This window comes from Gracilinanus agilis, chromosome 2 (assembly GCF_016433145.1).
Source record: "Gracilinanus agilis isolate LMUSP501 chromosome 2, AgileGrace, whole genome shotgun sequence".
In the NCBI taxonomy this organism is placed as follows: domain Eukaryota; kingdom Metazoa; phylum Chordata; class Mammalia; order Didelphimorphia; family Didelphidae; genus Gracilinanus; species Gracilinanus agilis.
The window spans coordinates 232,150,051-232,259,064 of NC_058131.1; the positions used below are offsets into that span (position 1 = coordinate 232,150,051).

Genomic DNA, 109,014 nt, shown 5'->3' on the forward strand with positions numbered 1-109,014 from the left:
GCCTGTGGCTTGTCCGTGTTTTGGTGCTGTGTTGTGTCTGTCTGTCTGTGTCTGCCAATGTGTGGCAGTGCTGTGGTCTCTGTGAGCCTACACTGTCTGTCTGTTCTTTGTTCTATCTGTTCCTCTATTGGTGCTGTGCTCTCATTCTGCCCCTCATTAGAGGGGCGACACCACAGCAGCTTTGGGCCAATAAAGGAATATCAAACAAGCACCAGGCACTGTCTTCTGTGTGGGTAGATGGGAAGGAGGAAGAGGGGAGGGAGAGAATCAGTGGGATCAGAAACTGGAGTTCAATGCCTCTTCCAGTCATTCAATCAGCATTTATCAAATACGTACTATGCACCAGGCACTGCGCTAGAAGCTAGTGATTCAAGTCAAGAATGAAGCAGCTCTTGTCCTCCAGATGACTTGCCCATGATCATCCCACAGGTCCAGGATTTAAACCCATATCTTCTGATGCCAGGTCTATATCCTACAGTGTTTCATGCTAAAAGATCCAGACCTGGATAGGCTCCTGACTATGGAAAGCTTTTATTCTGCTTGTCTCAGGATTCTCAGTGCCACTGGATTGAGTTGTTCCAGGATTGAGGCATCATCCCAAGTCACCAGAGTGCCATGCTCCAGAGATGAGGGCAGCAGCGGGTGATAACTGGAAGGGTGAAAGCTAGGACCCTGAGAGAGGGAGAGTAGCTGCAATATGGCGATGAAATATAAAAACAAGAGGCGAAGGCTTTATGCTCTGGAAATCAAACGAAAGGACTTCTAGAATAAACAAAGTGGGGAGGGGGGAGTGGGAATGAGATGAAGAGACTGACAGTCTATCAAAGACATGAGGGGAAGTCAGAATAGTAGGCCCAGCTGGTTTCCACGCTTAGCTAACCCCCCATACCTTCTCATTTTCTGACTCATTGACCACAGACCGAAGGGATGGGATGAGATGGGACTGGGGGTGGTGGGATGGTGGAGAGATGGGAGGAATATACAAAAGAAGATGAGAAAAGTGAGAGGGAAGGGTGAAGAGGGAGACAGAGACTGAGAGACAGAGATGGCACAGAAGAAGAAGGGAAGGAAGCTCTAGTGTCCCATTTTTCCTTAAGAATATTCTTCAGTAGCAGCTTTTCCAGATGCAGCTGAGTATCCTCCTTGCATTTGCAGCACTGGTCCCCTCTGGAGTGAATCCTAGACTCCATACTGGGGTGTGGAGTCTCAGCTTGTGGGCTAAGAGCTTCTCAGACCTCAAACCAGTTCGCCATGGTCAGGAGAGCAGCTTGACCTGCCCCTGAACCCCAGTGTTTATTCTTTCTACCTACTGCTACAAATCTCTGAATCACAGAATTTCAGAACTTAAAGGGATCTTGGCCACAAAATAGTTCAATGCCCTCATTTTATAGAGCAGGAAACCAATCCAAGCCTCAAGAAACTAGACCAAGGCCACAGAGTTAATACACAGCTGGATTTTATGACTCACAGGCCAGTATTCTATTCATTACACATTCCCTCTGGTCCCCTCCAGCTTCCTTTGCCCTTTTCCACAGAGATCCAAGCAGCCTAGCCCCTCTTGCCCTCTACTTTCCTTCCCCCCACACCCAACCTTATGAAGCATAGCGGTTACCCTGGACCACAGTGACTCCAGTGTAGGCGAGTTGCCAGGCCAGCTCTGTCATCAAGGAACAGTCCACACAGTTGATGGGCTCATAGGTTGTCATAGATCTTTCTTGCACCTGAAGCCTTCTAAGTATGTGTTCGCATCAGCCCAGAGAGGCTAAAACACTGACCAATTTCAGAGGGAGCCTTCACTTAATGGGATGCCACATCCAGACTCTAACCAGGGATGTTAGAGGATATCTGGAATAAGTTTAAGGACGTCTGTTTTAGAAGAGGCCTGTGGCAGGTTTTGGCCCAGAGGGTTAAGAGGGGATTTCCAAGAAAAAAGGAAAACCTCTTCTGGAAAGTCTGGTGGGGTAGGACAGAGGTTGAGGGAGAAAATCTGGAAGATGGATGGAATCTCAGCTAAACTCTGGCAGATTCCCTACCTTGTCTCCCAGATAACCAGCTTCAGAGTATTTGTCAGAGAAGGACAGTGAAATACAGGGAGTGGGAGAGCTGGTTCTCCTTGGAGTTTTTCCGAATTAGCCATGGCTTCTCCTGAGGGACTTGACTTGTGCCTTATCTCTCCTCCCAGCTGCCTCAACTGAGATTAGGTGTCTCCTCTCCTCTACCTTTCTCCTTTATCTTAGCCAGGGAGAGGGGAAGAGGGGTGAGAGGGGAGAGAGGGGAGGGTAATCAGCATATCTGTATGGGGTTCCACAAGAAGAAGAGGGCTAGAGCTCAAGGGGAGAAAACAAAGAGGAAGTGTGGAAGGGGTGTCCAGTACCGCCCCCTTTCCCCATCCATCAGCAGCAGCTCTGGCAGCACTTTACACAGCTGATTAACTATGAGAGTGAGAGGAAAGAGCGCATGTGAGTGTGAGCACTGGATTAGATACACACACACACACACACACACACACACACACACACACACACACACACAGAATATGTAGCCAGCTGCAGAGAACAATAGAATACGTGTACAGTGAGAGAGAGAGAGAGAGAGAGAGAGAATCAATGTGAGTGTATTGTTCAATGATAAGGTATAAAAAATCTTAGAGCTATCTGAGCTCTTTGTCAAGATCTAGAGTTCGCTCCCTGCTGAGTGGTACCTCCCCCAGGACCCTGGAGTCCCTGTTTTTCCTCTGTGGTAGCACCTTCCCATCTGAACAGGTCAGAGTCAGGAGACCCAAACCCGGCAGAAGAAGAACCTACTGCATAAATCCAGAGCAAAAGCCAGATCTTTCGTTCCCATTGTAACCATCCCAGCCTTCATTGACTTCTCAGAAAATAGCATTTCTTGGTTACCCTTCCATGACTTCCTCCTCTCTTGGTGCACCTCATTGTAGATGGGCATCCAGATGCCTTTGTTCTCTCAAACTACCCTTTCACTTCTCTTTTGTTGTTGTTGTCATTCCACTACTTTAATGAAACAAGAGCTCTTAGGCCTGATATTAGTCAAATAATACACCCCAGGGAAAGTGCACTTTTCCCTAATTTATTCTTTTAAATGAATAATTGTTTTAAACAACATATTGATTTTCCAATATATTTTTCTTCGCTATCCTCTACTTAGTAAGCCTTCCTTTGCAACAAAGAATAAGAAAACAATTAAACAAAACCAACCAACACAGATTGTTTCTGACAATTCAGAATGTTACAATATATAGCCACAGTCTGCCATCACTACCCCCTACTCCCAAAGAAGTGAGGCACATGCATCATTTTCTTTCTTTTTGTAAACCCATAATTTCATTTTAGTAGCCATTCTTTTTTTTTTTTTTTTTAAATAACCCTTACCTTACCTTCTGTCTTAGAATCAATACTAATACTACTTGGGTTCCACTTTTATCTCTAAATTCTGGGAGCTTCTTAGGTTTTTCACTTTCCTTTATGGGAGAATTTCTGAAAGGGAGATGTTCCCAGATTCTACCCAAGATTAAAAAAAAAAAAAAAAAAAAGCATGTATCAATAGTGAAACCACGGTTCTGGGACAGAGGAGTCATAGGAGCTAGACAATTGGTTTAAGTGTCTTGCCCAAGGTCACACAGTTAGTAAGTATCTGAAACCAGATTTGAACCCAAGACTTCCCATCTCCTGTCCTGGTGCTCTATCCATTATGCCACCTAGGTGCCCCCAAGAGGCATGCATTTTCTCAGTTCTTTTTTTTTCTAACCCTTACCTTCTATCTTAGAATTAATACTGTGTATTAGTTCTAAGGCAGAAGTGTAGTAAGGGCTAGGCAATGGGGGTTAAGTGACTTGCCCAGGGTCACACAGCTAGGAAGTACATGGGGCCAGATTTGAACCCAGGATCTCTGATCTGTCTCCAGAGCTGGCTCTCAATCCACTGAGCCACCTAGCTAGCCCCTCTCAGTTCTTCTTAGAGGCCAACCTTGACTGACATTCAGTCTTATTGTATTGTTCTTTTTAAACATTGTGGTAGTCATTGCGTATATTATCTTTTATGATTATTTAGTTCATTCCACCCCTCAGTTTATATTTCTCTGAATTCTTCCTATTATTCATTACATTTATGAAACATGATTTGTTTAGTCATTCCCAAAGCAATGGGAATCTCTTGTTTCAAGATAACACCACAAATACTGCAGTGATGACTATTTTGGTGCATTTTGGACCTCTGTTTCTGGCTTGGCTCTCCTCGGGGTATATCAACCAATCTATAAGCATTTGTCAAGTATCTACTGTATCTACTGTATGTCAGACACTATGCCAAGTGCTCTAGCTATAAAGACAGAAGAAAAAAAGCCCTTTCCTTGAAGGAGTTTACACTTTAACATGGGGAGAAACATGTACATATAAAGGAATATACAGAATAGATACAAGGTAATCTGTAGGGGAGACAATCTGCAAAGGCTGCCCGTAGAAAGTGGAACTTGAACTGAGCCTTGAAAGAACTTTTCTTTCAAGCCTAGCAATGGAATTTCTATATATCAAAGGGTAGGGAAATTTTTGTCAATTTCTTAGTATAATCCTAAATTGCCTTCTAGAATGTTTGAACCAACCCACATCTTCACCATCAGTGTATTAGTGTGCTTATTTTGGGGTTCCACTTTTATCTCCAAATTCTGGGAGCTTCTAAGGATCCTCACTTTCCTTTAAAGGAGAATTTCCAAAAGGGAGATGCTAGACAGTTCCCAGATTCTACCCCAGTAAGAAAAAGCATGTATCAACCATGGTATGACACACCATGATCTGTTTTAAAAAGTATATGAAATAGTTATATAGTATAGATATAGTTCTTTAAGCATATACATTTAAACAAGGTATAAAAACAAAATTGCTGTTTGTGTCCTCTGCTGAATTTGTCTTGCTTCTGTGTATTTTTAATACTTTGTTTTTTATTTATTTCCTTCCTTTTTTTTTTTTAAATCCTTACCTTCTGTCTTGGAGTCAATACTGTGTATTGGTTCCAAGGTAGAAGAGTGGTAAGGGCTAGGCAATGGGGGTTAAGTGACTTGCCCAGGGTCACACAGCTAGGAAGTATCTGAGGCCGGATATGAACCTAGGACCTCCTGTCTCTAGGCCTGGCTCTCAATCCACTGAGCTACCCAGCTGCCCCCTCTTTCTTTCCTTTTTGCATCTCTATCACTGTCCAGTAATGCACACCTGCCCCAAATAGAAGGCCCCCCCTAATAAAAATATGTAGTCTGTCAAAAGAAATCAAGACATTGGCCATGCCTGAAAATTGATGTCTCTTCTTACATCTCTATTATCTCTCTGCCAAAGAATTCCACTCCTCGATCTCTTGGAATCTGGCTCTTGTCTTCACCACATAGCCAAAGCTTCTCTTTCCCAGGTCAGGAATGAATTTTTTATTGCTAAAAAAAATGGCCTCTTCTCAACCTTCACCCTTCTTGACCTTTGTGAAGCCCATGACGCTCACACTGTTAACTGTTTCTCTATCTTGATAGTCTCTCCTCCTTTGGTTTTCATTATACGCTGTCATGGCTTACCTACCTGGTGGACTTTCTCAGTCTCCTTTGCAGGATCATCATCTCTGTCTCATCCATAATATGTAGCTGTATGGCAGGCCTCTCCTTAGGCTCTAGCTTCTCTTCTTCCCGTCTCTTTCCATTATCTAGGTTATCTTATCAGCTCCCATGGGTTCCTTTCATGTCTCTGTAGGTGTCTCTCAAATCTCACATATCCAGCCCTGATTTCTCCCAGGGTACAGCCCTACATTGCCCATCTACCTACTGCACATCCACCCATATATCCCATAGACATCTTCAACTCAACATGTCCAAAATAAAATTCATTATCTTTCCCTCCTAAATCCTCCTCGATTCCTAACTTCCCAGTTCCTATTGAAGACACCATTTTCTTCCAATCCCCCAGTTTCTCAACCTAGGAGTTATTCCCTGAGTCTTCACTCTTCATTTATCCTCTGCCAACTGCTGTGGTCAATCAGTTACCAATTTCTGTCTGTTCTATTTCTGAATCTGTCCCAGAAGCTCAGTTCTTTCCCCTCATATCACAATCACCCTAGTTCAGGACTTCAATCACTTCTCAGCTACTCCGTTACAATAAGCTCCTTAATTGCTTTCCCTGCATCAAGCATCTCTCCCATTCAATCTCCACCCAGCTGCCAAATTGAAAGTCCTAAAGCCCAAGACTGATGGTGAGCAAAAAGCTTAAGTGGCTCCCTATTGTCCTGAGAAGCAAACAAAAACTCCTCTGCTGGGCATTTGAAGCCCTTTTATACTCTGGTCTTAGCCCATCTTTCCTCCCTCCCTCACTACGTTCTAGCCAAACTGACTGACTTGTTTTCTCAATAGATGTTTATCTTCTCCCTTTGTGCCTCTGCAGAGGCTATTCCCTTGAGTCTGGAAAGCTCTTTCCTCGATTTTTAGGATTCCTTGCTCTCCTTCAAGGCTCAGCTCAAGAGCCGACCTTTATAAGAGTTCTGGTGGTGGCTCAGTGGATAGAAAGCCAGGTCTTAAGCTGGGAGGTTCTAGGTTTGAATTTGGCCTTGGACTTCCTAGCTGTGTGACCATGGCCAAGTCACTTAGCCCCAGTTGTCTATCCCTTGTTCTTCTCTCTTGGAACTGATACCTGTATCGATTTTAAGACAGAAGGTAAGAGTTTTAAAAATAAATGAATAAGGGGGCAGCTGGGTAGCTCAGTGGATTGAGAGCCAGGCCTAGAGATGGGAGATCCTAGGTTCAAATCCGGCCTCAGACACTTCCCAGCTGTGTGACCCTGGGCAAGTCACTTGACCCCCATTGCCTACCCTTACCACTCTTCCACCTATAGGTCAATACACAGAAGTTAAGGGTTTAAAAATAAATAAATAAATGAATGAATAAGAGGCCTGTTCTTGCTCCCTCAATGGCTAGAGCCCTACACAAAATGATTTAGTAGCCAGGTGTTAGTGGACAGGGCACTGAATCTGGAGTTAGCAACGCCTTGTGTTCAAATTCCAACTCAGAAACTTACTATATCTCTCTGAATCTGTTTCCTTATCTGTGAAAGAGGGAGGGGCACCCATCTCTCAGGGTTGTTGTGAGGATAAGATGTTTGTAAGGCACTTTGCATACCTTAAGCACTCTATGTGTGTGTGTATATATCTCCTATATGCCCATAGGAGATACACAGACATTTATACACACACACACACACACACATATATATACTACTTGCTATGTTTATGTTGAATTACTCTAATAGATATAAGATCCTCAAGAGTGGGGACTGTCTCATGTTTGTCCTCGAATCTCTAGGACCTAACACTTCAAATGCTGGCCAATATTATAACCAAAAAAAAAAAAATACAAATATCTTTTTTTTTAAATCAACACACTGGCTTTGTCTGACAACATATGCCTTATTCTGCACCTATTGCCCACTTTTCTCTACTGAGAGAGAGGCATACTTCAGCGTTCGTCCTTTGAAGCCATGATTGATCGTTGTGTCCATCCACTCCCCATTTTGTGTTACATTATGTGGTCCTTGTATAAATTGTCCTCTTGGTTCTGCTTCCTTATCTCTCTATCTGTACCTATCCATCTTCCCAAAGTTGCCTGGACTTTCTTTTGCAGATACTTTTGGCATGATAGTACTCCGTTATTCTCATATGCTATAATTTGCTGGGCCATTCCCCACTGATGACTACTCATTTTGTTTCTATTTTTCTGTGTTTTGGATTTGTTTGCTTTTTTTGTGACCACAAAAAATACTTCTAGAAATATTTGTAAATGAAGGGCTCCTTTCCTTATCTTTGATGTCCTTGGGGCAGAGGTCTAGGAGTGGCACAGACCAAAGAGGATGCATGGTTTCCTGACTTTTTTAGTACAATGGTTTGTCCGAACAGTTGGACCAATTCACAGCTCCATCAGCAGTATGCACATGAATGTGGTGTCTTCCCACAGGCCTTCAAGCATTTTCCTCTTGTACAATTGCCAATTTGATGGATGTGAGGTGAAATTTCAGAGATGTTTGAATTTGCATTTCTATTATTAGTGTCTTGGAACCATCTTTCCTGTGGTTGTTGATAGTTCATGATGATTTCTAATTACACTGCTTTATCTCCTGTTTGTATCTTGAGCTAATTTCAACTTGGGGAAGTTTTTGCTTTCCTCTCTCTAGCTTGCAGAGGGTAGGGACTATTTTCTGCATTCATATCTGTAGCTTGGAAGGGACAGCATGGTGGAGTACATAGTGCATTGGCTATCCTCTGACAGTATATTTCAGGACTCTAGGACTACTGAGTCAAGAAGAGACAAACCTGATTTGGTGGAGTTCCCAATACTAATGAAATCATTGGCCTAGACCCTAACCTCAGCATAATGTTTAGTTGTGTTTGACTGAAAACTCCGTTTGGGGTTTTCTTGGCAAAGATATTGGAATAGTTTGCCATTTTCTTCTCTAGCTCATTTTACAGGTGAGAAAACTGAGGCAAACAGGGCTAAATGACTTGGCCAGGGTTACCCAACCAGTGTCTGAGGTGAGATTTCAATTCATGAAGATGAGTCTCATCTTCTCTGATGTCTCTGGGTCTAGTGCTCACTCTGCTGCACCACCTAGCTGCCCTTGGCACATAGTAGAGATGGATTTTTGTTTATGGTAATCCCTCTGCTTCAATAAATGGTTTCCAAGTTTCTGTGGTAGAAAAATTCTGAGAACTTTGAGATGAGTCTTAATAGCAGCCAGGCTGCTCTTCCCTCAGTACCAGTCCCAGATCTCAAAACAAGTGGTCAGATTGCTAAACAGTATTTTTTGTCACTTAACTGCTAATAACTTACCCAAAGGTTATTTGTCCAGTCACCTCAAATTGCTCACATCCCTTCAAATGCCCCAATCTTACCCAACAATATCTCATTCTAAGGTAACAGCAGAAAGTATGTTTACTGCCAGACCAGTGGTCTTGTGTATGGGGATCTTGCCTCTTCCACTTGGTTTTGATTTCTTTTATGAGTAGGTAGTAAAATGTTTTAAGTGCTTCATTCCCAGAGCAACTAATTAAGTACTTTTACTTAGAAAATGTTTTAGCGATGCAGGGGTCAATGTACAGCTTCAAGGAAATAGCTGTTAGGAGTAGGGCTGCCCTAATCCAACTAGACTAGAGAAGGAAACGGCAAATCACTCCTGTATCTGCCAAGAAAACCCCATGGATGGTATCATTCACAGGGTCACATTTGGGTAGGACCGAACAACTGTAATCAGGTCCCCTTCTCTCTTGCAGCCACATGTGCTAGCACTCCCATCCCCCTTGGAACTGGATCCAGGACCCCTGCTCAAGAGACTGACCAGAAGTGCTCCTTTCTACCCTAGAACTGCCTTTGACAATAAAGTTGCCAATTAGTGCCAGCTATAGCCAGTGCCAGCAAAGGCTTCCACCTGGATGTCACTTCCTGCCAACTTCCTAAATTGTCCCAGGCTAGAAAGACGTCTCACTAAGACCTTTTGTTGGCTCTGCTGATCCAAATTTTTATTTGAAGTGTTATTTTAAAGTTATTTGGAGAGGAATATTGTCCTGTCATCTTCTGGCCCTTACATCCCACAATGCTCTTACTATTCCAAAGGGCTTTCATATCTACTCTCTCACTTGATTTTCTTTTTCTTTCTTTTTTTTTAAAGCCTTATCTGAGGCCAGATTTGAACCTAGGACCTCCTGTCTCTAGGCCTGATTCTCAATCCACTGAGCTACCCAGCTGCCCCCCTCACTTGATTTTCAATCATAACTCTGAGATGGTCAACATTTTGCAGGTTGTCACACATACTCTTTAAATTCCTGACCACTAAAGGCCACAATGATTTATGCCCTCTTCCTCACTTGAACTCTTTATTGGACATATATATGATACCTATATGTTGCTCATCATCTGGATGTCTGAGGTCATTATCAAATTTGGCCTCAGACAGTCCTAGCTCTGTGCCCCTGGGCAAGATGATTAATCCCCATTGCCCAGTCTTTACCATTCTTCTGCCTTTTCCTTTTTGAAAACCAATATGTACTATTGATTCTAGGATAGAAGGTAAGAGTTTTAAAAAGAAAAAAGACATTCCCACTATTCTACTTAAATAACTAAAAACCCCTAAAGCTGAACTTTGTATCTTTGTCTCCCTCTACAACATTGTGTTTCATGAACACTATAAACATATAAACCCAAATGACTTGGGCAGAAGGATTTTCAGAAGCAAGAGGAGGCCTTTCCCTCTTTGGATTTCATTCTCTGAGATCCAAAACTGTTTTTGGCAGACTTAAGTCCTAAGTGCAGAGTACTGAGTTTTTATTCCACAAAAAGCAACAGGAATCACGAGTGTGGGATGATGATGTGGGTCCTATGCACTTGGCATAGGGAGAAATCCCCTCCCTTTAGAGGCAAGGGCAGACTGGAAAAGGAGGACAGATAGAGGCAGCTCAGCTGTTTATTAAATCTGGGAAATGGCTCTGAGATCGGGTAATAGAAAAGTTACTGTACACATAGGGAACAAGGGGTGTGGACAAGGGAAGGTGGAGACCCTAGCATCTGACACCCCACTACATCCCCAAGCTGAACAAGTCCCAGCCCAGAGCCTTGAGTACAGGTGCAAGTCTGTATGGATCTGTCACTGGGGCTGCCCCACAGTCTCACATTAAATGTGCTGCCCCCGTGGGGGGCACCAGGAATCCTTGCCCAGTGGCAGGAGCAGCAGAGAGAAGCTGTTTAGAGCCAGGCTCTAGTAGCGACCCAATACAGTAGCAAGGAGGGCCATCCGCATGTACATGCCGTTCTCAGCCTGCCGGAAGTAGGCAGCTCGGGGATCAGAGTCCACCTCCACACTGTGGGGGAAAATGAGAGGTCACTGGTGCTCCCACGTTCCTTTATCTCTATTAGGCAGCTGCCTCAACCTATAGTATGCCTGAACCTAGAAGAGCTCCTGAAGGCGATGCCAGTGAGGGCTTAAGAGCCAAGTCCTGGCAGCTGCAATCTCATGATTCCCAGCTCCCCTGCCCTAGCACCTTCTCACCTGATCTCGTTGACCCGAGGCATCGGGTGCATCACCACCATCTTCTTCTTGGCCCGGGTCATGATGTGGGGTGTGAGGATGAACTGGCCAAAGCACTGAGGGAAAGAAGGGCCATGTGGTTCCAGGTCTTTCCAACACCCCCGGGGAAGGGGGCAGAAGCCACAGGGGTGTGGTGTGACACAATGCTTAGCCTTCCTCCCCTCTTTATAGGGACACCCAGGGGAGATCAGGCACAGTCCTTCCCACTCTGAGCACTCACAGCTTCATACTCCTGGGTGGAACCAAACCGTTCCTTCTGAATTCGAGTCATATAAAGGACATCTGTGTCAGGTAGGGCCTCCTCAATGCTCTCAAATTCCTCCTAGGAATTAGAGGAAAGGATGAAGACCCTGCTAGTTCTTTAGGACCCCCTCACCAAGTTTTCCTGCCCAGGATAAGCTGCTACCCTGCCAAGAGGGCAGAGAAGGTCTCACCTGCTTAGTCCCTCTGGAAGCTACAAAAGACAAGACATCCGGTGGCATGCGCAGGCTGGGGGGTGCCACATAGCGAAGGCTGACCCGATACTGTGTGAGCAGGCAGGCAAGGGAGTGTACTGTCCGTCCGTGCTTGAGATCTCCTACCATGGTGATCTAGAGAAAAGAGCCAGAGTCTTTCACTCAAAGGATACTCCAATCACAGAGATCCTCAGCAAGACTTTTCCTCTGCTTCTGGCAGTCAGAAAACACAGGAGCTGCAAGACTGCCTCAAATCCCCATCTTCTCCCTCAGAATTAACCCATTCTATGATTGCCTCCATGGTCACTCTCATCATAGTTAAAGCTAAAAACCCAAGGTTAATTTGGAGGCTGGTGTCTGCTAAAAAAGGGGAGGACCCAGGTCTCAATCCACCATGGCTGTTCTCTCTTACCGTCATGCCATTGACAGTTCCTAGCTCCTCTCGAATGGTAAAGACATCCAGCAAGGCCTGGGTTGGGTGCTCTCCTACTCCATCCCCAGCATTGATCACTGGCCTCCGGCAGTGTTTGGCTGCCAGCTATACAAGAGGAGGTTGGGGAAGAAATAGATGAACAATTCTCAAGAGAATAACTGCAAAAATGATAATAACAATCTTAAACAATGCCTACTTTTACTAATAGTCAAGAACAATGCAAAGGAAAATGTGTGTTGCTTTCACTGCTGGTGGAGCATTCAGAATTTATTCAAGTTGCCAAATTGTTCATAAGCAGTCATCCTACTACATAATTTGACAAGTGTTTAGAAAGTACCTTCTGGATGCTAGGCATGTGCTTAGAACTGGGATACAAAAGCAAATCATTCCCTGCCATCAAGAAGATTCCATTTGATTGGGGAAAAGGAGATGACACATACACTGGATATACATATATACTAAATATAAAATCTTTTGTAGTGGTTGTTGGGAATTGGGAAAGGCACAGGTCCCAGAGCTGACTTTCTGACCTTTTAAAAGGAGCTAGGGATTCCAAGAAGCCCAGGTGAAGGATAACATTCTAGGCACAGGGACAACCTCTGAAAAGGGATGGAGCCTGGAGATCATGGATCAAAGAGCTGGAGCTAGAAGGTCATCAGAAGCCATCTAGCCCAGCATTCTCGAGGTCACACGGGTAGAAGCCATCAGAACCCAGGCGCTGATGTCAGAGCCAAGGCTCTTTCCACTGCTGTGTGTGGAGAAACATGAGAAGGGCAGTTTGGCTAAAACTGATGAATTTGTGGCGAGATCTAACTCTCAAGCCACCCAGCTGTAGGAGATCTAGGCCTTGATGACAGACTGTTAAATTGGGAACTGTCTAAGATCTGCACCTTATAAACAGTATGAACTTGTGAGGTGTATGTAGTCTCACAAACACCCTCCGCTTCAGCCAACTGGCTTTCTTGTTCTTTCCCACATTCAACCTCTCAACCTCTTCCTGGGCCTCAAGTTTATGGCCAAGTGCCATCTCCTACACAAGGCCTTCTCCTGATTCCCCCAGCTATTGAATGTAATGGACTAACTCCATGCCATAAGGAAGAATGAAAACAGAGAAGTTAAAAAATAGAAATACTTTTTCTGAATTGATGAAAATAAAAAGAACCAAAAGAACAATATAGCCAACTACTACTATTGTGGTAGGAGCTGATGGCTCTTTGAAAGTGGTCTAGAAATGCATATAACTTTCAATAACAAGCCAGATAAAAGCTACTGGACAATCTCAGTACTAATGTAAAGCATCTTTTTAAATAAGTGGAAGCCCTCTAGTGTAAAAGACTGTGTGTATTAAGGAAGTTCAGAGTCTCTCAAGTGGGCCTATTCCACTTCTAAATTGTTGGGGGGGGGGGGAGCTAGGTGAATCAGTGAATGGAGCGCCAAGGTTTGGGTCAGGAAGACTAGAAGTCAAATCTGACCTCACTAGTTGTGTGACCCTGGGCAAGTCACTCAACCCTGTTTGACTCAGATTTCTCTTCTGTAAGACGAGTTGGAGAAGGAAATGGCAAACCAAACCTCAAATGAAGTCATAAAGAGTTGGACAGCACTGAAATGCCTGAATGACAATTAGGTTTTTCCTGATGTTGACTCTAAATTGGTCTCTTTGCAGCCTCCCCATACCATTCCTGGTTCTATCCTTCAAGCGAAATAAATACACCTCTACGAAGTAGCCTTCAAATATGACGGCTATCATGTCCTCGGTGGGTCTTCTCTTCCTTAGGTCCTTTGACTGATTCTCACCTGAACTCAAGGCTTCTCATCTTTCTGGCTGCCGTCTGGTTTCTCAATGTTTACCTTAAACCATGGTGCCATGATCTGAACCCAACACTACACAAGAGGGCTGGCTGGTCCTCTGCCACCTCCCTATTTCTGGGAGCCATGGCTCTTACCGCAGGACAAGATCATATTCTCTTTTTTGGCCATCCCATTCTGCTGCTGACTCATATGGCGCTTCAGATCCACTTGAGGTCCAGTGTTCAGAACACCTGCTGACTAAACATCCCTCCCTCATCTTCTATTTGTGAGGGTGATTTTTGGCATCCAAATGTAAGACTTTACGCTTATTCCCTCCTAGGTTTTTACTGTATTTCATTTTATCCAGTACAATACTCTAGCCTGGGGAGATCTTTTGGGCTCCTGGTGACCATCCCCCATGTGCTGGCTATTCCTTATAGAAGTGTTACCTGAGAATTCAATAAGCATGCCAATCTCTGCCTTTATCCAAACTGATGATAAACATACGAAACATTGTGGGGTCCAGCACAGAAAAAGAAATGTCCAGAAGATGGAAGCAAGGCCAAGTAAAAGTTGAAACAATACTATGTATGCTCCAGGCCAGAATGAACTGAGGCTGAATGATGAGGGGAAAAAAATGCAACCAAATGGGATTCTGGCTATGGTAGTAGAAAAAAGGAGAATCATAAAATAAGCAGGACTTTAGCTTGGGGTGTCTAGGATGAAAACAGCTGATAATGATGGACAGCTAGGTGAACAGAGTGCTAGGCCTAGAGTCAGGAAGGCTCAAGTTCTAATCCAGCCTCAGACACTAGCAGTGTGACACTGGACAAATCATTTCACCCTATTTGCCTCAGTTTCCTCACCTATAAAATGAGTTGGAGAAGGAAATGGCAAATCACTCTAGTATCTCTGCCAAGAAAACCCCAAAAGGGGTTATGAAAAGTCAAACACAAATGAAATGACTGAACAGCTGATAACACAGAGAAGGCAGGCCTGCCTGACTCATATGTTATTTCTATTTTCTCTGCAAAAGAGAATGGCCTCTATGCTAGAAATGACAGGCAAAATAATGACTAATGGGGAAGGAAGAGTGAGACAGTGCTAGGCTGCCCTAAGTGAATTCAATCAACCCAGTCCAGATTAACTATATCCTCCAAACCTTGATGTCAAAGAATTAGGAGTTGGGATTTCTAAGCCTAAATGATGCTCTGATTCAAAAGGAGAAGAGAACTAAGCCTGCAAGTTATCAATCAGCCTGTGGGCTCAACATAGATTCCTGGGAAAAAAAGATGTGGACATCTAGAAAGGGAAACAGAGACTGCAAAGAGCCAGCAGGGATTCATCAAGAGCAAGTCATACAGACTAACCTCATTGACCCTTCTTTTCAAAAACAAGATTACATAAATTCTTGTAGAGAAGGTAGAGAGATATGGAGTGGATAATATGGCCAAGATGGATTCAGAACTGATTAGATGGCTGGACTCAAAGGGGAGTTGTTAATGGTTCCTTGTCAATGTGGCAGGTCTCCAGTGGAGTGCCCCGGGGATCAGTGTAGTTTAATTTTTGTCAGTGATGTGGATAAAGGCATAGATGGTTTGAGATGTATGTTCTGTTAACTTTGTACAAGATACAAAGCTGAGAGGAATACCCAATACACAGGATAATAATAATAATAATAATAATAATAGTAATAGTAATAGCAATAATAAAAATAGCTAGCAAGCATTTATACAATGCCTACCTTGTGCTAAGCATTTTACAATTATTATCTTATTTGATCCTCACAACAACCCTAGTAGGTAGGTGCTATTATTATCCTCATTTTATAGATGAGGAAACTGAAACTCAGAGATGTTAAGTGGCTTGTTCAAGATCACACAGCTAGTAAATGTGTGGGACTAGATTTGAACTTGGGTCTCCCTGACTATAGGCCCACTGGACCAACTAGCTATCAGGGTGATTGGGTCAGGATCCAAAAATCCAGACAAGCTAGAATCTAATAAGATAAAATTCAACAGAGATAAATTCAAGATAAAAAAAAAAAATCAACTTAAGTATAATCGAGGGAGGCATGGTCAGACTGCAGTTGTTCAATGAGTTGGCCAAGTGGCCACTTCTCTGGGTTGCGTTAAGGGCACGATGTCCAGGAGCAGGGAGGTGGAAATCCCACCGTTCTCTGCAGCCCTCATTAAAACTCATCTGGGGCACTGTGTTCAGTTCTGGGGATCATGTTTTAGGAAGGACAATGATAAATTGGAGAATGTCCAGAGGATGGTAACCAAAATGAAGGTCTCTTGAGTCCCTTGCCATCTGAAACCAGCTGAAGGACCCTGGGATGTTCAGCCTGGAAAAGAGTATACTCAGGGAGGACATGAGAGCTATTTTCAAGTATCTGAAAGGCTGCTACTACTCGAAGGAGGGACTAGACTCATTCTATCTGGCCCTAGAGGACATAATTGAGAGTAATGTGTATAAAATGCAGAGGCCAATTTAGGTTTAATTTTTAGAAAACTCCCTGACAATCAGAGCTGCCTGAAGGTGGAGTAGGAGGTGATGAGTTCCTTCTTCCCTAGTCTTCAGTCAGAGGCTAGATGCTCACTCATGAGGACTTCTTTCATGTAGTACACTCATGAGGTGTACTAGATGGCTCTGAGGTACCTTCCAAATCTCAAATTCTGTAATTTGATCTGTACATTGTGAGTGACTCAATCAATTCAGAGCACTTTAGGTATGTTTGTATCTGTTCAAATAAAATTTCTCAACACAAATTCTTTCTTTCTTAAAAAAAAAAAAAAAAAAAGCCAGAAAACCAGGGACCATAATATTGCCAGTAAAATCGCCAATTCTCTCTTTTGCATGAGTATCTCATCATCCATAGTTGGGTCTCCACTGTCTTCCCAGTTCAATCCAACAGCCCATGTCTCTTTTTGCTTCCCATATAACCCCTTACCCCTCCTACCTCCACAGCTCCAGGCTGGGGGTGCCGAAGCACAACAACATCGGCATAGCAGCTCATGGTCTGGACAGAGTCTGCTAGAGATTCTCCCTTCTGGACAGACGATGTAGCTTCAGAGAAGTTGAGCACAGAGCCTCCGAGCCGGGCCATGGCTGCTGCAAAGGAACTGCTGGTACGAGTGCTCACTTCATAAAACATGGAGGCCATGACCTTGCCCTGGTATGGGAAGTAGATTACTCTAGAGAACACAATAATAACTTCCCCCCAGGGCTCCACCTTACCCACAGGGTGATACGTAGGGTATATAATTTGAGAGACATGGAAAAAGCCCACTTATCCAGAAGTATCTGCTCCACTGGCTTGCAACAGACTAGAGCATCCCACCATTGATCACTTATTTTGGTCAAAATTTTCTCTCTAGAAATTCATTGTTAAAAAGTACATGCTCTGACAGCACTGGTATATTCTATGTCTGACTATTTACCACCTCAGGGAGCAAGAAAGGGGAGGAAGGGGGAAAGAATTAGAATTGCAAAATGTTAGATATTAACTGTCAAAAACTGTCTCTCTACATAATTGGGAAAAAAAAGTATATGCTCCCTTGGAAGGGGGGAAGATCTCTGGTATTTCTCAGTAATACAATAAAACTAACTTAAATCAGATTAGCTGACATTCTAGAAAGTTAAGCAGAAAAGGGGACAGGTATATTTTGAGTGTTGCGGATGTGAAAGGTTAATGTCTATTCCAAAGGATGCTACCCAAGGAAGATTAACTCCCTGTAATACCATGGGAAGAGATACCCAAAGCTCTGATATTCCCTAAGTCTATGGTGGAAAGGAGACATACATGGAAAACAATAAATCAGCGTTGGTGAAATACGGACATACATGCATAGCCAGCACTCAGGAAGCTGCTTTGTTCGCCCTCTTCCCAGGGCCCAACAATATTTTTTGCATGTCTTGCCCCTCCGTCCAGCTGCCCAAAGTGAGCACTTCCTCCCTCCACTCTATGGGGTAATACAGGGGCCTTCACAGGCAGTCTGAAATTGCAGTCTGGGCACACAAACTCGAAAACCTTCACCAATGCTACAGTAGACTCTCTTCCCTCTTACAGATGGTATAAGGCTCACCTCACCATAGGAGCCCAACTCATACCCTTCTTCCCTACAAACCCACACCCTTCAGTACTGACCTTGAGAATGTCTATGCTCCGTTCCTTCTGGACCATCATCCGCAGGGTGTGTGCCACATTGAACAGGTGGGACATCTGAAGAGGGTCACAAATCAGTCAGGGACAGAACTTTCTCAGACATCCTCTCCCAAATCCCTGCAGAGCCCAGAGCTCTTCTGCCAACATACCCCACCACCCCCCTGCCAGGTACCTGATCTTTGGTAAACTGACGAACAGACAGTATATGCTGGCCAACTAGAGAATGCAGCAAGGGTGAAGTCTGAGTATGCAACAGGCTAGGAGTACCCAAGTTCTGGGGTGAGGCCTGCCTAGGCACTGGAGGAGGGTAGCAGCAGCTATCAGGAGTTCCTGCGAGATCTGCAGCAGAAGAATGAAACCAGTGCCAAAGTATTCAACTCAAGTTTCCCTTCATATCTTCCCTACCAGCACTGTCTGGTTCATGGTGCTTCCCATTAGAGAAAGAATTTCCCACCTGGCTCCACTGTCTTGCGGGAGGGTTTCTCCTTGGGCTCTTCAGCTACAAAGGGAATAGGGAAGAAATAAGTATCAACTGGAGTCACAGGCAGCCATGCATCTCCCAGGATGCTTACTTATCACACTGTGTTAAACCAACTCACACCAAGGCAGCCATAGCAGGTTAGTTGAGAGAGGAAAATAAGTAGCTTTGGCCTACAGGCAGACATGTACACACATCACACACACAGCGCCTGCCCCAGCAAACTTGTACCCAGGTAGCAAATGTCCTCATTGCCCCTACCCCCAATTGCTCAGCCCCATAACAGCATGGCTCTTATGCAAGATGAAAAGTCTGAGCTCACAGCAACTTAAGAGACACTTCATGGGGAATAGCCCCAGATTTACCCCACACTCTGTTGCCTTGTGGGGTCCTGGCTCTTGGGCCGATGAACACAGCTGCCCATAACAAGAGAGGAGGAATAAGGGGAAGCTGGGGAGGAGACAATCACCCCTGGACTTACTTATCAAAAATCATGGGATTAAAAAAAAAGGATCAAACTTGGTGGGAAGATTGGGGAAGAAGTGAGAAGGCAGGAAAAGGGAAAGGGCAGGAGCTAGAGCAAGCAGAGTCATCAATCTAGGGTGCTAAGTAAGTAGACAACTTGGAAGAAATGCCGAGCCCCCTAAGACCTACTCCTCTATCTAGGATCCTTGGAGAAATGAGGAGAGAAGACCATCCCTATGGTTTATATCAACAGAATTCCTCTCACCTGGAAGGCCAGGGTCAGAAGCTCGGTGGATTCGAGGTGGGAGATGGAATCGCCCATCAGGATGGCCTGGGAGGCCACGTCGGGGTCTTTCTGGAGTCTGTGAAGGTAACATGGGTCCATTCTTTTAAGACAACAACTAAAAATCCCTCCTTCCTTCCTCTACCTTGAAGAAAAATGAAACTTACTGTCTCACAAACTTAAGTCTCCTCAGCCTTCATGTATCCCTAATCCCTCCTCCTCTCCACTAATAAAATGATCCTTAATATCCATGAACTGGTTCCTTAGGGTGTTTTTGACCTGACAGTGTCTTTAATTTGGTTTCAGGTATAAGTTAATAATAACCCTCTTATCTATCACAAATTTTCCAAATGGCACCACCATTCTTCCCATTAATCCTGTTTGGCTGTGTTTCCTGCAATGGCAAAGTAGAAACAAGCAGAGTGGTGGTCCAAAGGAGGGCAACTGTAATAGTGAAGGAACCTGAGACCATGACATGCCAGAATCAGCTGTTCTGCCTGGCAAAGGGAATAATACTCAAGGGAATGTGGTAGCTGTCTTCAAGTAAGAGAGGCTGCCATGTATAAGAAGAATCAGGGGCAGCTGGGTAGCTCAGTGGATTGAGAGTCAGGCCTAGAGACGGGAGGTCCTGGGTTCAAATCTGGCCTCAGATACTTCCCAGCTGTGTGACCCTGGGCAAGTCACTTGACCCCTATTGCCCACCCTTACCACTCTTCCACCTATGAGACAATACACCGAAGTACAAGGGTTTAAAAAAAAAAAAAAAAGAAGAAGAATCAGATATATGGTCCCAGAGGGCATTTAAGAGTAAGTAGTAGTAGATTTAGAAGGAGAATCTTCACCAGTTATCCAAAGAGTAAAATGGGACTGCCTAGGGAATGAGGAAAGGTAGTTCCCTATACCTAAAGATCTTCAAGTAGTTGCTGGGGGACCACTTGTTGGGAGTGTTTATAACCTATGTGTAGGAAAGACCTACACAGGTATGGGTTAGATTAGATGACCCTAAGTTGTCTTCCAAAAAACCATAGTGAAAACATTTAAGAAGCAGTACCACATGACCTTGTGCCCCTTGGCTCCATACCTTGATGCTCTCACTGGGTGGGGCTGAAGGCAGGTGCTGAGGCACTGGGCCTTGAGGCCACTTCCTCACGTCTTGCCCGTAGCCAGGAGGCACTAGTACCTGTATACAAGAGACCAGGAAGAATATGAGGTATGGGTCAGGGAGGGAATTCTCTGGAAACCAAGTAAGCTGGAAGACAATGGGAGAGCAAGGGGAAAGTCATGTAGCAACCAGAAGTCAGGGTCAATGTCTTTGTAATGGCCACTTGCACGAAGGAAGGCTAATGGCTGGCATCTGATTATCTGGCAATCACTGGCATATGGAAACTCAACAGATGGTCTCCAGCATAGTTAGGAAATTAAGTTGTTGTGGGAAAGCTCTTGGAAGTCATGCTTGGAATTTAGGATCACAGAAAGCTTCTTTTCATGGAGGGAGGGGGGAAGCTGGGCCACTATGAGCTATGGGGACTGATGGAAAGAGAATCAACTCATATCTTTAAGTAGTTAAAGGGTTGTCGAGTAAAAGAGGTATTACTTATTCTAGCTAACCCCCAAGGCTGATTTGTCATCAGTGAATGGGTGGCAGTTTAAGGAAGCAGATTTTTATCTCAAAACCAGGAAATATTTCCTAACAATTAAAATTGTGCCCAAATGGGAGGGGAGGGCAGGGAGAGTAAACACCAGAAGTTCGCAGAAACTGAATAAAAAATCCTTGGTAAATTGGGTGGCATCTGATGATTTGAAAGGTTCCTTTAAGCTCAAAAATTCTATGGAATGTGACCTGAATGGCTACGAAAGGGGAAATGACTGAATTATCTGATCTAGATGAGATTAGGAAACAAGAGGGTTTGACCCAGGATTGAGAGGGAGGGACGAGGGTTATGGGCTCAGATACCTGGCCATCAATGTAGGCAACCTCCCCTCGAAGGACAACTCGCCGGATTGTGCCCTTTACTCGCTGTCCTTCAAAAGGTGTCCAGTGTGCCTTGGAGAAGGGCATGTGGCTGGGGATGGTCCATTCATGCTCCAGATCCACCTGCCCAAGAAACAGGTTATGTGTGTTGGGGGGTGGGCCAGGAACATAATTGAACATAGCTTCTCTCCAAAAGAAGGGTAATGTTTGGGTTCAAAGCTACCCAACCCCCATCCCCATTCTCAGCACAATGTCTTCTCTTCTTTCCATCCAGAGGCTGCTTTCCTTCATGGACCTTCCTCCCACTCCAAGCCCACACCTCAACATAGGTGTCCTCCTGCTGGGGCAAGTGAAAGATCCGCCGGGGATTGTGGTGCAGCTTCTGCAGCAGGTCATCCAGGCTGAGCCGGCCCTCGCTCACGGCTGTTAGCAGTAACGGGAGCATTGTCTCCAGGCCTGGGAAGCCAGGGGGAGGCTTGGACCCAGATTTTTCTTCCAGGGTGTGAGGAGCTGAAAGAAAGGGAATGTTGCTAGATGGACCAAGACAGTTTCCCTATCTTAGAACTCAGCTTCACCTCAGAAAACAGCTCCTCATAAGAGAGAAATGGGAAAAGTGGATAAGGGAAGATGCTGGTCTTTTCCTCTGTGTGAGAAGAGGGAAAAGCAGAGGGGGAACTCTACTCCAGTCACCACGCTCAATCAAGCTGATAAAGCCCCATGCCTTTGATCATGGAGAATGCTCCACTCCATCGCCTGATTCACAAACTAGCTCTTACAAGTTAACCCTGGGTCTCTCCTCCTCACCATGGTCTGAGGCAAAGCAGTCGATGATGGCCATGTTCTCCCAGAGAGCCTCCACGTCCTCAAGGGTGCCAAGCTCAGGCCGGACTTCTCCTTTCCCAGGTCCCAGGCGCTCCAGGTCTGCTTGGCTCAGGAAGAGATGGTGGGGGGCCACCTCACAGGTCACTGGGACCCCCCGTGCCTTTGCAGCTTTAATTAATAGGATCTGGAGGTTGAGAGAATAGGGAGTTCCAGAGAGAGCTCAACTCGGGGGCTGATCCCCTAGTTTGGTCCCTTTGGACTTCTTTCTGTGGACCAATAGAGAGACAAGAAAAGGCTCCTAACTCTGAGGTCCTGTTGTTCTATCCCATATACTTTTTGTCACCTCATTCCTTCTATCCTCTCCCCACCACTGATACAGTGCCACTACCCCCTCCTCAAAATGCATGCCTGAAAAAGTGCATGCGCACATGCACACACACACACACAGACACTCCCGGATTTCTGACACACACTCTCTCTCTTGCCCTCAGCTTTTTACCTCCTCCTTCCGGGCCACGTGGCAGATGTGGACAGGTCGCTGAGCCAACTGGGCTACCATAAGGATGGCAGCTACGGTCTGTCGTTCTGCATGAGCCACAATGGGGAGATGGTGCGGCCATGTCTCAAAGTGCTAGGGTGAGAATTTATAGGTCAGTCTGGGATCCTCTTCCATCGTTCAGGCAATGCTGCCAAGGACTCCTGGTTCTTTCCCCCCACTCTTTCCCCTTCTACTCTGTTCACCAGAGCCACCCAACACCCATCCCCACTGTTCCCTTTCCCTATTTGTCTTCCATCTCCTGCTATAGTTATTTCAGCACCACCTCCCAGCTACTCCAATCTCAGATTTCTCACCTCCATCCAATGGGAGATGCTGTCCAGTCGAAGTTCAGAGAATGTCTCATTGAGATAGAGTTTCAATCCTGCAGCTGCTCCAGCCACAGCACCCAGGGTTCCTGCATTCTCTGACGAGGCCCCAAGAAATAAGGCATAGTCACAGCGGGCCCCTGTTTCTGCCAACTAGAGGACAATAAAGTACAATCGTGTTGGCCTGGACATCTCAGAAAGATATACTCAGGACAATTATAGGGTCAAAGAACAGATCTACTAAAAAGGGAAGGAACTGACCAAATGGAACAACATGGTCAATAGCATTTCTGTGAATCAAATGAAGGGTCTGGAATCACTCACCTTCTGTGCAAGGGCAAGGGCTGGGGCATCTATGATGGGAGGTCGGGTGTTGGGCATAGCACACACCATGGTGACCCCACCAGCTAGGGCAGCCGCTGTGCCTGAAGCAAAGTCCTCCTTGTGAGTACCACCTGGTTCCCGTAGGTGCACATGTACATCAATCAGCCCTGGGAGAAGATGAAAAGGAAGACAGGTTTAACTCCACGAAACAAAATCCATTAAGGACACAGGAGAGGTTTTTGTGTAGGACAAAAAAGAGCAGGACTCTATCCCACCAACAGCTGATAGGGAATGATGGGCAGAAGAGAGGGAAAAGTAGGAGTTGTGTTTTTCTTAAAACCCTTAACTTCCGTGTATTGGCTCCTAGGTGGAAGAGTGGTAAGGGTGGGCAATAGGGGTCAAGTGACTTGCCCAGGGTCACACAGCTGGGAAGTATCTGAGGCCAGATTTGAACCTAGGACCTCCCGTCTCTAGGCCTGACTCTCAATCCACTGAGCTAGCAGCTGCCCCCTAAAGTAGGAGTTTTTGAGAAAGAAAAGGAACTGACTGGTATGGGGAATAACCTTGGAGAGGAATTAGAGCAAGGTGCATGGGCAGGGTACCACAGAAGAAGGAAAGCAGTGAGAACATGCCTAGGTATAGAGATAGACATGACCCACACATGCTAGATCCAGATGCCCAGCTGGAGCAATGTGGAAGCAGAAAACTGCCACTCACCTGGCAGACGTACAAGTTTCTGTGAGGTCATACAGTCAACATGAACCTTCAGGGGAGGAGCTGGCCCAATCTGGCCCAATGCCTACAAGTAGATGACAGCAACATTTTATTTAGGGAAGGAAGTGCTCATGGGATTGTTCAAAGCCACTACCAGCAGAATAAAGATTGTAAGCCATCTTTATTTTGTTGTTTCGATACAATTTGACATTACTGAAAAGGGATATGGGTAGATTAAGTACCACTACCCTAATTAACAATGGGAAAATGAGTTCCTATGTGAAACCCTTATAGGAAGAACAATGGAAGTGTTGCAATTTGCTTAACTAAAATCCCTATTATCAATTATCCATGAATATGTTTCTTGGAATATTCTAAGACCCACCATTCTTTTTTTTTTTTTTTTTTTTTTAAACCCTTACCTTCTGTCTTGGAGTCAATACTGTGTATTGGCTCCAAGGCAGAAGAGTGGTAAGGGCTAGGCAATGGGGGTCAAGTGACTTACCCAGGGTCACACAGATGACCCACCATTCTTAAGCTTATGTTGCAAATTTCTGTCTGTTCCATTGACTTCCCATCTATATGTTTTTGATTGTTGTGTCTATCTATCTCATACTAGCTTGATTTGACTTTTGTTTTGTCAAAGGTCTATAAAAGAGAGAGTACTTAATCCAAACTTCAACACACTAAAGCCTAGTCCTGCCTTTCCCAACCAGTTTCTCTCCTTACCCAACTCTTCTTGTTAGGCAGCAACAGCATTTATACTGAGGTCTATCTTCTCATGCCTTCCCGGCTCCAACCACCAAATTTATTTACTGGAAATTCCCTTTAATGCCAGTACCATCACAATAAAGACCTATTGATTCCTCTCTAAGACCCAATCACCTCTACGAATAGCTTAGTGCACTTGATGTCAATGATGAGTGGCACAGAAAAGTCAGCAGCCAGGCGACGGGTCCGGTAGCCCTTGGTTACAAAGGAGGAGAGGCGTCGACCCCCTGCCCCTCGCATTGACAGGTTGATGACCAGTTCAAAGTGGTTTTCTGCCAACTGTTCCAGGATGCTTCGTTGTGGAGGACATTCACCTTCAACTGCCTCCTCAAAGTGCCAGTCCACGGCTGTAACCTAGGTGCCCCAAAAGCCCAGCAGACATTGCCAAAACAAGGATGAGTGTGATTGGTCCCTTTCAAATGAAGTGGTACCCAGGAGATTAGGGACCCTTTGGATTGGGGGGAGAAGGAAGGGGGCAGTGTCCAGGAATCAATTATCTCTAAAATGAAAAAGCCCTCAAAAGGGTATGTTTCTATCTTTAGCCATGATGTAAAAGTGACAGAAATGAATATAAAACTCAAGGTGTCTTAGTTCTGAGAGTCTGAGTCCAGATGTGCCAGACACTCGGGAATTTGACATTTCGATTTGAAATTTCTAACTATGTGACAAAGAGCAAACAAATCACTTTTATGTTCTGAGACTCAGTTTCTTCATTTGTAAAATGAGGATGCCCATACTTGCTCTACCTGACTTATAGGGCTGCTCTGCTCTTAGCAGTTGTTATTCCCCTAGGCCAATCCTAGGAAAATGAAGGACCAGAACAGCATCTTGGGGAAGGGAGGGAGGATATAAAACTAACTGTAAGAGCCAAAGAAATAACATAGGAGGAGAGGGTAGCTTACCTTGACACCATGCTCAGTGTAGAAGTCTGCTGTGCCCAAACTGGCATATAAGCTATAGCCTAGACTCTCCAACAGCCTCACTGTAGGAAGCAGCTCACTCTTGTTCTGAGATTGGTGAAAGAGGGAGGGGGGGGGAAGAGCATTACCTGATACTGGTGACATAATGGCACTTCAGAGACCCCACTATTCTTGCAAGGAACACTGACCTTCACTCTTGTTTCCCAACCCAATTACCATACCTTATAACTACCAATAGTCAGCAGGATATTCTTCTTGGGGATCTTGAAGCCGGTGCTCAGCATAGCCTTGAGGTAGGCCTCACAGCGGCTCTCCCCAAAGCCAGCCACCTCTCCGGTGCTGGTCATCTCTACACCCAGCACCACATCTGCTCCTGCCAGACGTGAGAATGAGAACTGGGGCACCTGGGGGTGAGAGAAGGGAAAGGATTTTAAGGATTTCTATGGACACATCATTTAAATCAAGAAGTAGGTTAGGCTACAACAAAAAGACCTTAACTGGGGCAACTAGGTGGGTAGAGAGCACCAGACCAGGAGACAAAAGGTCCTGGGTTCAAATGTGGTTTCCTAGCTATACCTTGACAAGTCACTGAACCCCAATTGCCTAGCTCTTACCATTTGTTCTCCTCCCTTAGAAAAGATACTAAGACAGAGGATAAGGACTTAAATAAAAATCTTGCCTCCTAGGATTTCCCAACCCTCAACTTAAACCCTGGTGATGCCAGTTTTTCTTACCTTAACTCCCACTACTCCAGTTCCAGCCATGAGCCCAACAGGCTCCACCTCCTCACCCATGATGATTCGGGTAGCCAGGGCTACCAGATCTACTCCAAGTGTCTTAGAGACAAAGGGGAAGGACCGAGAGACACGGACATTGCACTCAATAACCTTGAGCTGGTCATCCTGGGAAAACACAGATGATGATGTTTACCTATGTTCCACAAGAAGCAGGCCCTGCTGTTATTGGTCAACCAATCTCTATTCCTCTATCCACCCTACCTTTTTGGATATGAATTGTAAGATTACAATGTAATTGTATTCAATTTACTGATTATGGGTCTAAAGGGATTAAATGAAGGGAGTCAGGCAGGCTTTAGTGCTCCCTTTCCTATTGCTTATAGACACTTGAACTTCTGGCTCAAAATGCTCAGGGGCCTGGGATAAGGCATCTGGCATTTTAAGTATTCATAACTACCAGCAAGTCCATTATTGTCCTCCAAAGGTCTATTTCCAAAGAAGAGTGGGACCTGACTTTTTACTTTCAAGCTTGAAAATACTGGCAGATCACACAAGGAAAAAGATTTAGCCTTCTCTTTCTGTAATCACAAAACTTTAGGTACAGAACAAAATTTTGGGAAGCTCTGCTCTAGCAATAAAGAGGATATTAACCTTTAACTTCTACTTCCAGCCCAAGTCTTGCCCGTTACCTTGGCAATGAGCTGAAGATTGAAAGGCCCTGTGACCTGCAGCTCTTGACCCACAGCGTGAACAATTGCTTTGATCCTTTCCAATGTCTTGGGCGTGATGTCTTGTGGAGGAGTCACCAAAGTGGCATCCCCTGAGTGCACCCCTGCATTCTCCACATGCTCTGAGATAGCTACAGCTACCACCATGCCATCACAGGCCACAGCATCCACATCGATTTCCTGAGAGCCACAATGGAGAATGACCATCAGTGTGAGAATTCTCCTCTCCCAACCAGCCCAGCTCAACTCATATATTTCATGTGAAGCAACCACGACTACAATGTCCCCACAGGGCCAGGAGATGAGGGAGAATGGGGTAGCATCCGGGAGCAAGGGAGAGAGGAACAGAGACATTTTAGTCAGCCACCAACCTTGGCCTCTTGGATGAACTTGGAGATGACCACGGGGTGCTCTTTGGAGACAGCTGCTGCACTGCTCAGAAATCGCTCCAGGTCTCCATCAGTATAGGCCACATTCATAGCAGCACCACTCAGCACGTAGGATGGACGGACGACACAAGGGTACCCCACAGTGTGGCAGAACTCTCGAGCAGACTAAAGACAGTGAGAAGTCAGGTGGCATTCATTAGACCCTGAGCCTCACTTGTGCTCTGCACCCCAAACACCAGGCCTACCTCCAAGTCACTGAGTTCTCGCCACTGAGGCTGACTGATGCCAATCGTGTCAAGAAGCCGGGAAAACTTGAATCTGTTCTCAGCAGAATCGATGGCTTCTGGGGATGTGCCAAGGACCCGGCACTGCTGCCTATGCAGGGCCATGGCCATGTTGTTGGGCAACTGACCTCCCATGGAGAGGATTACACCCTCAGGGTTTTCTAGCTCATAGATATCCATCACTACCTGCAGGGGTCAAATACTAGGAGTCAGCCAAGAGACACTATGGGAAAGTCAGAATTCCAATAAAATGAATTAACCCTGCCCTTTTCTCCCCTCCCCTCTTTGCTTCCCTTACCTCAAAAGAGATCTCATCAAAGTAGAGCCGGTCACACATGTCATAGTCAGTACTGACTGTCTCAGGGTTATAGTTCACCATAATAGTCTTATACCCCATCTGTGGCATGATAGGAAATGTTATTCAGCTATGGGGTTCAAAGGAGAGGTAGAACTAGGCAGAGACTAAGAACAATGTCCCTACTATAACTGACTCCCAGACCCCAAGAATCCACCCATCCCTAAAGAATTAACAAGCCTGTGTGACCCTGGCCAAGTGACTTAACCTCACTCACCTAGCCTTAGAACCAATAAGGACAGAAGGTAAAGGTTAAAAAGAAAAAAAAAAATCAATAAACCCCAATTACTCAAAATGTTTGTGTAAATGCCAGAGTGGGTATTCCTATATGAGGTGGGAGGCTGGACTACATGACCTCCGAATAGGCTTCATTGTCCCTAAATCTGTGATCCTATGACAGGCATGAGACACAGAGAACAGCTGCTGGATGAGTAACCAATTATCCAAAAAGTAGAAGTGGGACGACATCCCAATCAATTATGGACAAGTAATGTGTCAAGGATTACAGAAACAGGAAGAGAGCCTCATCTTGAGGGTTAAAGCCCAGACCTTGCGCAGCTGCCGGATGCAGCCCACGGCACACCAGTCAAATTCCACACTGGAGCCAATTCGGTAGACGCCAGAGCCCAAGACCAGGACGTGGGGAGCGTGGAAAGCCAGGTCATGGGTGGTGCCCCCATAAGTCAGGTACAGATAGTTGGTTTGAGCTGGCCACTCTGCTGCCACCGTATCAATCTGCTTGACCGCTGGACAGATGCCCAGCTCCTGCCGTAGTTTTCGTACGGCCAGCTCTGTGCTGGAGAGGGAGAGCAGGGACAGAAATGGGTACACAGAGAGAGGATGGTAGCATTCTAAGGCAAGAAAATCTGCTGCGATTCAAATCGACTAGCCCCCATCCCAGAGAAAAGGTCTCAGGCTCTCCAAGTTTCTCCCCACAAAACAACCACGCCTCTAGTCCCTGGGCAGCCTTGGCAACCTGCCCCTAGGGCTCCCTGACCCAACCAGCAGCCCCTACCTGAGTACTGCAAGGGCGATCTGCTTGTCGGAAAAGCCAAGGCGCTTGGCCTGGTGCAGCAAATCAGGGGGCAAGGGCTGCCCACGGTGCTCCTCTAGTTTCCGAGTGTGTTCTATAATGCGTTTCATGCACTGCAGGAACCAGCGATCAATGCGAGTAAGCTCATACAGTCGGTCTATGGTATATCCTGCCCACAAGGCAGCTGCTACCACAAAGATCCGCTTGTCAGTTGGTGTTTCCAGCTCCTGATAGGGGGTGGTTGGAAAGAAAGGGGTGAAGGTTTGACCAAGAATAAATATAGAGAAGAGGGGCACAGTTGGGTGGCTCAGGTGGATGGAACACCAAGCCTGGAGACAGAAGGTACTGGGTTCAAATCTGACCTCAGACACTTCCTAGCCATGTGACCCTGCATGAGTCACTTACTCCTATTGCCTAGCCCTTACTACCTTCTATCTTAGATTCTAAGATGGAAGGTAAGGATTTTAAAAACTTTTCCAAAAAAGAATATCAAGGGTAGGATCAGGTTATTCCATAAAGCAAGAGGAATAAACATTTATAGAATGAGCCAGATGCTGGGCTAACCACTTGACAAACAGCATTTCACTTGATCTTGACACAACCCTATTTGATAGGTGTAGCTGTTATCCCTATTTTACAGGTGAGGAAACTGAATGGAGAGATTAAGTGACCTACCTGGGACCACATAGCTAGTAAGTATCTGAGGCCAAATTTGAACTTCCTGACTCCCCACCTCACGCCTCTGTCAGAGGGCAGCCCTTAATGCAACCCAACTAGCCTAGGGAATGTTTGTGGTTGGCACCATTAGTGACAGGTTAACAGTGGGGAGTAGCAAGATCAGCTTCAGGTATCAAGTGGATGGGGCTGCCCTGACCCTCACCATGTCACTGACGGGTTTCATCGTGTGATCAAAGCCAACACAGTTCTCATCCACCATGCGCAAGGCCTTTTGGAATGCCTCCTCGAACCCACGTCCAATAGCCATGACCTCACCTAGGGGAGTGAGGAAGAAAGAGGTGCAAGAATCAGTCTAAAGAGCCTGTGGGGTCCATTCAAGCAGGCCTCACTGGAAGGATGTCTGGTCTACTGTTTTATTTTGACTTTTTTTTGGGGGGACCAAACCTGTGATTTCCTTTATGGTACACTCACAGTAAGGAAACTCTCTCTACCAGGCCAGATGAACAATTTAGAAGTAGGCACCTTGGGGCACTAGGAGGTTAAATTATTTATTAAGGTCAGAGCAGAGAGGGCCCAGAAATGGGCCTCGAACCTGGGAGTCACACTTACTGACTCTTAAGTCTGGCTTGTGGTACACTGTGCTACAAAGCATCCTCATCATGATTTACCACTAAGATTTTTCATCTAATTCACCTACTTGGGGTTAAAGAGGTGTAATAGTTTGATGCAGTTTTTAATGAGAACACTGTCTAAATTATGCATGTATTTGAAGTCTAAAATTACCACCTAAATCACTGAAGAATCTTATTCCATTTACTTTGTCCCTATTACAATGTCATTATGTTTCCATTATCGCTTTACATTTTTTATACTACTTCAAGCACTATATGCCTACTGTTGACATATGATAAATTATCTTATAGAATTGATTAAAAAATAACAGATAGCATTTTTATAGAGCTTTCAGTTTTGTAAAGTGCTTTATAGTATCTCTTTTTATTCCTAAAACAATTCCAAGAGGTAGATGCTATTATTATCCTCATTTTTACACATGAGAAAAGTGAGGCAGATAGAGGTTACGTGACTTACCCAGAGTCACACAACTAGTACTTGAACCGAGGCTGGACTTGAACCCAGGTTTTCCTGACTTCACGTCCTATAATTTAGTAATTTCAGCCTTACCAGATTCAGTAAAATCCACTCCTGGTTCCTGATGCTTGATTTCTTGCTATGTGGACCATAGTTACATTAACAAGGCCCCTTTCAGTTTTAAAGTGGTGCAGCAGACATGAAAATGAGGAATTTATATTGTAGATTCTCAAGGAAACATATGCTATTAAAAAGGTAAGCCAGGGGCAGCTAGATGGCTCAGTTGATTGAGAGCCAGGCTTTGAGATGGAAGATTCTGGGTTCAAATCTGGCCTCAGACACTTCTAACCTGTATGACCTTGGGTAAGTCACTTAACTTCCACTGCCTCGCACTTGCTATTCTACTGCCTTGGAACCAATACACGGTATTGATTCTAAGATAGAAAGTAAAGGTACCAAGTCTCTTGATTAGCTGGTTTGAATCAACTAAATGGAATCATAAATATTATGGACTACCCCTTGTTTCTGATCTTTGCTTTAGACATAATCTAAATTGCTGAAATTCCTCTAGAGGAGAGGAGTTCCTATAGAATTTCTTGAATTGCTGCTGCTCCTTGGAGAAAGCCAAGAAGCACACCCACAAGTGAGGTACATCAAAAGATATTTTTTATGCTAATGCCAATAGATATTAAAAGAGTGCTCTGAATCTAGGGTGCCTGAGGGGATTATTATCATATTATATAGGTACTTGGTGTTAATGGGGTCCTTTGGTCTCTCACCAACACTCTTCATGCAGCTTCCAATCCTTGTGCTAACTCGGAGGAACTTGCTGAGGTCCCATCGAGGGACCTTAACCACGCAGTAATCCAGGCTGGGCTCAAAAGCAGCAGTACCTCCAGTTACCGAGTTTCTGAGAAGCAGTGGCCAAAGGAGAGGCAAAGAGAGAAAAATCTAGTAATGCCCCCAATATGCCCATAACCCTTGTAGGATGCCCTTCTCTGTCCAAGAGGATTTCATCTTTTCAGTCCCATTCTGCAAATGCCTCCCTCTAACACTTCATACCTGAGTTCAGGCAGGGAGATACCCAAAGCCAGCTTGGCTGCTACATAGGCCAGAGGATAACCAGTGGCTTTACTGGCAAGGGCTGAACTGCGAGACAGTCTTGCATTCACTTCAATGATATAGTACTGCCAAAGCATACAAGGTGAAAAGAAGAAATCAGTGAGTCCAACCTAGAAGCCCAGGGACTTGCTGGCCAGGCACCTGGCTAGAATGTAAAAAGGTTAAGAAAAAGGAGGCAATGCTCCTGCTGAGTAAGAGAGAAAAGTTCTCCTGAAACAGAGAGTAGGAGAAACAAGACCTTCCCCATCCCAGCAGAGGGTCTTAAGCCCCCCCCCACCCCCCCTTACAGGCCTCAGTGGCTTTACAGCTTGAGGTCATGGGGTTTTGCTGCATGGGAAAGTGTAGGTAGGGGAGATAGAGAGCACACAACCAAGGAAATACGTATCTCAGGCAAGTTAGGGTTGTGTGGATAGTTGGGAGGGGCAGTATGGAAAATTCTCAGATAGGGGTTCAGGGCTTTTTACCTGTTCAGACTCGGGGTTCAAGGCATATTGTACATTGCACTCCCCAACAATGCCCAGGTGTTGAGTCACCTTGATAGCAGTCTGTCGCAATAGCTGATATTCCCTGTCATTTAGTGTCTGGCTTGGGGCCACAACTATAGATTCACCAGTGTGAATGCCCAGTGGGTCTAGATTCTCCATGTTACATACCTAGGAAAGGAGAGGTTGCATTAAGGGTCAATGCAAAAAAGTACTAATAACTGATGCAAAGGATTCTTCTGAGGATCCCTCCCCTTTCTCTGGTCCTACGGACATAATCTAACAAAGGTTTTAGCCCTGATCCCTCAATACTAAAGCCTTCCCATGATCTTCCTTAACTCCACTACCCCAAAGGCTATCCAGAATTGGTGGAGATCCCTTCCCTGGCACAACTTACCGTGACACAGTTGCCATAGGCATCTCTCACCACTTCATACTCTATTTCTTTCCATCCCTTGAGGGACTTGTCCACCAGCACTTGGCTAGTGTGAGCAAAGGCTGGCGCCACCAGAGAGGAGAGTTCTTCTCTGCTGGAAGCAAAGCCGGAGCCAAGGCCACCTAGGGCAAAGGCAGCACGTACCAGGACCGGGTACCCCAATCGTTCTGCAGCAGCTTGTGCCTAAGACAAGGAAATGAGAAATACGGGTATTGGTATCTGAGTTCTCAACACCTACCCAAGCCCATAGCAAAAAAGGAATGGGTCCAGATAATGTCCAGGGTCCTGTCTCCACTATACCTGTTCCAGGGAGTTTGCAGCCTCACTGGGGGCCACATGCTCTCCAATCTCTGCCATCCTTGATGCAAAAGCACGCCGATCCTCAGTCAGCTCAATTGTCTCTACAGGGGTGCCTAGGACCCGTACTCCATACCGGGCCAGAACCCCAGCCTTAGTCAGTTCCACACCACAATTCAGTGCTGTCTGGCCCCCAAATGTCAGTAACACACCATCTGGACGCTCATTACGAATAACCTGAGTTGGAAGATGGGCAAAGCATACTGATGGGCAAGAGCATATATAAAAGATTAGGAACCCAAAGAAGCAACCATCATGCCACCACCTCTCTTCAAGATCTTCCCCCCCACCCCCACCCCCGCCACCACATTCTGCTGGTAATACCTGAGTCACATAATGAGGAGTAATAGGCAAGAAATAGACTTTGTCCGCCAGTCCCTGGGAGGTTTGCACGGTGGCAATATTAGGATTTATCAGTAGTGTTTGAATATTTTCCTCTTTTAGGGCCTTGATTGCCTGAAATTGTAGGGAGGGTCTGTTACCACCCAGAAGCCAAAATATCTTTGTACCAATATTCAACTGTTCCTAAAAATCCCTAGCAATATTTCCTTCCAACCCTTCTTAATCATTTACCTTTGTCCAGAAATCCGGGTCACTTTTATCAAAAGAACATTCAAGCCTCAGTCCCTCTTTTCTTATACTTTCTGCCCACCATGGTAAAAGGGGAAGGATGGGGAGGGATAAGTAATGAACAGACACCAGAGGGAGGAAAGAATGAAGGTGAGAACCTAACCTGAGAGCCAGAGTAGTCAAACTCTCCAGCCTGGCCAATGGAGAGACCCCCTGAGCCCAGGATCAGCACTTTTCGGGGAGATGGAGGCATGTCTCCTAGGGTGGGGGTACCCGAGGGACAGAGACGCTCCATTAACCTTTCACGAACTATAAAAAGTTAAGAAGATTTAGTCACAAAAACTTAAGAGCTGGAAGCTTTCAGAGATTAGCCAGTTCAACCTCCTAATTTTACTGAGAAGAAACTGAGACCCTGAAAGATGAAAAAGGACTTGCCCAGAACCACAAAATGAGTTAGTAACAGAATAACAGGGACTAGAATTCAAATTTCCTTATTTCCAGGCTAGTCCTTTTTTTCACAAAGGAAAAAAATGAATCAATCATCTTGTGGCTTAGCCCCAGCACTTTCAAACCATATTAGTTTCCCTAGTCACACCCATCATATTTCTTCTTCCCATCCCAGAGCCACCCCCATCCAGTCTTGTCTACCTTTAAAATCCCAACCTTGTCCCACTCAGGCCCCCCACCTGTCTTGCCCCCAGTCCTGTTCTCCTTCACGGTCTCCAGGAAGATGTCAAAAAGCAACTCCATATCAGAGGGGCCGGCTCGGTGCTCAGGGTGGAACTGGACGCTGTAGAAGGGGAGCCAGGAGTAGCACACCACCATTATTATAGTTTCTGGTTTGCCAGTCCTTCATCACCATCCTCAGCCCCCATCCTAGATAAAGGCTCTTCTGTCTAGTGACTGCTCCTTTGTGGGAGCAATTACCAGACAAAGATGCCAGTGAGCCCCTCATCAAGCCCCCACCTGAAGAAGGGCAGGGTCTCATGTACAATGCCTTCATTGGAATGATCATTGGCGTTTGTGAAAAGAGGGGTCCAGCCTGGTGGCAGAGAGTCTGTTTCCACTGCAAAACCATGATTCTGAGATGTTAAGAAACACCGTCCAGAGCCCTTTAGCAAGCATGGCTGGTTGTGGCCACGGTTGCCATACCTGAGGGAAAAATCAGTCTGAGCATTTTCTCCCCTTCTACAAATACCAACTCACAACTTCATCTGCCTTTAGTGTCTCATCATACCTCTTTTCAATCAATACCACCTCTATTCATCCCTCCCCCAAGCCCTTCTACAATGGCACCAACACCAAGCCCCAGGACCCTCATCATAGGATGAGACCCTTTAAGGCACACCCGCTTCCCATCCCAACACATTTCCCACCTCATCTTGTAAGTCTTGGCACCAATGGCTAAGGCCAACAGCTGGTGACCCAGGCAGATACCGAAGACAGGTCGGGGGTCTGGCTCAGAAAGGACACGGCTCAGCATAGATACCACATTGGGGCAAGAGGCAGGGTCTCCAGGACCATTACTTAGGAACAGACCTTCATACTCTGATAGGGAAAGAAGATATGGCCATCAACAAAGATTCTACAGATGCAGAAGAAAAACATGATTGATCACATGGTTTGATAGGATATGATCGAGGATATTGACTTTAAATGATCACTCTATTGCAAATACTGATAATGAGAGAGGTTTTGATAAATGATACATATAAAACCCAGTGGAATTGCTCGTGGGGAGGGAGAAGGGAGGAGGGGAGGGAGAGAACATAAATCATGTAACCATGGAAAAACTAAATTAATTTTTAAAAAAACCACAAAGATACTACAGCTAAAACAACTCTATCATCCTTCCCTAGGGTGGAACCCATCAATCCCCTGCATCTTTATTCCCACCAACTCTGGCTTTTGCATGATTCCTGGTCACTTGCCCCAAGTCCCAGACACACACCATGACTATCTAATTTGTAGTCCCAGGGCACCACAGTGACCTCAGCCCCACGCTGGCACAGACATCGGATCTGACTGTATTTGAGCCCACAATCCAGAGCAAGAATTCGTGGAGACCCCCGTGCATTGTATATCCTTGGTTCCTGAGGGCAGAAAAGGTAAGATAATATCATTTTAAAATCTGTCCTAGGAGTCATCAGCTTTCTCTCCCACTACCTCACAACCTTTCTAACATTCAAATTAAAAAAGATTACTCCCTGTTCTTAAGGTCCATCTCTGAGCAACTATATTTTTAAAAATTATATTTTATTTTTCAATATGAATATAGCATGTAAAAAAATTCTAACAAGGTGATAGAGTCCTTCTAAGGAACTGGCTATGTGACTTCTAAAAATCTATGGGAAATCTGATGATGAGAGAAAAGTATCCTTATTGTTTTCTAGACAATTGTTAAAGGCATAATTGACACAAAGAGTTAGCCTTGATGATACCCAGGTTCCATCTCATTCCCCAAGGTCCATACCTTAATGGAAACCTCAGGTACAAGAGCTCGAGCATTGGGATCCAAAAATGGTAGGGATGAAGGCTCTATCCCATCCTGCACCAGCTTTCCCAGAAGTGATCCTTGTTCCCGCAACTTCTTTGTCAGTTCCCTAGTATCAACTCCTATTAGACCAAGAGACCAATAAAGATTACTCTTATCCAACTTGGGCTCAGCAGAGAGATTAGATTTCAGGGGCAAATTTCCCCCTCAGCATCACACAACTATTTCCAGCAGGCCTGTCCCAAGGAGCACAGCTTCCCTTTCTCTCTACAGCTCATGGTTCCCCCATCCTTCATTCCTGATCCTATTATATTAATCTAGAATCTCCTGTCCCAATTTCATCCTATGTCCTGCTTAATAACAGCTTCTGATTTTCCTCAACTTCAGGATATTGTACTGTCCACCCTCCACCCCAACTTTCCCTCCATTTCCTCCTCTAGTACCTTGGAGACCAGGTATACCATGTTCCTCCAGCCATTGGTGCAAGGTTCGGGTGGCACTCCAGTGGCTAGGTGTAGAACAGCATTCTCCCACCACGAGTCCTGCCACATGAATTCCTGATGATTCAAACCACTGCAAAAGAAGAGTTAGTAAAGATCCCAGAGGCTACAGCTCTCATAATATGTTATCAGTCATTACCACTCAATGAATAAATATAGCATTTAGTATGGTACTTAAGGACTATAGAAAATTAGTATAATTTGAAGATGTTGGAAGTCTCTTGATTTAGAAATGCTTACAATTTATAAGACAATAAATAAATAAATAAATAAAACTAACCAATAAAAGGGCACTAAAACAAAATCCCCAAAAGATAAACATTTAGCTTGCTTCTGGAATGTTTTATAGAAAAGTCAAGTTAAGAAGGGAGGGGGAGCAGCTGGGTAGCTCAGTGCATTGAGAGTCTGGCCTAGAGACGGGAGGTCCTAGGTTCAAATCTGGCCTCAGACATTTCCCATCTGTGTGACCCTGGGCAAGTCACTTGACCCCCATTGCCCACCCTTACCACTCTTCCACCTAGTAGCCAATACATAGAAGTTAAGGGTTTAAAAGAAATTTAAAAAAAAAAAAAAGAAAAAAAAAAGAAGGGAGGGAACTTTACAAAAGAAAATTGGGAAGCTATTCCAGGATGAAGAGCTGAGGCAAAAGCAAGATTTAATCATCTCCTAGTGAAAAGAGACCTCCTGCAAGACAGGACAGCAAGTAGGCTTGTCTGGCTGGATTACATTAGAAAAAAGCAGAAAATTATAGGAATTGAGGAAGGCTAGTATAGAACACCAGAAATCAGTTCTGGCTTGTTTTGTAAGTGTGACAGATTCTCCTTACATCTGAAAGTTAGACTATTTAGAGAAGTACCAGAAGGGTCTTTAGCACTTCTAGCTTTAAACAAATAAAAGAGCACTTAAGCTGGTTATCCTGACTTCTATCTTTCCTACTCACACCCTCATACCTTCCAATTCTATTGTACTCACTGCTAATATCATTAATCTTCCTACAGTTTCTCTCTGACTCTTATAAACTTCAGTTGTTATTCAATCATTTGATCATGTCCAGCTTTTCATGACTCCCTTAGCAAGCCAATGCTGTATGTGGGCTCTTGGCAAAGATTTTGCAGTGGCTTACCATTTCCTTCTCCAATGGATTAAGACACATAGAGGTTTAATGAGTTGCCCATGGTCACACAGCTGTTAAGTGTCTGAGGCTAAATTCAAACTCAGGTCTTCTTGACTCCAGGCCTAGCACACTATCCACTATACCACCTAGCTGCCTCAACAAACTTTAATAGTTTTTCATCACCTACAAAATGAAGCCCAAATCTATAGCCTTGGTACTCAAGGGCTCTCATGGCTCTTTGGATTCAGTCTACCATTCTAAACAAATCACCTACTACTGCGCATGCTCTAGTTAAACTGAAGCCTGAATAATTTCTTGCCCTTAAGACTTTTGCTCAGAATACTTCCTTTAGCTGATTGGCCTATACTACCTGCATTTGTCTCCATCCATTTTAGAGGCTAATTAGTTCAAATGCTATATACTTTATAAAACTCTTTCCTGATCCTTATAAAATATAAATTCTCCTTCTAAACTCCCAAAGAGACTTTATGGCAATCATTCTGCCCTATAATGGTTATTTATAAATCAAACTAGGTATTACATATAGAATGCTTTGCAAGCCTCAAAGCACTGTACAACTTATCAATAATTATTATCATTGCCATTTATTCCACGCCCCAGTCCCAACTACAAAAAGCAACTTAAAGTCAGCATAGTGGGAAGGATACTAGATCTGGAGTCTGCAGATCTGATTAGTTATGAGGTTTTGAACAAGTGACACTATTTTCTAGCACGATTTCCTCATCTGTAAAATAGGTATAACTGTTCTACCAACCTCAAGCAGCATTATGTGAGGATCACATAAAATTGTTTTTTAAACTAAAAAGGACCACATGAATGCTAGGTGGTTATTAATCATCTTCCCATCTTTTCCTTCCCGCAGCAAACATCGGAAGAGTATCACGTTCACAGTCAATCTATAAATATTTTAAGTCAAAATGGGTGTGGCAACATCCCTTAAGATAGGGTCAAGTTAAGAAGGCAGACAGTACTGACACCCAACCTACAATCCTTATCAGCAGCATTCCAGTTGTCCTTAGGGCTCCTGGAATGGGAGGTCCTGTATGCCTCCATCCCTTAGTACATGGAAGGACCTCAATGTTTGCCAGTTTACCAGAAGGAAGTACAAATCGTGTTTACACGTGTAATGGGTAGGGGGAGGAGGGGAGAGTAAAGGGGACAAATTCTCTTTCTATAGATCTTCATTCCCACCAGTCTGGGATGTGGTATGACAAGTAGAAGACCCGAAAATCCTGACCCTCCCGGATAGATTTCAATAAGCTTTCTGCAAAGGGCGGCAGCTGAGGCAGGCAGGAAACCTTTGGGCGGGAGAGGCCGGCCCGGCCCCTGTACCTGGCTGAGGCTGAACTCGTCTTCCTCATCTGGGGGGATGCCATAGTTGCCCACGAGTGGATACGTCAGGACCAAGATCTGGGCTTTGTAGGAGGGATCGGTAAGGGCCTCGGGGTAGCCCACCATGCCAGTCTGGAACACTGGGGGAAGACAGATGGGGACAGCCGTCAGCCACCTGGCAGGGCGAGGGGTGGGGGATGGCTAAGGCACCGACCTGAGGAGGGTGGCAGGTCCAGCCCGGGGCAGAGGAGAGTGAGAGGGCCTGGGAACCCTGGGCTAGGGGGCTTACCCACTTCCCCTGCGGCGCATACGGCCGCGCCGAAGGGCTGGCCCCGCAGGACCGACCCATCCTCTAGCACCAGGGCCGCCATGGAGCCAGAGCCGAGACACCGAGGAGAGCGCAGGGGGGCTGCTAGGACCACGTGCGGAGCGGGTCAGTCGATTGGGACGGCGCGCCGGCCCGTCCACGTGGCTTGCGGCGGCGGAGGCGACCGAGCCGGGACACGTTCCTCGTCTCACTCCCGGGTGGCGGGAGCTGCGACTGAGACGGCGCCACCAGCCCACGACGTCAGGGGCGGGGCCGAGAAGACGCAAAGGGGGCGGGAGGCGTGGCCGAGTGATGCGACGTTGCGTCACTAAACCCGTTCAAGACCCCGGAGATATCGCCGAGACTTAGAGGCCCTCTCCCGCCAGCCCGAGGGCAGTGATTTCCATACTGCACCTCACCCAGTCCAGCCCAGAAACATACACACGTAAAGCACCTTTCATTGAAAAGGGTTATTTTATTTGGGGTAAACATCCCATACAAACACTTCTAACTTCAAGCCGGGTCTAGAACCAGCCAGACTACTTGTAATTTCCAGCTATCTTCCCCACCCCCTGCTTCTTTGCACTCGCGATCAAAGCCGCATCTGAGGAAGGAAACTCTTAGGCTGTGTCCACCGAAGGGCTTATTTGATTTTTAGGTCGATAGGAAGGTCTGAATCAGGAGGCTTTGATTTTTCGAAGCTGGGTCCCCCAGAGCAAGATGGAGATGCAAAAGGTGGTAGTGCCTAGGATTCCAGAGAACATAAGGAGTGGGAAGGAACCCTGTAAATGATATGCAGTGAGAAGCAAGTGTCAGCAGAACCCTTCTGAGACCCAAAGTTTACCATCCCCTTCCACTCAGTCACCCCTCCCTAAAGTTTCCCTCTTCATGTAGCTGACTCCTCCCTCATACTCCTTGTCCCAAACCCACTTCCCACCTCTCGCAGACACTTGTAGCCATGGAAGCCACTAGTACAAAGACACTGGAAGAGGCCTGGGCCATCTGGGACACAGTATGCATTTTCAGGGCACAAAGCTGGGAAGAGACAAACAGTAGCTATGTTAGATTCCTTAGGTGGGGGCAAGGCTACCCATACTTCTGCTCCAAGCCAAAATCTTTTAAACTACTTTCCAGACCAGCAGCAATAATATAAAGGATGAAACTAATTATGTCCTTTACACGGGGTTAGTATCTGAAATAAAAGAAAGCTCTTTAAAACATGGACACTAATCAGCCAGGGAATATTTTTCCTTATTCAAGGTACAGAATTTAAGAGAAGTGGGATAGTTCTTAGAGGAAGGAAAGTGAAGTCATACCTTGCTCCATGGTGCTATTGCATTGACTTCTTTGCCCAAGGCAGGTATAGTTGTCAGGGCCACGGGTGACATTATCCCAGGCATAATCCCCTCCAGGACAGTCTATATTTGGTGGCAGCACCCTGAACATAACACACAGCTGTCAAAACCATACAATTAGATGTTGCTGATCTTATTGTATATTCCCTATTTCCCCTTACTCACAGTATCTGGAGCTCAGTGAAGTTACGGAAGACTGAGGTAGATATATTCAGGAAGGGGTTTGCTTGTAGGTCTCTGCAAATCAAAAACACTCATTATGCCTCTCCTAAGGAAGCTCCTTGGCCAATCTATATCCCTCATCTCAGACCACCCAGAATAGAATAAGGGCTCCCACATTTCTGCTCAAGATAGATCTTCCTCTCTAGTGATGGAGTTCTGTATTCCCTTACAGACATATCCCCTGGGAGGGAGGGACTTGAGAGCACTTACAAAACAATGGCAGAATGGGCCTCAACAAAGTTCAGATCCAGTACTTTCAGGGAACAGTTCTGAAGATCTAGTCTACAGGAAGAGAAAGGTCAATGTAATCTCATCCCTCTTGCTCTGTTCACCACTTTTTTTCCCCCAACAGAACTGTTTTGCCACCTGTCTTTTTAGCCTCCTTTTAAAGCCAGCTATCGTTAATTGCAGACCAGGTGAGCACACAGCACACCCTGGGTGCTGTACTCCTTCTTAATCTGTACAAGTCTAGGCCAACATGTCAGCATATATGACTACTAGGAAATAAGGAGAAGGGTCTGTCTGTGTTTCTAACCTAGAAAACATATCTCAAATTTGTCACCAGATCACTGGTGACTCAATACAGGATAGTACAAAAATGCAAGTTATATAAAAGCATAAGTTTTTGCTTTTCCCCCCAAGTAAAGATGTTAAAAGTCCAACAAACTAAATTGCAAAAATCCTTAGGGTTTTGACTGTGCTTTTAGTCTTGTTTTCCCTCAGTATCTTATATTTATTCAACAAATACGTATTGAGAGCCTACTATGTGTTGTATATTACTCTGTAATAGTACCATGCACTATTAAAAAAAACAAACAAATCTTACCCTCTGTCTCAGAAACAATACTATCTGTTCCAAGGCAGAAGAGTGGTAAGAGCTAGGCAATTAGGGTTAAAAGACTTGCCTAAGGTCACATAGCTAGGAAGTTTCCGAGGCTAGATTTGAACCCAGAATCTCCCAACTCCAGGCCTGGCTCTCTATCCACTGAACCACTTAGTTGTTACTAGTATGATGTACTTTTACACTAGCGAGTATAAACAGAGATCTATGAACTCAAGGTCCTTGCACTCTACTAGGAAAGGACAAGAACAAGATACAAAAAATAATTACAAAAATTACTTGAGAGTTCAAGACCAATATAACAATGTCACAAGGAAGCATTTAATATCATGTGTTACAAAACTATAAAGGATCAGGATATGATCAGTGAAGGCTTCATGGAAGAGGTAAGACTGGTTAAGTTGAGTATAGAAGAATATGATCTATTACGGGAAGAAAGAAAAGAATAAGCATGGAGACAGAATGTACTTGGGAATCATCAAATCTGGCTAAAGCCAAATTTGTATCTTAAATCAGTTGTCATAAAAAAACAAAACAAAACAAAAAAAGCCTGTGTCCAGAATCCCATGCTCAGGAGTTTATAGCTCAAAATTTATCTGTCAACAAAATAAACAATTCCGAGGATAGAAAGATTAAAAGAAGAAAAACCAGTTAGAAAGCAATAAAAACCATGCATTTAATGATGTTATGATGATGCCAGTGTGAATGGAAAGAAATAAACTGAGAATGACATGAGAAACAGAATGAAGGCAGAATGGGCAGATTTGATGACGAGAATAGAGAGGATTCAAAATGACTGGAAGGACAGCTTTAGACTATATATTTGAAACAACTCCATGAAAAGTTCAGTAGGTAATTGGAGATATACATGTGATGTTTTGTCCTTAAAAAATAAATTTATTGTATTCTAATTAAAAAAACACAAGAGTAAGAAATTACTTTTGTTGAAATTTTAAAAATAATTTGTATTAAATTATTTTAGGAACAGAAAAAGATGTAAAAACATGTTTATGGATCAAAATAGTTAGCAGTCACTGAATAAAACAAAAAAAGCTCAAATTTCAAATATCTCTGAATGAAGATAGTCATCCAAATGAACTCAAACCAATTATTGATTTGTGCCAGCTGAGGGGTACAAATCAATAACTTATGACATATTAAAAGGAAAATCCATGTTTCCACTTGTGGAAATGTGGTTCTTTTTGCTTCATATTCAATATTAATTTCAATGACAAACTAAAGCAAACAATGGCAGATGGTTATACTTTTGAATTTAACAGAAAGCCTTCAATTGTCTATAGGGGGCAGCTAGGTGGCGCAGTAGATAGAGTGCCCTCCTGGAATCAGGAAGACTCTTCCTGAGCTCAAATCTGGCCTGACACTTACTAGCTGTGTGACCCTAGTAAATTCATTTAGCCATGTTGGCTTTAGTTTCCTCGTCTGGAAAATGAGCTAGAGAAGGAAATGGCAAATCACCCCAGTATCTTTGCCAAGAAGACCCCAAATAGGGTCACAAAAATTACAACGCACCTGAAAAAAACTGAGTAACATCAATTGTCTAAAGGTATAAAGCTGTATCTCTTTTCCAGTTGAAAAAATATTTTATGATATCTTTAGCATCATAGTTAGAGATATATATATCCTCTATCTTATTAGTATTAGTTGAAGTTGAGTACCTTAAAAGAGTAATTAAGAGAGAATCTAAAGGACCAAATCTTGAGTAATTTAGAGGACAAGAAGATAAAGACATACAATCAAGGGGGCCGCTTGTGTGGCTCGGTGGATTGAAAGCCAGGCCCAGAAACAGGAAGTCCTGGGTTCAAATCTGGCCTCAGACACTTTCTAGTTCTGTAACCCCCATTGCCTAGCTCTTACCACTCTTCTGCCTTGGAACTAATACCTGGTATTAACTCTAAGATGGAAGGCAAGGGTTTAAAAAAAAAAAAAAGACATACAATCAAGAATACATTAGAAGGGGGCAGCTGGGTGGCTCAGTGGATTGAGAGCCAGGACTAGAGATGGGAGGTCCTAGGTACAAATCTGGCCTCAAGACACTTCCTAGCTGTGTGTCCCTGGCCAAGTCACTTGACCCCCATTGCCTAGCCCTTACCACTCTTCTGCCTTGGAACCAATACAGAGTATTGATTCCAAGACAAAAGGTAAGGGTTAAAAAAAAAAAAAAAGAATACATTAGGAAAAATCAAAGGATAACATGAATAGTCTATTATTTTGTAGGTAAGGTAAAACAATTTCAAGGGCAGGTTGGATACCTATATCGAATGTATATAACAGGTACTCAAATACTGCAGAATGAAAAACATCAGAAATTTTAAAAGGAAGTATAGTAATGAGTTATTGCTAGGCAAAAGGTAAATTATACTGTTTTTGTGCAGTAGTTAAGTAGAGTCAAATGGGGCAGATAGTCCATTGGGTCTTCCCTAGCCAAAATGACAAATGGATTAAAAAAAATATAAGGATCATATGTCCCCAGATATACACCTGTATTTGTATTCCTTGGTCATGTGTCTATAGGGTCATATTTGGGGAATCAAAGATGACACTCCAAACCACACAACTATGTGTAACCACAAAATCCACTCCTCTCCCTCACCCCACAATGGTGCCCTGTTCAGTCAGACAGCATCGAGCATACAGCTTTAACTCTTGTCTCTGCTTACAGTAATAGTCAACCTCTGAAGTATCATGAACTGGCCCTGGACAATATTTGCATACCTGCAAAAGAAAGATTTGTATGGTCAAGAACAGAAAAGAAAAAAAAAGGTCAAAATAATGCTAACTGACCATCAGATTTTTATCTCATAAAGGGGCAATGAGTTTGCATCATCTCTTCATCCAACATAGAAAAGTTAAACTTATACTTCAGATTTTCTGAAAAAGGCTCTAACCACTCCTCCCACAATCTGCTCTGGAGAAAAACATATTCCTGTTTTCTCTTTCTTTTGTGTGAGGTATCATCAACTCTTTTATTTGGTGACATCCTTCTAGCTGCTACTCTCCACTCTTTCGAAACCTGAATGTGTTAGGAAAAGGCCCTCACTCACTAGTAGAGCATCACCCAAAATCACTTATTAAATAAGTACATTAACTTATAAATGCAAACTGTCAACATTAATTTGGACAGATATAAAAAGTTTTTACAAGAACACAATAATGGTAACATCCTACATTGATCTGCATTATAGGCAGGCATTTTTTAAATTTGGGCATGAGTTAACCTTTAAAAATAGGGGGAAAGGTAGAAGAAGTGACAATTAAAAAAATTTTGAAACAGTAGCAGCTCTTTTAGCTAGCTCAGATTCATAGACTGTTAGAAAGTGATTTTTGGAGATCATTTCCCCCAATCTTTTCCACCTCTCAACCTCAGATTTACTAGGGACCAGAGAGACATCCTGGAAGTGACTCTGGCTAATTAAATCTTGTTTCTCTCTACCCCTCAGGCAATTCTCTAAGGCTATACAATAGAAAGAGCATTGCCTTTGCAGTCCAAGGACCAGAATTTACATTCTGTCTCTAAAGTATAAAACACTAAACCCCTGGGCCTCAGCTTCCCACCTATAAAATGAAGGAGATGGACTACACAGGCCCTGAGGTCCCTTTTAGCTTTACATTCTATGGGCTAAACAAAGGGGAAATGACTTGCCCAAGGTCACACAGCTGCTTAAGTGTGAGTGACTTGGAAACAGATAATGTGATAGAAAGAGAAAACCCCATATCTGTCAGACCTGTTTAAGTATCAGCCTTAGACACTTACCAACTGTGTGACTGTGGGCATGTCACTTGACCTCTGTCTGTCTCATTTTCATCATCTGTAAAATGGAGATAACAATAGCATCTACCAGCCAAGTTGTTGTAAGAATGAGATAATATTTATAAAGAATTTCACAATAATAAATTATCTCGTCTTCTGACTTCCAGCTCCAAGCTCCCTTTATGACTAAATTATGCTAGTAACTGACATTTATAATAATACAAAGAGTAACCCTCATTTAAGCTGACTTTTAAGAATATGGCTTAATAGAAGGATAAAGTCAGAAAAACCTGGGCTCAAGTCCTGCTTCTGATGTACAGAATTTACTATCCTGGGACAAGTCCCTTCAATCTCTGCTCCCAGGTAGCTCTCAAACGTCAGGGCTGTCCATCTGCATCTGTTGAGGGGGTTTCCATACCGGGAATCCTCACAGAAATGAACTCAAAGTCAGGGTTAGACTTAAAATTTTACAAAGTGTTCCCCTATCCGTTAATTATCCTGTCGCCCTACAAACAGTGTGGCCATACAAACCCCTCGATTCCTTCGGGGGAATACTTTTATTTAAAACACTGATTCTCCTAGTTCATCTCATAACAGCTGATTTCTGGCTAATATTTTAGGCTACGAAGGAGGTGCACATAGTGGGGTCCCAGGGAGGGTGCATGAAGGGACAGGCAGGGACAGGCGAAGCCCCCGACTGGTGCGGGGGCTTCGGGAGTCCGCCTTGACCCAGCGGAGGCAGGTGGCAATGGTGGTAGCTTAGCAGGGGCCGAGGCCTATTACCGGCTTCCTCCACACACACCCCGACCTCACCGACTCCCTCTTCAGTACCTCGGGCACCGCCAGGGACCTTCCCGCGCTCAGAACGAGGAGCAGGGCCATAGCCCTGGACACCCAGGCCAGAAACCCCGCGAGTCCATCCAGCACCATTTTCCTTCCTCGTTTCCCTCAACGCGTGACGTTGATCATCACATGTCAGAGACTACGTGGGGACGTCGCTATGACGCTCGTGCCCTCCCCCATCCCGGCTGTTGAATAGTCTCCCCGAGATAAGCTTCGCGGGAATCCCGAGGGCTTTAGGAGATGCTCTTTCATGGCTGGCGAAGGAGCCTTTCCCGTCCCCAGTTCTCGAGGTGTCAACGGTTTTTGGGTTTTTTCTTCCGGATTCCCCAGAGGGCAGATCTCCTTCCCTCCTCCATCTTTGTACGGGGCTCCAACTGGTTCCTTTGGCAGGCTTGGGGACGGCGGTGGGGTACTGGATCCCAGACCCACAGTACCTTCATCCCATTCTCGGCGCCAGCTCCCGGGACCCTCTAGAGACCCAAAGTCCAGCCAGAACGAGTTAGGTTAACATGGTGGGCGTGGCCCCGCCTCGTTTGCTCCAATCAGGAGGCGCGGCTGCGGAGGCGCGGCAGTGGCGTCATCGGTCCGCGCGCTCCCGGCTGCGGGTAACCTCGACCTGAGGACCCACGTGTGTTGGAGGTGGCGGTGCCTACGCAGTGGGTGTCCGCTAGTGGGGCAACCTGAGGTTGGGTGGAGGCGGGTCCGGAGAGGTACTGATATCTACTCAAAGTAGAAGAGGAACATTATGACTCGGAAACAAGGAAGTAAAGAGAGTGCAGGACAGAGGTAAGCAGTGGAGGGGGAGGTAGGAAGGAAAGACCGACCCAGTATCCCTACCTTAGTATGGGGTAGGGAAGGATTCTTTTTGCAGAATCCGGGGTCTTTGTACCTAGCCGGGAGAGTGTGCTGCCCGGGGGAAGGACTTCCCCTTACGTAAAGATTTCGAGGGGAGGAAAAATGAAGGGGTGGGTGGATAGTGAGTAATAGATAATAAGTAGGGAGAGGAGATAACGGGGGTGGAATGGGGGGAGAGATACAAAGGAAGACAGCTGTGCTGAAAAGAAAAGGAGAAGCCAGGCAGAGGACAAGAGAAGATCATTTGATGTCCACATCTGTCCTTTCTTTAATCACAGAAAAGTTAATGATGAGGAGCTGGAAAGAGATGGAGGGGACTTCTTAGCGTTGGCCTAAGCGGAGGAGGTAAGGAGACTGGAGACGCTGCACGCATTTCAAGTTGTTTCTTGGATTGTATTCCCAGCTTTGCTGTTTTTGTGACCTTGGGCAAACCACTTCTCTCTGGATCTCTGTTTCTTTTGCAAAATGACGGGGTTGGATTAGTTGTTCTCTAATGTATGGCCAGCTTTCAAACCTGTAAAAGAATAGGGAGGGGGCTATGCTAGGGAGATGGGGTTGTAGGAAAGGGAAGATGAAGGTATTGCACTTTCACAGGGTTTTTGGCAGTTTATTTTTCAGAAAGGAGTAGTAGGGTATTTTGCAAAATTAATACGTTTTATTTGACTTTCAGTCAAGGAGCGTTTACTTATTAAGCACTTACTTGTGCTAAGCACTGAGCTACAAAGAAAAGCAAAAAATATTCCTTAGTCTCATGGAACTCACAGTAGAATGAAACAACTGTTTCCAAACAAGTTCTGGATAAATATGACATAATCACAAGGGGGGGGGGCACTTGCTTTAAGGAAGCAAGTGGTAGTTAGAAAAGGCTTTTTGCAGAAAATGGGATTTAGCTGACACTTGAAAGAAAGCCAGGAGATGGAGATGAGGAGAGAGAGAATTTCAGTTATAGGAGATAGCCAATGAAAAAAAACAGGAGATGGCAAGCTTATTCAAGGAACAGTAAAGAATCCATTGTTATTGGATCACAGAATTCATAGAGGAGGGGAGTAAGGTACTTCTAAGAAGACTGGAAAGATAGGAAGGGACTACATAGACTGGCTTTAAAAGCCAAACAAGATTTGAGAGCAGGGGACAGCTGGGTAGCTCAGTGGATTGAGAACCAGGCTTAGAGATGGGAGGTCCTAGGTTCAAATCCGGCATTAGACATTTCCTAGCTGTGTGACCCTGGGCAAGTCACTTGACCCCTATTGCCCACCTTTACCACTCTTCCACCTAGGAGCCAATATACAGAAGTTAAGGGTTAAAAAAAAAAAGAAAAGATTGGAGGGTAGGTAGTTTGCACAATGAATAGAGGGCTGGACCTAGAGTTAAGAAGATCTGAGTTTATATCCAGCCTCAGACTTCTGCTAGCCGTCTACCTTGGGCAAATACCTTAACCTCTCTTTGCATTGGTTTCCTCATCTGTAAAGTGGAGATGATAATATAGCAACTGCTTCCTAATGTTGCTATGAGGATCAAATGAAATATTAATTATAAGGTGCTCTTAGCACAAGTCTGATACATAGTAAGTTAACTATCATTTTTTGATCCTGGAAGTATTAAGGAACCAGTGGAGTTTATTGAATAGGAAAGTGACATTGTCAGACCTGCCTTTTAAGATAATTTTTTTGGCTGAGTTGGAGGATAAACTGGGAGATTTGTGGTAGGCACAAATAGGCAGTCAGTAATTACTTAACAATAATAGTAAAGTCAGGAAGAGGGGAAGGTTAAAGGAAAATAAATTTTCAGTGTTAGATATGTTGAGTTTAAGATGTTTATGGGAAGGGGGCAGCTTAGCGGCTTAGTGGATAAAGAGCCAGGCCTAGAAACTGCAGTACTTCAAATTTGAAGTACTTCAAATGTGGCCTCAGACATTTCCTACCTATGTGACCCTGGGCAAGTCATTTAACCCCCACTGCCTACCCCTTACTGATCTTCTTCCTTGAAACCTATCTCAGTATGATTCTAAGACAAAAGGTAAGAGTTTAAAAAAAAAAAAAAAAAGATGTATATGGGCCATTCAGTTTGAGATGTCCAAGAGATAGATAGAAATCTAGAGGTCAGCATTTAAACTACCTGCCTGCCAAAGGCACCCGTTCTGCATCAGATCCAGATCCATGGATCTGATGGCTTCATGTAGCTTAGTACAGTTCGTTTCTAAGATACTGGAGATAAATGAATTTTTTAAAAAGATAATTCTTTTTTTAATGTTCTTTATTTTATTCCAGTGACAAATCTACACATAAGTTTTCCAAGGTTACATGATTTATGTTGTCTCCTTCCCCTCTTCCCTCATCTCTACCATAGTTGACAGGCAATTCCACTGGGTTTACCTATATTATCACTCAAAACCTATTTACATATTGTTCATTTTTGTAATAGAGTAATCTTAAAAGAGAATTTTAGGAAATTGAAAATCTTTTTTTTTTTTTTTTTTTTATACCTCAAGGGAATGTCAGGCATACAGTAACAAGCTTTGAAGAAGTATTTTAGAGTAGGACATTGTGTCCTTTGTGTCTTCATACTACTATTCTCCCTACTGGTGAAACTAACCCTACCTATTAGGGATCTGCATCTCTAGTTTTTAGGACACTATTTTCTAACCTTTTCTGTATAAGGAAACTGAGGTCCTGTGAGGTGAAATAATTTACCTAGCTACTGGAAGTGCTAGAACTAGATTCTAAATCATTTGATTAATAGGACACTCAATTCCCCATCACCCATTTTTCCTCTTATTTTTACCCCAGTTATGGTCACCTCCTCCCCACCATAATGCCAAAGAGGAGGGAGAAAATACAGAATGTTGCAATAATATCAAGGACATCTTTGTGTCAAACTGGAAGGTTCCAATCAGAAACAGTTGGGAAGTGGTATACAAGAATAGAGCTTATGATTATGCAGAGCATATATGATTCCCCAGATCCACCACACCTGTGTTCCCCTCCACCTGGTTTTTATGAAGTCATGCTTTGCCTGGACATGTGAAGTGTGATACAAGTGGGGAAAAAAGCCAGATTGATTTGTTTCCTTAGGGAAAAGGGAAGTCTAAAGGAGAGGATTAGGTTGGGGAAGGAGGAGAACAAAGGGTATGTTAATCAGTCCCCACTTTACTGGAAGCCTAAATTCTTTTTCAAGGATGGCTGACTATCAACTCCCTGGTTCTGGCTGTAGAGATCAAGAGGTCAGAGTATCAGCAAGAACACTTGCAAGTTTTCCTTCAGAGTTCTATATCTGTCCTTGTTTCCTTCTCTGTTACACTGATCAAATCTCACACATTTTCCCCTTAGTACTTTCAGAATATATGGTATTTACTATCTTTTGTTTTCCCTAAGTTTTTTATGTTTCCTCTGTGGAGCAGAGATAAAAATTTCCAGGGTCAGAACTCCTCATGTCAATAGCAGTCTGGCACAGTATGTGGGATTACAGAAATGCCTTTTCCTTCTACCTCATCCCCTACCCCCAGTCTCCTTTAGCACAAGAGTTCCAAGTGGTACCCTACATGAAGCTTAAGCTCCCTAGAATGTTCCTGAAATCTTAGTGTTCCTTCTGCCATTCACCCATTCCTAGTCTCTCTAGTCCTGGTTTAATCTGTGACCAAAGGGTCACTGTTCCCCAGGTAGCAGGGGAATTGAGACTTTAAAGATTTATTCCATGAAAGGGTAGAATGAAACTTTTTCCAGAGAGGAATTTGTTCCACCCCCTCATCCCTGGCCCCACCTCAGCTGACTTAAAAGGTTAGATCCTTAGTCCCTATTGAGAGCTTCAACTTAGAAAGTTCAACAACTCTTGCCACTTACCAGCCAAACTCAGCTTCAGTAGAAAGATCTCATCTCCAGGTATGTGTTTGCACCCAAGAAGGCTTCTGTTTTATTTGCCTTCCCTCAATCCCAACTCTTCTTCTACACCACAGTTCCTAGCAGTGCCTTCATTGTTCTTATCCTGAGCCCCTAACTATTCTTTCTCTGTCTATCCCTGGCTTTTCTTTTCCTCTCTAGCTCTGAGCCCTTCAGCTTCTCCAGCACTCTTCTGTGTTTTTGCTAGGGGAATGGTTCTAGTGAGAGTCTGAAGGAAGGGGTGCCATATTGTTTCCAAGTGGAGGTATAAAGAATAGTGTTTGTAATAATCCTTGGAGAATCCCAGCAGAAAGTTTCTAAGACATTGGGATTATTTCAGGAAGATACTGGGAAGAGACAACAAAGATGCCAGGTAGGACAATGAGAGTTTGGGAGGTTATGACTAGAAGTACTGATTGAAGCAATATAATGGTTAATCTTCCATTCCTATTCCCTGCTGGGTTCTGGCGCCAGACTGTGCTATTCTGACTTCGTGAACTGTGATTGCTGGTTCTATGCCGTGTTGACTTTTGTCTAGTTGTTGGAGTGTCGACCCTCTAAGGGCTTTGAATTTGAGCAGATCCAAAGACCCTAGCCAAGCTTTAATGTCTTCTCTCTTATGCCTGTGTTGGCTTTCTGCCCTACTCCATCCTTCTGTAACCTCTTATATAGACATGTGTCTGCTTTCAAATCCTTTCTGTTAATCCAAGGCTGAAATGTCTGGCTTCAGCTGTGGGAAGCACCATGGGGAGTAGATGTGGGAGTAGACAAGATCTGACCCTGATTTGGTACAAGTTTCCTTGACAGGATTCCCTAATTTCTTTGACAGTTTGGCTTCTACCATGCCATGTGACAGAAGAGGAGAACATCGAGGAGAGTGATTGGGCACTAAGGTGTAGTTGCAATTCATCTTTTGCCTTTGCACGACTAGAAAGCATTGCAGAATCTGTAAGGGATACCCAGGTACAGGGGATGAGCATCAGAGACTTGTATTCGGGGGTAAGTCCATCCACCATAGCCCTTTCAACGGCAAATCGTGCAAAACCCCCACCTGAATTCACCCTTGTGGACTATGGGGTATGTATATTGTTGTTGGTGTTATCACTTGCAATTGGGCTGTATTATGCACGTCGAGGCAGAGGTCAGAACACAGTTCGCCAGTTCCTGTTGGCTAACCGAAGCATGGGCTCCCTACCTGTGGCACTATCTCTTCTTGCCACCTTTCAGTCAGCTGTGGCTGTCCTGGGAGTCCCTGGGGAGATTTACCGTTTTGGCACCGAGTATTGGTTCCTAGGCTGCTCCTACATAATAGGTCTGCTGGTGCCGGCTCATATCTTCATACCCATCTTCTACCGACTGAATATCTCCAGTGCCTATGAGGTGGGTAGAAAGAAGAGACTCTACAGGGTTGGGGAGGAGATGGAATAGGAGCAGTGGTGGGCTTCCAAGCATTTTCCCAGAGTTTTTTCTATCCCATAAGAGCAAAGCTTAAAAATTAGGATGGGATTAGATAAAATTCCCAAACTCTGGTCTGTGGTAGAAATAAGATTCTCCCTCCTACTCCTTGTCCTTTTATAAGCTACATGAAATCAGAGATATCTGGCTTAGGAGAAGGTGGGGAGACCTAGATTTTGATATGACTTTTCATCCTGACATATTCTAGTACCTGGAACTTCGATTCACTAAGACCGTTCGACTGTGTGGAACTCTAACATTCATCTTTCAAATGGTAAGTAGGAAAAAGGATAGAAAGTTAGGCATGCTATGAGGCATACATTTTTCATATATGGCCAACATAATTAATGTTTTACTTAACTGTATTTTGTTACAAGTGAAGTTATTGTGGAATTATTGGGAAGTACAGTGATTTTTTTTTAAACCTTTACCTTTTATCTAAGGCAGATAAATGCTAAGGGCTAAGCAGTTGAGGTTAAGTGACTTGCCCAGGGTCATACAGCTAGGAAGTGTCTAAGGTCGGATTTGAACCCAGGTCTTTCCAACCCCAGGCCTGGCTCTCTATCCACTGAGCCACCTTTCTGCCTTATGATTTTTTAAGAGGATTAATAATTAAAAAAAAAAAAGAAGATAGGGAATGAATAAGTCAAAGAAGGATACACAGTAAATTAATATAATCCTGCCCTCATTTGCCCCCACTAGCACAAAGAATGTATGTCTCACACATACTTAAACATACAAAAATAAATATAATAGATATATCGCTGTTGCCTTAAACTGTGAAACCTTCCGAAGACCAAGACCTGGGTCTATTGGGACAAGCCATGGGCTAGAATAAGACATAGGTAAAAGAGGAGTATACTTGAATATAAGAGAGCAATGTGGGATATTGGAGCTGAAACCTAGGTCTCCCTCCCCATTATTTTTTTTTTTAAACCCTTACCTTCCATCTTAGAATTACTACTAAAGTATTGATTCCAAGGCAGAAAAAGCAGTAAGGGCTAGGCAAGTAGGGTTAAGCGACTTACCCAGGAAGTATCTGAATCCAGATTTGAACCCATGACTTCTCAATTCCAGGCTTGACTCTCTGTCCACTGAGCCACCTAACTGCCCCCCACTATTAATTATTCTCTCTCTGACTTCCTCCCCTTTTCTCTCTTCCTCTTTCCTCCTTCCTTCCTCCAACAGGTGATCTATATGGGTGTTGTTCTGTATGCCCCAGCCTTGGCACTCAATGCAGGTAAAGAGTCATGGCCTCTATAAAGGACTGGCTGGATGCCCAAGAAGGGAGAGGGATGGGCATGTTAGAGCTTTGCAAATAAGAGTTGGTGTAGAAGGGAATTTTTTTCTACTTTCCAGCCCCTGTGGACTACTTTATATGAGGGATTCAAGTCATTAGGAAATTTGTTAATTAATCACTACTCTTTGTCTAAGTTGGTTAATAAAAAAACTTAGTGTTAATCAGGTACTTTGAAAGCTAATAAGTGATTCATTTTGGCATTAAATAGACAGTCTTCCAGTCCATATTTGAAAAGTTTTTTAATTGAATTAAATTATCTGAGGAAAGAACAAAAAACTGAACACAGTAATGACAGCCAACCATGGTTCTAGAAAAAAATTAAGAAAATGAATCTCCCCTTTTTATTGTAGATATGGGGGAACTGTGGGTAGAGCATTTTTTCCTTTAAAGCCCTTACCTTCTTAGGTTATCAGTTCTCAGATAGAAGAGCAGCAAGGGCCAGGCAGTTGGGTGAAGTGAATGGGTGTGGCATATTACTTGTTCAGAGTGGAGGTATTGAGGTATTTTTTTTTCTTACTCTGTTACAAGAGCAGGGCAGAAGGGGGTGGAAGGATATATTTCAGAAATGAAGGTGATGTAAAAAAAATTTTTTTTTAATTTTTAATAAAAGTAGATTGTATTTAGGATCATCTCTTTTCCCCCAGTGAGGATTTTATTTTGTTATTTGCTTATAGTGACAGGCTTTGATCTGTGGGGCTCAGTGCTGGCTCTAGGCATCGTCTGTACTATCTATACTAGTCTGGTAAGTGTCCTGTGCCCTGGAGGATGGCATAGAGTGGGTGGCAGAGGTAGAAGTAATTCTGAAAGGATACAGTGTGACACCAGGGCCTAGATTCCAGACTTTTAGGGGCAGAACTACCTACGGTCTGTCTTCTTTTTTGTACAGGGTGGGCTGAAAGCAGTCATTTGGACAGATGTGTTCCAGACATTGGTCATGTTCCTGGGACAGATAGCCATTGTCGTTGTCGGGGCTGCCAAGGTGGGCGGCTTGGGGCGTGTTTGGGATGTGGCTTCACAGCATGGCCGTATCTCAGGGATTGAGTGAGTATTCCCCTACTCCCAGCAATGCAGCTGTAGCATATAAGAACTCTGACCCAGGCGTGGAACCTGACCTCAGAGCCATGTCCAGAGGCAACCTCTCTAAGCACTGGTAGAATGCAGAGACAAGAAGGAACCTGATCATTGAAGAAAGAAGGGCCTTGGGGCATTTTAAATGTATGTGGAGCCAGGGTTTTATGTGAGGAGTAAAGTATGATGTGGTCACAGGGCTGTCCCTACTGCATACATATAGGAGTTTGGGGGAGAAGCAGAAGGGTTTATTGGATTTATTTGAAACATTCACTTTCCACAGCCTTCTGGGATTTTCCCCTTAGTACATCCATCTCTTGTCTAGTGTTTGGACTTTGGATGTCTTCCTTCAATATCTCCCCCAGGTTGGCCCCAGTCTTGCTCTCCCTTTGTCACATTCTCAAAAGGATGGCAGGGAGTCTGTCCAGGGATTCATCATCAAGTGACTGGTCACTCTCTTGCAGCCTGAATCCAGACCCATTTGTGCGGCACACTTTCTGGACGCTAGCTATCGGGGGGATATTTATGATGCTTTCCTTATATGGAGTAAACCAGGCCCAGGTGCAGCGCTACCTCAGCTCCCACACCGAAAGGGCTGCTATTCTGTGAGTTGGAAGGAAAAGGGAGAAATGAGCAGCAGGGGGATTCTAAGTGAGTCTGTTGGAGTGGTTGTCCTTGGGATGGCAGCCCTATACCAGAAGTGTGGGCTCTCTGTTCCGGACTCTCCTGGGTACTCTGGCCCTCTGTAACATGCGTCCCTACCCACACCCCTGGACTTCTCTTGCAGTTCCTGCTATGCAGTATTCCCCTGCCAGCAGGTGACACTCTGCATTGGCTCCCTCATTGGTCTCGTCATGTTTGTCTATTACCTCGACTACCCCCTGAGTCCAGAACAAGCTCAGATCTCCTCTGACCAGGTGAGCCTCCCATAGGAAGAGTAACATAGCACATTCACATTTACAAAGCACTCTTCAGGAGATAGAATGTTTGCTGCTTGAGGGCAGGGACTTTTTCATTTGTCTTTGTATCCTCAGCACAGATAAGGCAGTTAAGGTTAAGTAACTTGCCCAAGGTCACATAGCCCAGAAGTAATAGAACCTGGGATTCAGACACAGGACTTTTGATTATAAATCCAGGACTCTTTCTCTTATGCTATTGCTGGATGAATAGTGTATGTACTGAGTGTTTGTTATGTATCAGGAATTGTGCCAGCTCCCCTCCTGCCCGCCATGAGAGCAGGCATTTGATCATTTTAATGTCTCCCTCACCACCTAGTAGAGCAGGACCAGGGGCTTAAACACTAGAGCTCCTTCCTCCTGACCTTTTCTGGTGAAACATTCATATAGACCGTATTCTTATATCTTACAGCTAACTAGTAGCTCCTAAGAAATCCCTACCCCCATCCCCAATTTTCAAGCTTTCTCCAGACCTGCTGAATTCCAGGATTGTGGATGTTTAACCCTTCACATTAGCTGTTAGACCACTGAATGCACTGCTTTGTCCACAGATGGTCCTACACTTTGTGATGGACATCCTGGGGGGGATTCCGGGCTTGCCTGGGCTTTTTGTTGCCTGTCTCTTCAGTGGTTCTCTCAGGTATGGTCTTTGGCTGATTTCCCCTACAGAATTAGTGATGTTGCTCCTTAGCTCTCCTTCTGGGGTCCCGAAGGTTAGAAAACATGGCCCTTCTTGCCCTGAGAAGGAATGCCAGTATGTAGAGCACTTAGTAGACTGCCTTTATTTGCATCCTTCTGATTTGACAAAAGCCATGTGGTCCATGCAGATCAAACAGAAAGACTGCCCTCCAGGAGGTGTCCCCTCTTTTTTTTCATGAATAGCTTTTCCCTGTTTTACCAATTCATTCCCTGAAATTAAGACCCATGAATAGAATTAATTCTTGAGCTCTGCCACCCACAAAGAAGACTAAATTGGTATTTTCCTAACCCATTATCAGAAAGCTGTTTAGGCTGATGACTGTGGTGACCTCTCCGGGAACATTTTCACAACCTTGCCCAAGCACCATGTACCACAATCAGTGGGGCCACTTAGTGCAAAAACCTCCCTGCTTAGCCTTGGAGCCAGAGCAAACCTCCATCTTCATCTTGCTTTTCAGCACAATCTCCTCAGCTTTTAATTCACTTGCAACAGTCACCATAGAAGATCTGATCCGGCCCCACTTCCCTGAAATCTCAGAGGAGCGGGCCACCTTGATTTCCAAAGGCCTCGGTAAGCCCTTATTTCCATATCCCTTTGCCCTAGTAGTACATAAACTTCTTGAGAGCAAGAAGACAAGGGCTGAGGTTTTTTTGTCATTGTATCCCCAGCTTCTGACACATAGTAAATGATGAATAAATACTTGTTGAATTAAATTGAATTGACCCTTTTGTACTTTTCACTTCCAATTCATAATTCAGGAAGGTGGCCCAGTGGAATCTGAGTTCAAATCTGGCCTGAGAACTGTGGGACCCTAGGCAAATCACTCCCATTTGCCTCAATTTCTTCATCTGTCCAATGAGTTGGAGAAGGAAATGGCAAACCATTTCAGTATCTTTGCCAATAAAACCCCAAATGGGATCACTAAGACCTCATTGGACATGACTGAAAAGACAGAACAACAAAAACTCATAATTATCATTGTGATTTAGCTTTTGTTAAGTACTTGTTCCCAGCCCAGACTGAGCTGGGTCTTCTGCCTAGAGGATTAAATACATTGTTCATTCAGTGCTTAGAATATAAAGTCTCTCTCATGTCGGTAAGCAGGAGAAGCTCCCAGTTCCCTTGGAAAGGTAAAAAAAGAGGCTATTGGAACTATTGTAGGAGAGATATAAACTTCAAGGGGGGTAGGGAAGACACAGGGAGTTAGGAGGAACTGAGTTCAAATGTGACTTTAGGTGCTTCCCAGTTGTGTGACTCTGGGCAAGTCATTTAACACTGTTTACCTAGCCCTTGTCCTTCTGTCTTAGTGTCATTACTAAGACAGAAGGTAAGAGTTTAATATAACTAAATAAAAATAAAAGGAGGTAGGAAGAGGTATACTAGTCCTGCTTCTTCCTTCCATGTTAGGATTCCTCTCTTTGTCTTCTTCCTTTCTCTTTCCCTAGCTGTAGCCTATGGCCTGATATGTCTGGGAATGGCCTACATCTCCTCCTTAATGGGGCCTGTGCTGCAGGTGAGGATATAATGGGAAAAGAGCATATAGGGTTTGTTTAGGGAAGTGGGGAGAGGGTAGAACACAAGACAGTTGGCTTCTCATAGTTGGGAATGACTTTCATATATATTCATGCTCACTTGTGAGATAGCCAGGTCCATTTAGACTGATGAAGCAAGTTCTTTTAGCAACTCCAATATTTAACCTTCGTTTTTTCTGTAAATTGAGTGAATTGGATGAACTCTTAAGCCCTATAACTATGAGCTAAAAAGCTTATATCCCTGGAAAAGAGTCCAGAGGAGATTCTTCCTCATTCCCTCTGACCCCTCTAGTCCTTTCTTCACCCTATGTGAGGTGACTAGGAGAAACTCTCTAAATCCTGGAAGTTTTGAATGGATAGGAAGTGATTGGGCCCAGATACTTATGAGGCTACTAAGCATTTGTGCTACTCTTATTTGTTCAATGCTTTCCTCCCCAGGCAGCAATAAGCATCTTTGGGATGATTGGGGGACCTCTGCTTGGACTATTCTGTCTTGGCATTTTCTTTCCTTGTGCCAATTCAACTGTAAGTGCCAATCAGCTAGATGAAGAGGTAACCCCAAGGAAGGGTCAAGGAGGGACCAGAAGAATAAGTCAGGGCCTCTGTTTTGGCAGTGGGTAGCGGGGAGGGAACATGTGGTGAGGAGAGATGGGTGGAGCCCCTGAATTCTAAGTGGAAGTATGTGACATAGGGTGCAGTGTTAGGTCTTCTGGCTGGACTCATCATGGCCTTCTGGATTGGCATTGGGAACATGGTGAGCAACATGACCTCGAAGATAATGGTTCCACCACCCAACGGCACTGGCTTCCCCTCTTATAGAAACATGACGATTGTCACTGTGACCACACTGATGCCCTTCACAGTATCCCAGTAAGTAGTGGCTGCTTCCCAGGTGGGGTGGTATTGTGTGGAGAGGTTATTGATCATTGGGGCCATCCTAGAGCAGACCTAGGAATCGTACTTTCAAAGTGAATGTTGTGATGCTTCCAGATTGGCACCCCCTTCTCGTCCTTCTTTCCTCAGGCCCACAGGAATACAACGGTTCTATAACCTATCCTATTTATGGTATAGTGCACATAGTTCCACCACAGTCATCATCATGGGACTGCTTGTCAGTCTTCTCACTGGTAAGGAGGAACCAAGTTGGGGACAGATGGAAATTGATGGGGGAACAGTAGGAAGTAGGGGTGAGAGGAGGTCTTGGAAATAGTGGGTGGTCTAAGTGATTCTGGAAGAAAGTAGTTGACTTGGGAGCAGGGAGAGCTGATCTTATTTCTCTGACTCTTCTTCAATCAGGTTTTTTATTTAAGATCTGTGAGGGTATTGCAATAGGTAGAATATCGGTAAAGAAGTAATTGCTTTGGGACTGGGGAAAGTGAGGGCCTAGGAGAGACTAATTAGGACCTTTGGCCTTTAGGTGGAACAAGGGGCCAGCCCCCAAACCCTCGGACAATTTATCCAGTGTTGCCACGACTATTTGCCCTCCTGCCCATCTCCTGTCGGAACCACCTGCCCTGTCAGGGTTATAACCAAGTAATACATATAGTCTTAAATACCCTCCTATATTTGTTCTTTCTGTATCTTCCCCTATGTCTTCTCCAGCACCTTTCTACCATGTCCATTTGCTTACCTTGCCTAATTTTTTTTCTTTTCCCCACTTTTCCTTCCTTTTCTGACAAGCATGAGATCTTTCTTTTAAAGACCTTATAGAAGATTCCTGACTTGAGCCATGTCCCTTGCTCCCCACAGTTTAGAGACAACATTCATCTCTAGCATTTTTCCACATGTACAAAATGAGAATGGGCCCAGGGCCTTCTTTCTCCCCTTTATAATTCTAGCGCCCCAACTATACCATCTGTTTTTATCTCCAGGACCTCTCCTATGAGACAGATACAGTACCAGAGAAGATGAGTAATGGAATGCTGACTAGCTGTGGGGAAGAGGAAGTGGTAGTAATGCCTGAGCAAGGCCACATTCAAGGGGACCATGGTCATGCCTTCATACTGCAGGAGACATCACTGTGACATGGGAGCAGAACAGAATCCACTGTCTCTGATTCACCTTCTACTCATGAGGCAAACACATCAACCCCTCTCTCCTGCAGACCAAGAGCGCTCCTGTATCCATTCCAATGGGGATGTCTGAGTGCCAAAGGACCATCTTACCGCATGATGCACCCTACAGGATAGCTGGCACCATGATTTCCAGTCATTGACCATCTTGTTATTTTTCATTATTGTTGGCCCTTCTTCATGTCCTTAGCAGAAAATCATCTAAAAATAAGAGGAGCCAATACAGTGTCCCCAGGGAAGGAGGCCCTCTTCAGGGAGATTAAAAGAGAACTTGTTGGAGACTGGTTTAACCTAAGACTCTCTATCCCTCCCCCCACCCCCCAACACAGGACCTTGGTGTCAATGACCTAGCCCCAACTTAAGCATAGTCTGCACAAGACAGAGAGTTCTCCAGAGGTCAAGAGAAGCCGTGGTCTCCAGGAGCTCCCACTAGTGAAAGACTTTCCTGTTTTGCTAAAGGGTTTAGTAGGCCTCGTTGGACTGATAGGGGAAGTTTCTAGCACACACTGCAGGAACGAGTAGAGATAGGACAGGCTCTGACCATCAGAAGCAAAAGCAAAGTGCACTGACCAGGCTGGTGGATACCTCCTGCCCTCTGATTTGAGGCTTACACCTCTTTGTTTCCTGATTGATCAACTGCTCTGCTCTCCTACCTGAATGTTCTGCCTCTTTTGGAGGCTTCACATACCCATTTGCCCTGGGGAATACAGTTCTTTTAAGTGGACTCAACCAAGCTCCTCTTTATTGCACCTGGCCTGTGCCCACCCTGAAGGCATTATCACTTTATGGTGTAGTATCCCCAGCAAATCTTGTTTTGCCTGCTTACCCTGGACCCCAAATCTGAGTCAATGGGAATTTGATCTGGGAAACTTTTTTTTTCTTGAGAAATTTTCCCCATGCTTCTTCATTGCCCAGCCTCTTTTCATACACTCTTCCCCTCTGTTGTCAGCCATGGCCAGGCCTTCCTTGTCCTAGTAAGTAGGAACTTATAGGGAGTAGGCTAAACTTGAAGGGATGCCCTCTGGTACCTGTGATGAGACTTATTGGGTCATTCCTGAGCACCAAGGAGAGTTTTGGGGTCCCCAATGGGGAGTGTGCCAATCAGGTCCTGAAGTACTTTGTGGGGACAAGACCAGTGTTCTCCCTCCATCATCTTAGCTCTGCTCTGGTACACCTCTACCATCTTTCTTCCCTCCAGTGGAAAACAGTGTAACATATGACCTTATCTTAAAGGGGCCCATGCCTCTCAAGTCTTGGAGCAGGAAGAAATATTTACCCAGAAGGTAGAGGGAGAAGTAAGCAGTTGAGCAGTCTTCCCTACCCCACCCTACACTAGCTGATTCTAAACTTTCTGTTATTCCCTGGAAAGGCTGCCCCCTTGTCTTTCATCCTTGGAGTGTATATTCCCAGACTCCTTTTTTCTCCTTCACAACACTCCTCTTCCCCCCTCACCCTGGCCAGTGCCACCTCAGCCCAGTGAAGAAGACATCATTGCTATTCAGCTTTTAAAAATAGAACATTTGAGCTGGACTTTTATGGTCTTGGAGTGAGGAACACTGTGCTCACACCCTCCTCCCACACCTGGACGCTCCACAGCCCCCAACTCCCTCCCACCCCCAGTGCAGCTGCCTGAGAAGCAGCTCCATCCAAGTTCCCCATAGCCTGGTCCCAAGCAGATTTATGAGTTTATCCTTGGCTGAGGCCTCCTTCTCATGGCTTCCAGCCATGTCTCAACTGCTCCTCCACATCCTGGGCAGCCCCAGACCTCAGACCTTCCCTGTTCTCTATTCCACCCCATCTCAATTTGGTCTTTTTCCTCCAGCCTCATTCTCTTCTGTGCCCCAGACCCCCAAACTTGTAGCTCAGCAGCTTCATCCTAAAATCCAGGGCTATGGTCATTTATTGTCTTGAGAACTAAAAAAATATTCCTCAATATTCTCAGGACTCTGGAATGGCTTCTATGTAAGGACAAGTTGGGAGAAGACTAAAATCTCTCTTCCTATATCTCCCCATCTCTATGGCCCAATCAGACCCTTTGATACAAGGTTTTAGGCCAAGGACTGGTGTAGATTTTCTGCTGCCTCACTCTGGGCTTTGGGCTCCACTCCCTCTTTTATTAGGGCAGAGACCTTGGTTATAGTGACCATGTCTCAGCTATACCAATGCAGGTCAGTATGAACCTGAAGAGATTGGTGTTTATCCTGTTAGAAGGATGCCTTTTTTCCCAGAGGTCTAAGTATGGGAGGCAAAGCAAATCTAGTCTTGGGAGAGTTGGGTGGGAGTAGCATGTATGGTAGAAGGAGCACTGGCTCTAGATTCACAGGAAGGACATATTACTGGGGGTTCAAATCATGCCTTAGATGCACATACCTCAGACAGGTCACAACCTCCCTGCTGCTCAATTTCTTCTATTCAAAAATGTGAGAGTTACAGCCTGAGGATCCTTCCAGCTTTGGATTTAGGATCTGGTAAAACTGAAGTAGATAGACTAGACAGCTGGGACTTTTCCCTGGGAATTAGAAATGTAAGAGCTGGGCGTTTGTTTACATGTAAATATGACTTGCTGAGGAAGGAAAAAGAATTGGAGAAGGAAAGCAGCAGAGCCCAGTAAGGAACAAAAAAATGGGCATTTGGGGCACTTTTCAGGAAGTATAAGAAGTGTGAATCCATGAATGTCCTGCCCAACAAAGGCTATCTAGACATCTTAGACTTGGTTTTTATCAGGACCACCTAGACCCCTATTACACTTCTGTAATTCCCAGTGATGCTTATTTGGTCCTTGGGCCTACCTCTTGTACAATTTTTTTTTTTAAACCCTTGTACTTCGGTGTATTGTCTCATAGGTGGAAGATTGGTAAGGGTGGGCAATGGGGGTCAAGTGACTTGCCCAGGGTCACACAGCTGGGAAGTGGCTGAGGCCGGGTTTGAACCTAGGACCTCCTGTCTCTAGGCCTGACTCTCACTCCACTGAGCTACCCAGCTGCCCCCTCTTGTACAATTTTAAACTTAGCAATTCATGTTGTGAATGGAGCATCTTCTCCTTAATGCCTTGAGGTGCTAAATGCTCCACTATCACTGCCATCCAAGTCCCCTCTACTTTTGCCCTTGGCTGTGCTGGCTATTCTCATACTCCACAATGTTAATTCAAAAGATCTTTGTAAGAGAGGCAAGAGGGAAAGACAGGTTTAAAGCGAATTCATCAATCCAACTCAGTGACAGGAATCTAGAGCTGTCACATCCAATAATGGTAACTGAGTCACCACGAAGTTTTATCTCAAAGAGTCAAGTCCTGGTCCTTCTACTTTCCATCTGCCCTGTTGCCCCTCAGTCAAAAATCCCTTTCTCTGCCAGCTTTCTAAGCCTCGACTTTTCCCCATAAGGGATGTATGTGTACTGGAGTTTCTGAAAGCAGACCCTGCAATGGACCAATAGGCTAGAAAGTCATAAAAGGGATAAGTGGGGCCAGAATGAGGGAGCTACCCCCTTACTAAATTAAGGGCCCAGGCATAGGGGAAGCAGATGAAGTTATTTGCTGCTACAAGTTGGTGAGACTGGCTTGGGAGGAATGAATTCCACCTCTCCAGGGACTTGAGGACTGACTGTTGATTCCCACATTCTCTGGCCAGGAGCACTGGTAGTAGGAGGGTCAAGGCCAGATGGCCCCAAGGCTCCAGCGTAGAGGCGAGATCTCATTGGCCATTTCTGTAAGACATGGGGATAAGAAATCAGTTCTGCCCATAACACATTGCAGAAACCCCAAATCATCTTGCAAGCCCAGAACTCTTATAACTTAAATTCAGTTTTCCTTTAGCATCTCTACCTCACAAACTTCCTACACCCCATGAAACTAATTTGTATGCAATTTATATTTTTATTTGTCTTCATTTCCGCAGTAACTGGCACACAATTGATATTTAATAAGTACACATTGAATGGACAAATTAAAACTGATGAGAGGCTCAACCTGAAATTCCAAAAGTTGATAAAGACTTTCCCACACTATTTGCAAGGAGTACTGAGCCTGGCAATGTTGGCAACAGTGGCTGGAGGCTATAGGGAGTTCCCAAAGCCAGAAACTACATGGGGAAAGCTAGGTGGCTTAATGGCTAGAGTGCCAAGCGTAGAGATGGGAGGTCCTGGGTTCAAATCTAACCTCAGATGCTTCCTAGCTGTGTGACCTTGGGCAAGTCACTTAACCTTCATTGCCTAGCCCTTACCACTCTTCTGCCTTGGAACCAATACACAGTATTGATTCCAAGATGGAAGGTAAGCGTTTTAAAAAAAAGTCTTACATCCAAATTGAGGCCATGAAATCAGTACCAGCCTTCTGCCCTGACTTTGGTTAGCCAATGAAAGCGCTAGATCAACTTCACATCTATTGTTCATTACCAGCACTGCTCTAGTCCAACCCACACCTGAAAGAATCTCCACTCTGATATTGCCAAAGAAGTTATCGTCTAACCTCTGCCCAAGCCCTCCAGGGAAGTGGCACCTACCTACTCTGGAAGCAGTCCATTCTGCTGTTGGATGGCTCTAAGTATTGGGCAGTTTTTCCTGGAATCAAGCCTAAATTGTCCTCTTGGCAATTCTGAGGTCATCATTCCTGGTTCTGGCCTTTTAGAGGCACCATATTATAGTATGGTCATTTTCAAAGTGGCCCCTGGGACCCCTTGAGAATCCACAAGACCCTTTCAAGGAGTGTGCAAGATCAAAGCTATTCATAATGATAATAAAACATTTTAACTTCCAGAACAGTAAATATTGATAGATATAACCCACATAAGCAAAAGCTCTGTGGAGTCCTTTATAGTTGATTTGGATTTTTTTAAACCTTTACTTTCTGTTTTAGTAACAACTACAAAGAGGTTAAGTGACTTGTACAGGGTCACTCAGCTAGGATGTGTCTGAGGCCAGATTTGAACCCAGGTTCTCCTGACTCTGGACCTAGCAGCCCTGTCCCTTATAGTTTTTAAGAGTGAGTGAGTGATGAGACCAAAAAGTCTGAGAACTGTTGGCTATAGAGGAAAGAGCACTGGGCATCTAGGTGGCTCAATGGATAGAAAGCCAGGCTAGGAAATAGGAATTCCTGGGTTCAAATATGACCTCAGACACCTCCAACTGTGTGATCCTGAGCAAGAATTTAACTCTCATTGCCTAGCCCTTACCACTCTTCTTTTAAAAACAAAACAAAACAAAAACCCTTACCTTCCAACTTGGAACCAATACCTTGTATTGGCTCCAAGGCAGAAGAATGGTAAGGGTTAGGCAATGGGGGTTAAGTGACTTGCCCAGGGTCACACAGCTGGGAAGTGGCTGAGGCCAGATTTGAACCTAGTCTCTAGGCCTGGCTCTCAATCCACTAAGCTACCCAGCAGCTCCCCTTCTGCCTTGGAACTGATACTTATTATTGATTCTAAGACTGATACTTATTATTGATTCTAAGACAAAAGGCAGGAGTTGCTTTTGGTTTTGTTTTAGTTTTAAGAAAGAGCATTAGTCTCTATGTTAGAATACCTGGGTTTGAACCCCACCTCTTCCACTTAATTAGCTGTTTGATCTTGGCAAGCCACTACCTCTCCTAAAGCCAAGTTTCTTTTTATAATATCTGTAGTCTTCCCTCTACCTGGATGAAAGGGCTCTTCCCCAACCTCTTTAACAGTGTTCTCATTCTATTCTTTCTGTGACCCCCTGTATATTACCTGTGTGATGTCAGGATGCTCATTCAAAATTCTCACCCTCTTAGACTTAAGATTTCTTGCCTTTAAGCTAAATTTTCTGACTCGTACTTCCAGGTATTATGTTTTTGTGTATGATTGCTAGGGTTCTAAATAAGAAGCAATGAGTATAAGACATAAAGAGTGAGGCTTGGAGATAAAAGTCCTGCTTCTGACCCGTAACAGACTTTGTGACCCTGGACAATTCACTTTTTTTTTTTTTTTTTTTGTATTTTTTTTTTTATTTTAAACCCTTAACTTCTGTGTATTGACTTTATAGGTGGAAGATTGGTAAGGGTAGGCAATGGGGGTCAAGTGACTTGCCCAGGGTCACACAGCTGGGAAGTGTCTGAGGCCGGATTTGAACCTAGGACCTCCCGTCTCTAGGCCTGGCTCTCAATCCACTGAGCTACGACAATTCACTTTTAACCTTTCTCAGACCCAGTTTTCCTATCTGTAAATTGGGGTTAATATTAGTAGCCATCTCATAAAGTTGTTGCAAGATATATATATATATGTGTATAAAGTACTTTGAAATACTTAAAGTTAAATATAATATTGGTCATTTTCCTTTTTAAAGAGGAGGGGGAAACATAATTCATCATTCTGTAGCCAATCTGGTGACGGGCCTTACCAAAACTAGGCAGGGCCCTGGCACAACAGACATAGTGTCAGTGAAGGCTCTCCAGCTCAGAGGACTGATCACAGCTTACTCTCTACTAGGAACAATCTTTAAGAAGGAAAATAACAATGATAATGCCAAGCTGTCTCCCTAAATTAAATCAAGTGCCACATCCGCACCATGATAAAACTTCATTCAGAAGAGGGAGTGGAAGAATGGGAAAAGTTTTTAATAACTATATATTTTCTTGATATTATTTAAGAAAAAGAAATGATGAGAATAGTGTCCTGAAGAAGGCTGCGGTTAAGTTTCCAGGCTGACACAGTTAACCCTCATCACAATGTTGTTTTCCAGGGATAAGGCCCTCCCCCTCCCATACACTTGCCACCTCTATTCTAAAGAGAGAGAGTGCCCTGCTGAATACTTAGGGACACACTGGGCAGACAGCTGGGTCCCCAAACCTGTTTTCCATCAAAGGGAGGGCTACACAATAGAGCTAGGGAACAATGATTGGGAGACAGCGCTAGGCATCTTCCTGGCTATTCCTCTCTAGAAGATGGCCAGGGTCAGCTTCAGAATCACAGTGGCTCTGAGCTGGAAGAGACGTCACAGGCCACCTAGCCCAAGCCTTTCATTTTCCAGAAAAAGGAACCGAAGTCCAGATCGGGCGCATGATCACCTGGTTAGGAAAGTAATACTGCTGGGCTTCCAACGCCAGCCTTCTGGCTCTGAGGAACTCTTCACTGTACCATGCTCTCTTTCCAACAAACTCCCCCCCAACCCTACACACACACCCTGAACTCTACCCAGTTCTACCTTCTCTCACCCCCTCCCCATTGCCCACAAGAGAACTGCCATCTGCCAGCTGATTCACAGTATTTTCTATGCAAAGAAGAATCCAAAGCCCAACATCCCAAGGGAAAAGCCTATGTTGCCAGCATCTTCCATCCCCATCCCAAAGAGAAGTATCTTGTGGAGTTACCTTGAGAGGGTGCAAGTAGCGGAGTCCACGCAGGAAGGGCGGCCAGGCTACCCCAGGCAGCTCCTGGCCTAGAGTTTGGGTAAGATGGGCTATGTAGCTAGTGGCCAGGACCAGTACATCTAGTTTGGAGAGCTTGGTGTCAGGGGGCACTGCGGGTAATGCCGCCTGCAGGGCCAGAAAGGCTTGACGCAGGGTCCTTACTCGACTCCGTTCCCGGGCAGCATTCTCTGGGCTCGATTCACCCTGTATAGTAGCCCAGGAGAGAGAATTAATACCAGTGTCCTTCCTCTCAAATATGCTACTTGGCTCCTTTATCTTACTATTTTAACCCATCTCCTCGTCAGCTCCTAATTGATCCTGACCTCCATGCTGAACCCCAGATTTAAGTATCAGAATCATAAGCTCAGTGCGCTTAATGCCAAGCTGTGGGAAGGTAAGTAACAATAACAATAATAACTCACATTCCTATAGTGCTTTGCATTTTTCAAAGTACCTTCTTTATACCCTCCTGGGGTAGGGAATGCAAGAACCATGAGCACCATTTTATAGATGAGAAAATAAAATCTCAGAGATGTAAAGCAATTTGCTTGTGGTCACTTAGCAAATAAGTGGCAGACCTGGGACTTACGTGTAGGTCTTGTCCTTGGATTCTACGGCCAACATTTTTTAAAAATTTAACTTTCCAGAGTAGGTGCTCGCCATCCCAAGACCTAGACCTTAAACTCAAAGAGATCCAATGACACCAGTTCTAGGAGAGGATCAGCTCCAGCCCTCAAACATGGCGCTTCACCTTTGATAGAGCTGCCACCATCCTGACATACTCTCTACATGGAGACTCTCCATTCTACTCCCACCCCCCTTATCTCAATCAGTTCCATCTTCCCTTGGCCCTGGTGGGTCAGACCTTTGTAGAGGTTCTTTAGGGATGTCCTTTCTCTTACCCTGCCAACAGCCAAGCTCCTGGCTCTGGGACTATGGATGGCGGGGCCAGGTCTGCTCCATCTCTGGCTGCCCCAGCTAGTCTCTCCCCATAGTCCCTGTTTCGCCTTCATCAGGCGGCTCCTCTTCCTGTCAGTGCCCAGTGCCAGCCCAGATCCGCTGCTGTGGCCCCCCAGTGCAGGCATCTCTGGAGAAGTCCTGGCTTCTCTCTGTGTCATGTCACCCTGCTGAGATGGGGTGCTGCCCACAGGACAGGGAAGCAGCTCCTGTGTGGGCCCCTGGGCTGTGGCTGGCCGGAGTTAGATGGTCAGCTGGCCAGGAGTGTCTTTATCTGTGGGAGCTGGCGCCAACTCGGCCCTGCTCCACTCCTTGCTCTGGGAAAACCGCCCACCCAGCCCATCCCCCTCAAAAACCTCCTGCTTGCCTTGCACCCCAGCCTGGGCAGGGGGAGGACATTGTGGGCTGGGGTTGGGGGGAGGGAGGAAAGGGAGGGAAGAGGGTGATGTCTACTGGGAGTGGCCAGGCACTGGGAGGGAACCCATGCTGAGGAAGGCTGGAGGGTAGATGGAAACTGAAATCTATTCCCCTTAGTCAGGCCCCACTCTGAAAGAATTCTTGTGGTGGCCTTGGGAACTCAGTTTTGGGACACCAGTCCAGCCTGCTGGAGTTCAAGTAGAGACTACTAAGACCCAACTCCTCCCAAACAACAACAAAATCCATCTAGTCCCTGTCAAATGGCTACTGAGAAAGTTCATCTATCTCCCTTTCAGTAAGAGCTTTTCTTCTCCCTAATCTCCAAGACTCAACAAGCACTTACTAAGTTATTATGTGCAGAGCTCTGAGCTAAGTAGCTATAGAGAGAAAAGTGAAACTACTCTTCCCTTCAAGGAACTTCCCTGGCCAGAGGGGAGAGGGAGAAGTGACAGTTGGACAGATAAGTACAAGTTTGGGAATCAAGGGGACCAAGATGAAATCTAGACAAAGTACACAGAGAATATTTTGGGAGAGAAGAGTTGGATCTCAGAAGGCTACATGGAAGAGGTGGTTCCTAAGGTGAACTTTGAAAGGAAATAAGTCTTCTGGAAGGGTCGACTGGAAAGAAAATTCATTCCAGATATGGGGAAGGGTGGTGGTGGATGCATTGCAGGTAAATGTCTGAATGTAGGCAATGAATTCAGGTAACAGCTAATAGTCTAGTATGGCTATAATGTTGAATATAGAAAAGGGAGGGATGGGAAATGAGGATTGATAGATTGAAGAGAGATTATGGAGGTCCTTAAATGTTTAGGTAAGAAATTTCTATTTTAATTCTAGAAGCTACCAAAAACCTGTACGAGGTTTTTGTGTAGATGAGTTGAGTGGCATAGCTACTCCCAAACCTTGGAAAGGGTGAAGGATGGATTGAAAAGGGAAGAGTCTAGAAAGACTGGATTTATGGAAAACAATCAGAAGGTTCTTGCAATAATCTTGGTAAGTGGTAATAACAAGGTCCTGAACTAGAGTGATGGCAATGGAAGTAGAAATGGGAGTAGAAACAAAAGATATTGTGAATAAAGAATCTACAAGACTAGATAAATGATTAAATATGGGCGTTGAAGTGAATCTTGGGTTTTAAACCAAGGTCTCTGGGAGGATAGTCGTGCCCTCCACAGAAATGAAGAATTTTAGAGAAGGAAGGGGCAGGTTTGGGAGTATAATGATGAGTTCCATTTTGGATATGTTGAATTTGAGGTACCAGCAGGCAGTTCTATCACCAGTTAGAAAAGAGATTAGGATTGGAAATATAGATTAGGAGTTACCTACACAGTGGTGAAAATGGAAGTTATAGAAGTTATGGAACTCACCAAGGGAATGTAGAGAGAAGAGAAAAAGGACCAGGATGGAATTTTTTTTTTTTAACCCTTACCTTCCATCTTGGAGTCAATACTGTGTATTAGCTCCAAGGCAGAAGAGTGGTAAGGGTAGGCAAAGGGGGTCAAGTGACTTGCCCAGGGTCACACAGCTGGGAAGTGTCTGAGGCCAAATTTGAACCTAGAACGTCCCGTCTCTAGGCCTGGTTCTCAATCCACTGAGCTACCCAGCTGTCCCCCAGGATGGAACTTTGAGAGACACCCACACTCAGGGACTGAAAGATAGATGGTGAACCAGGAAAGCAGACTGAGAAACAGTCTGATAGGCAGGAAAACTAGGAGAAAGAGAGTATCCAGGTTGAAGGGTTAATAGTATCAAAAGTGTAGATGTCAAAGAGGTAGAAGACTGAGAAAAGGCCATTGGATTGGGCAGTTAAGATCATCTATGGCCTTGGGAGGCAGTTTTAGTAGAAACTGATTAGAAACCAGATTTTCAGGGATTGAGAAGCAGATATGTGGTGAGGAAGTAGAAGCTGAGAGTGTAGCTAACTTTCTAGGAGTTGAACAGGAAGAGAAAGATATAGGAAAATGCCCTAAGGAGATAGAAAGGTCACATAAAGGTTTCCTAGCTTCTTGGGCACACAGCCACCTTCACCCAAACTAGAGCCCAGCAATGAGGATTAGGTTTAATATTATTGTACTTTGCAGTCCAAAGGTCCTTTCTCTCACAGTGCTTGATTCAAAAAAGAGACTAAGAAAATAATCCCTGGTATTTAAAGCTCTCTATAATCTTTCATTCCCCTAAAAGGTGCAAGAACCAACAAGAAGAAATTTCAGTCTAGACATGCTTCTCCCCAAGAGGGTGAAATAGTTCTAAGAAGGTTGGAAGGAAGTACTCAGCACTGTAAAGTAATGAGGAAAGGGATTATTGCATAAATTGTTCCTCTGAACAGAGGAATTAAAAACCTAAGAGAAAGGGCAGGTAGGTGGCTCTCTGAATAGAAGGCTAGACCTGGAGATAGGAAGTCCTCACTTTAAATCTGTTCTCAAACACTTCCTAGCTGTGTGACTCTGGGCAAGTCTCTTAACCCCAGTTGCCTAGCTCTTACTGCTCTTCTGCCTTGGAATCAATACACAGTATTAATTCTGTGTATTGAACACAGAACTATTAAGTAGTCAGAAAAACCAAGTCTTTAATCAGGAAAGTGATGGTGTTCGATATTTAGGTCTCCACACTGAGTCATATGCTCAAAACCACACAGAGCTGGAAAGCCCTGGCACTGTGGCACAGTATCCCTGGGAATATCACTCCCTGAGATGACAGCTCTGAGGAACAATGGAATTTAGGGAATTTATATACTACTTGGGAATTGGGGACAAGTGAGTATAGTTGATTGGCTTTATAAAGGCTACCAAGAAATGAGAAATTCAAGACAGGATTATCAGGGAGAGGCTGATGCTTTACAAAGGACACAAAAGGAAAAGGTCCAGCTACAGGGCTGGACTACTTGGAAAGGACTTTGATACTTTGGGAGAAACTACCAGGACAAAAGGGTACTTAACATCTGATTGAGTCTTCTAGCTCCACCTAACTGGAACCACCCAGTACTTCAAGGTCTATTGTTAGTCTGAAACTCTTAGTCTGGGATCTCCCTGGGAAAACTCTTAAGTGACAAGATCAAATTTGGGGTTTCTAGATTTCAAGTTGCTACAAACTTGGGGTTTCTAGATTTCAAGTTGCTACAAACTTGGGGTTTCTAAATTTCAAGTTAACAATTCTAAGACAGAAGATATGGATTTGAAGAGAAAACAAACAAACCCCCCAAAAATCCAAGATAGCAAAGAATTGGAAATTGAAGAGTTGTCCATCAATTGGGGAATGGTGTAACATGTTATGGTATAGGATAGTTAAAGAATATTATTTGTGTATAAGAAATGACAAGCAGGGTGATTTCAGAAAATTCTGGAAAGACTTATATAAACCGATGCAAAGTGAAGCAAGCAGAACCATTATTTTTGGATGAACAACTGTGAATGACCTAGATATTCTCAGCAATGCAGTGATTCAAGACAATGTCAGAAACTCATGATGAAAAATGCCATCTACCCTCAGAGAAGAAACTGATGGAGTCTGAATATAGCCTAAAACATACTACATTTCACTTTGTTCTTTTTCCTTCCTTTTGTTTTCATTTGAGATCTCTTCCACAAGAATGACTAATATGGAAAAATGTTTTACATGTTTACACATTTAAAATCTTTATCAGATTGCTTACTGAGGGGAAAGGGATTGCAGGGAGGAGAGAGGGCGGGAAGAGTATACGAAAGGAGGGTCAGAAAAAGGAGAGAATTTGAAGCTCAAAACTTAAAAAATTTTTAGAAAACAAATGTTTAAAAATTGTTTTTACATGTAATAGGAGAAAAATTAGATATTATTTTAAAAAAATCCTAAGAGACTGAAGTATCTGTGGCCCCACAGCAGATAGATATGGATCATCATGCTAGGCACTCCAGAGAAAAGATCTAGAGATATCAGAAGGACAGAAACATTTTGGATAAAGGTTACCCTTCAGATAAGATAAAGCAGTCTCTCTCTCTCTCTCTCTCTCTCTCTCTCTCTCTCTCTCTCTCTCTCTCTCTCTCTCCCTCCCACCTTGTTCCCTTCCTTCCCTCCTCTCTCTTTTTCATTCCCATCCTCTTCCTCCCTTCTGCCTCTCTTCCCTCAACCCACCCTAGGGACTATAGGCCAGAGCCTAGGAACTGCTTGGCCTAAATTACAACATGGACAATGAATTTAAAACATAAGTTTATAGGCCTCTTAAGTCTCAGGAGAAGGAATGGATATTGGAAAGATTTCTTTACTTTCTACCTCAGATTCTGACTACAGAGGCTACAAAAACATTTGGGCTTGCATGATTACAGACCCTGAAGTAGAGTTCACATTAAACACATTTGGTCACCAGCTATTTGAGTTTCCTGGTCAAGAATAGTTTTCTTTACCTTTCTTGGCAAAAAGAAAAGTTGTGAGTTTTCTGTTGCTGCTTAGAATTGTTGATGTGGAATCTAGAGACTCCCAAACTTGTAGCCCAGTAAGATCTGATGACCCCCAGTTTAGTTAGCTTGAAGATGAAAGCCCCAAGTTTGACCTGTCACAAGAGAGTCTTTCCCTAAGGGAAAGTTCAATTTCAGAAGTCTCAGACTAACAATAGACCTTAAAATAGTTCAAGTGGGGATGGCTAATCCCAACAGGTGTTAAGCATCTCTTTTTGTCCCAGTAGTTTCTCCCCTCAGGTCAAAGTCCTTTACCAAGGTAGCCCAGCCCTCTGGTTGGATCTTTCCCTTTTGTGTCCATTGTAAAGCATCAGCCTCTCACAGTTACTTCCCTCTGGGACTCCTCATTTTCTTTGTTACCCTTGTGAAGCTAATCAACTATCCTTTCTCATCCTCAGTCCCTAGTTCCCCTAAAAAGGTATTTAAGTTTCCCAATTTTAATGGCTCTTTGGAGTTTTCCATCTAAGTGGTGGGACTCCCAGAGTTCACAAAATCTGGAGACACTGTGAGGGTTTGTGGCACACAGCTCTCTTTCTCAGCCAAGGTTGTTGACCTTCAACTAGAATTAAAACTCTCTCCAGAAGATAGGAAGGGAAAACCAGCTATCCACTCACCCAAGTTCCCTTCAAGAGGTAGGTCAAGATGATGACTCTTGAGCTGAATGTGACCCCTGAGGCCAACTTTCTTCCTTGAGTAGACCTTCCTCAAGCCGAGTTCCTTCTTGAAGTCCAACTCCTTCTTGAAGCTAACTTCTTTCTTGGAGTCGACTTCCCTAGCCCCAGAAATTCAAGGCCTTTTATAGTGGCTTCTTGTCCCATCCTCTTTTCACAAGGGCTGTTGGGGTCCGAATGGATTGCCACCCAAGGAGCACACGGAGACAATGCAATCCAAGCAAAGGGAAGTCTTTATTTCTAGTTCGAGCTAGGGGAGCTCAGCAAAGGAGTTCCAGTGATGTATATTCAGAGCAAAGATTATATACGTTTGGGATTCCAGGCTGGTGGTTAAGGGGGGTCAAGGGATGGCGGGTAAGGTGGCGGGTATTGACAGACTTAGGGGCGCCCTATAGTTCCTGAAGTGTAACTTCTATAGCCTTTGTAGTTAGAGAGCCTTTGTAGTTAGTGGTTTTGGCTGTTTTCCCCAAACATGTAGGGGGTTCCTAGCTGGTTTCGGCTATGGCTATTTTTCTCTTTGTCTCTTCATTTTGTAAGGGGCAGGGGACTTTGACCTATGAGCTACAATCTAGTTTCAGCTAGTTCTGGGCCAACCATAGCTTCCTAATTGCCCAGCACTGCCCAGGGGGCACTGTTTGTGGAAACCATTTCTCACCTTCAGAAGAGGTGAATACTCATCAAAAGAGTTCACAGATTCTTGGCTGACTGAGGTATGAATTTCCTGGCTGATTGAGTTGAAAGGATGGAGAGCTCCTCCACCTAGTGTTAAATTGGGTGTTCCAGCTTTCGTTGATTCAGTTCAAAAGTAGACAAAGGAGAGTTAATCCTGTCTTCACAATCTAGTGAGGTAATAAGTAAGGATACTTAAGTTATTGTTAACCAAGTGTCAATTCAAAATAGACAAAGGGAGTAAAAGATTCCCTTTTACAAGTGTAAACTCAGAATAGACAAAGAGAACAAAGAATTCCCTTTTCACAGTTGTATACAAGCAAATAAAAAATCTTTGATAAAAATTATCTGGAGAGCTGTATCTTAGTTTATAATATTTATTAAATAATAAAAAGCAGGCCAAAGAAAGAAAAAGCACCAGCTACATGTTGCTGGCCACTCTCTAAGTAGCCTGTGCAAGCCCCAAGCAGACCTCACACCTCCTCAGTCCTCTATTCCAAGAGAAGAAAGCTATTTCTTCTCCCTTCTGCAAATTTATCTTCTTATGAAGTCCCTTTCCTGTGTATCTTTGATGGGAGGACCCAGACCTCAGTCCAGAGAAGAGGCAGGTCTTTTGGACCTACCATACACTTTTACCATGCACTTTTCTCCACATGGCTCTGCCTGGCTCATTTAATTGCTTCACCACTCAAGAGGCTTGTTATAGATAAACAAAAAACTTGTTTCCACCTTGCTTCAGCAAGGGGGGAGAAGCAAGTTCCTAGCTTCAATCTTAAGATCAAACTTTTTTTTTCCTTTTAAAAACCAAAGGTTGTCTTAGGGTATCAAAAAGTACTTCATATCAATATTAATTTTCCACAATATATAGGGAAACTTCCTATACTTTCTAAAGCTAAAACATCAGTCCTTTTCATATGGAAGGTACTAGTCCTCTACCCTTTATATGCAGGCTTCTAGGCTTATATCTACTTTTTTTTTTTTTTTTAATTTTAAACCCTTAACTTCTGTGTATTGACTTATAGGTAGAAGATTGGTGAGGGTAGGCAATGGGGGTCAAGTGACTTGCCCAGAGTCACACAGCTGGGAAGTGTCTGAGGCCGGATTTGAACCCAGGACCTCCTGTCTCTAGGCCTGGCTCTCAATCCACTGAGCTACCCAGCTGCCCCCTTATATCTACTTTTAGTTCTACCAAAGAAAAGTCAAACAAAGAAGGGATTTAACAAAGAGAGAAGGAAGAGCTCTTCAATTCTTATGAAATACCGACTTGGCTAGGCTTGTCTTTTATTTAGCATTCCTCCTATTTTTTCCTCCTGGAAGGCACTAAAAGAGAAAAAAAAAAAGTTTCTGTGATTTGTCCAGCCCCAGGAGAATTATCATAAATAGTTTCATTACTTATAGTTTTGTGATGGCATGATTTTCAAAAAGAATGAAATTTTTTTATGGCAACCATACTAGATATGTCCAAAACATTTGGATAAATATCAAACTTGCAGAATGCTGGGTAACAGTCTTCTGATGCTAAGATCTGGGACACTCAACCATCCCTTGCATTTGGAGGTCAGACAATCAGTGTATCAGCTAGACATAGCTGCTTGGATAGTCAGGATACCCGGGAGAACCTTGGAATCTAGCAGAGACAACCATGATGGCTCTGAACCTTGAAACTTTCTATCAGACACCAAAGGTCACCTGGAGGCAAATTAGGAAACAGCAGCTGGTATTACATGCGTGAGACTAGGGAGCTCTACTTACTGTGTGGAGGGACTATTATTTCCCCACTCAAGAACCAGGATTGTTTCCTTTCTGCCTTTGTCTCCTCAGTGCTGTCTATCTGGAAAAATATAGAACCCACTAAAGCAGTTATAAAAGAACACATCTTTAATTAGGAAAAGAGAGGCAATGCTTTTATGACCAAGGCAGAGTATTACACACACACACACACACACACACACCACCACCACCACACAGAGCCAAGCTCTGAGACTCTGGGAACAAAGTCTCTAGGGAAAACACCAAAACAAGGGGAATTTCCATCCAACTAAAGAACTTGGGGTTCTATTTATACCTTAGGGCAATGATGGCAAACATTTTAGAGACAGAGTGCCTGCCCCCCTCCTTTCCCTCCTCCAGACAGGGCAGGGAGGAAGCACTCCCATTGGCTGCTGGGCAGAGGGGCAGGGGAAGGGAGGAATGTCCTCAGGTACGTGGAGAGGGGGAAGGGAACAGCTCCACCTGAGTCCCTCTGGCTTTCTAGTAATGAACTCTGACTACAGGTGTGCCCACAGAGAGGGCTCTACTGCCCTTTTTGGCATGCATGTCATAGGTTCCCTATCACAGCTTTAGGAAATATAACCAAAAAGAAACAATTGGTTAAATTGGGGTTTGGGAAAGAGGTTGTAGCCTGAGGCATAAATACAATAAAAGAAACTAAGAAAACAAATACACACAAAATTCTTAAGATTTGACTATCTTTACCACTCCTATCCAGGGTGTTCAATAGTCCCAGACTATTGTTTAGTCAGGGACAAGGGTCAGTCTGGGAATTTTCTTAAAGGTGACTTCCCATGGGATAAAGATAAATTTGGGGTTTCATAAACAGGGATGTCAACACCTAAACACAAACTCAGACCTCCTTTATCCTTATTCTGTACAATTCAACAAGTATTTATTAAGTACCTACTATATGTCTACTATGTATCTAAGCATTGTGCATAAATAAAAACCTTGTTTATGAAGCCCCAAATTTACCTTTGTCCCAAAGGGACTGTCTTCAAGAAACTCTCTGGCTAATCCTGGTCCCAGACTGAACTATAGGCAATCAAGTACCCACTGAATACTCTGGATAAGAATGGTGAATATAGTCAAGTCTTTTTGTCTTCTAAGTTGCTCTTATTGTATTTAGGCCTCTCCCTGGTATCCTAGTGTAGGACTACAACCTCTTTCCCTATCCCCTATAGTAACTAGTAAGTTGTCTCTCTTTGGTTATATCCCATAAGGTATAACATAATCTCAAGTTCTTTGGTTCAATGGTAATTCCCATTCTTGGCATTTTTCCCAGAGACATAGTTCCCAGAGTCTAAGAGTTCTGTGTGTGTGTGTGTGTGTGTGTGTGTGTGTGTGTGTGTGTGTGTGTGTGTGTGTGTGTTGACTCTGTGTGGTGGCCATAAGATCATTGTCTCCTTTGACCTGATTAAAGACAGGTTCTTTTGTAACTGCTTTCGTGGTTCTGTTTCTTCAGGTTGACATTGTTAAGGGCTAAATTTTGGGTAGAAGCTCAGAAATGTTAGGAGAGCACTTTGGTAAAATACAAAACATTTAGTTTATTTTGGGAAGAAGTTCAGATAGGAAATAGGAAGGAGGAAAGTGAGAATATTACTTTAATATCTTATAGCTAAACCTAAAATCCTAAACCTAACTAAAAATTTTCTTCTGCCTGAGCCTGGTTAGGCCTAACTTAACTACACTGTCTATTGTAAAAGGGAATTCTTGGTTATCTTTGAGTTCACACTTGTGAAAAGGGAATCCTTTGTTCTCTTTGCCTAGTTGGAGTTAACACTTTCGTTGGCAATAACTTTGAATCAACACAAGCTTGAACTAGGTGGGAGAAGCTTGAAAACCACTTAGTGAATTCATACACTACCTAGTGCTAGGTGAGAAACCAACAAGATGCTTGGAGAGTTCCACTCTTTTTCCTAACTCAAACAGTCAGAAACTTGTTCACACCCTCAGAAAGTGTGAACCTTTTTGATGAGCATGCACACCTCCAGAAGGTACAAACTAGTTCCCACAAAGACCACCCTCTGGACAGTGCTAGACAATTTGGAAGCTGTGATTGGCCCCTGCGAAAAGGGGCAGGGACAGGAAACCACCATAAAAGCCATGAAGGCAGTCTGGTGGAAGATAAAGCTGGTGAAAAGCTGGTGAAGGCTTCTGGAGAATGAAGTCTTCTGGCTGAGTCTTCTAGCTTTCCCGGTTCATGGAGGAGTGCTGGCTGGGATGCTGAGACTTTGGTGAGACTGTTCTCAATATCTTCTTTGGAATTCCACGTAGTGAATTTAAAGACTGAATCTTCCTGAACTTTTCTTAAGGAACTTCCTTTTAATAGAGACTCTGTGAGTGAAGCTTTGCTTCATTCACCTCCGGGCCTCTGGCCCTCTGACTCTTGGCTGAGGGTTAATTAGATCTACCTAGGGGATCATAGCAATTTATCTACTGTGTTAGATTCTTATTTCTTCAACCTCTTCTCAATTGAAAATACATTTCCATAAAAGTCAATTTTGACTTGAGGTTATTCCTTAATTGGAGAAATTTCCCCTAGCAACCACGTTTTAATATATTTGACCAAAAAACCCTTTTCCCCCTTACACTATCTAAAATTTATATTTACTACCTATCTATCTAAGCCAATCAATAAACATTAATCTCCTACAACTTCTTAAATCCAGTTTCCTATATTCCAACTGTCAGTAGGTTGAAACTGCCAGTGTTAAAATCATTATCTGGGACAAGATGGACGCCACTTTGAATGAAAGGACCAGCAGTTGAGAACCTTGGAATGTCCCTGGGTGCCATGAGCCAAGGGCAAAAAGCAGTTGGCCCCAGCCCTATAAATAACCCCAAGTGGCAAGACAAAGGGGCTCAGATTGGAGCAGGGACTTGGAAAGGTGGGAGGTGAAGGGTAGACCTGAAACATGTGACCTGTTATCTTACTGAGAGAGCTAGAGAGCAATCACCATCCTTGTTAATAGAGCTGAGAAAGTTTACTGACATCATCATTCAACATCATCAAATAGCCTTCCCTAATCTTGGCTTGGCTTTGGCCAAGTCAGGTCAGAGTTAGTGAGAGGGTGAAGAACCTCCAGTTTCTACTAAACCTAGCAATCTCCAGACCTTGATCAACAACCTAGATTATTAGCCTAAATAAGTAGAAATAGGGTTCCTAGATCCTCAATCCTGTTCCCTTGTTTCCTAACCCCATCAATAGATTCAATGCAGTATTTACCATCAAGTACCTTTCCTGAGTGGTTATTATACCAAAGCCCTTGGAAAAGGGAGATCCGATACAGCAGTTAGATTACACTGTTATCTAATAGCTAATCAATAGCCCTCATCAACAACTAATCCAACCTCAGGTTGGGACCTAGTGAGGTTAAGTATCCACACAACCTCTCAGGGGTTCCCTGCCTGGGCAAACTGTTAGAAAGGGTAGCTGACAAGCTTATTCAACCAAGCCTGTCAGGGAGGAGAGGCATAGATTATACCAACAACAACTGCATAGAGGCCTGTGAGAGGAAAGTTCTCTTTCACCAACTACAACCAGCTTAGGTCTGAGCATATAATCCCTCCTCCATCCATACTATCAATTTCTCTGGGATCTCTATACCATCATAACACCAGTCTTACTGAGACAAAGAAAGACCAACCTCCTGCTCTCTGGGAATCCAGAGAAAAAAGAAGCCTCTCTCTTAACTATCTTTCTCTTATATACCTTCCTCATCTCCTAAGTGACAGAATCTTCAGCTCTCTCCTGCTTTTATTTAGACATATTTCTGTTCCAACCTTTTTCTGCCTCTTAAAGAGACAAAGGGAAAGAGAAAGAAACTCCCTTTAACAAAACTCCCCTGAGGTCCTTTGGCAGACCAGTCTCCCCAATGGATCTTACAAGCAAAACTATCTAACTCTATATTAGAAACAGGCAGAAGAGAGAAAGAAAGAAAGTCAAATTTTACAACATGAAAGTCTCAAATTATATACAATTACATATACTTACAGTTACAGAGTAATCAAATTCTGACTATACAGAAATAAGAATCTAAAGATATTAATCCATATTTACCTTACAGTTACTATGTACAAAAAAATCTACAAGAACATTATATACATGAACATTATATACATATAATATCCCCCTTAGGTGGATGTTGATCAATGCTTATAACCCTTTGTAACACCTTATCATTTATGTATCTTTTAATTAATTTAACTTTTTCTATAAGCCTATAAAAGTATATTAATAATAATCATTTGTAAACAGAAATCACTTTAACATAACTTAAATTATATACTTACCTATTGGGTATTACTCATTCTATTTCAAAACCAAACCTTTATGGATGAGAAAATCAAACGTTTTATTAAAATGCAAAATATAAGTTCAGGAGTTCAATGTCATTGAAAATAGTGTCCAGTTGTCTCTTTGATGCATGCAGTCAATCATTTTTGATGGAAAGTACTCTTTTCACATGAGAACAATGAATCCATGATGTTTTTTCTCCTATTTTAATCATTGTAGGGGCTGATAAAAGTACTTGGAATGGACCTTCCAAGGCAGACTGAGTTGCTCCTGTGTGCTGGAAGTTCTTTATATACACTGTTTCTCCAGGATTTAAATCATGTAGAGAAAAGTCTATAGGTCCAGCTTACACTACAGCTTCTGATTATTGAAGTTCTTTTTATCTTGATTTGCAGATCTCATATATATGTGGCAATAGTAGTATCTTCTCCTAACAATGATGTATATACAGGGTTAAATGGTTTTGCATGAATTGGTGGATGACCAAATAGCATCTCAAATGGTGAGATATGTAGATCTCCCTTTGGCCTACTTTGAAGGTAGAATAATGCTAAAGGTAAAGCATCAGGCCATTTCAAATGAGTCTCAGTACATCATTTGCCAATCATGGTTTTTAATTATCTATTCATTCTTTCCACTTGCCCTGAGCTCTGCGGGTGGTATGGTACATGAAATGTTGGTGTTATACTTAGATATGAATATATTTGTGCAAAAAATTGAATCTGTAAAATGTGTTTCCTTGTCTGAATCAATTCTTGCTGGTAAACCAAATCAAGATATGATTTCTTTTAGTAATATTTTGGTTCCAAATGCTGATGTGGCTCTTCTATTGAGAATGCTTCCAACCATCTTGTTAGCTGGTCTACTATAACTAAACAAAATTTGTAATGTCCAGCTTTTGGCATTGTTATGAAATCAATTTGGAGATGTTCAAATGGTGTGTAGGCTAAAGGACACCCCCCCCCCAATTTTCTGTGAAATATACATTGTTTATACACTTGGCAAGTTGCACAGACTTTAAAGGCATGTTTGTTATTCCAGGGGCTCTCCATACTTTCTTTACTGAATCTATAATGCCTTGGGTTTCAAAATGCCCATTTTTATGAATGTATTGGCAAATTTGTTGATAAAAAGTTCTAGGAAGTATTGGTTTACCTTCTGTTGCTACTCATATGCCATTAATTTGTTTAGTCTTAAAATTTTGTTTCCATTTTTTAATCTCTTTTTCATTACATGCCAGGGATAAATCTGATTCATTCATAATTGCCAAATTTAAAATCAGTTCAGGGCCTTCTATAGCAGTATGTTTTGCAACAACATCTGCTTAGTGATTTCTTCTCAAAACAGGGTCAGTGTCACCTGTATGGGCAGAGCAATGTACAACAGCCAGAGTTTCAGATAGTTGGAGAGCTAAAAGAACCTCATTTATAATTTCAGCATTTGCATCATTTTGCCAGCTGATTTTAATAATCCCCTTTGAAGCCAAAGGGTACCCACAACATGGCATATTCCAAAGGCATATTTTGAATTGGTGTTGATTGTTCCTTTTTTGTTTCTTGCAATTATACAGGCCTGTTTTAACACTATTAATTCTGCACTTTTGTGCACTTATATTTAATGGAAGTGAAGCTGACTGAAGAGTTGCAAATTCTGTGACTAAAGCTGCATTTTCTCATACCATTTCTCATAAAGGAAGAGCCATCCATAAATATAACTAGATATGCATTTTCTAAAGGAATTTCCAGATTTTCACAAGGTTTTTCAGCCATAGATACTAATGATTAGCAAATATGCAATGGTTCTCCTGTGATTGGTAAATCTGGAAGCAAAGTAGCAGGATTGAGTGTTGTGCAGCATTTTAAAGTGATGTTTTCATTGCCTAATAAAGTTATTTCATATCTTGTAAGTCTTTGGTGTAAAAAGGGAGGGAGTTTGGGGAATGGGATTGAATTGGGCCAGTGTCAGTAGGCTGAATGTGGGCATAGCCTGTCCTGACATAACACACAGAGACCACTAAGATAGTAAATAAAAGTTGATTTAATTAAAAAGGGAAAGGTTAGAAGGAATTTGGATAACCCTAATGCTTATGTCTCTAAGTAAAACCCCAGATTTAAAGTTGTTCCCTCACGGGAAGTCTTCAAAGTAATTTCCTACACTAAGCCTAGCCTCTCTGACCTAAAGATCCCCAGTCCTACTCTAGCTAAAGCTGCACTAAATCAACCCCCCTATTGATGGTATTTCAGATAGTGGTCTTAGGCAGTTAGGTAGGGCAGGGCAAAGGGAAAGGTGTTGGAACCCAAAAGGAACCAGACTTGATTTACAAATCAGAAGGTCAGATGGTCAGGATTACAGGTAGATATAGCCAACAATAGCAAAACACCAACAGGTAACAGGTAGGATGAGAAGTCAAAGTAGAAACAGTCAACAAGGATAAGCAACCAGTCCCTCCAGGTCAAATCAGAGAAAAACTCAGCTCAAACCACAAAGTGTCTCATCCTCTTCTCCTACATTCTAGAATCATTTCCCTGCATCTGCATCTGTTCCTTGCAGACCCTGCTTCACCTGCTCAAATCCTCTCTTCCTTATGACATTGGTCAGAGAATGCCTGTGTTCTATGTCTTAGCAGTAAAGCTTCAACTTCATGGGGGCACATTATCTCATTAGTGGACATCCTAATACTAAATCTGCAGATTTTGTTACTAGCAAAGCTGTTGCACCTATGCCTCTAAGACATGGTGGTTCTCCAGAAGCTATTGAGTCTAGTTGAGCCAAATAATATGCAATTGGATGTTGGACAGGTCCTCTTCATTCATGTATATGCAGAGTGAATGGGCTTTTGTAATCTGGGATGCCTAGAGCAGGTACAGATAGAATAGCTTGTTTTAATTTAGTAAGCACTGCTAGGTATTCTGTACCCAATTTAAGTGATTCAGTGACTGCATCTTTTGTTAGTGCTATAAGGGGTTTGGTGATTTCCCCATAGCAAGGAATCCATTGCCTGCAAAATTCTGTAGTTCCTAAAAATTGCTCTCAATTGTCTTTTAATGGATGGGACACTCAATTTTTGGATATCTTCAATATGCTTAGGAGAAATGAAACACAAACCTTCAGCTAAAACAAATCCTAAATACTCCACTTTGGGGAGACACCACTAAACCTTTGATTTTGAGATCTTGTGTTCTCTTTTATATAATTCCAATAGATGTTTGCTATCTTTTGGGCATGCTTCAGGATTTGGAGAGGCCAAGAGCGAATCATCCACAAAATGTATTAAACGGCTTTCCTTAAACTTGATATTTGCCAAATCTTGTTTCAAAACTTGGGAAAATAAAGTTGGACTTTCTATGTAACCTTGAGGCAGATAGCACCATATGTACTAAGACCCTTTCCAGGTGAACACAAATGTTTCAGGAATCTTCATGGATGGGTATTGAAAAAAAGGCAGAACACAAATCTACTACTATGAAATATTTAGCAGTGCTAGAAATAGAGGAAATAATAGTTTACAGACTTGGAACAACAGGATGTCTTTTGAAAATGTGATTATTAATAGCCTTTAAATCTTGAACAAATCTATAAACAGGTTTTCCATTTTTATCTAATTTTATTTTTTTAATAGGCAAGATAGGTGTATTCTGATTTGCAGGGGATTATTATTTTCTGTTTGATTAAAGAATTTATCACTGGGGTAATTCCCTTGATCAATTCTTTTGATAATGGATATTGAGAAATAGATGGAGGTGGACCACCTCTCATTCTTATTTGGACCAGAACCACTGATTTAAGTTGGCCTACATCAGTAGAAGATGTAGCCCAGAGAGATTCATGTATATCTGTTGATATTTTAAAGGTTGGAGTTTTATCCATCTCCTGGCTATCTAAAAAAAGTACAGGGAACAAATTTAGAGATTCTTCAGGTAGTTCTAATGTAATATCACCATCTTTGAGTACATATTATCGTGGCTCTTAATTTACACAAAAGATCTCTCCCCAATAAATTCATAGGGGAGTTAGGCAATAAAAGGAATAAATGTTCCATGGATAAAGGTCCCATAGACACCATTGATGGTGAAAGCTTTTGGACTTCCAAAGGTGTTCCAGACACCCCTACAACACTAATAGAGCCAACAGAATTACAATTAGAATCAGGTGTACTCATTAGCACAGATCTTGATGCCCCAGTATCTAGAAGACAATTGTATATTGTATTTCCTACTTTCAGTGTCACATGTGGTTCATTGCCATCTGGGGGAGAATGGACTGTTATGACTGGTATAATTATATCTTTGTCTGGAAAATCAAATGTTTTAATCTTTGATTCAAGAGTCCTTTCTCCCCCGTCAAACCTTCATAAAGGTCCATGTGCACCTCTCTGAGATTCTTCTCCTTGAGGAGGATTTACATTTTGGCTATTGCATGGACATGCCCCATTTCGAATATATTGTAATAAGTCATTTGCCTCATTTTGGTTATTTTTTCTATCAGTCCCATAATTTCCATAATTGTTATTTCTGAAATTTTTTTCTGTTATTATTTCTAAAATAGTTGCTGTTACTAGGATAGTTGTTCCTAAAGTTTCCACCATTGTTCCTAAAATTGTTGAATATTTGATTTCAGCATCTGCTATTTATCATTAGGTCTCCCCTCTTTCCACACAAGTAACACATTGGTCCTTAGTCTGTATATTCTCACACTGGAGCCATAGCTACTCCAAAATTTTCATCTCCTTTTTCAATTTTTCCCTTTAATACTTTTATCTCCTTAATACATCCACTGATTCACTATTATCATCATCTTTCCTTTCATGTCCATTATACAAATATATTGCCACTCTCCTTAATTCATCAAGGTCCATATTCATCTTAGGACAACTGGTTTTGAAATAGTCCTTAACCACCTTGCAACAATTTTTCACAAACTGCTTTCTCAATTATCTAATATCCCTTTCTCTGGTCAAATCTAGATCTATATGTCTTCCTCCCAGTTCTATAAGTTGGTCCATAAACAGTGAAGGATTTTTGCCTATTTGTTGTTTTAGTTTTTCAGATTTTGTCCAGGTACTTGGTTTATTGGAACATGCTCTCATTGCATTAAGTACTGCCTCCCTCACTTGATACAATCTCGTGTAATCTTTTTGCTTGTTAAAGCCCCAATGAGGGTCAATCTCAGGCCAGTGAACTGCACCCATTCCCCAATTAGCCTCATTAGTAAGCTTAATAATCTTATCCTTTTCCCTTTTGGTCAACAATTCATCTAACAGATGTTAAAAATCAATCCAGGTTGGATCAAATTGTCTGCATATTGTCTCCCATTTATAACAGTTATTGGATCCTCCTCAAATGAAGGAATCCTTCACTTAAATCCCTCAATATCATGAGGGGTAAATGGTCTTTGATGTCTAATATTTACTAATTTCTTCTTAGGATTAAAGGTTGGTACTTCTCTTAAGGGGAGTAAGCTATTCTCTTCTTTCTTTTAGCTGCCTTGGTGGAGGAAGTAGAAACAGTAACTGCCTTGGTTGAAGGAACAGAAACAGTAACTGAGGCAGGTTTGGTAAACTGAGCTATAATTTCACTCTGCTAGGAGATAGTTTTGGTCAACTGAGAGACACAATCTTCAAGATGTACAACTCTATTCTCTACCAAGTTATTGTTCAGCTGTTTCCCTTTCTTTGAAAACATTTGACCAACTATTAGATAAAGTTGGTATCCTTGAATCAATCCTGACAGAACAAAAAATCCCATGAATGTTAATAACCAGAGACAATCTAGAATTGTGAGATGTAATATCTCACTAAAGTTCCCTGGCAGTGGGAGTTGTTTGAGGTAGAGTGAAACCTCTTCCTTTATTAACTGTATCCATGATATCTGGTAGAAGTTTGACAAACGTTAGGGGAGCAGTTTGATACAGCACAAAACAGTTTATTTTGGGAAGAAGTTCAGATAGGAAACAGGAAGGAGGAAAGTGAGAATATTACTCTAATATCTTATAGTTATACCTAAAATCCCAAACCTAACTAAAATTTCTGAAAAACCCTAAATCTAATTGTCTTTGAAGACAGGTTCTTCTGCCTGAGCCAGGTCAGGTCTAACTTAACCACACTGTCTACCTAAAATTTATATTTGCTGCCTAACTACCTAAGCTAATCCATAAACATTAATCTCCTACAACCTCTTTAAATCCAGTTTCCTATATTCCAAATGTCAGTAGGTTGAAACTGCCAGTCTGACTGAGACAAAGACAGACCAACCTCCTGCTCTCTGGGAATCCAGAGAAAAAGAAGCTCCTCTCTTAACTGTCTTTCTCTTATAAACCTTCCTTGTCTCCTAGGTGACAGAATCTTCAGCTCTCTCTCCTACTTTTATTTAGACATGTTTCTGTTCTAGCCTCTTTTCTGCCTCTTAAAGAGACAGAGGGAAAGATAAAGATACTCTCTTTAACAACATTATCAAGAAAAGAATAAGTAGATTGAAAAAGATTGAAGATGAGAAAGAGGGAATCATTAATAGGACAAGTTCCCAAAAGAGAGGAGAAGAAAAGGAATAAGTAGAAGGGTTGGCCTTTCCAAGAAGAGTCATCTTATCTTTGACAACTTGTTTCATGAAACCCCAAATTTACTGTTGTCGCATGGGAACCTGACTTTAAGAAAACTCCCTGACTGACCCTGGTCCCAGTCTCAACAGCCATCAAGTACCCATGGAGCACCTTATATAGGAGGGTGTGGTCAGGTTTTAAGTACCCTTTTTTGTTTTCTTTGTTTCTCCTTTTGTATCTAGGCTACTCCCAGGTACTAATACTATGTATTGGTTCCAAGGTAGAAGATCAATAAGGGCTAGGCAATGGGGGTTAAGTGACTTGCTCAGGGTCACACAACTAGGAAGTGTCTGTGACCAGATTTGAAACCAGGACCTCCCATCTCTAGGCCTAGCTCTCAATCCACTGAACCACCCAGCTGCCCTCATTTACTCTTATGATGTTAGTACAACAGTGTCCATTCCATGGAGAATGTGGAAGGATAGGCCTTCATTCTGATCTGTATTCTGGCTGGGACACCTCCCATGCAATGCTAAGCCTTGTCCTGGCTACTTCCAGTGAGGACCAAGACATGAGCCAGACCTAAGCTTTGTTTAATAAATAGTTCTACTCTAGGATGAGGGGCATAATAAACAATGAACAGTCATAGGAAATAGCTTGGCCTTTCTTTTTAGAGTCCTTACAAATGGCTAGTGCTGCTCAGTGGGAGAGGACATGACCCTGGGTCCTAGGAACTGTTATACTATGCCATACTGACTGTAAAGGAATACCTCATTCAACAATCTCTTCCTTGCTATTAAGAGCCCTAACATATAACATGGGCAGTGAAGAATATGGAAGAACAGAAATAATAATAGAAATAGCTAGCATTTACATGTTACTCTAAGGTTTGCAAAGTGTCTTACATATGTTATCTAATTTGATCCTCACTGTGAGGTAAGTGCTATTATTATTTTTTTAAATATTTTTATAAATTTTTCTCCAGGGTTACATGATTCATGCTGTCTCCCTTTCTACTTCTCTCCCTCATCCCAGAGTTGAAAAGCAATTCCACTGAGTTATACATATATTCTTGGTAAGTACTATTATTAACACCCATTTTACAGATGAGAAAACTGAGGCTGAGAACAATTAAATGACTTGCCCAGGCTCACAGAGCTATTAAGCATCTGAAGATTTGAACTCAGGCCATTTTGATTCCAAGTCCAGCACTCTACCACACCACCTAATTTATAAGAGAAGATAGAGAAATTCAACCAGATAGAAAAAAAAGAAAAGACAAAAGTGAGAAGATCTTGACTTCTGAGGATTCTTGCCTGTTGTCAAAGTTGGTGCACAAGAGTGGAATGAGATCAAAGTTCTCTGACCAATCCAATAAATTTATTTGCTTTGCAGGACTATATTTATTTGTTACAGGGAAGGTTTTTAATGGGAGAGGGTGAAGTCATTAGGAAGTTAAAGTGATCTTAAAAAAAAAAAAAAAAAGATGAAAGAGCATCAAAGAAAGAAAGCCAGAAAAAGAAACTAAGAAAGAAATGTGGGAGTCTGTAGTACTAAGGTCAGTCAGTCAATAAGAATTTTAGTGTCTACCTACTATTTGCCAAGAACTGTGTTAAGCTGTGGGGATGCAAAGGAAGTCCCTTTCCTCAAGGAGCTTACAATCTAATAAGGATGACAGAAAGTAAACAAATATGTGGGGGCAGCTAGGTGGCTCAGGAGATTGAGAGTCAGTAAGGTCTAGAGATGGGAGGTCCAGGGTTCAAATCTGACCTTAAACACTTCCTAATTATGTGACCCGGGGTAAGTCACTTAACCCTCACTGCCTGGCCCTTACTGCTCTTCTGTCTTGGTATCATTACACAGTATTGATTCTAAAACAGAAGGTAAGAGTGAAAAAAAGTACAAACAAGATCTATACCCTCCCACCCCCAACACAAACTCAAGATAAACAGGACATAATTAACAGGGCCAGTAGAATTAAAAGGAGTTGGGAAACGCTTCCTGTAGAAAGTAGGGTGTTAGCTGGGATTTGAAGGAAGCCAAAGAGCTCAAGAGGCAGAGATGAGGAAGGAAATTGTTCCAAGCATGGGGGACAACCAGGGAAAAAGTCTGGAGCCAAGAGATAGAGAGTCTTGTTTGAAGTATAGCAATAATTCCAGTGTCACTGAATGGAAGAGTACATAACAGAGATAAGGAGTAAGAAGACTAGAAGCAGGGAAGGTTTTGTATTTGATCTTGGAGGTGATAATAGAATGGAGTTATTATATATATAAAAGTTATATATGTTATGGAGATAGTTTATTGATTAGAGATGATATAGTTATATTAATATTAAATTTTTCTGGAGATCATGTATTAATTTATTATTATTTGTTAAATAGTGAAAAGTAAATCTATCATATGGCCAGTTGCCTGAATTCACTCTTCATCTCTGGGCTCTTGTTATCCAGGAAAGAGAGCTGAGCTTCTTTGATCCATCACTTATATCCCTCAACCACATCACTTTCTGTGTCTCCCAGACTGGACAGACTTGACCTCAGTCCAGGTCAGAAGCTGGTCTTCTGGATGCCAGGAGTCATGTGGGACAAGAGGCAAGCATCTCCTAAGACCCTAGGGAGCTGGGAGTCTTGTCCCACCGTAGTATGCAGGTGCCAATCGTGACTATACTTTGAAATGTTGTAGGGTTCTTTTCCTAGATGCAGTCAGAGGAGTGGATGACTCAGTGAATGGACAAAGGGAACAATGGGTCCTTCCAGAGGTTTGCTTTTATTCTCCTACCCAGGACTCCAATCCACACATTTCCTCCTTAAGCATGCCTAACTAAGCCTTAGTTTGGGTGTCTTCTTTTATATTCTTTCCAGACATTGGCTGAACAAGTATTTATCCTGAGTTGGTCATGTCCAGGCTTGGAGGTGACCCTGTAAGTTTGAGAGCTTCAAAGGTGAATAGTGGCAGGGGAAAAGTCCTCAGATACTACTCTTTTTTTTGACACTACAGTAATACTTTATTCTTTCAAAAATATTTTTCCATGTTTACATGATTTTCTTTTTCTCCCCTCTTCCTTCCCCATCCTGATATAAAAAGCACTTTCACTGGGTTATACAAATGTTATTGCTTCAAATACGACTCTTGTGATAATACTCAGATACTATTTAAATGCTTTCAAGGAAAAGATGGCTGTGGATAAGAGAATAGGATTAATCCTGGACATTTTACCAGAAGATATGTATGTCCCAGGAATTGTTTCAACAGTGCAGAGTTAAGGTGAAATAAATGGCTAATTAGCGATCCTAAAAACTGTTTTATGTCTTTTTTTTCCCCCTCTCCAAAACCCTTATCTTCCATCTTGGAATCAATAGCATGTATTGGTTCTAAGGCAGAAGAGTGGTAAGGGATAGGCAATGGGGGCTAAGTGACTTGCCCAGAGTCACACAGCTAAGAAGTGTCTGAGGCCAGATTTGAACCTAGGACTTCCTGTCTCTAGGGCTGACTCTCTCAGTCCACTGAGCCAGCCAACTGTCCCCTTTTTAATGTCTTGCAAAATCACTTATTTATTTATTCATTCATTCATTCACTCACTCATCTATTTATTCATTCATTTATTCATTTATTTATTTATTTATTTATTTGCTTGCTTGTTTATTTATTTGTTTGTTTGTTTATTCATTCATTCATTCATTCATTTATTTGTTTGTTTGTTTGTTTATTCATTCATTCATTTATTTCTCTATTCATTCATTCATTTATTTGGAATTGTTTTTTTTATTTTGAATATTTTCTCCTAGTTACATATTTCACGTTCTTTCCCTCTCCCCCAAACCCCCCCAATCCCCTTAGCCGATGCACAATTCCATTGGGTTTTACATGTATCATTGATCAAGGCCTAATTTCATATTATTGATAGTTGGACTAGTTATCATTTAGTGTCTGCCTCCCCAATAATATCCCCAACAGCCCATGGATTCAAGCAGTTGTTTTTCTTCTGTGTTTCTCCTCCCACAGTTCTTTGAATATGGCAATTTTTCTTTCTCATAAGTCCCTCAGTCTTGCTCTGGATCCTTGCATTGTTGCTAGTAGAGAAGTCCATTATGCTTGATTGTACCACAGTGTATCAGTCTCTGTGTACAATGTTCTCCTGGATCTGCTCCTTTCACTCTGTATCAATACCTGGAAGTCATTCCAGTTCACATGGAATTCCTCTAGTTCTTTATTCCTTTGAGCACAGATACCACAATTTGTTCAGCCATTCCCCAATCGAAGGACATTCTTTTATTTTCCAATTTTTTGCCACCACAAAGAGCACAGATATAAATATTTTTGTACAAGTCTTTTTCCTTATTATCTCTTTGGGGTATAATCCAAGCAGTGCTATGGGTGGATCAAAAGGCAGATAGTCTTTTAAAGCCCTTTGGGCATAGTTCCAAATTGCCATCCAGAATGGTTGGATCAGTTCACAACTCTACCAGCAATGCATTAATGTCCCAATTTTGCCACATCCCCTCCAACATTCATTACTCTCCTTTGCTGTCATTTTAGCCAATCTGCTAGGTATGAGGTGATACCTCAGAGTTGTTTTGATTTGCATTTCTCTATTATTAGAGATTTAGAACACTTTCTCACGTGCTTATCAATGGTTTTGATTTCTTTATCTGAGAATTGCCTATTTGTGTCCCTTGCTCATTTATGGATTGGGGAATGGCTTGATTTTTTTGTACAATTGATTTAGCTCCTTGTATATTTGAGTGATTAGACCTTTATCTGAGTTTTTTGTTACAAAGATTTTTTCCCAATTTGTTGTTTCCTTTCTAATTTTAGTAGCATTGGTTTTGTCTGTATAAAAATGTTTTAGTTTAATGTAGACAAAATTATTTATTTTACATTTTGTGATTTTTTCTAACTCTTGCTTAGTTTTAAAATCTTTCCCTTCCCATAGATCTGACAAGTATACTATTCTGTGCTCACTCAATTTACCTATAGTTTCCTTCTTTATATTCAAGCCATTCACCCATTCTGAGTTTATCTTGGTATAGGGTGTGAGATGTTGATCTAGGCCCAATCTCTCCCATAGTTTTCCAATTTTCCCAGCAGTTTTTGTCAAATAGCGGGTTTTTGTCCCAAAAGCTGGGTTCTTTAGGTTTATTGAAAACTGTCTTGCTGAGGTCATTTACCCCTAGTCTGTTCCACTGATCCTCCTTTTTGTCTCTTTGCCAGTACCATACTGTTTTGATGACTACTGCTTTGTAGTACAATTTAAGATCTGGTACTGCTAGGCCACTTTCCTTCATATTTTTTTTTTCATTATTTCCCTTGATATTCTTGGTCTTTTGTCCTTCCAAATGAACATTATAATAGTGTTTTCTAATTCAGCAAAAAACTAAATAGGTAAATTAATTTGGGTAGGATGGTCTAACATAATAAAAATGACCATCCTACCCAAATTAATTTACCTATTTAGTTTTTTACTGAATTGAAAATTTTTAAGTATCAATTTTCCAGTAGATTATAACAGTAGTTTTAAAGTTGTTATTGAATTCTGTTTAAGTTGTTCTGTAAATGCATCTTTTCTCAATTCTTTTATTCTTTTATAATTAATAATAAAAAGCCATTCTTTTATTATTTGTTTTTCTTGTGTATATGGGCATATATCACCTATTACATACCTGATTCATATTTTACATTTAGTACTTTTGATAGTTCCCATTTTGAAGAAAATCCTACATGTGAGCCTTAACTTAAGGAAGAAGTAAAACTGTCCCTGCATAATCCACATAAAGGTTTTAATGAGTATGAGAAAAAGCAGCCTCTTGTTATCATAGGTCATTCTCCTCAGGATGGCACCCAGTCCAAACCACATGCCTTGGCACAGAACAGGGAGTGGCACAGGATCCCAGGCCCTCAAAGTTAGAAATAGAAGAAAATAATTCAGGGATTTTTATTTCTCTATGAATCAGAAACATAACTAGCTACATAAACAGAGGAAATTCATCTATGCCTAAATCATAGAGAAGTTATGTATGGTTTACTGTGGACCAAACTAAAAGTGTGAGTGTATTGTTTATTGTTAACTAAATCCAAAAAAGAAGTGGGTGGCTCTTTTACTAAGGGTAGATCATGTTGGCCTTAGTTTGGAGGCAAAACAGATCTTCCCCAAGTGGAGTGTGTATGCCAATATTAAAGTTACTGTTATTCTCTTTGGTAAGAAGTTAAACTAAAATCTTAACTGAAAACAAGGACTTTTGTTTTATCAATGTTGTGAAATTTCTTCATCTCTTGTGCCTTGGTTACTATAAAATATGAGTTGGAAATTTCTTAGGTCAGAGAGTTGTCTGTTTAGCAAAGGAAATTCTGGCCAGAATTTCCTTCCAAACAAAATGCTTGTAAAATAATAAAATGTGTCTCTGACAGATCTGGCTCAAACTCAAAGTGCAAAGTATTTTCTTTCCACAGAAAGAAATAAAGGAGTCCAATAAGGTTTCTTGGGCATCTCTTCCTTCTGTTATCTCCTCTTTCAAAGACACCCAAACAACTTTTTCATAGTTATTTAGTTGATGATCCTTCCCTAAATCCTCCAGAAAATATACCTTACAAGAGGCTGACTACTGATTGTCATCCTTTAGAAAGCTATGTTATAACCTCCTAGCCTTCTTTGCAGAGGTAGAGGACTGTGGGTGTGAAATATTGCAGAATTGTCACTTTATTGCTGGTTTGGTTAGTTTTATCATGTGGAACTGCTTCCTTTCCTCCTCCTCACCCTCCTCATTTTATTATTTCTTATAAGGAATGGCTCTTAGGGAGCCATTTTATTTGTAAATGAAAGTAATGTTAAAACAAAAGATACCCATAAAAATGTTTTTTTTTTTAAATGAAAGCTGTAGGGGTAGCTAACTAGCTGGTTAGCTTAACTAGATAAAGAACCAGACGCAGGGATGGGAAGTTCTGGGTTCAGATCTGTCCTCAGATTCTTAGCTGGGTAACCCTGGGCAAGTCACTTAAACCCAATTACCTAGCCCTTAATGCCCTTCTGCCTTAGAACCAGTTTTTAGTATCAAATCTAAGACAGAAGGTAAGGGTTTAAAAAAAAAGAAAGAAAGAAAACTAATCCTGTTTTAAAAATGATATCCACACTAATACCCATTCTCCTTATACTTCTCAAAGTACTCATGGGGGCAAGGGTGAAGGAAAAGGATAGAGGGGAAATGGTCTGGGCCCTGGAGTACTACATTTGGCATTAGGGAAACTTGAGTTCAAATTCTTCCTCAGAGATTTACTAGCTTGCAACCTTGGGCAAACCAGATAACTTCTTTTGTATATATGCAAGCCCAAGTCTCCTTGTATGTGCAGCACATCCATCCTCAGGCTAACTCTTCTAACCCACTCAGGGTTCTAGAGGTATCTCTGGGAGGCTAGAAGGTTCTTCTAGGTGTTCATGAACCTTCATCTAATGTACTCCCACCACATTATTTGACCAGTTAGTTAATAAACAGCTAATTTTATTTAGACCAGTTGGTCTCTAAATTAACATCAATTAACTAGAGAGTAGAGCAAGGTCAGGAGTACAGAAGCCTCAGAAACCAGGAGCCTACTCTCCTCTACTACCCTTTAAGTCCTTGGTTCAAACTTAACATGGTTGCTTCTATTGCAAAAATAGTCACTGAACAAATAAACTAGCATAGGATACAGATTGATGGGTACACTGCAGTTTATAGATTCAATCAAGAGTGTGAGAAGAGTATGACAGTATGTAATGGACATGTGTGTGTCTCACAGTTCCAGAGGGGGGAAGGAGAGAGAGAGAGAGAGAGAGAGAGAGAGAGAAGGAGCTTTCTTTTGTAACTATAAAGTGATTGGGGGAAAGGAGATACTGAAGGAGATATTCAGTATATTTATATAATAACAGATATAATAACAGCAATAATAACACAAAATGGAATTATGTTCTCCAAAAACCCACTTCTGAAACTTCTAAATATTCTCAGATATTTACTAAAAAGATATATCAATAGAGGACAGGTAGGTGACTTGGTAGACTGAAAGTCAGACCTAGAGCCTGAAGGTCCTTGGGTTCAAATCTGACCTCAGACACTAGCTGTGTGAATCTGGGCAAGTCATTTAATTCTCACTGCCTAGCCCTTATCACTCATCTGCTTTGGAACCAATATACATTATTGATTCTAAGACAGAAGGTAAAGGTTAAAAAAAAAAGATAAAACGATAACTGAATCACAAAACCCTCTGAAATTGGTTCTCTTGAATCTTGTTTTTGAATATCAAATTTTCTTTTTAGTTCTGGTTTTTCCATCCATCAGGAATTCTTGAAAATTTTCTATTTTATTAAATGAACATTTTTTTCTTTGAAAGAATATAGTCAGTTTTGATGGGTAGGTGATTCTTGGTTGTAAACCTACTTCCCTTACTTTCCAGAATATCATATTCCAAGCCTTACAATCCTTTAATGTAGAAGCTGCCAAATTCTGTGAAATCCTGACTGTGATTCTATGATATTTGAATTGTTTCTTTCTGGATGCTTGCAATATTTTTTCCTTGGTCTGGCCCAACCTCTTAAATTTGGCTATAATAGTTATCTGGGAATTTATTTTAGGAGGTGATCAGTGGATTCTTTCAATTTCTATTTTACCCTCTTATTCAAGGAATATCAGGGCAGTTTTATTTGATAATTTCTTGTAATATAATGTCTAGGGTTTTTTTTTTATCATGACTTTCAGGTAGTCCAATAATTCTTAAATTGTCTCTCCTGGATCTATTTTCCAGGTTGGTTTTTTTTTAATGAGATATTTCATATTTTCTTATACTTTTTCATTCTTTTGATTTGTCTTATTGTTTATTGAAGTCTCATGAAGTCATTAGCTTCTATTTGCCCAATTCTAATTTTTAAAGAATTATTTTCTTCAATGACCTTCTGAATCCACATTTCCATTTGGTCAATTCTACTTTTCATGGGACTCTTTTCTTCATTGGATGTTTTTGCCTCTTTTTTCCATTTGACTAATTCTGCTTTTTAAGCTATTTTCTTTTTGCATTACTTTTGTTTCCTTTCTCCATTATTTTTCTGCCTCTCTTATTTGATTTTTTTGAATTCCTTTTTGAGCTCTTCCAAAGCCCGAGACCAATTCCTATTTTTCTTTGAAGTTTTGCATGTAGCTACTTTGATCTCATTGTCCCCTACTGAGTCTGTGTCCTGTTCTTTTTCACCATAAAAATTTTCAATGGTTAGGTGTTTCTTTTGCTGTTTGCTCATTTCCTAGGCTTTAAATTTTATTTTATTTTTTACTTTTATCTTAAAGGTATGCTCTGTTTTCAAAGGAGAGAGTATGCTCTCTTAAACTTTAGTTTTTGCTGGCTGCTACCCTTGAGTCTAGTTGTGATTTTTGACAATTTTCATTTCTTTCATGGTGATATGATACCTTGTGGACTAAGAGCTCTGGAAATTGCTGATTCAAACTCTTCTAGGGACTGCTGTTGATTTGCAAGGCTCTATGATCTACTTTGCCCTGGGGCTAGAGATTTCACTGCAGGTTTGAATGGGCCAAGCACCAGGGACTTGTGGATCTCACTTCAGGCTTGTGCTAGAGCTTATGACTGTAAGGAGTGGGGGTGGGGTGCTCTGCTGTTGGTTTAGGCTGGGTCCTGGGGTCTCAAAATTGGCTTGTGCCCAGATTCAGAGCCTGAGATAGTAGGTGGGGGAAGGTGGGCAGTTTTGCTATAAGGAATGATGAACAGGATCATTTCTATAAGAACTGGAAAGACCTATGTGAACTGATGAAGAGTGAAATAAGCAGAACCAGGAGAACATTATACACAGTAACTGAGATACTGTGGGACAATCAAATGTAATTGACTTTTCTACTAAAAGCAATGCAATGATTCAGGACAATCCCTAGAGACTTATGAGAAAGAATGCTGTCCATACCTAGAAAAAGAACTGTTGGAAAAGAAATGCAGAAGAAAACTTATGATTTATCACTTGTTTATATGGTCATATGATTTGGGGTTTTGGTATTAAAAGATTACTCTACAACAAAAATGAATAATATGGAAATAGGTTTTGAGTGATAATACATGTATAACCCAGTGGAATTGCTTGTTATCTCTGGGAAGGGGCAGGGAAGAGAGGAGGTAACCATCATTAATCATGTAACCATGGAAAAATATAAGAAATAAAATAAAATAAAAATTATATTAAAAAAATAAGTAAAAGAAACCTTCCCTCATCCCCCTTGATAGCAGTCCCTCTTCTGTTTATCTCCAACTTATCCTATATATATATATAGTATATAGCTTGTCTATGCATAGTTATTTGTATGGTATCTCCTCCATGAGACTGTGAGTTTCTGGAGAGCTAGGACTATGTTTTGTTTTCCTTGATTCCCTATCACATAATCAGTGTTTGGCATATAGTAGGCACTAAATAAATACTCAGGCAATACATAGTAAGCATGCTCCAAATTGAGGGAAAGGCCCCTTTAATAATGCATCTAAGAATGTCTATCATACCTCCATGTGGGTTAGTTCCAGGTAAAGCATATTGTGCACACTCTAAAGACTGGATCATCCTTGGCTAGGTCCCCTATTACTCATGCAAAGCAATTTGCAAAAGTTAAAGTACTATGTGTATTGTTAATTTTTTTAAATTCTGAATATTTAATGACATTCTTTTGAGTTGATTAGAAACATTCTCTAAAGTTTTGCCAAAGCAGATTTGTGGAATTCCTGCTTCATCCAATGGAGAGGCATAATGAAGGCTAGAGAGAACAGCTTGAGAGTGGAGGAAAAGAGTATTGGGAAAGAAGAATGCTTTACCTACAACTGATCCAAGGCAGATGTTAATGAATACTCAAGGTCTAACCAGAGGTCTACCATAGTGGATATTTGCAATGCATTTCATTTATGAGAGTGTTAAGTGTTAAATTTAATGGTTTGACTAAATATATGAAAATTATAATTCTTTTATTTATAAAGTAGAGAAATACAATGGGATAGAAAAGACATTAAATATTGTTCCAGTGCTTGGCTTGGCCAGGACTTGTTAACCTTCAATCAGAATTAAACTATCTCCAGAAGACAGGAAGGAAAACCAGCTATCCACTCACCCAAGACAATGACTGGAGCTGAAGGTGACTACTGAGGCCTACTTTCTTCTTTGAGCCAACCTTCTTCTTGAAGCCAACTTCCATCTTGGAGTGACTCTCTCCTAGCCTCCTTCAATAGAGACCTTCACCAGCCTTCCTCCTCAGGGATTTTCATTGCTTTTATGGTGGTTTCCCATCCCTGCCCCTTTTCATGGGGGCCAACCACAGTTTCCAAATTGTCTGAGTTTTCACCTTTGGAACCATATCTTTTTTTAACATTTATTAATATTCATTTTTTAGAAAAGTTAACATGGTTACATGATTCATGCTCCTACTTTCCCCTTCACCCCCTGCACTCCCCCCACCCATAGCCGAGGCGCATTTCCACTGGTTTTAACATGTGTCATCTATCAAGACCTATTTCCAAATTGTTCATAGTTGCATTGGTGTGGTTGTTTCGAGTCTACATCCCCAATCATGTCCACATCAACCCATGTGTTCAAGCAGTTGCTTTTCTTCTGTGTTTCCACTCCTGTAGTTCTTCCTCTGAATGTGAAGAGTGTTCTTTTCCATAAATCCCTCAGAATTGTCCTGGGTCATTGCATTGCTGCTAGGACAGAAGTCCATTACATTCTATTTTACCATGATGTATTAGTCTCTGTTTACAATGTTCTTCTGGCTCTGCTCCTTTCACTCTGCATCAATTCCTGGAGGTCTTTCCAGTTCACATGGAATTCCTCTAGTTTATTATTCCTTTGAGCACAATAGTATTCCATCACCAGCATATACCACAATTTGTTCAGCCATTCCCCAATTGAAAGGCATGCCCTCCTTTTCCAGTTTTTTGCCATCACAAAAAGCATGGTTATAAATATTTTCGTACAAGTCTGTTTATCTATGATCTCTTTGAGGTACAAACCCAACAATGATATGGCTGGATCAAAGGGCAGGCATTCTTTTATAGCCCTTTGAGTATAGTGGAACTATATCTTTCTGAGTGTGTGAACTCTTAAGTTTCTGGCTTGTTCTCACCTAGCATCAAGTAAGGTGTGAACTCACTAAGTGGTTTGTGAGCTCCTCAATTTAGTTCAAGCTTGGGTTGATTCAATCAAAAGGTAGACAAGAGAGCTAATCTTATCCTCACAATCTAGTGAGGTACTAAGTAGGGGTACTTAAGTTATTGTCAAAGTTTTAATTTCAACTTAGGCCAAGAGAACAAAGGATTCCCTTTTCACAAGGGTGAACTCAAAGAGAGCCAAGAATTCCCTTTCACAATAGTCAGAAAGACTCCAAGAATTCACATAGGGGAAACTGAATCAATGAAATAATGGAATTAGGGCTGACCTGGGCAAATACTATCTAGAAAGGGATAAAACAAGAGAATGGAGGAATGTGGCAACATTTTATGTGTAGGCTGTTGGTGGAACTGTGAACTGATACAATCATTCTAGAAAACAATAAAGAACCAGGTTCAAAGGACCACAAAGCTATATGTAGCCTTTGACCCAGCAATGGTATTGCTGGGTCTGCATCCTAAAGAGATTGGAGATAAGGGAAAAGCACCTACCTGTACCAAAATATTTTTAGCAGTTCTTTTTGAGGTGGCAAAGAATTGGAAGCTGAGGTAGTATACATTACTCAGGGAGTAGATGAACAAGTTGTGATATATGGTTGTAATAGAATACTATTGTACTGGGCAGCTAGGTAGCTCAGTGGAGTGAGAGTCAGGCCTAGAGACAGGAGGTCCTAGGTTCAAACCCGGCCTCAGCCACTTCCCAGCTGTGTGACCCTGGGCAAGTCACTTGACCCCCATTGCCCACCCTTACCAATCTTCCACCTATGAGACAATGCACCGAAGTACAAGGGTTTAAAAAAAAAAAAAGAATACTATTGTACCATAAGGAATAATGAACAAAATGAGTTAAGAAAAGATTAGAAAGACATATGAACTGATGCAAAATAAAGTAAGCAGAACTAGGAGAACAGCTGCAGGGTCAATTCACTGCAGGGCACTCCAGATGCTGGATCTCAGGTGGATCTCCTGGTCTTTTTCTGATCCACTCTATCTTTGATAACCATTCACCTGAGAGTAGTAAAGAATAAAATACAATAGAAAAGGGAAAATATCAGTGCAATGTACTCAATGCCATGTAATAGCCACACAATACAAAACAATAACAGAAATAGTGTGTGATAATCAACTGTGAAGGATTAAACTATTATCAGCAAAGCAAGTCTCCTAGATAACCACAAGGGACTCATGATGAAAATGCTATCCACAGCCAAAGAAAGAACTTCTGGAGTCTGAGTACAGATCAAAGCATGCCATTTTCCACTGTATTTCCTTCATGAAATTGTATGGGTGATACATGATGTCTATCATGACACAAGCAATGCAGAAATATGTATCACATGAAAGTACAAACATAACCTATATCAGAGTATTCATCGCCTGGGGAGGAGAAGGAAAGAGGGAGAAATTTGAATTCTAAAATGTCAAAAAACAAAGCTCAAAAATTGTTTCTACATGTAACTGAAAAATAAGAAAAATAAAAAAAGTTTTATGTGTAGACATGCAGATCTACCTTTCCTTTGCCCATGAGCCATGTAGCACAGGCAATAGAAAGACATGATGCATTCAGACTGGGATTCCCTGTCTTTGGGTGAGTCAGTCACAGTGACATTTGGGAAATGGACTCTGCATTGTTAAAGATTCTCAGATCTCTGTTTTGCAGTAATTGGGATTAGCATCCAATAGAAAAACTGAGACTCAGATATGGAACAGAAATGCAAAGTTGCCTACTCCAAAGCAAATTCCAATGCACCAGAAATCAACAGCTATTTCAAAGTGTCAGGAATGTTAAATTAACCCAAATTAACTCCTCGCTAATGTCTCTGATTTTCTCCTGAGTTTTCATGTTTCCCAGACCCAGATGTAGCAGCTGAGCACAGTTTACCCATTCAGGGTGTGCTGTAAGCTTGACATAACAGCAGTCCTTTACACAAGTACATTCAGGGTGAACTCTGTTGCTGTCAATCTGTTACTGTCAAAACCACTGAACCAGTCCTGTAATAAGGGACTAAAGGCAAGTAAGGTAATAATAAAGGACTAAAGGCAGGTAGGGAGATAAGGTAGTGTGGATAGGGATAAGGCACTGTGGATAGGGGTTTTGTAGATCTCTAAGTCAGTAGGTGGGAAAGGAAGGTATAATGGTGAAGGTGGTAAATTGAAGTGGTAGGAGAGGTATAAGGAATGACTGCAATTAGGGAATATAAACACTGAGGTATAAAGGGTTGCAAGGGAGAGGATGAGGTATTTTGGGCAGGCAGCTGCAGCAGGGAAACACAGACTGGGTACACAGGTTTAAGACAGAAACACTGAAGGGAAACAGACTGAGCCCCTTAGGTAGGAAGGGCACTTCTACAGACAAAGGTTAGGGCCAGCCAGAAATGGCTTGAAACTGGCTAGAGGGCTTTCTAGTCAGTTTCTCAGGTTCACAAAGGAAGAGTCCAGAGGAAGTATTGAGATTACACTCCCTCCAAAATGGACGCCTCCAATTCCCCTCAGGACCCAGAGAGAATATTATTCCTTTCTCCCCTTCTCCCTCTCTTATCAATCAACTAATGAATTAGCCAAAGGTTTGATTAAGTGACAAACAGGGTTTATTGAGTTTCAGGGTTGATTGTAAAGGACAGAGGGATTCAAAGGTAACTCTAACAGCCACCTAGGGAAAGCTTCAAGTGGGGGAGGGACACAGGAATGTGAGACTGAGAAAGGACCTGCCTAACTTAGCCCTGAGAGGGTTTTGTTGCCTATAGGGTTAAGAAAGTTGCATATAATGATTCAGGAGATAATTTGTATCAAGGGTAAGCCCTCCTTGACTACAGGGAAACTAAATCTACCAAGTTTGAAAGCTACCACCCAGATCCACCCTCCTTTCAGAAACCCACAGAAATTCAGGAAGGGAAAATGATGATTGGGATAGGAAACTCTCAGGGAAATCCAAAGGAAATAGCTAAGCTAACAAATCTTAAGAGAAAAGCTGCAGAATAAAGGCCAGGTTTTTCAATCCAAAGATAGAGCTCAGTTGACCCTCCTACTCTCATTGAGTCTCCAGGATCAACTGCCTCTCCTCAGGATTCTAAACCCTTTTCAACTGTCAGAAATTCTGCAGTAAGGCTTTGCAGGGTTAATATGCACCCTTTTGAACTACAGTCCAAACCAAACAGCCTGAATAGTCCCTAAATCTGAGCAACCTCAAACTTGTATCCACAGGAACCACATCCAGGTCATGAAGCCCTGATGAGAATAGGACGCCTTTGATACTGGGCAATAGACTCTTTGATGCTCTTGTCTTATCACTTGATCAAGCTTTACCATTGTTACAACTACACCCTGCCTTCTTCTTATTTGTCTTGTCACAACTACATGTACCAAGGTTTCACCTGGTTGCCTTGGGTGTGTTTCCAGGCCAAGCCTCTACAAGAGTCTAGCTTTTCCTCCTCCAGGGAAATAATGAAGCTTTTTGTTTGTAATCTTTTGTGGGCTCTCCCTTACTTTATTTTCTAGAGTTTACCAAAAGTGTGTAGGAAGGTAAGCAGAGCCAGAAACATACCAAGACAACTCTTCTTGTTTAAAATTCAGAGGTTCATCTTGGGTAACAGCACTGATCACACAACTTTTTCTTTATCTTTTTTTTCTCATGACATGAGAATAATCAGGAAAAGTTTGGGGAGAACAGGAAATGGATGCCTGGATACACCAGGCAAATACACTTGATTTCTTTCTTTTCCATTTTCTTCTATGTGTGATAAATTAAGTGGCCACAGGACATTGCCTGAGCTTTATAAAAGTGTGGAGTTAAGATGAGAAAAAGGAAAATCCTGTCACATTCAGCTTGGAGGCAGAGCCAGGTTTTGTTTTGGTTTTGTATTTTCCAAAAATTCTGAGCAATATTTAACATCAATAATCCTTAAGCTAAAATTTAGAACCTCTTAGGAGCCAAAGTCTGAGAGTTTGAGCCTGAGTGTCCTCTGATGGCCAGTCAGGAAACTGCAGCCTTTTAGGTGGACTTTTCCACAGATGCCAGAACCATTCTGAGGGGACCACTGACTGATGCCTTGAGAAGAGTAACACCTGGTGGAGAAATTAGATATTGCACTCTCCCACTGGATAATTTCTGAAATGACTTCCTCTACCCTTTCCTGTAGGTTTAAGAAAAGCAATACATCATCCCATTAGGGTAATTAAACTACCACAGGTCCCATGTGTCATAAAAGGGCACAAAATGTCATACACAGCCTATAATAGTGTCATATGTGGAGAATCATCTGAGACAGTTTGATTTGGGGGCATTCTTTTTTTTGAAGCAAATTTGTCTTGGTGACATACAGGAATAACAACTGGGGACGCTTACTTTGGGGTGGTGGTTTTTTTTTTTATATGATTCTGAATGATTAGTTGAATTTTGGTTTTAATTGTTTGCTTTTCAGGGGAATATTTTTTCTCTTTCAGTTTTAAATTTTCTAACATCTTATTTCCTTTCTGGAATTGTTTCTTTCTAGTTCCTATGTACTTTTTATATTTATTTTTTATTTTTCCCTCTTAGCATTTATACCTTTCACAATTAACCCACTATGCTTCATAGGATTCCAAATGCATTATGCTTGTGAACACGCAATTAATAATGTATTCAACTATGTGCTATTGATGATTTTGCAGCTTCTTTACATATAGCACTGACTTTCTATTTATTCGTTTCCTTCATATGCTAATTGTTGATGCATGTTCCTCAGTAATCTGAACAATATCTGAATCTGTATGCTCTTGAGTATGTTGTCTTGTGGTAGTACTGACTTTATTTGCATAACTGTTTCATAGTATTTCCTTGTAATATCCTCCATGCTGTGGTATTGGAAATTTTGGGGTCCTTGAACTAATTTTGAGGTCTCTGATCTTTCAAACTACATTTCCCATGATTCCTGGCTTGCATACTCATGTAGGCAGGAAGTGTAATCACGTAAATAGAAGGATAAATAGTGAGTGACTGGATTGGCACTCTCTTTGGTGATTTGGAGTGGAGCAGGATGGGGAAGGAAGGTAACAGGACATGGGTCTTTTAAAATGACTCAGCATGGCATGTGGCTTCAATTTTCTAATGGCTACCAATAAATCTTTTAATACCATAATATTTTAAAATCTATCCTTTTATATCCATTTTATTTCTTACAATGCTTGGTTGTTTGCTTTAGCATTATTTTTTTCCCTTATTCAAAGATATTTTATTTTCCCAATTACACATAATAACAATTTTCAACATACATTTTCCAAAACTATAAGATTCAAGTTGTCTCCCTTCCTCCCCTTTTCAGAGATGGTAAGCAATTTAATCTGAGTCATAAATGTATCATCATGAAAAACATACATCCATATTGGTCATTATTATAAGAGAATACTCATGTAAAACCAAAATCCCAAAGTAAAACCATAAACTAATGTGAAAATAGTAAGCTTCAATCTGCATCTGACTCCAACAATTCTTTCTCTGGAGGTGGACAGCATTCTTTGTGATAAGTCCTTCAGAATTATCCCCAATCACTATATTGCTGAGAATAGCTAACTTTCACAGTTGATCATCATATAATATTGCTGTTACTGTGTACAGTGTTCTCCTGATCCTGCTTATTTCACTCTCTATTAATTCGTGTAGATTTTTCCAGCTTTTTCTGAAATAGTCCTGCTCATTGCTTCTTATAGAACAATAGTATTCCATCACCAACATATACCACAATTTATTTAGTCATTATCCAATTAATGGATATCCCCTATCATGAGGAAAACCAGGGAAAGTGACTTAAATATTAAATGTGGGCTCTATGGGGTGGATAGGCGACAGGAAGGGACAATGGGAAAGACCTTACAAGCCAGGGAACCAGGTTTAACTATAAGGGAATGACCATTGACTGAAATGGCAGTTACGCCTGACCAACTGTCACTCAGCCCCTCCCGGCTGGAATAAATTCTGATCATTACACAGACACAATGAGGACTTTAAATTACTAAAACAATGGCAGCTGGGTAGGTCAGTGGATTGAGAGCCAGGCCTAGAGATGGGAGGTCCTAGGTTCCTTCAAATCCGTCCTCAGACACTTCCCAGCTGTGTGACCCAGGGTGTGGGAAGCCAATAAGAGAATAGATAAAAATCTGAGACCCCTCTTTCGACACCTTTTATGATCCATACCTTTTCTTATTGGAAAAACATTATAGACTTATTGAAAAGCTTTGAGTCCTTAAGCAGACCAGCAGCTACTGAGTTAACAATTCCTCTCCTTGACAATTTCTCTCCTTGATAATTAAGAAGCCTGAACCCTAAAAAATATATTACTTAGATAAAGACTGGAGCCAGACAATTTAGTCCAGACTATCTGACCAGGTGCAGATCTGTAAATCAAGGCAGAACACAATTAGTAAACAATTCCATGAAATTTATTTCTGCTCCCAGAATTAACCCCTACTAATTGGTGGTTGGAATTTGGCCCTTGCCCTTGTACCCATCTCTCTACTTTTAGACTTTAATGGATTGTGTATGATTTGTAACCCCTTCACAGCTATGACTCTTTCTTTGTGTTCTTTGTTTGAAACCAGTATAAAATAAAGTCCAAATCCCATAGCGTTAGAGCAACATGGGCTAACCACTAGTCTGGTTGTTCTCATTTTTCCTTTTCCTGTCTTAACCATCCTATGCCACTAAACGCCACTTAGGACCCAAAACCATATAGGGAGCCGGCTCTCTATACCTGGGCAAGTCACTTGACCCCCATTGCCCACCCTTACCACTCTTCCACCTAGGAGCCAATACACAGAAGTTAAGGGTTAAAAAAAAAAGGAGGAAAAAAAAATAAATTACTAAAACACACAGGAAATCAGTTTAATTATAAAATGAGGGAATTGGAAAGGGGGTTAGGTTAAACTATGACTAACAACCCAGGACTGGAGTCAAAAGGGGTAAGTTCCTTAGCCAACCTGGCTTCTGCCAGGTTTTTTTTTAAACCCTTAACTTCTGTGTATTGGCTCCTAGGTGGAAGAGTGGGGGTGGGCAATGGGGGTCAAGTGACTTGCCCAGGGTCACATAGCTGGGAAGTGTCTGAGACCGGATTTGAACCTAGGACCTCCCATCTCTAGGCCTGGCTCTCAATCCACTGAGCTACCCAACTGCCCCTTCTACCAGGTTTTGACAGCTTGGCTGAGGACCTGAGGAAGAGGGCTTGATTTGTGGGGTCTCACAACTATTCCAGAGATGTTTCAGGATGCCATGAGCCAACACCTTCAGAACTGATGATCCAAAGTAGCCAGGTAGGGAGAGGAGTCTGCAAGCTGTCCACCAATTCACAGGCCACTTCCCTACTCAGTGTTGCCTTGCAGGATTGATGTCTTCTGCTTTCAACCTTCACCACTCTCCAGGATCCCAGGGAATCAGGGTACAACTCCACTAGCTCTGAGGTCTCCCAGGGTCAATTACAGCTTGTCCCAACCACCATGGAGTCCGTCTCAGAGAGCAAGCCCCACTTCCTGCTTCTCCATTCCACTTGGAATTCTCCAGCCCTTCCTGTTAGTTCTCCTAAATAATAACTAAGTAATCCTCCTCACAACACCCCTCAATTTCCAATTCTTTGCCACCACAAAAAGAACTAGATAAATATTTTTGTACAAGTAGGTCCTTTCCTCGGCTCCTTTTTAAAAAAATCATCTCTTTGGTATTCAGTAGTGGTATTACAGAATCAAAAGGAATGAACAATTTTGTAGCCCTTTGGGCATAACTCTAAATTGCCCTCCAGAATGGTTGGATCAGTTCACAACTCCACCAACAAAGTACTAGTGTCCCAATTTTGCCACAACACTTATCAATTTCCTTTACCGTCATATTGGCCAATATACTTACATAATGCTCTCTCTCTCTCTTGTTTAGTCATAAATTCTTTCCTTCTCCAAAGATTTACCAGGTAAACTCTTCTATGTTCCTCTAATTTACTAATGGGTTGCCTTGCTGGGAGGAGGAAAGAAAGGGAGACTGGGATAAAGTGTTTTTTCAATGTATTGATCAATTTTGCTGATCCCCACCTTTCCTCTTTTTTGTTTTTTTGGGATTACTCTTTGGTGGGGGATGGAGTAGAAAAAGTATGCTGTGAGAAATTCTAGTGTTGTAAAAAACAACCATAAAAATGTATTATACAAAAAGAACATATATTCTATTACATGAATATCACATTTTGTTTAGCCATTCCCCAATTGATGGGTATCCCCTTAGATTCAAGTTTTTTTGCTTTTCTTTTTTCTCCCACTTTTTTTTTAATTTTTTTAAACCCTTAACTTTTGTGTATTGGCTCCTAGGTGGAAGTGGTAAGGGTGGGCAATGGGGGTCAAGTGACTTGTCCAGGGTCACACAGCTGGGAAGTGTCTGGAGGCCGGATTTGAACCTAGGACCTCCCATCTCTAGGCCTGACTCTCAATCCACTGAGCTACCCAGCTGCCCCTTTCTCCCACTTTTAATTTAACTTCAGGATCAGGAAGATTGCTATATTTGCTTTCTTCCCCAATATTATCTTCCTTCAACATCTTCCTCCTACTACTGCCAACTCCACTTCTTCAAACGACTGGCCAGCCGGAACCTGGTTCCCCGACCTTTTCGTGGATCTGTGCGACATCGTGGGCAAAGATTGGGAACCCTCTCCCCAAGAGCCCTTTTTGGGGTATGGTTGTGGATCTCCAGGACAACGGTCTGCCACCTGGCAGCTCCCCTTTTATATCTGCCCCGGCTTTGACAAACAGGACAATTGCGGGGGCCCCTCTGACGGCTATTGCGCCGCCTGGGGTTGTGAGACCATGGGATCAGCATACTGGCTTCCCTCCTCCTCAGACCTTATTTCTGTCTCCCCCTGGGACCGCTCCACGGCTGGGACCGGCCGATGCTCTAAGAACAAACAAATGGTGGACTGCAGCCCTTGTTATGATACACAGAAACACCCTTATACCCCCTTAGCCCGCCCTAGAGGCCTTTGTAACGGCCTGCGCATTTCCTTTACGGACAAGGGCAGAGCCGCTTTTGACTGGGAGAATGGCCGGACATGGGGTCTGCGGCTTTACAGAACCGGCTACGACCCTGTTTCTCTCTTTTCCCTCCAACTGCGGATCCAGCCCCTCCCTGTCCCCGTTGGCCCTAATGTCGTCCTTGCTGATCAGCGTGGCCCCTCTCTTCCCCGTCCTCAGCCACCTCCTCCTCCTCCTCCTCCCCCAGCTCAACCTGCTTCCCCCTCCTCCTCCTCTCCATCACCCTCTACCCTTCCCACGCCATCCTTAGCCCCTCCCGGTACCACAGATAGGCTCCTTTCCCTCGTC

The 109,014-nt window shown here is 42.7% G+C and overlaps 4 protein-coding genes across 7 annotated transcripts; 1 reads left to right on the top strand and 3 right to left on the bottom strand.

The window, feature by feature from the left end:
* Positions 1-10,321: 10,321 nt before the first annotated feature.
* Positions 10,322-39,653, bottom strand: CAD (carbamoyl-phosphate synthetase 2, aspartate transcarbamylase, and dihydroorotase). Of its 2 annotated transcripts, XM_044660999.1 has the most exons (44): positions 39,572-39,653; positions 39,283-39,422; positions 36,759-36,888; positions 36,295-36,437; positions 35,773-35,914; positions 35,198-35,369; positions 34,788-34,973; positions 34,508-34,611; positions 33,985-34,130; positions 33,576-33,707; positions 33,195-33,428; positions 32,856-33,077; positions 32,441-32,629; positions 31,917-32,041; positions 31,634-31,764; positions 29,968-30,080; positions 29,070-29,314; positions 28,604-28,850; positions 27,998-28,096; positions 27,661-27,885; positions 27,398-27,580; positions 26,988-27,206; positions 26,296-26,463; positions 25,783-25,965; positions 25,544-25,648; positions 24,756-24,995; positions 23,874-23,955; positions 23,157-23,323; positions 22,821-22,985; positions 22,468-22,599; positions 21,951-22,152; positions 21,466-21,656; positions 21,129-21,269; positions 20,256-20,354; positions 19,157-19,253; positions 18,403-18,447; positions 18,121-18,287; positions 17,931-18,005; positions 16,743-16,955; positions 11,972-12,097; positions 11,539-11,694; positions 11,325-11,426; positions 11,066-11,160; positions 10,322-10,877 (listed from the first exon to the last, which is right to left on the bottom strand). In XM_044660999.1, exons 1-44 carry the CDS (start codon positions 39,651-39,653, stop codon positions 10,775-10,777), a joined length of 6,663 nt encoding a protein of 2,220 aa, XP_044516934.1. In that variant the 3' UTR covers positions 10,322-10,774. The 2 variants fall into 2 exon arrangements, with proteins under 2 accessions (XP_044516934.1, XP_044516935.1); XM_044661000.1 differs by lacking the exon at positions 32,441-32,629.
* A 391-nt stretch (positions 39,654-40,044) lies between these two features.
* On the bottom strand, positions 40,045-47,101 carry ATRAID (all-trans retinoic acid induced differentiation factor). Of its 3 annotated transcripts, none has more exons than XM_044661003.1 (7): positions 46,608-47,101; positions 44,619-44,740; positions 41,377-41,448; positions 41,110-41,181; positions 40,906-41,027; positions 40,527-40,624; positions 40,045-40,371 (listed from the first exon to the last, which is right to left on the bottom strand). In XM_044661003.1, exons 1-7 carry the CDS (start codon positions 46,704-46,706, stop codon positions 40,267-40,269), a joined length of 690 nt encoding a protein of 229 aa, XP_044516938.1. In that variant the 5' UTR covers positions 46,707-47,101; the 3' UTR covers positions 40,045-40,266. The 3 variants fall into 3 exon arrangements, with proteins under 3 accessions (XP_044516938.1, XP_044516937.1, XP_044516936.1); XM_044661002.1 differs by having other exon boundaries at positions 40,045-40,334; positions 46,590-47,101; XM_044661001.1 differs by having other exon boundaries at positions 46,590-47,101.
* Positions 47,102-47,210: 109 nt separating this feature from the next.
* Positions 47,211-61,158, top strand: SLC5A6 (solute carrier family 5 member 6). The gene is made up of 17 exons (XM_044663726.1): positions 47,211-47,405; positions 47,753-47,819; positions 52,176-52,726; positions 53,010-53,075; positions 53,990-54,041; positions 54,776-54,843; positions 54,988-55,142; positions 55,634-55,774; positions 55,957-56,086; positions 56,677-56,765; positions 57,283-57,395; positions 58,271-58,338; positions 58,796-58,882; positions 59,049-59,227; positions 59,381-59,484; positions 59,775-59,890; positions 60,229-61,158. Exons 3-17 carry the CDS (start codon positions 52,319-52,321, stop codon positions 60,379-60,381), a joined length of 1,929 nt encoding a protein of 642 aa, XP_044519661.1. The 5' UTR covers positions 47,211-47,405; positions 47,753-47,819; positions 52,176-52,318; the 3' UTR covers positions 60,382-61,158.
* A 2,264-nt stretch (positions 61,159-63,422) lies between these two features.
* Positions 63,423-68,904, bottom strand: TCF23 (transcription factor 23). Its single transcript, XM_044661004.1, has 3 exons — positions 68,689-68,904; positions 67,748-67,990; positions 63,423-64,131 (listed from the first exon to the last, which is right to left on the bottom strand). Exons 1-3 carry the CDS (start codon positions 68,902-68,904, stop codon positions 63,955-63,957), a joined length of 636 nt encoding a protein of 211 aa, XP_044516939.1. The 3' UTR covers positions 63,423-63,954.
* Positions 68,905-109,014: the final 40,110 nt, after the last annotated feature.

What these genes read in the sequence shown, in the direction of transcription:
- CAD (XM_044660999.1), bottom strand. Translation starts at nt 39,653, where the DNA reads ATGGCGGCCCTGGTGCTAGAGGATGGGTCGGTCCTGCGGGGCCAGCCC. An exon ending in GCCAAGACTTACAAGATGAG is followed by an intron (nt 34,974 to 35,197) that starts GTGGGAAATGTG and finishes TTTTTCCCTCAG; the next exon opens with GTATGGCAACCGTGGCCACA. An exon ending in AAGCTGCATGAAGAGTGTTG is followed by an intron (nt 30,081 to 31,633) that starts GTGAGAGACCAA and finishes TCACTCCCCTAG; the next exon opens with GTGAGGTCATGGCTATTGGA.
- ATRAID (XM_044661001.1), bottom strand. Translation starts at nt 46,706, where the DNA reads ATGGTGCTGGATGGACTCGCGGGGTTTCTGGCCTGGGTGTCCAGGGCT. An exon ending in AGGTACTGAAGAGGGAGTCG is followed by an intron (nt 44,741 to 46,589) that starts GTGAGGTCGGGG and finishes TTTCTTTTGCAG; the next exon opens with GTATGCAAATATTGTCCAGG. An exon ending in GCCCATTCTGCCATTGTTTT is followed by an intron (nt 41,182 to 41,376) that starts GTAAGTGCTCTC and finishes TTTGATTTGCAG; the next exon opens with AGACCTACAAGCAAACCCCT.
- SLC5A6 (XM_044663726.1), top strand. Translation starts at nt 52,319, where the DNA reads ATGAGCATCAGAGACTTGTATTCGGGGGTAAGTCCATCCACCATAGCC. An exon ending in ATATCTCCAGTGCCTATGAG is followed by an intron (nt 52,727 to 53,009) that starts GTGGGTAGAAAG and finishes GACATATTCTAG; the next exon opens with TACCTGGAACTTCGATTCAC. An exon ending in GGCCGTATCTCAGGGATTGA is followed by an intron (nt 55,143 to 55,633) that starts GTGAGTATTCCC and finishes ACTCTCTTGCAG; the next exon opens with CCTGAATCCAGACCCATTTG.
- TCF23 (XM_044661004.1), bottom strand. Translation starts at nt 68,904, where the DNA reads ATGACACAGAGAGAAGCCAGGACTTCTCCAGAGATGCCTGCACTGGGG. An exon ending in GGAGCTTGGCTGTTGGCAGG is followed by an intron (nt 67,991 to 68,688) that starts GTAAGAGAAAGG and finishes GCTACTATACAG; the next exon opens with GGTGAATCGAGCCCAGAGAA. An exon ending in GCTACTTGCACCCTCTCAAG is followed by an intron (nt 64,132 to 67,747) that starts GTAACTCCACAA and finishes CATGTCTTACAG; the next exon opens with AAATGGCCAATGAGATCTCG.